Below are 144,179 nucleotides of genomic sequence, written 5' to 3' on the forward strand. Positions count from 1 at the left end.
TCTGCAGAATATAGGCAAAATGGCCGCGGACACACTTCCGGTCCGCGGAACCACAGGAAAATGGACGCCAATCGAGAATTAACAAGGGGACACCGCACACTATATAAGGGTGGGAAGATACAGCATAGGTCACGCTCCCGTAGACGTCCTAACGACGAAACGCGTAGGGCGTGGCCTAAATCTGTGCTTCCCACTATCACCTACTTACCAGCGCTGAGGACTAATCGTGACTTTTTACCACTCCGCTTGATTTGTGTTGTGAAATTGTGAGTACCTATTCATTTGTTTAATAAACTTTTTAAAAACGGTTTTATGCTATGGGCACTCCTTCTCTCCTTTTATATGAAACATCATGATCCTGAGTCTGCCAGTGATTGCCGTACAGTGGCGCAAAACTGTAACCGCCTAGTACCCCTGCAGGGGTGAAGTGATCCGGTGAGTGGCTGCACTTTCAGAACAAGGATTTTAAATCATTGAAGGATTACAAGCATCACGTCATTAGCACTAAGATACTGCACAAGATATTGCACAAGATATCACTCTAATAAGAGTATATACACAATAAGGACTTTTTATGAACTTTGACAGCACGTTTGCACTTTACTAGGAGTAATTCCAATAGATTTCCCACACCTCTCTCCTTCCCCCCTTCCCCCCTCCCCTCCCCCTCACCTTCACCCCTTCCTTCCCCTCCCCCCCCCCCCTCCTCCCCCTCTCCACCTACACTTTATGCCATTTGGAACACTACCAGCACTATTATATATGGGATTTGAAAATACTATTATATTTATGTGTTTATAGTTTGCTTTTTCTTTTTCATATTTAAAGCTTGTTTACAATTGCACAATCTTCTAAGGATACTACCACTGGATACGTGTACGTTTTGTTCATATTTAGGAATTTACACTCACACGCCTTGCTTTGAATTAGAGACATACAGCGTAGGCAGGGAATTATTATTTAGTTAAAGGAACAGCGCCAGACCCTTCTACCACACTACTCTTACTAAATTACCCTGGACTGCCTACTTTCCAAAAAAGGGTCATTTGGGGGATATTTGTACTGTCCTGGCATTTTCGTGCCTCAAGAAAGTACAGAACATCAGGATTGATTGATTTTAGGATATATATACCATAGTTTGTGGACTCTAACTTTCCTACAAATAATATACACTGATTTGGGTTATTTTCACCAAAGAAATGTAGCAGTATACATTTTGGCCTAAAATGTATGAGAAAAGATTATTTATTTGCAAAATGTTATAACAGAAACTAAGAAAATGTTTTTGTCTTTTTTCGTTTTTTTCGCAAAAAAAAAACCCAAAAAAACAGCGGTGATTAAATACCACCGAAAGAAAGCTCTATTTCTGTTGATAAAAATGTCATATGGGTACAGTGTTGACCGTGCAATTGTCATTCAAAGTGTGACAGTGCTTAAAGCTAAAAATTGGCCTGGGCAGGAAGGGGGTAAAAGTGTCAGGTATTGAAGTGCTAAAAAGGGCTATATTGTACACAGGTGGGTGTGCCTCATGTATATCCTCCCTCCATTTCCTGTCCTTGTTCCAGTATTTGAAAGGCAAAGTCCAATCATTCAATCCTTTAGTATATGAATTGCACCTGCCACCACACTTTTCCCAGTACCAGAGTGTGCATGTCTAATGTGCTTGTGGTGAGGCGTTTTCAAACCCATTCTTTTCTCAATTAATCTTGACAAAAGTAGATGTGATACACAAGGAGTTTTTACACTCTACCAGTCCATCTACAGGTTGCATTTAGGGTGTAAGGCTCGATTCACATCTATGCATGTTGCTTTTGAGGGTTTCTGCAGTGCTTTTTGCGGTGCTTGGCACATTTTTGGACACACGTTTTACAGCGATTTGCGTTCTTCTTACACTGTTTATAGCTCGTTGCTAAGGAGGGGGCTGGTAAGCCGGCCGCCGAGTCCTTAGCTGTCAGCGGGCTTGCCCGCTGAATGTAAAAAAACAGCGTGGCCCCCCCCCCCAGGGCCATACCAGGTCCTTGGGTCTAGTATGGATTCGGAGGGGATCCCCTATGCCAAAATTAAAAAAAAAAAAATCCATACCAGACCCAGAGCATGCAGCCCGCTAATGTCAAGTATGTCTTAGATAATGATGAGATCAGATGACGTCATCAGGAGGCCCAGCCCCCTTGTGACGTCATTGCCTGGGGCATGATGGGTCCGTGATGTCCCAAGGGGGTGGGGCCTCAGGGTGACATCATACAACGGCCACGCGACCATCGTTATCTTAGACATGCTTGACATCGGCATGGACAGATCAGCGGGATGCAGCATCGGAGGAGGGTGGTCAGCGGGAATGGGACTCAGCTTTGCAGGAGGGTCATCAGTGGCAGAGGAAGGAGAACACCGGAAAAAGAAGACAGGAAAAAGAAGAGCGCAAGAAGAAGCAGCGGGAGAAGAAGAAGCCCGGAGGAGGAAGATGCGGGAGAAGATGGAGGAAGAAGCAGGGAAGAAGATATTTTTAATAAAAGACTTGTCAAAAACTGTCTACTGTATTTTTTCACACTACACTACTTTTTTTGGTGAATGGGTAGTGGTACAATGTACCCCATACTCATTTACATCGGGGGGAGGCCGGGATCTGGGGGCCCCCTTGTTAAAGGGGGCTTCCAGATTCCGATAAGCCCCCCGCCCGCAGACCCCCGACAACCACCGAGCAAGGGTTGTCGGGAAGAGGCCCTTGTCACCATCAACATGGGGGCAATGAGGAAGAGAGCAAGGAGATGGGACTTTATATGAGGCACGTGGTTGCAAAAAAGTAAATTGGTGGACAATTTTGGAATTTTTATTGATTGCCATGGGGTACAACCAAGCATAGCAAATATAAAACATGTAACAATGGTATAATGGTAATACAGTACACAAAATATCATAAGATCAGTATCACATAATATAGCAAGCAATAACATTCCGGGGTTCACCAAAGTAAAATGAGATAAAACAGTAATGCATAATGAAACTTGCAAGGCCTATGACTTCATTGGTCCTAAGAGGGGGTTTTGAGAGCGAACTTGATGTCCGGGAAGTGTTAATTGAAAACATGGCGTATGGCAGCTCTACGTGTTTTGTGGCTGGAGGGCCACTCGTCAGTAGCGAGCACAAGATGTATCTATGGGTAAAAAGACTGGCTTAGATGATAAGATATATGTGAACATGTAAAATGGTGGGGTTGGGACCCCCAAACCAAAAACCTAGTAACTCACTATAGTTCGTATGATGGTGGTGTAATATTGGGTACCACAGCCGTCCGAAAAGAAGCTCCCAACTGGGAGCCGCAGCGGGCATCTCATCCGAAATGCCCCAACAGGCATCAACCAGGGCAGGCAAAGAAACACAAGGCGACCTAGATGTGGGTTGGAATATGGAGTAAGAGTAGTAAGTGGAGGGGAGAGTGTAGGGAAGTGAGTGAAGAGAGCCATGCTGTGGAAATGGGGTGATGGGTGAAAGCTGGCAGCCAAAAGGATGAGGTATAAAGTAAAGTGAGAATTGAGGGGAGTTGAAAACCAAGTGACTACCAGTGAGAACAGGGGATTGAGAGTGAAGACCAAGGGAAAGGTAGTGGGGATTGCTGGTTACCTGTAGTGAGAAAGGCTGGTAGGAAGAAAAAGAGGGAATCCTAGACTGGCGTACAGACCAGTGTGTTTGGGAGCCTTGAGTGCCAGAACCCACCCGGGAGACGCCTATATAGGCGCCGCGGCGATGGCGCCACCGACGTCACGCCAGCGCAGCAAAATGAAGGGAGGAGGGAGGGGTCTGGCAATCACCACTCGACCCACCGCCACCAGAAGTCCCCTGATCTGTTCGCAAGCGTGGCTACCGCATACATGGGCGTAACGCGCCCATAGATCACCGAGCATCCAGCATGGGATACGTGACGTTGACATGGGGGCAAGGTGCTTTGGGGTATGGGGTGCAGAGCCCCCTCTGCCCCAAAGCACCCACCCCCCCATGTTGAGGGCATGTGGCCTGGTATGGTTCAGGAGGGGGGGTGCTCGGATAAGGGTCTGGTATGGATTTTGAGGGGGACCCCACGCCATTTATTTTTGTGGGGGTCCCCTCTGAATCCATATTAGACCCAAGGGCCTGGTATGGACCTGGGGGGGGACCCCCACGCTGTTTTTTTTTTCATGATTTTTTCTTAGCCGGCAATTCTTTTTTTTACATTCAGCGGGGAAGACTGCTGACAGCTGATGACTCATTGGTTGTGAAGGACATGGCGGCCGGCTTCCCAGGCCCCCTCCTTAGCAACCAGTTATAAATAATGAATGTACAGCAAAAAGAAAAAAACAAAAAAAAACACAAATTGCAGCAAAATCGTAGTAGTTGCGTTTTGGATGCGGGTCCATTGAAGTCTATTACATGCAAAACGCTGAATTTTGCAGGAAAAAAGTCCCCGACCCGTTCCAAAAACGCAGAGGCACAAAAATGCATTGATGTGCACATGTTCCATAGGAACCCATGTTAAAACATTTCCCTGCATTTCTGCAAAATGCATCAAAAAACGCATTAGTGTGTCAAGCCTAAGTGTGACTTTAGAATTTTGGCAAAAACTTTATATTTGTATTGCAGTATTGTTTATTCCACGTCTCGTCTTACATTCTGTTATTTCCCCCTTTCTTTGAAATGTACTGATTTGGGCCATTCCCTATAATTCACACATGCACTTCTTGAATGTTTATTTTGTCCCTTTTTATTAAAATGTTTTTTACATGTTTGTAGGATACATGATGGTGCAGACAAATAGAGAGGGTAATCTTGTTTGGTTTGCTGCATCTTTCCCTATATGGCCAGTACACCCAGTGGTGAAAAATAATCAAACACCCATTCAAGCAACCTATAGCTAGTCAATGCTTTATCACCTGATAATATCAGCAGCAGGCACTTCTCACACTCCCATACTCTGTGCACAGTAATTACAATTCAATCAATGTGCTGCGCTTCTAAACCAACCTAAAGCCCTCGTTCACACTGAACAAGACTTTGAAACACTTGAAAGACATCTGTGTGGGTTCATCGCATGTCAAATTGCGCCGATGTGAACGGGGGCTAAGCCCTGGATCATATTGGTATGATTTGACATGTCAAATCGCATGTCAAATTGGCGGCAATTGCCAGCAATGGCACCGTCGAGGCAACGCTGCATTTGTGGTGCCGCACTGATTTCAAAAAGTCATTTCTGTACTACTTTTTGCGATTTCAGGCTGCGATTTACATTGAAATCTGTGAAGAAACCTGCACAGATGTCTCTGATATCACGGCCAAAATCGGGACTGACATGCGGGAGTGAAATCGTGCGAGTTCAGCTGAACTCGCACGGCTTCATTCCTGCAGCTCAGTGTGAACCTGGGCTAAAACCGCCTTCTAAACAGATACTATGTATCACTCTATAATGCACATATAACATCAAGTGCTTATGTAATTAATCCGTGTGCAAATAACAAAACAAAAAAATTAAAATATATAAAAAAGTATACAATATTGTCAACTTCTTATCTCACATTAAATCACAACAATCCCAATATCAGTGTTCATAAATAGTGTGACAAGTATATATGAACCATACAGTCCTTGTTACATGGTATATCCTCAAAATAAAAAATATATTAAAAAAACAAAAAATTGTAATCATCTACTACAACAAGTGATAACACCCCACTCGTAATTCCCCTCTGGGTGTGCTCTCACCTCTATGCCAGTGACCTCATAATTAGGTCTGGTCAGTGCTCGCTTTTTAGTCACCAGCAGACTAATAAGTAAAGATGTTCTGTCTCCCTTTAGGCTCGATTCACACCTATGCATGTTGCTTTTGAGCGTTTTTGGAGTTTTTTTTTTCATGCTTGCCACGTTTTTGAGCAGCGTTTTTGCCGCGTTTTTGCCACGTTTTGCGTTTTGCGTTTTTTTTTTTTTTTTTTACACTCTAAAAAAAAATTAAAAAAAAAAAAAAACGGCAAAAACGCATCAAAAACGCTGCAAAAACGGTGCACTTGCGTTTTTGATGCTTGTCCATTGAATTCTATTACATGCAAAACGCTGCATTTTGCATGAAAAAAAGTCCCTGACCCTTTCCAAAAATGCAGAGATACAAAAAGGCATTGATGTGAACATGTTCCATAGGAACCCATGTTAAAAAATTCCCATGCATTTCTGCAAAATGCAAAATGCATCAAAAAACGCGCTAGTGTGAATGGAGCCTTAGTCCTCCTTGGCTGTGGCGATGTCTCTTACCATAGGATTCATGTATGCAAGAAAAAATACTCCCCGTGCGCATGCGCGCGGCGCCGGAGCAGGACATGCTGTGACCGAGCTCCGCAAGCCCCGACCTGAAGGAAGCTATAAACAGCTAAACGGGACGCCCGGATCACCACCGGACAGCCAGCACATATCCCGGGAGCGGATCATGAGGCGGGGGACCGTGGGGAGCTCCAAAAAAGGGGAAAAACAGCCACAACAGCCCCGCTCCACTCGGGCCCAGCAGCAGTCTCCTCAGCCTAAGATGGCGGCGGCAAAACAGAAGGGAGTACATGGAGCAGAATACCGCGCGGAGAGACAGACACCAGAGCCCGGTAAGGTGCAAGGGTCGGAGGAGGAGGGATGGGATATTCCCCGATCTCAGCAACATTCCCCACAGCTAGCGCCCCCATTACACCAGAGGGCCCAGAGGAAGATTGGCGCTCCAACACAACAGCCAAGGCCTTCCATCACACAGATGGCGCCACAGCAATACACCCATCTGCATCCAGAAACATCCATGGATGGTTTAGGACGAGACCCCTTCTCATCCCAGTCACAGGAAGAACCACTGACCCCCAGACAAGCCTGTTTAGATATGTCCCCCCTGTCAGTTTCCCCAGACAGAGCGGTGCAGTTTAATAACTCTCCTGCCTCATCTACAGACAGACACATGGCAGAAATAGCAGAGATAGCACTGAGCCAGAATAGCTCAATACAACCTCAAACATCAGAGCCCACTGCTTACTCCGGAGATGCCGTCCTACTTGCTAGATTTTCTACCCTCCTTCAACAGGAACTTTCCAAAGCTTGCACAATTATAACTACAGGGATAAAAGATGATTTCCAAACCATAGGAGAGAGGCTAGACACCATAGAATCCAAAATGGATGGTACTGTAAAAAGAGTTAACCAAAATTCCAGAATGATATCATCACTACAAGACCAATTGGATCAAGCCAATGCGAAAATCGAGGACCTGGAAAATAGGTCGAGAAGATATAATTTTCGCGTGCGCGGTCTTCCCGAATCAATAACTGACATGGAAGGAGTTGTTCATGCTCTGATGAAGGATCTAATACCTGACATTGCACCACACCAGCTGGAACTAGATAGAGTCCATAGAGCCCTCACGGCTCCCAGACCTGATGGATTGCCCCGCGATGTGATAGTCAAACCTCACTTTTATCGGGTTAAAGAAAAAATAATGTTGGAAGCAAGAAACAAGGATGATATTTCGCTACAAGGAAGTAAAGTACAGATCTTTGCCGACATATCACAGACGACGATCCAGAAGAGAAGACAACTGAAACCCCTGCTGACACACCTGATTAATCATCAGATCAAGTATCGCTGGTCTTTTCCATTCAGACTGTCCTTTACGTACAGAGGGAAGTCGCATTCATTCGCAAGTTTCCAGTCGGGAGAGGAGTTACTTCTAGAATTGGGGATAATCAATAGAGATTCACATCACCCCGACTCCCCAAATAATGATGGTCGCCCGGTCTCCCCCATGTGGTCTCAACAGAGAAGATCTACTACAAGGAAATCGCACCCTTCCACCTGAACGCCTAACAAAATCTTCATAGAGCATCACCCACACAATTCAGGCAAATCCTGCCAGACGTTGATTTAAATCTACTGAAGAATTCCTACCTGTTGACTACAGACTGCCTTACTGCCTAATCAGGCGAACACTATGATAGAAAACCGGCCCTTTTTCCTCCCCCCCCCTTTTTTTTTTTTGTTTTTTTTTTTGTTTTTTTTGTTTTTTTTGTTTGTCCCTCTCAGTTACAGCACAAGGAAGGTCGGGGCAGTAACGCATGCCACTCCTAGTGAACTTGCCTCTACTACCCGAGTGGAGGCAACTTTACAATATAATGGGGTTGAAAATCCCCGAGATCGTACTGCCAAATAGTGCGATGGTTATTTTTTACCTAATGGTACTGTTGAATTGTTATGGTTATAGTTTAAAGAATGAAGCGCAATATGTCTCTAACTCTATTTCTTCTCTTTTTTTCCTCCTAACCTCTCTCTCTCGTGGTGCACTCCTGATACAGAAACGGGTTCCTTATACACATCGGAGAAGATCTCTGAAACGTGAGTACGGTTTACCGAACACTTATGACCGATAGATCCTCTACTAAATTCACTATATTAACACATAATGTACAGGGTTTGAACTCCCCGGTTAAACGAACCAAAGCCTTCCAACAATACCATAAAATGAGAATTGATATCTTACTACTTCAAGAGACACATTTCTCAAAAACATCTGCCCCTAAATACTTACATACACAATACCCCACGTTTTTTGCGTCAAATGGACCAGACAAAAAACGGGGAGTAGCAATCTGCATAGCAAAACATATACCATTTTCACCCACTAACATCATTCGGGACAAAGAAGGACGATATATTATGGCTAAGGGGAAAATACATGATAAGGTAGTTACACTGCTCTCCTACTACGCCCCTAACACAGGACAAAAACAGTTCCTAGGCGGAGATAGCAACATTTCTTTAGATCAAATCCTAGATAAATCCAACCCAAGCAAAACGTTCCTAAAACACACCCCGAAACAAAGTGGAGAGATTGCCCGCCTGCTCCATAGTTATGACTTGATTGACATATGGAGAAATACTCACCCCACGTCCAGAGACTTTACATTTTATTCCCATGTTCACAAAACATACTCCCGAATAGACCATTTATTTACACTCTCCCCACTACTTTCATTTATTTCATCGACCAAAATCATCCCCATGGCTTGGTCAGACCATTCTTCAATACAAATCACTCTTGTCGATCTATGGTCAAAATCAGAACCGTCGTCGTGGCGATTAAACGAATCCTTATTGAATGATCCCATTATTGCGAAGGAAACAGAGCTAGCTCTTAAGGAGTATTTCCGAAACAATCTTCCCTCCTCCCCGTCCCCTATGATAACATGGGCGGCACACAAGGCCACCATCCGTGGTAAGTTGATTCAGCTTGCCTCTAGAGCAAAACGAGAGCGCGAACTCACGATAAAAAAACAAACGGAAGAACTTCAACGCCTCACACAAGAACAAAAGACTAATCAAGCCATTGATCTTAGAGATCAGATTGATACAGCTCGCACAGCCCTAAATCTGAGCCTTACCACAAAAGCGGAAAAAAATATAAGATGGTCCAGACATAGATACTATACCATGGGGGATAAACCCAACAAACTTCTAGCTCGGAAACTAACCCCTAGACCATACACACCAGCCCTACCTAAATTACGTTTACATAATGGTCAGATTACGCAGAACCCACAGTTAATACTACAAGAATTTTTTTCTTTTTACTCTAAATTGTATGACACCCCTACACCTCTACAGGCAACCAAAGCAGAGGAATTCCTCAGTGACATTACATTACCCACATTGGAACGGGACCACACAGAGCTAATGGAGGCGGAGTTCACAGCAGGGGAAGTGGCCACAGCTATTAAACACATAAACCCTTCCAAAGCACCGGGTCCCGATGGTTTTTCTGGACATTACTACAGAAAATACACTGAAATATTAGTCCCCCATTTATGCTCTTTTTTCAATGAAATAAGAAAAGGAAACCCACTTCCAACACATGAAAATAATGCCTATATTCATATAATACCCAAACCAAATAAAGATCATGGAGACTGTGCAAATTACCGTCCAATATCACTAATTAATTTAGACTTAAAGATAATGACAAAAGTTTTGGCCACCCGAATGAATTCATTTATATCCAAATATATTCACCCAGACCAGGTGGGATTCGTTCCCAATCGCCAGGCCTCAGACCAAACTAGAAGAATCATCAATATAATATCTGCCCTGAACTCGGGGTGGGATGGGGGGGGCCAGAGGGGAGCACTTTTGGTCTCCCTGGACTTACACAAGGCCTTTGACTCCATATCATGGGACTATCTATTTTTCATATTGAAACGCTACGGGTTTGGCCCGAATTTCCTGAAGACACTAGAAAACATTTATCATACTCCCACAGCGCATCTAGTTGTCAAGGGTTTCCGGTCTCAGCCAATAGACATACACAGAGGAACCAGGCAGGGATGTCCACTATCCCCCTTGTTGTTCATTCTAGCATTAGAACCATTAGCTATAAAGATACGAGCCCACCCAGACATACTGGGAGTTAAGAGTGGCGACAGGGAACATAAGTGCGCGTTGTTTGCAGATGACCTGCTGCTGCTCCTCTCCTCTCCTCTCACCACACTACCCACCTTGCACATATTACTAACACATTTCACGTCAATCTCAGGCCTAAAAGTGAATCATTCGAAATCCCAAGCCCTTAATGTACTGTTACCAACGCACATAATCCATGCTTTACGAAATTCATATACATTCCAGTGGAAAGATACAGCTCTTCCATATCTAGGTATCTTCCTTACCCCATCACTAGCCACATTATACAAATATAATTACCCCCCCTTGTTTAAAAAACTACTGGAGGATCTCAAAAGATGGTCAAACAATCCCCCATCCTGGTTCGGTCGACTGTACTCAGTAAAAATGACTATTCTTCCGAAGGTGTTATACCTGTTCAGGACTCTTCCCATAGCAATAGATAGAGCAGACCTAGCGAGGTTCCAGAATAAACTCCTGGAATTCATCTGGGGGAACAAGAGACCCAGGGTGAATAGACGAACATTATACACCCCCAAATTACAAGGTGGACTGGGAGTACCAGACCTGATAAAATATTATCATGCAGCACAATTAGCTCAGCTAACACGATTCCATACCCGACAATCAAACCCACTTTGGATGATAAATGAAACAGCGTTATTTCCCAATAAGGAGATCAGCCACCTAATGTGGATGAAACCGAAGGACAGACCGACAATAATGTGCCCGACACTGTCCTTTTCATTAGACCTGTGGGATAGACTAGCAACTACTTATAAGTTTAAATCTCCTCATACCCCATTGGCCCCATTGCTAAATAATCCTATGTTCACCCCGGGTCTCCGTCCCCACGAATTTAAATGGTGGACCAACAAGGGATTACTACGGATAGCTGATTTATGCGACCACAGAGGGGTTATGTCTAAACAGGTTCTACAGGAAAAGTACCAACTACCGAATACAGAAATATACCGCTATTCCCAGATAGCGCACTTCTTAACTACACTGAACCGTAGTTCAGATTTAACTAAATCCACCCAAATAGAAAATTTCTGCAGAACCATAGACAAACACTCGGGCCACATTTCATTGATATATGGTATTTTATCATCATCCTCTCAGAAATTGTTTTATATGGAAAAATGGGAGCAAGATACAGGTATCAGCCTAACAGTTGAAGAATGGCACAAAATGTCTCTCCAGGCCTCCAAATCATATATTAATACCTCTTTGATAGAGGCAAACTACAAAGTTCTGGTGAGATGGTATATGGTCCCAGTGAAAGTAGCAGCTTTTGTTCCGGGGGCCTCCCCGCAGTGCTTTAGAGGATGCAACAGCGAAGGCACCATGATACACACATGGTGGTCCTGCCCAAAAGTGCGTAGATTTTGGATCCGTACATACAACTTTATATATTCATTAACCCAAGTGAACTTAATCAAGTCACCCTTGCAGGCACTGTTGGGACACCCAGTAGATGGAGCATCGAAACACATGCGAAAACTCATAAATTTTGTATTTGTTGCAGCAAGAATAGCGATAGCTAAATCGTGGAAGTCTCCAACGATCCCCTTTTATCTCATAAAATCTAAACTGTCATGGATTATGGTTAATGAACGTCTGTCTGCTATTTTAAATGACAAAATGCATTTGTTTGAAAGAATATGGGACCCTTGGATAAAATATATCTCGAATACATAATGCGATGGGATACTTAAAAATCCCTCGCTCTAAGACAGGAGTGCACCTCCCCCTCCCCTTTTTATCTCTACCCTCTACTTCTCACTTTCCTATCTTTTTCTTTCTTGTTACTTTACTAAATATAATAAGCACTAAAGAGTATAGGGTTGATCGAAGCCCTAGGGCTGTTATAGGAGGATCATTTACAGGTTATACCAAGTTGAGGAGCTTGGGAGTGAGAATTCTCCTCCTGAGACTCCTCAAGCTATGCATGAAACACAATAAAGAATTAATAACCATATGGAATTATCTGTTGTGTAACCTCCCTATCTCTTTCATTTTGTTCCTTTTATTTTTTCTTTGGTTATTTTGTATAAACGCCTTGTTATTGGTTCTTACACCTTAAACAAAAATGTAAAACTTTAATCTTATATCTTTTGTAAAATCTTGAATAAAAATATTGGAAAAGAAAAAATACTCCCATTGTGCATTATATCATTTAAAACTAACACTTTAATAAAATGTCAACAAATCACTACTCACATATTAAGGGTGCTTGTAGTGCACCACTCTGACCTCACTTGATAACTCTATGCAGTATGTTGCCTCTGTGACACGAGCCGCTCATCTTCCATTCCTCCCGCTTGGTGCACTCACAGTAACGTCCTCCTTGCCCCTCCCTATTCATTAGTCCACTGGTGACTAAAAAGCGAGCACTGACCAAACTTAATTGTGAAGTCACTGGCATAGAGGTGAGAGCACACCCAGAAGGGGAGCACGAGTGGGGTGTGATCACTTGTTGTAGTAGATGAGCACTTTTAAGGATTGCACAGAAGGAGTGGTGACCACACACAAAACAATTTAAATTGGACCATTTTTAAAATTTTTTGTTTTTTAATATATTGTTTCTTTTGAGGATATACCATGTAACAAGGATATGGTTCATATATACTCACTTTTCACTCTATTTATGAACACTGATATTGGGATTGCTGTGATTTAGGCCGGGTTCACACTGGTACGACATACGCACTGACTTTGGGAGCACATGTCACATGTATAAATGAATGATTCCCTATGAGAGCTGTCTTAACTTGTCTGACACAAGTCAGTCCGACTTTGAAAATGGTTCCTGCACTACTTTGGTCCGACTTTGGTCCTACTTCGGCCCATTGCATATCACTGAAATCAGATCAAAGTCGGATCATCATCATCTTAACTGATCTGACTTTGGCATGCGACTTGTGCTCTGAGGATCTTGAAGGGGAACCCTACGCCAAAATAGTAGGGTTCCCCCCAGGACCATGCCAGACCCTTCAGTCTGGTATGGATTTTAATGGGAACCCCCACACCAAAATAAAAAAACAGAGTGGGGTCTCTCCCCCTAAATCCATACCAAACCCTCATCCGAGCAGCAGGTCAGGAAAGGGGGGGGGACCAGTGAGTGCTATACCAGGCCAAATGCCCTCAACATGGGGGGGAGGGTTGGGTGGGTGCCACCCCAAAGCACCTTGTTCCCATGCTAATGGGGACAAGGGCCTCTTCCCCACAACCCTGTGCGGTGGTTGTGGGGGTCTGCGGGCAGGAGGCTTATTGAAATCTGGAAGACCCCTTTAACAAGGGGGCCCCCCACCCTATGTGAATGAGTATGGGATACATTATACCCCTACCCATTCACCCAAAAAAAGTGTCAAAAAGAAATAAAACCATCACACAGGTTTTTGACAAAGTCCTTTATTAAAGCAGCTCCAGCATCTCTTCTCCCTCCAATTAGGTCTTCATCCTCCTGTTCCCACTGTGCTGATGTCTTCTTCCTCTGGTTCTTCTCGCCGCGCTGAGGTCTTCTTTCGTTGCCAGTTCTTCCCCCAACGCTAGCTCCCGCTGTAAATGTTAGCTCCAGTGTGTGCCATTAACGGTGACCCTGTCCCTTGTGACATCACTATATATGTAATTATACCCTAGGCTTATTGTATGCTGCTCTTAGATGTAATCTATTTATAATCCTCTATATGTTTTTCAGTAGAAGCTCGATAAATTCAGATTTTAGGGTTAAAAAACCCTGGCCAAAGTCTTCCTCCTACAAAAGGGCTCTCTGAATAACAGGGGGTGGATCTGAGGAAGGAGGCCACACCCTCCAAAACATGTTATCTTGACAACTACAGTGTCCCTGGCACAAGTGTTGTAGGTGCCCCACAGCCCTCTCCTGGCCGTCTCTTAAGTCAGTGAATGGCTCACTCATGGCTTGTCGGCAGCTGCTTGATGAGCCTGTGTCTGTGGAGCCAGCCCATCCATCCATCCATCCAGCAGTCTTCTCATCTATTCTGAAGCACGGATGTGTCCCTTTTTAAGGCTTTTTATTGGAGGAACTGTTTGACGTTGTTTATTCACCTTCACTTGTGAGTGTATAGATTTTATCCTTTTATATCCAATAAAAAGACGTTATTGCACCATGAGCCTGTGTACTCGTATTCCCTTTTGTTTTCACAGCTATCAATTCCCGTTGATCACCAAGCTGCAAGGATTATGGTGCTTCATACTAAGGCTCCATGCACACTGGAGCTGATAAACTGCAGTTTATTGGAGTTTGGGCGTTTTTTTTAAAAGCCCATAAACTCCACTCTATGTTATCCTATCTGTCCATGCACACATGGACGTTTTTTAGCTTTAATGAGCAGTGGAGTTTATGGGCTTTTTTCTGATTGCCAGAAATTTGCGTTCGAAGTGCCGTTTTCACCACCAAAAAACGCCAAACGCTGATAAACGCTCATAAACTCGCGTTAATTAGCGTTCGGTTCTCTATTTTTTCAATGCATTGTGAGAGTTTGGAATGCATTGTGGGATTTTTGGAGTGTCCTCTCTGTATTTTTATTAAAAACGCCCATAAACGCTAAAGCTAAAAAACGCTCATAAACGCTAGTACAAAACGCTGTTAAAAGCATGTTTTTCAACCAGAGTTTTCTGCCAGCAATCTGGCGTCCACAAAAAGCTTTTTTGAGCTTTAGTGAGCATGGAGCCTAAGCATTCTCATTAAAGGATTCTGTGGTCAGTGTGTTATTACTTTGGACTGGACAATTTTAGCGCAAAGACTATTTTTGTTTCATTTTCTATTTCTATAGTTGGGTATATAGTTTGCTGCTGATTGTTTGCAATCCAATTAATCATACCAATGGTGTGATTATTCAGCTTCATAATCACCTGTTTCCCAGTTTGTTTAGATAGGACACATTTTTTATTATTATTTATTTATTCATTTGTATTTTGTTTTTCATGTGATTTTTTGCTTTGTTTATTGATACTTATATGTATTTGAATTTTCGGTTTTTATGATGAATCCAGAGGAAGTTTTGGAGGAAGATGAATATAGAAGCAGCAGGTCTGCTACTATTTTTTCCTCACTTTTTAAAAGTGCCAAGGTGCACACTATCTCTAGTAACAAGGCTGCATCTGATGCCTCTAATGAGCAGACAATAGGATCATCATCTTCTATGATGAATGCACCAAAGTTGCAGGAGGAAGACTTTTGGAAATTCTGCAGAAAATTAGAGGTAGCATATAACTACCATACCACACAGTGATGGGATATGTAACTTCTTTTTTTTTTAAATCAGAAAAGTTTTTATCGTGTCATAAAAACAGATGTACATTGTATACAGATACATCATAACAATCTTTAGGATATACATTAGCAACAGTATTTTATGCAGTTGATGGTTTAAAGCATGAAACTCAGTCATGACAATTCCACCAATATACTTAAAGCAATTACGTTCCTTTAGTGCTTTTAGTTCCATATATTACTTCTAATAGGTTGGTAACAATGTGCACGACACACTGAAAGTTCTAAGCCAAAAGAGGAGCTGTTATTAAACTCTCTTCCTTCTAACGGGAAGGTGAAACTAACTGATGCCCATCCTCACCACCGGACCCTGAGTGGGTGCCAAACCCGGAGTGTCCAACCAGGGCTGCCAGATTTTATAGAATTTATTAGCCGCATTTCTATGTTGATACGTCAGTTTTTCTTTAATTAGAGTATTATTGACTCTTTCGATCCACTGTTTCGTTGTTGGGCTATATGGTGATAACCATAGGCGGGCTATCTGCTTACGTGCAATGTATAGCAATCTAGAGACTGCTATATTAGCCGGGGGGACGAACAATTCCTCGTCCACCGCACCCAGCAAGCATGTAACCGGATGCAGTGAAACAGTGGATTGATATATTTGTGATATGGTATTAGTTACCTTACTCCAATATCTAAATAATTTTGGCCAGCGCCACATCAAATGTATAAGGTCCCCGTTAGCCCCCCACATCTGGGGCACAGAGGAGTGTCCCTCCTGCCCCATTTGTGAAGCAGTACCGATGTACGATAAGTTCTATGCAAGATGAAGAGTTGGGAGAGTCTGTACGATGGGGACACCGAGACGGTCGGCAGAGACTGCAAACACTGTTCCCAGTCCTCACCCCCAATCTCTCCTAGGTCCTGTTCCCACCGATGTCTACACGGTAGTTTTGTTGCATCCTGTGATCTAGATAAGAGTGTGTTATAGATATGGGAAATCATGCCCTTTTTATTGTGTATTTAGAATGTACGTTATGATCGATTGTTCCATACGTTCCAAACTGGACACCCGTGCCTGTGATTGCACGGCATGCCGGAGCTGGAGGTATTTATAAAAGTCGTGTCTTGGCAGTCCAAACTCTTCCTGCAGTTCAGCTAAAGATTTAAAGATGGTCTGTAAATAGAGTTGTAATATATACTTAATGCCCCTAGCCTCCCAGGACCGAAACCCCTCCAGTTTCTGCAATTCCGAGTAACATGGATTACGCCAGAGCGGGGTGTACCCCGTGACACCCACCATACCTAGGCTATGTTTAATATGGCCCCATAATTTGGTCAGTAAGTTGATAGTAGGCAACGATTTGGGATATTGGGGAAGGTCCGCCTCAAGATGTGAGGCTGCGGGAAGGTCCAATGTAGCATGAAATAGTATGTTACGAATAGGGTCTGTCATATCAACTTCTCCCCAACCACCCAGGTGCTGCAGTTGTGAGGCTAGGAAATAGAATCTCATGTTAGGGACTGCCAATCCTCCCTGGTCTTTACTATACTGTAAAGTGGATAGTTTGATTCTAGCAATCTTTTTTTTCCAAAGTAGACTTCTAATATAGTGTCAATACGTGTAAACCACTTACGTGGGATCCATTGCGGGGAATTATGTAGTATGTATAGTAGCTGAGGCGCCCACACCATTTTTATGAGATTGGCTATGCCGGTGACAGAAATGGGTAGCTTACACCAAGCATCGCACTTGGTTTGTAACTTGGTAAACATAGGGAGTAGATTCAGGGTTAGAAATTTAGAAGCATCTGGAGTAACCTGCACTCCTAGCTACTTGAATGAGGTAACCACCTGGAGGGACCTGGCACACTCCAGCAGCTGAGCTGTAAGTTCGTCCAAGGGTAGGAGGGCCGACTTGCCCCAGTTTATGGAGAAGCCCGAGAAGGTGCCAAATTGTGTAATTATAGACATCACGTTTGATAGGGAGGTGGCAGTATCTCCCAAATATAGGAGAGTATCATCTGCATATAATGATATTTTATCGACTGCGGAACCCCTCACAAAGCCATCTATCAACGGCGACGCTCTCACCGTCTCCGCCAAAGGTTCCAAGGCCAGGACGAACAGCAGGGGCGACAAAGGGCACCCCTGCCTCATGCCTCTAAAAAGCCTGAAGGGTTCAGAGAGATCACCATTGATACGCAGCCTGGCGGTGGGATTTATGTATAATAGTTGGACCCATTGAATGAAAGTCCTCCCCAGACCAAACCTCTCCAGAACCTCCCATAAGTATGGCCACTCAACGCTGTCAAATGCTTTGGCAGCGTCAAGGGATAGTACTGCACTATTGCCTGGATTGTCTACTGGTATCTGTAAATTAAGGTATAAGTCTTGTACTTAATGGAGGAGATTGCTTTTATAAACTGGCCTCTGAGAAAAGCCTTAAGCGTGTACCAGCAAATACCTGAGGGCGCTGTATTTTTATTGATGGCAATAAAGTCTGCAAGAGCGGTTGTTACTGGATCCGGTGTAGGGAACAAGAATAGCCAGAATGGACTTATTTTCCAGTGATTCTGTTTGCTAGGGCCGGCCGTATTTACCTTTTTTTTTTTTTTTTATCCAGAAAAAAATTTTTATTGAAAATTGACAGCATACAATCCAGAGATCCACAAACCATGCAATTACATCTAGGTATATCACTCCCAGTTCCCTGAGAGCCAAGCCTCACACATGCAAAATAATATGACATTCAATTCACCCTTGAACACCCTACAGTCAAAATACCCCACATAGCATCCAATGCTTCTGCGTTTAAATACATGCTCCGGCCGTATTTACCTTAACCCAGTATGGTGAGTGGTCAGAGACCGTCCTCGGTTCATACTGGGCATCAGCTATAAATGGTAGCATTTCCACATTACAAAGACCAAGGTCAATCCTGGAGAGGCCTGCATGCGATGCCGAATGGCAGGAATATACTTTAGTTTGGGGATTTTTTAAACGCCAGACATCATGTAGCCCCATCACCGTCAGTAGATGGGCAAATGGTGTCGGGCCGCCCGTCTTAAATCTACCAGGGTGAGTCATTGAAAATTTGTCCAGCTGGGGATTTAAATAATTATTAAAGTCGCCCACAATAAGAGCTGGAACATTGGGGCGACGAGCCAGAAAACTTGCAAAAAATATTTAGAACTTCAGCAGAGAATGGAGGGGGTATGTACACATTTGCCAATATACACTCCAAGCCCTCCACATTACATCTAAGAAAAATATATCTCCCCTTATCATCTATAACTGAATGCGCACATGTAAAGGGGGTCCCCTGGGGGATCAAAATAATTACACCCCTAGAGAATGAGGAATATGCAGAGTGAAACTGCCGGCTGAACAAACAAGCTGAAAATTGTATAGATTGATCCTTATGCATATGCGTTTCTTGTAAGCAAAGTATTGAGGACCGTAGTCGTTTAGCCCCATGTGTCACAGCCAGCCTTTTCACTCCGCTACTCAGTCCAAGCACATTCCAACTAAGCACTACATGTGATCTAGCCATGTCTTATCATCAAAGCATATTTCTGACTACCAATTGGAAGTTCGAGAAGGGCATAGCCCTCCCTCACACAACTTACATGTATACTACGCCATTGGAGGCGTATATAGTAAAAAGGCAAAAAAGTTCTCTCTTCAGTGCGTTGCAGTTCAAACTATGGTGTGGGATCAGAGATAGGCAAAGGGGATATCCCCCTGGGGTTCTGCAAAGTGTTCCGGTCCGTGAGAGGAAGCATCAAACAGGCCAACAGGGCCCCTACAAAAAACCTTGTAAAAAAGAAAAAAAAGCCTGCGTCCTCCTGAAACTGAGAGAGCGTCTTGGGTGTGGGAAGACGTGACTCTTGTCCCGAGGTCGATGCTGTTCGTGAGCCTAAATGGTGCACCAGGCAAGATGGGAATGGTGGTTGCATCATGTGTCATCATTTAGGGCATCCGCCTTGCCAAGAATTAGCTATCAGTAAGAAAGGATATGCAATGTCAGGTTTTGTGTTCCGCATACCTTGAGTGTACGTGTCTCATTCGGCCATTCTGCGATTTGCCGCCTCCTCCCTGATTGAGCATTCCTCTCTATATAGCCATTGTGACACCAATTGTTGTGGTCTGTCGAAGAAATGGACCTGATCTCTAGCCACCACGCGGAGACGGGAAGGGTACAGCATAGAGTACTGTATGTTGAGGGCCCTCAATCGTTTATTGACGTCGTTAAACTGCGCTCTCTGCTTTTGCATTGCTGCAGAGAAGTCCGGAAATAGTGAGATTTTAGAATTAGCCATTTTTAGGGCCTCTCCTAGGTTCCTGGCTTTGGAGAGTATAACATCTCTGTCCTTGTAGTTTAGTAGCTTGAACAGGAACATACGGGGCGGGTTGCCCGGTGGTAATGGTCTCATGGGTACCCTATGGGCTCTTTTGACGCAGAACATGGGGGAGAAGGCTTCCTTCCCATAAGTCTGGAGAAGCCACTGTTCAATAAATTGTACCGGCTTTTTCCCTTCGGTCTTTTCAGGAATGCCGATCGCTCGAACATTGTTTCTCCTCATTCTGTTTTCCATATCGTCAATGCGGGCCGCCTGCCTGTCAACCGCCATTGTATTATAGTGGACCTCCCATTGTATAGGGGCCCATTCATCCTCCAGCGTGCCCAGTCTGTCTTCCAGAGCTGTGGTCCAGTCTCTCAACTTTTGCATGTCTTGTCTAACAAAAGAAAGTTCAGCTTTAACCCCTTTAGTTTCTGAAGTTAGGGCTGCTATAGAGGTATTACAGGAGAGTACTGCAGCCATAATGTCCCTAAGAGTGGGCTCTGGGCTGTTCTGGTCAGGGGCATGAGCTGACTGTTCACCTGACATACAGACTGGGGTACTCACACTGTCCCATGGAAGACAAGGCGTAGTAGGGTCCTCCAGCGGTATAGTGTCGTCCGCTTCATCGTGGTTGTCTACCAGGTCAGGATGGATGGATGCAAGCTGAGGGGAGTCCCTGGGAGCCATCTTACCAAGGAGCTTCATAGCTGCAGCCTTGTAAGACTCCTTATTAGCACGAGGTGGCCCGTCACCATCTTGGCCAGCTTGGTCCGGAGCGGGACGCCGATCCCCGCCGTGACATAGTGTCCGGTGGAGCTGAGGGTGTCTCTTCGTAGCTGGTGATAGCGTGTGTCTGTGCCGGTATTCGGGACTGCAGAACGAGCGGTAGTACGTGCTCTTTGCAGGATTATTGCTCAGAAGGAAGTCGGCACTGCGCTGCTCTAATCACAGGCAGTGAGATATTTCCTGATCTCTGCAGCCACGCATCGGGACAATGTCTCACTGCCTGTTATTAGCGCAGCGCAGTGCCGACTTCCTGGCTGGCTCTGCACGTGGGGTGTGCGAACACGCCGGAGCTCATCCTTACTTAAAACGTATCTATCAGAAGGTCTTGGACCAAGAGGGCTGCGGAATACCAAACGCTGCGGCTTCTTGGATGAAGACCTTCAGTCCATTTGGGATAAAGTTTCATCCCTGTGCACAGCACAATGGATGGAAATAATGCGTCTTCAAAGAGAACGCATGTTAACATCCAATAAGGAAAAACTAAAAGAGTTGGTTCAAAATTTAGATATTTACAAAACCATGCCCAGCTATTCTAGATGTATGAATATTCTCAAATCACAGAATGCAATTTGAGGAGGAATTAATTGAACAAAAAGTCTGCTAGATATTTGGATGATTATGATAAGGGGCGTATATTTAATTGGAAAAAGCCCACCGATTCTTTCCCCAGCGACGATAAACCCACAGTCGCATGGAAATGCGATTAGGCATATACATTTCAGACCTCATGTCCCAAACAATTCCAACAATCGGGACTGTCATCCACGCCATCATTGGGTAAAAAATTTGGGGCGTATGAGAGAAAGATCTAAGACAGGACAGACATTGGAGCGAAAGGGTGGAAGTGCTCATAACAGAAATTCTCATCAGACCACCAGTCATAGAAATGGTAGAAACAACAACAATAATAAATACAAAAAGAATAAAAACAATAAGGTTGAGGGATCATCCTCAGCTTTCAGACTTTATAAAGAATGTAACAAGAAATGTAAGGGTGCAATAAGGATGGCTAAGATAGAACATGAAAGACACATGGCGGAGGAGAGCAAAAAAAATCCCAAGAAATTCTTTAAGTATGTAAACAGTAAAAAAGGGAGGACAGACCATATTGGCCCCATGAAGAATGAGGAAGGACATCTATGAGGAAGGACATCTGGTTACAAAGGATGAGGAGATTGCGAAGGTATTGAATTTATTCTTCTCCTCAGTCTTCACGAGGGAATCCGGGGGCTTCAGTAACCAAAACTGCCTTGTTTATCCCCATGACACATCACAGGAAGCACCTCCATGGTTAACAGAGGACAGAATTAAAATTAGACTTGGGAAACTTAACATTAATAAATCACCGTGACCAGATGGCTTGCACCCGAGAGTACTTAGGGAACTCAGTCAAATAATTGCCAGACCATTGTTCCTAATTTTTTTTTTTTTCAAACAAGAGCATGTTTATTGATTGTCAGTAATAAAAAACAAGTAAGAAAACAACCTTACATGTATGGAATACATTTGTTCCCCAGGTACAGATTAATCAAAGTACATTAATACAAACAAAAAAATCAGAGGTTCACATTAGTATTAGTGTTCCTAAGTACATTACGCTGAGTATTATTCTATTCTTCCCTATGTCCTCCAACCATATCCACTTGTCTTTTTGGTAATACATTTAACAGTACGGAGTAATCAGTGTAGTGTAAGTACTGTAGATGTCAATGTTTCCCTCGGTTATGTAATTATTCAATACAAGTTTCACTGGAGTTGAGCCACCTGTCCCAGATTCTGTTATACTTAGCCGGGCACCCTCTGTGTCTGTATAGTACTTGCTTGTATGGCAATGCTTTGTTTATTTCCCCAATCCAGGCACGAACTGTGGGGGGGCTAGTCCTCATCCAGTGTCTGGCAATCACTTTTCTGGCACAGAACAAAGTTTCGTGTAGGAAAGTTGCCAAATACTTTTCAGTTTCGGCGTCTGGCAAAATGCCTAGCAGGCATGCCTTGGGATCAAGTTGTAAAGGTGAGCCCATGTGGTCGTATAAAAATTTTATAACCTGTGTCCAATAGTGTTGGATGTTTGGGCATTCCCATATTAAATGAACAAAAGAACATGGATTGGCTGAGCACCCTGGACAGTTGGGATCCTGGTCGCGTGAGAATTTGGCCAACCGTGAGGGGGTAAGGTAGGCTTTGTGGATAATATACACCTGAGTCAAACGGTCGGAAAGTGTTGGGGATGATTTCTTGACATTCTCCAGTGCTTCCTCCCATTCCGAGTCTTCTATTGGGCCTATGTCCTCTACCCACCTATTTTTAGCACTATCTATAATTCTTGCTACTGAGCGCGCCCGTATAATACTATAGAGGTTGGATGTCAATTTAGCTGGTTCTTCGCCTATAATCACTTCAATCATAGGTAGTGTTTGTGTGTTGGGAAAACCATCTATGAATTGGGCCCGTAGAGCATGTCTCATCTGCATATAGCTAAACAGCATGTTTGCAGGTAGGTCAAATTCCTCTCTAAGTGCTTGAAAATGTCTCACCCCTAGAGGCGTAAGTACCTGAAATAAATATGTGATTCCCTTAGTAGCCCATGTTGTAGCACCAGGTAAGTGCATTAGTTCTTGCAGTTGGCGGTTGTGCCATAAGGGTGTGTGTGAGTGATAGAAATCAGCTCCAGTTAGTTTAAGCGCAATCTCCCAAATTCTTTTATGTTGGTGTAGCAGATGATTCTGAGTTGTGCCTCTTCCCTTACCTTCCCTGCCTCTGAATATTACTTGTAGGGGAGAATCTATATCCTTATTTGATTTTCTACATACTAAAGCTAGATATCTATCTTTGTCAGTTTTATGAAGATGAAATAGATGTGAGATCTGTGCAGCTATATAGTATGCATGTAGATCCGGGAGTGGTGGGGTTTTTTAGGGTATTCCAAGCTAACTTATGTCTATTGGATCCCCATATAAATGAATTGACTATCTGATCTAGGGCTTTGAAGATTTTTAGGGGGATAAGTAATGGTGAGTTCCATAGTATATAAAGAAATTTTGGGAGCAGAATCATTTTAAAGAGGTTGATTCTCCCCATCACTCCCAATGGGAGTCTAGTCCAGACTTGTGTTCGGGATTTCAAGTATGTGAATAAAGGCTCTATATTGTTGACAATGAATTCCTTGGGTTCTCTAGTAATTAATACACCTAGGTATTTGATTGAAGCAACTCTAATTAATGGAAGGGAGGCTGATTGGCGCGTGGGTGACGTTAGATCTAGGGGCATAATTTGCAACTTGGACCAGTTCATACTTAGTCCAGAGTGTTTCCCAAAATCCTCTATAGTCTTCAGGGCCGCCTGGAGGGACGGGCCAGTATCCTCCAGATATAAAAGCATATCGTCAGCGTACAGGCTCACCGTCTCCACCAGGTTACCAGCCCCGAGACCCCTAATTCCTGGGTGCATCCTGAGAGAGATGGCCAGGGGCTCGACAGCTAGGGCATACAAAAGTGGGGAGAGTGGGCATCCCTGACGGGTGCCGCGTTCCAGCGGGAAGGGGTCTGATATTGTTCCATTCACAAGCACACTAGCTTCTGGTGAGAAATATAGTAGTTGTACCCACTTAATAAATCTGGGCCCGAATCCGAACCTCCTAAGGCATTCCCATAAATACTCCCACTCCACGGAGTCAAATGCCTTGGCGGCGTCCAGCGCCACCACTGCCCGGTCCCCTATGTTTTCATGGGTCGCTTGGATATTCATATATAGCCGACGCAGATTCATGGCCGTATTCTTTCCAGGCATGAATCCCGTCTGGTCAGGGTGGATAATGGAGAGAATAATTTGATTAAGTCTAATGGCCAAAACTTTTGCTAGAATTTTAATATCTGCTTGGAGCAGTAATATTGGGCGATATGATTCCGGATATTGGGGATTCTTTCCTGGCTTGGGGATCACTATAATTACTGCCCGCCGGAGGGATTCAGGCAGGGAGCCTGATTCGAAAATGTAGTTGTATAGTTTGAGCAGCTCAGGGACAAGTATCTCGGAGTATTCTGCATAAAAGTCTAGAGATATGCCATCTTGACCTGGGGCTTTCGCTGGGGCTAGGGACGAGATCGCAATTGCAATCTCATCCGCAGTGATAGGGGCCTCCATTGCTGTCATCTGGGGTTCTGAGATCTGGGGGAACGGTATATCGTGAAGGAATGTCTGTGTCTCCTGTCTAGTGACATTTACTTTAGAGGAGTAAAGGTCGGCATAGTATGTTCGGAATGCCGATGCTACCAATATGGGGTCTGTCAAGGGAGCATTATGTGAGTCTAGCAAGGATACCACCACCGGTCGATTAGTGTCCTGATGAGCCAAGTATGCCAATAGTTTACCCGCTCTTTCACCCATCTCAAATATCCGTTGTCTTGAGAAAAAAAGTTTTTGTTTGGCTTTCTCGAAGTGTAATTGGTTTAGAATTCGGGTATGTAGTTTAAGTGCTGATACCGTAGCTGGAGTGGGGTCTAAATTGAATTCTTTAGTTGCTATTTCCACTTTTTCAGAGGCAAGGTGAAGTGCAGCTTTAGATGAGGCCTTCAGTCTATTTATGCGTGAGGAGAGGATTGTACGGACGTGTATTTTAAATGTCTCCCATACCATATTTACCGAAGCGGTGTCCCTATTGTGGTTGAAAAAATATTGCCATTCCTCCTGGATATCCTCCTGATCTTTCAAGGCAGACAGCCAGAAGGGATGGAGGTGCCATGTGTGGGATCCCGTATGTGAGGTGAGGCGTAGGGTAGTCCAACAAGGAGCGTGATCTGAGAGAGATCTAGTGTGGTATCCTGAGTCTGCTAGGAGTGGGAGGAGCAGTTCTGAGATTAATATGAAGTCTATGCGGCACATAGTGGAGTGTGTGGCCGAAAAACAAGAAAAGGCCTGGGTGTTCGGGTATTTAGATCTCCATGTGTCTATTAAGGAGAATTCGGACATTAATCGCCCAAATCTAGTGCTGTCCGGGGTTTGAGCGCTCTGGAGAGACTGCAATCTATCTCTGGTGGGGTTTAGAACTATGTTAAAATCCCCCAGCCAAATAGCAGGGATGGCAGGATGCTGTGACATATACAATAAACCTTCTGTGACTATAGCGGAGTTATAAGGTGGGGGTATGTAAAAGGCAAGAATCAAGTATTGTGAACCACTGATAGTACAGTGCAGGAAGATGAACCTGCCCTGAGGATCCGTCCGCACTGAAATTATGCCAAATGGGGTAGTTTTAGCAATGAGTATAGAGACCCCTCGGGAGTAGGAGGAGTGCGTAGCGTGGTATGCCCACCCTATCCATGGGCGTTTCAGTGCCACCTGTAATTGGCCTGTTAGGTGCGTTTCAACTAGCACAATTATATCCGCACGATAGGACTTAAGGCAACCAAAAATTGCCGTTCGCTTAATTTCTGTCCCGGATTCCCCGGACGTTCCATGTTAGGAACTTTACATTAGTCATATGTGTCATAGGGGTACGTATAGAGGTGCGGCCGGACAAATTTTCCCAGGACAGGCTCAACTCCAACACACGTCATTTCCCACCCTGTGGTCAATCTTAGAGTCATTGTTCCTAATTTTTACTGACAGTCTACTGACTGGAATGGTACCAGCTGATTGGAGAAAAGCCAATGTAGCACCAATATTTAAAAAGGGCCCAAAATACATCCCTGGGAATTACAGACCAGTTAGCCTAACAATAGTATGTAAACTCTTGGAGGGGATGATAAGGGACGATATACAAGATTTTAGTAATGAGTAGTACGGTATCATTAGCAATAATCAGCATGGATTCATGAAGAATCGTTCTTGCCAAACCAATCTATTAACCTTCTATGAGGAGGTGAGTTGCCATCTAGATAAAGGAAGGTCGTAGATGTGGTGCATCTGGACTTTGCAAAAGCATTTGACACAGTTCCCCATAAACGTTTACTGTACAAAATAGGGTCCATTGGCATGGACCATAGGGTGAGTACATGGATTGAAAACTGGCTTCAAGGGCGAGTTCAGAGGGTGGTGATAAATGGGAAGTACTCGGAATGGTCAGGGGTGGGTAGTGGGGTCCCTCAGGGTTCTGTGCTGGGACCAATCCTGTTTAATTTGTTCATAAACAACCTGGAGGATGGGGTAAACAGTTCAATCTCTGTATTTGCAGACGATACTAAGCTAAGCAGGGCAATAACTTCTCCGCAGGATGTGGAAACCTTGCAAAAAGATCTGAACAAATTAATGGGGTGGGCAACTACATGGCAAATGAGGTTCAATGTTGAAAAATGTAAAATAATGCATTTGGGTGGATGAATGCAATCTATACATTGGGGAGACAACCTCTGGGGGAATCTAGGATGGAAAAAGACCTGGAGGTCCTAGCAGATAATAGGCTCAGCAATGGCATGCAATGCCAAGCTGATGCTAACAAAAGCAAACAGAATATTGGCATGCATTAAAAAGAGGATTAATTCCAGAAATAAAACGATAATTCTCCCGCTCTACAAGACTCTGGTCCGGCCACACCTAGAGTATGCTGTGCAGTTCTGGGCACCAAGCCTCAGGAAGGATGTACTGGAAATGGAGCGAGTACAATGAAAAGCAACAAAGCTAATAAAGGGTCTGGAGGAAATTAGTTATGAGGAAAGGTTGCGAGCACTGAACTTATTCTCTCTGGAGAAGAGACACTTGAGAAGGGGATATGATTTCAATTTACAAATACTGTACTGGTGACCCCACAATAGGGATAAAACTTTTTTCGCAGAAGGGAGTTTAACAAGACTCCTGGCCACTCATTAGAATTAGAAGAAAAGAGGTTTAACCATAAACTACGTAGAGTGGCAAGGATGTGGAATTCCCTTCCACAGGCAGTGGTCTCATCGATAGGCAGGGAGCATCGATAGTTTCAAGAAACTATTAGATAAGCACCTGTACGACCACAACATACAGGGATATACAAGGTAATACTGACATATAATAACACACATAGGTTGGACTTGTGTCTTTTTTTGACCTCACCTACTATGTAACTATGTAATAAAAACAAAACATATGCCCCAGAAATGGAAATGAAGGAGACCAAAATTCTGAAAAAAATCCAAAAATTTCCAGCAACTGTGTCATAACTTCTGAGGCGGTTCCCCATAGCTCTTGTGACGATATAGGCATTAGAAATTTCTGTTCCGAAAAATTTGGGGAATCTGATGCTGGCATACACAGTAGGGATGGTGGTAATGTCAGTGCAACCCAGAGATACAATGTTGCAGTATCTAATCCTTTCCATGTCTTGGTAATGGCAATCCCTTCAACTGATATGTCTGTAGCAAAAGCTAGTATAAATAATGACACTCTGATAAAAGTTTTTTTTTTTTTTTAAACTGTCCTCTCAGAAAAAAGGAAAGTACAGAGGATCCAGAAGAGGAAGGAAGCATAGGAAGAAAAAGAGGGAAACCGGGGAGTCCAACACTACTATACAGATCTTTAATCTGTCTACATATAACCTTTCAGAGGGAGAGATAAGTCTCTTCCAAAAGGGCCTGAATTTTTCACCTAGTTCCAAAATAAACTTATTTTAGCTCTTCAAAGATCTTCACAAATTTGTCAGAGATATTACTGTGAAGTAGTTTTTCTCTCTAAAAGACAATAAGAGGCTGGTAACAGCTGACACACAGGAAACCAGCAATATTATAGAGAAAGATGTCCTGTTTGAAGCTTCTTATGATATTGAAGAGCTGGAAATGTTGGAGATCCTGGAGGATCTATATGATGAGGGGTTAACACAGGATTTTAGTGAGATGGTATCTAACCCTTATAACAATCCTATATTACATACAAAATTTAGATCGAAATCCATCTTTTACCCCCACCATGTAAAGAGTGAGTATATTAAAACCTTTTATACAATGGTATATGCAGACTTTGTAAGTACTTTGTGAGTAACAACTCACAACATAGGTGTCCATCTAACCTTAATCCACAAAAGAAAAAAGCCTTGGAGTGTCTAGAAACCAATAAAGAGATAGTCATCCGTACTGCCGACAAAGGCGGGTGTGTGGTTTTCCTCAAAAAGAAGGAATACATACAGGAAGCCAAAAGGCTTTTGTCGGATACACATACCTATCAAAAATGAAATAAAGACCCACTAATGACATATAAACCACTTATGTACAGCATGGCGGATGAGGCATATGGGGGGGTGATAAAGCTAAGAAAAATTTCCTTACAAGACAGCATTATAAAACACCATACTTTTATCAAATCCCAAAGGTACATAAGAATGCAGCTAACCCCCCTGGACGACCAATTATCGCACTTGCATTGGAGCACAATTATTTCCAATTTCAAGATTCATACTACCTACAAAAATCTAGAGGAACAACCCCTTCAGTCAACATCTGATATATTATGGGAGATATATTGACGATATCATCGTCTGGAAGGGGCCTCCAGATGTGCTATCAAAATTTGTTGAATACTGTAATAGTAATCCATACAACATTCAGTTTACCTTTGTATCTGATCTGAAGAATTTGGTATTCTTGGATCTTGTATTATCATGGGACAAGGATCTCAATATTGTTTCCAAAACCCATTTCAAAGATACCATTGGGTAATTCTTATGTGCATCATAATAGTTGCCATTTAGCAAGTTGGAAACAGAATAAACCTTAGACTCAGGAAAAATTGTACTCATACAGTAGATTATCTGGAGCAAGGAAAGATTCTACATAACAAATTTATTGAAAAAGGGTATAGTGAGGAACATATTCAAAATGCGTCCAACCGGTATTTGGAAGTACCAAAAGGTCATGCAGAGAATCCCACTAACTCCAAAGCACCCAGAGATTTTACAACTAAATTTATCACTAATTACAATAGCCATCATTGGGCAATTAAAAACACAATAAAGAAATATTGGCCAATACTGCTACAAGATCCAGCTTTATCCAAGACACTGCCCACCAGACCCAATACTGTATCTAGAAGGGCACGAAACATCAAAAGTCGTATAGCACCAAGTAATATTAGAGGACCTAAACCTAATATTAGCAACATTCCTTCTATGTTCAACATTCAAGGTACTTTTAGGTGCAAAAAATCCAATTGCATGGCGTGAATTTTTATAAAACACGGCCAGAAAGAATTTAAGGACTCCAAGGGGAAATCCTTTCAGATCAACTCGTTTATCACATAGGCCGTTCTGGGTTCTGCTATCCAACTTGCCCATACTTTCTCATATTTTCCCCCACATCCTCTATTACAATATGTTTCCCTATGTAATGGCAAATTATCATTCTCTAGATGCTTCCAAAAGGCTAATGAGGGAGCTTCTGCTTTTTTCCAACTCAGTACTATTGCCTTCCTCGCATAGAAAAGCAACAGACTTACTTGTGTTTTCTTTGCTACCGAGATGTTTTTCCCCACCAGTCCCAGAAGACAGATTTCTATGTCTTGTTCCAGAACGATTGATGTTACTGTAGCAATTACCTCTACAAGCTCCCTCCAAAATACCACTATCGCAGAGCAGGACCAAAATATATGAAGAAAATCTCCTGGAACATACCCACACCTCCAACAATTCTGGGGGTTCGATATGGACATTCTATGTAGTCTATGGGGTGTATAATAGGTTCTATGTGTTATTTTGAATTGCATACGTTTATCTCAGAGTGACATTAATATCTGAAATTCTCCTCCCCTAATTTTGGAGAGTCCCTCATCCAATATGCTCGTAAGTTGCTTATATCTGATAATGCAGTTTTCACTAGGTAAGTATATAAAGTTGAAATCAGTTTCCTTTCCAGTCTCCTTCTAACTATTTGTACTAATCGTGATTCTACCAATTGTGGGAAGCCCTGAGGGAATTGGGCAGACAATGCATGGGTGAGCTGCATATGTCTAAAGTTGTTATCATCAGAGGAGTTAGATCATACCCAGTTTTTAACCCTCAAAATGGTAATGTCTGAAGTGCCTCAATAGAATGTACCACTGGTCAGCCTTTAACATTGTAGAAGCATTGTGTTTGGATCTAACCATTCCCCTACCATTACCAGGTGTGCTGCTAAATATTATTTATAGAAGTCTGGGGAAGCCAGCCCCCCTTGTGCCAGCGGATGCATAAGTGTAGTCAATTTAATTCTGGGTAATTTATTTCTCCATAAGAATGAGGGAAAAATACTATGTAATTGTACAAAAAAATCTTTTTGGCACCCACTGTGTTGAATTTCTAAACAAATATAAAAATGTAGGGTGAATCTTCATCTTTATTAAATTTATGCAGCCTAGCAATGACAGGGGCAAAGCCTCCCATACCTTCAGTTTTTTCTTAAATTCCTGTACTACTAGATTTAAATTTAACATAAGAATATCTTCAGCCTGTCGTGAAATTATTATACAAAGGTATTTGAATTCTGCTACCCATTGCATTGGCAAGTTTATAGCTGCCATATCCTGTGCTCCTTGGTCAATGGCAAATAGTAGGGATTTACCCCAATTTACCTTAAGTCCTGTAAATAGTGAATAGATATTTAATAGTTTTAGAGCCCCTTGTAGCGATGGGCCGGCATCGCCATGGAACAACAGCATATCGTCAGCATAGCATACAAAAACCAAAAACTCTGCGCTTACTCTATTGGGGTAGCAGCTCACACTACAAAACAGGAAATTTGTAAAGAAGGGATATACTGAATACAAACGTGTAGCGCTACTTAAAATGAGAAAATACAATCATAATATTGCATGCAGTATAAAATTAAAGATACATGGATAAATATGTCATACACTTTATGTGACCATAATATGAAATGCTCCAGAAGGTATCCTGTAACCTGTAGTGAAAAATGCTTCAGCAAATATCTGTTGGGTATAAACAAGTTGCAAAGAAAAAAGTCCCTTGTTGTGAATAAAATGATTCCGTTTCCCGTGTGAGTGGTTACTAAGACCGCAGACAGATATAGTGTGTCCCACACATGGAAGCAGTGCAGGCTTACCGGATAAGTTGGACTCATACAAACATACGTTTTAATGAGTCAATAAGGCTTATATTGCCAACCGGCAATGGAATAGATGGTTCAGCCAGGTAATGATGTAATTCGGATAGCATCAAGGATTTTCACTAGGGACTCCCCAACTTTTAACTTGGTCTCGATGAAAGTGACCCATAAAAAAGAGAAGGGGACCATATAGTGTAATAACATTTGGTATGACCAATTTATTTAAAAAGTAGAACACTTACATTTTCCAAGATAAAAAAGTGCTTGTAATAAAATTGTGGCAGGCAGTGGAGTCTCCCGACGCGTTTCGTCTAATCAGACTTCATCTGGGGTACTCTACCACTGCTGCCAACCCCTTTATAAAGGCACTGTGACCCCCCATAATGAGAATCCAGCTCGTGTCTGTTAATGAAATCCACTTCCGGGTATCGCCAAAATGGCGGACACGCGTGCGTTTCAAGCCTCCCTTCAGATGTGTACACTCCCCCATGGAGGGGCGGGGCCATGACCAGAGGTGTTTCTCGATTAGAAACATTCTGGATACACCAGTTACGATCTCTCTATCCACAGGGTATGAATAGGGAACTAGACATTAATGCCTTTATTAATGAATCATAGGATTTAATTGGTCGGGTGGAGTTTTCTCTGTCCCTTTTCTATTTTTTAATTTAATTTTTTATGTTAATTTTTTACATAACTTTCTCTACACATTGTATACATGGTTTTAATATATGGTATGTTGTGTATATATATCAGTATAGGTCTTGATCACCCAATGAGAATCCCTCTCGGATCTTTATATGTATGAGCAAATCCTTACGGATTTTTTTCATTATTATATCGAAGGCCTTTTCTATGTCCAAAGAGGCCACTGTTCTGGTCCCCTCGTTAACATGATGAGTATGTATATTTGTATGTAATCTCCGCAGGTTAATGTCTGTCGTTTTCTGAGGCATAAATCCCGTCTGATCTGGGTCTATAATGATTTTTAACAAGGTTTGTATTCTCAATGTTAGTATTTTAGTCAATATTTGTAATGCTATTGGCCTATATGAAGCACATAGTTTGGGATCCTTCATTCCTTTATGTATAAGGGCTATATGTGCCTGTCTCATTGAGTCTGGGAGAGCCCCTTTCAGCAACCCACTTGTAAATACTTCCGCTAATTTTGGGGCTAAAAAATCCCCATACTTTATATAAAATTCCACAGGAATTCCATCAGGGCCTTACCCCTCGGGAAAGTATGTATAGCTTTCAAAATCTCCTCGCTTGTAAATGGGCTAATGTCTTTTAGTCCCTATCCCATAACCACCTGTCTGGCTATCCGGTCCAAGAGGTCCGACATTTCCCTTGGGCGGAAGTCGGAGTGGAGAGAAGAGGTGTATGGTGTGGTGGTATGGTGTGCAGGTTCAACCACTGTTTCTCCTTCTGGAGTCCTAATTTCTGATATAATTGTAGCTTGGTGTTCCTGCTGCGCCAACCTTGCCAAAAATCTTCCACTTTTACCCCGTTGTTCAAAAATGTTTTGCCTATTTTTTAGGGGTGCACCAAATGAAAATTTTGTTGCCAAAACCGATACTGAAAATGAAGGATGCACTAGGCCGAAAACTGAAACCGAAAATGAGAGTTTTAAAAATATATTTATATTATTTTTATATATAATTGTATTATATTCAACTTTTTAATCAATATGGTCAAATTAATATGAATTTATTGTTTGCCATTATTGGCACCTTTAGTGCACGAAAGGTCAAGAAAAATGCAATCTGCAGTCTCCAACTATCTCTTATATCATGTCTGCCATCTCTAACTAAAACACATTGCTAATAGTATTAGCAAAATTTCCATTTGATGCACCTCTAGCACATATGATACAGAAGATAGTCAGAGACTGCAGACATGATACAGGAGATGATCAGAGAATGTAGACATGATACAGGAGATGGTCAGAGACTGCAGACATGATACAAGAGATCAATGTAGCCTCACCAGTGCCCGTCATATGCAGTCTGCTTGTGCCCAGAAGCCTCACCAGGGCCCTTCATATGCTGCCTACCAGTGCCCATCATATGCAGCCTGCCTGTGCCCAGCAGCCTCACCAGTGCCCGTCGTATGCAGCCTGCCTATGCCCCGCAGCCTCACAGTGCCCATCATATGCAGCATGCCTGTGCCCAGCAGCCTCACCAGTGCCCATCATATGCAGCTTACCTTTGCCCAGCAGCCTAACCAGTGCCCATCATATGCAGCCTGCCTGTGCCCAGCAGCCTCACCAGTGACCATCATATGCAACCTACCACTGCCCAGCAACCTCACCAGGGCCCATCATATGCAGCCTGCCTGTGCCCAGCAACCTCACCAGGGCCTGTCATATGCAGCCTGCCTGTGCCCAGCAGCCTCACCAGTGTCCATCATATGCAGCCTGCCTGTACCCAGTAGCCTCACCAGTGCCCATCATATGCAGCCTGCCTGTGCCCAACAGCCTCACCAGTGCCCGTCATATGCAGCCTGCCTGTGCCCAGCAGCCTCACCAGTGCTCGTCATAAGCAGCCTGCCTATGCCCAACAGCCTCACCAGTGTCCATCATATGCAGCCTGCCTGTGCCCGGATCAGAGTGGTGATCTCCGTGTGTCACGGAGCAGGGTTTGAATTGCCCGGACGGCAGTAACAATGTTCCGCCTCCTGTGATCATGTCACACTGATTCAATGTCCCGACATTGGATCAGTGTGCTGTCTATCATAGGAGGGGGGACATTGTTACTATGGCCTGGATAATTCAGCTCCGTGACATGCGGAGATCACGGCAAGAAGGAGGCACGCCAGGGTGACACTCCCGCAATGGGCGGCACCCTGTGCGGATCCCCCCTTTCAGTAACAGCTGTTTTTTGCTATCGGCCGAATTAAAAACACAATTTTTGACCGATAATTTTCGGTAGCTGAAATTTTTGGTGCACCTCTACTATTTTTATATAGTTCTAACCTAGTTATTTCCATCATATGCACATGGAGATCCCTTTATATCAAAATTAATTATACTAGAATCTCGGCTATACTTTTCCTTCTGTAATTCTATCTGCATTTGTAATACCTGTATCTTGTCCTTCTGTTTCTTATTAACTGCTGCAATATTTGAACTATATTGCTCTCGCACATATGCTTTGAAGGTATCCCAGACAATGTTTAATGAAGATGATTAGACATTATTTTTCCAGTATTCCACTACCATTGATGACATTTTCTCTGCTACCTCTGGGTTTAAAGAATGAGGAAGGACATCTAGTTACAAAGGATGGGGAGATTGCGAAGGTATTGAATTTAATCTTCTCCTCAGTCTTCACGAGGGAATCGGGGGCGTCAGTAACTAAAACTGCATGGTTTATCCTTATGACATATCGCAGGAAGCACCTCCATGATTAGCAGAGGACAGGATTAAAATTAGACTTGGGAAACTTAACATTAATAAATCACTGGGACCAGATGGCTTGCACCCGAGGGTACTTAGGGAACTCAGTCATGTAATTGCCAGACCATTGTTCCTAATTTTTACTGACAGTCTACTGACTGGAATGATACCAGCTGATTGGAGAAAAGCCAATGTAGCACCAATATTTAAAAAGGGCCCAAAATACATCCCTGGGAATTACAGACCAGTTAGCCTAACATCAATAGTATGTAAACTCTTGGAGGGGATGATAAGTGACTATATAAAAGATTTTAGTAATGAGAACGATATCATTAGCAGTAATCAGCATGGATTCATGAAGAATCGTTCTTGCCAAACCAATCTATTAACCTTCTCTGAGGAGGTGAGTTGCCATCTAGATAAAGGAAGGCCCGTAGACACGGTGTATCTGGATTTTGCAAAAGCATTTGACACGGTTCCCCATAAACGTTTACTGTACAAAATGAGGTCAGTTGGCATGGACCACAGGGTGAGTACATGAATTGAAAACTGGCTACAAGGTCAAGTTTAGAGGGTGGTGATAAATGGGAAGTACTCGGAATGGTCAGGGGTGGGTAGTGGGGTCCCCCAGGGTTCTGTGCTGGGACCAATCCTGTTTAATTTGTTCATAAATGACCTGGAGGATGGGGTAAACAGTTCAATCTCTGTATTTGCGGATGATACTAAGCTAAGCAGTGCAATAACGTCTCTGCAGGATGTGGAAACCTTGCAAAAAGATCTGAACAAATTAATGGGGTGGGCAACTACATGGCAAATGAGATTCAATGTAGAAAAATGTAAAATAATGCATTTGGGTGGCAAAAATATGAATGCAATCAATACATTGGGGGGAGAACCTCTAGGGGAATCTAGGATGGAAAAGGTCCTGGGGGTCCTAATAGATGATAGGCTCAGCAGTGGCATGCAATGCCAAGCTGCTGCTAACAAAGCAAACAGAATATTGGCATGCATTAAAAAGGAGATTAATTCCAGAGATATAACGACAATTCTCCCGCTCTACAAGACTCAGGTCCAGCCGCACCTAGAGTATGCTGTCCAGTTCTGGGCACCAGTCTTCAGGAGGGATGTACTGGAAATGGAGAGAGTACAAAGAAGGGCAACAAAGCTAATAAAGGCTCTGAAAGATATTAGTTATGAGGAAAGGTTGTGAGAACTGAATTTATTCTCTCTGGAGAAGAGACGCTTGAGAGGGGATATTATTTCAATTTACAAATACCGTACTGGTGACCGCACAATAGGGATAAAACTTTTTCGCAGAAGTGACTCGTGCCCACTCATTAAAATTAGAAGAAAAGAGGTTTAACCTTAAACTATATAGAGGGTTCTTTACTGTAAGAGCGGAAAGGATGTGGAATTCCCTTCCAAAGGCAGTGGTCTCAGCGGGGGGGGGGGGGCATTGATAGTTTCAAGAAACTATTAGATAAGCACCTGAACGACCACAACATACAGGGATATAATAATACTGACATATAATCACACACATAGGTTGGACTTGTGTTTTTTTTCAACCTCAACTACTATGTAACTGGGGAGCCAATCGCCACTTTAATGCATTTTTCAAGGCGGGAGCACGTATTGGCAGGAACAAAGGAGAGTGGTCTGAAAGACCGCTTAGTAAATATGTTGCTTCTACAATATCCGCTACTAATGTTGGATCCGCAAAGGCTAAATCTATTCGAGATGAGGTTTAGTAAGAAGTGGAAAAACAGGAATATGCTTTTTTTGGATTTCTCCATCTCCAAATTTCTATTAGACCTGTCGCTTGGGCCCAATTATATAAATCAGCTGAATACTGCTTGCAAGGTTTCTATCTAATTCTGGGGATAAAATAGAATTAACCACTTAAGGACCGAGCCTCTTTCTGAGATTTGTTGTTTACAAGTTAAAAACTGTTTTTTTGCTAGAAAATTACTTAGAACCCCCAGACATTATAGATTTTTTTTTCTAACACCCTAGAGAATAAAATGGTGGTCATTGCAATACTTTCTGTCACACCGTATTTGCGCAGCGGTCTTACAAGCGCACTTTTTTTGGAAAAAATACACTTTTTTTAATTAAAAAATAAGACAACAGTAAAGTTAGCCCAATTTTTTTTATATTGTGAAATATAATGTTATGAGTAAACTGGTACCCAACATGTCATGCCTCAAAATTGCGCCCGCTCGTGGAATGGCGCCAAACTTTTACCCTTAAAAATCTCCATAGGCGACGTTTAAAAAATTCTACAGGTTGCATGTTTTAAGTTACAGAGGAGGTCTAGGGCTAGAATTATTGCTCTCGCTCTACTGATCGTGGCGATACCTCACATGTGTGGTTTGAACACAGTTTTCATATGCGGGCGCTACTCATGTATGCGTTCGCTTCTGCGCGCGAGCGCACATTTAAAAAATTCTTTTTTTTAATTCTTATTTATTTTACCTTTTATTTTTACACTGTTATTAAAAAAAAAATGTGCCACTTTTATTCCTATTACAAGGAATGTAAACATCCCTTGTAATAGAAAAAAAGCATGACAGGACCTCTTAAATATGAGATCTGGGGTCAAAAAGACCTTAGATCTCATATTTACACTAAAATGGAATAAAAAAAAAAAAATTGTCATTTAAAAAAAATGGCCCTTTAAGAGCTATGGGCGTAAGCGACGTTTTGACGTCGCTTCTGCTCTGCAATGATATGGAGACGGGTGGGGGCCATCTTCCCCTCACTCGTCTCCATGTCAGGTCACAGGAAGGATCTGATCGCCTCTGCCGACGGCTCCGGTAAGCAACGGGAGGGGGGCCCCTCTCTCGCCACCGATAAAAGTGATCTTGCAGCGAATCCGCAGCAGAGACCACTTTTATCTTAAACCGGACCGCTCACTGAAGAAGAGGATACCGGGGTTATGGCAGCTAGCGGCTGCCATAACAACAATATCCTCCTTCAAAGTACCGACGTATAACGATGGTAGGCGGTCCAGAAGGGGTTAAAGTCTCCAACAAACAGTAATTTTGCTGGAAAATGTTGGATAATTTTCTCTAGTATATCATTTAATATTCCCAAAGAGGAAGGGGGTGGAATTTATATCGCCACAATAATATACCTTTGTTGTCACAACGTGTATACTAAAACAATGTATTTTCCCTGCATGACTATCTATAGCAGGGATCCTCAAACTACGGCCCTCCAGCTGTTACGGAACTACACATCCCATGAGGCATTGTAAAACACTGACATTCACAGACATGACTAGGCATGATGGGAATTGTAGTTCCTGAACAACTGGAGGGCCATAGTTTGAAGACCCCTGATCTATAGCTTCTCTATTAGACCGGAAAAGGATTTATTTATTAGCACTGAAACCCCTCTCGCATAGGAAGAGTAAGTAGTGTAGTAGTCGCTAGTTTCCCTCCCACTAGATACGTCTCTTGAAGTAGAATCAACTGGGGGTTATATTATCTTACATATTGGAACATCAATGCTCTTTAAAACCAGAATTTAGACCTTGCACATTCCAGGATATTAAAGAAAAGCAATTATTTTCATCTTGTAGCATGCTTGCACAACGGAACAAAAGGACATCTCCACAGTATCTTGAGCCATATGGCTCAACATGGCAAACATCAACAGGGCAACAAAACCACACCATCCATGAACCCTTAGAAACCACACCTCTACCCCTCCCCTCCCCAATGTAAATTCAAATACAGTCAATATAGGTGCTATATTGCTATGGGTTTCCATAAAGTGTTCATAAATTCTAATCAATATATTACCAATGTTTTACAACCTATTTATTCATCAAAATTGTGAAGATACTCAGTGAGAATTTCAACCCAGGCTTTCCACACCTCTTCCCAAAGATGTGGCTTACAGGATATTTTTCCTCTGATGTTAGTGATGCACTTACACAAGAGGTGTGCTAGGGTTGAGAACTGGCAATTTTGGCAGCCAGTCCATCAAAGACAGCATTTCGGCTTCTTGTTTCCTAAAAACAATAATTTTGTATAGCTTAGATGTAAAATAACATTTGTACCAAACATTTTAAAATAACAGTTCAATTATATCAGCTCCCACTCCACTACATTTTCGTCATCACGCTTGACAAAGTAGCAAACATTCCACCATCATCCTTTGATTTGCTCTACATCCGAAATATTTTTTCTTCCTTGGCTCAAATATTTCAAACTTGGACTCATCTATCCATAATACTCATCCTTACTTCCCATGTCCAAGGTCTGTTCTTTTGTCAGTTTTAGAGTCATTCTCCAAGGTCTGTGTTTTCCACATTTAAAAGATTTTTATTTGACACTTTTCAACATGGCTTTGCTCTAAAACTGTGCCTTAAAGCATGCATGTTCTTTTCACTGTTGCAGCTAACTGCTCAGCATCTGCTCTACCCCTCCGCCAATTCCTCCATTGGCTGCCACTCAGCCAACGAATTAAATTCAAGATACTAACTATAACTTAAAAAGCCATCCACAACCTGGCCCCCAGCTACATCACTAACCTAGTCTCAAAATACCAACCTAATCTTTCTCTTCGCTCCTCCCAAGACCTGCTCTCTAACTCCCTTATCACCCCATCCCATGCTCGCCTTCAGGACTTTCCAGAGCCTCTCCCATCCTTGGAATGCTCTACCCCAATCTGTCCGATTTTCTCTACTTTCAGACGATCCCTGAAAACCCACCTCTTCAGAGAAGCCTACAGTCGTATGCAAAAGTTTAGGAACCCCTGACAATTTCCATGATTGTCATTTATAAATATTTGGGTGTTTGGATCAGCAATTTCATTTTGATCTATCAAATAACTGAAGGACACAGTATATTTCAGTAGTGAAGTGAGGTTTATTGGATTAACAAAATTAGACAGGTGCATAAATTTGGGCACCCTTGTCATTTTGTTGATTTGAATACCTGTAACTACTTAGCACTGATTAATTGGAACACATAATTGGTTTGGTGAGCTCATTAAGCCTTGAACTTCATATACAGGTGCAGCCAATCATGAGAAAAGGTATTTAAGGTGGCCAACTGCAAGTTGTTGTTCTCTTCTCTGAAGAGTGGCAACATGGGGGGCTCAAAACAACTCTCAAATGACCTGAAAACAAAGATTGTTCTACATTATGTTTTAGGGGAAGGCTACAAAAAGTTATCACACAGATATAAGCTGTCAGAGTTCACTGTGAGGAACATAGTGAGGAAATGGAAGACCGCAGGCACAGTTCTTGTTAAGGCCAGAAGTGGCAGGCCATATAAAATATTGGAGAGGCAAAGGCGAAGGATGGTGAAAACGGTCAAAAACAGCCCACGGACCACTTCCAAAAGACCTACAACATCAACTTTCTGCAGATGGTGTCACTGTGCATCCTTCAACAAATCAGCGCACTTTGCACAGGGAGAAGCTGTATGGGAGAGTGATGCGAAAGAAGCCTTTTCTGCACACACGCCATAAATGGAGTCGCTTGAGGTATGCAAATGCACATCTGGACAAGCCAGTTTCATTTTGGAATAAGGTGCTGTGGACTGATGAAACAAAGATTGAGTTATTTTGTCATAACAAGGGGTGTTATGCATGGCGGCAAAATAACACAGCAATCCAAGAAAAACACTTGCTACCCACAGTAAAATTTGGTGGAGGTTCCATCATGCTGTGGGGCTGTGTGGCCAGTGCCGGTACTGGGAATCTGGTTAGAGTTGAGGTTTGCATGGATTCCACTCAATATCAGCAGATTCTTGAGAATAATGTTGAGGAATCAGTCACAAAGTTGAATTTACGCCAGGGCTGGATATTTCAACAAGACAACGACCCAAAACACTGCTCAAAATCTACTCGGGCATTTATGCAGAGGTACAAGTACAATGTTCTGGAATGGCCATCCCAGTCCCCAGACTTGTATATCATTGAACATCTGTGGGGTGATTTGAAGCGGGCTGTCCATGCCTGGCAACCATCAAACCTAACTGAACTGGAGATATTTTGTAAGGAGGAATGGTCCAAAATACATTCATCCAGAATACAGACACTCATTACAGGCTATAGGAAGCATCTAGAGGCTGTTATTTCTGCTAAAGGAAGCTCTACTAAATATTAATGTGATTTTTCTGTTGAGGTGCCCAAATTTATGCACCTGTTCAATTTCATTTTGATGCATTTTCTGTTAATCCAATAAACCTCATTTCACTACTGAAATATACTGTGTCCTTCAGTTATTTGATAGATCAAAATGAAATTGCTGATCCAAACACCCACATATTTATAAATGACAGGGGTTCCTAAACTTTTGCATACTGTATCTGGCCCCCACCTAAGAACTGTACATTTATCATCTTTTCCATCAGCACATTCCCCACAGTTATTACTTCTTGTATCTCTTGACCTTCCCTCTTAGATTGTAAGCTCTAAGGAGCAGGGCCCTCTGATTTCCTACTGTATTAAAGTTTTGTATTTGTACTGTCTACTCAAGTTGTAAAGCGCTGCGTAAACTGTTGGCGCTATATAAATCCTGTATAATAATAATAATAACACGTTTTGGGTATTTACCCATTTACTATATTTGAAAGTAGGTGACTGAAGACTTCTTAGGTGCATCTTTCCAAAACTGCAGATTCTGCCGTTGTGCAATGAAGTCCTCTACTTTTGATACATTTTTGTATCATTTTCAGTTTGTGACAAGCTAACAAATGGAAAAAACCTACCTTTTGCAAAATTATGGGAGAAGAAGAAACAGCAAAGGCGCCTCTTAGTAAGACAGTATTATTTAATGATACAATTCCATTAAAATCACTCACATGTAAAAACTTATTAGTCCGGCATGGGAAGTTACAGTAGAGGCCATACGTGGTTTCTGCACTCTCAGATGGAATAGAGCCTTGTTCCTCTGCGCTGCCGGCTTGTGTATTCGGCGCAGACTTCCGGGATCCGATCGCGATCCAAGACAAGGCTTGCACCTCCGCCGGGCAGTCGAATGGAGGGCTGGAACGCAGATTCGATGGTATGGGCTGTACTGCCGTTAAGCAACGGTTTTCAGAGCATGCGCATTCGGGCACGCTCCTTTCTCAAGCTAGGGAAGATTGGTTTATTTGCAGCCTATTTAAGTGCTCTCCTACACTGCCACCTAGTGGATACAATTATTAATGCGGGGATAAAATTACCGATCTTAAATAAAGGGAGATATAAGGGAAGAGCAGAATCAAAATATGTGCATGTGCATTGTGTTAATATGCACCTTGCTCTTCTCTTATATATCCCTTTATTTAAGATCGGTAATTTTATCCCTGCATTATTAATTGTATCCACTAGGTGGCAGTGCTAGGAGAGCACAATGCACATGCACATATTTTGATTCTGCTCTTCCCTTATATCTCCCTTTATTTAAGATCGGTAATTTTATCCCCGCATTAATAATTGTATCCACTAGGTGGCAGTGCTAGGAGAGCACTTAAATTGGCTGCAAATAAACCAATCTTCCCTAGCTTGAGAAAGGAGCGTGGCCGAATGCGCATGCTCTGAAACGCGTTGCTTAACGGCAGTACAGCCCATACCATCGAATCTGCTTTCCAGCCCTCCATTCGACTGCCCAGTGGAGGTGCAAGCCTCGTCTTGGATCACGATCGGATCCCGGAAGTCTGCGCTGAATACACAAGCCGGTAGCGCAGAGAAACAAGGCTCTATTCCATATGAGAGTGCAGAAACCACATATGGCCTGTACTGTAACTTCCCGTGCCAGACTAATACCTTTTTCCATGTGAGTGATTTTAATGGAATTGTATCATTAAATAATACTGTCTTACTAAGAGGCGCCTTTGCTGTTTCTTCTTCTCTTACATATTGGAGTGGCTTCACCTCCCTTCATAAGGCTGCCCTGCTAACAGACTGTTTACATCTCACGAAGAGCTTTTTATTGCTCAAAGGACTTTTTTTTAATGTGCATTGGGGTTTATTGTTTATATTGAAACCTGCGCTCGCTGGTTTTTGTTGTTATATTGCAAAATTATGGAGACTGACGTTTTTGAGAGCCATTTAAATTGTGGCTTTTTTATTTTAAATCAAAAATGAACTTTGGGAATGCCACTAGTTTGCAACTGAAAGAATAAATTTACTTTTGGAACAGAACAATGAGTTTCAACTGTACTTTCCCTCTGCTTTCCTATTAAAACTTAACACACTAAGCAGGAGAGCACAGCATGGTCAGTTCTCTAGCTGTGGTGAGAACTCAGCTTGTTCTCAACCAATGGTTGGTAATAAATAAGTGCAGCGTCGCTGTGTGAAATGTGTCTACCTGTACCTGTTTGCCTGTCCTGTGGGGTTATTCATGTTACGGATTTTACAATAAAGAGATTCATCACAACCTTGGTGTGCGGCCATCCATTCCTTTTATCCATATTGCACAGCTGGCGAGCCAAGGCTAGCACCCCTGGGAGGAGACCATTTGCCAGCCTACCTGGTTCCATCACTCACCTGGAGCGGTATTTTCTTTTCCTATTGTTCTCAACCAATGATCAGACTTGGATGCGAACAAAAAAATTGGATAGCTGCACTCCCACACGATGCAACACCAATATATTAAAGTAAACAAATGTCCATTAAAAACAACTACGCACAGACAGGCAGGGAGATGAAAAGTTTGGTGCATTTCAGACAGAATCCATGGTTTTGATAAAGCACAGATTTAGTGTTAAACGCGTCAACCTTGTCATACCCCTGTCTGTGCTTGGTTGTGTTTTTATGGACAATTGTTTACTTTAATAAAGTTGTATTGCATCATGTGGGAGTGCAGCCACCTGATTTTTTTGTGCGCATCAGTCTCTGTAAGCAGTGACAGGGTGTGACCATAGTTACTCACCTGTAAGCAGCGGAACTTTACAACGATCAGACTTGTGCTGACACTCCCCCCCTGCACAGCCGTTCACTGGGAAGCTCAGAGCGATGCCGTTTCTCCTCCCCAGCTCTTGTGCAGCTGAGAACAGAGGATATGGAATCACTTATAAAAAAAGGGGGGAAGGTATATATAATTTTTATATCCACACACAAATGTTTTGCCTTTCATTTCTATTTTAAACTGAATGGGTTGTTTTGCAAGGTGAGCATTTACAATCACTTTAAGTTCACCATTTGGACAATGAAAGCAGCTGCTGAAAAGTGGCAATACAAATTAAAAGTCATTTATTTCAAGATATAATAGCCATCTACAGCATTTAGGTATGGACTATATTTTTAAATCCATTTAATGGAATCTTGAGTTAAAAAAAAAAAAAAAGAAGTTTTGTAATTCTAAAATTTTACACATCCGTTATCAAAAGAGCATTTTTTACTATTCATTACTTAATTTTTATACTATCACATGGCTCATAACAAATAACTAGTATAACTGAACAGTGCTTTGGTGAACAAGATTTTTTTTTTTAATAAACATCACCCAGTGGTTCAAATTACATCAATAAATTTTACAATTAAAAAAAGCTTAATCTCAAAGAAAATGAGTAACCAGAGACAATTTACAATGTCATAAAATGTATTTGGCATTTTTAACAAGTGCATACAAATACAGCTAAAAGCATATCTGTTTTTCCAAGTGCTCTAAAAAAGCATCTCAAGTCACAGCCTACACTGAACAGTAACTGTCACTGTATAAGAACAAACACTTGCAAATATAACATTAAGAATACCTTTCTGATCAGTACATAACTTTGTTTTCAGGAAAGGAACAAAAAAAAAAACAAAAAAAAACAAAACAAAAAAAAAACAAAAAACAAAACATAAAAAAAAACACAACAAAAACACAATGTATTCAGAAATTAAGAAGTATACAGCGATGTTTAAGCAGTCTATACGTTGTGTGTGCAAATATATATTTTCTACATATCACACACACAAACACACTGTAAGAGGTTTAGTAAGATTATGGTGGCTATAAAGCAAAAAAAAAAAAAAAAAATTATACAGTCAAGAGTCCCTCTCCTTTTTCACTTTGACATCTCCAGCAAGAATTGTTGCAATTTCTCCCTGCATGAATGCCCATGGTACATTTGATCCCACCAGGGGACATTTTTCCCCACTTGGACAATACACTTCACCTGATGATCCTTGCTGTTTAATACTTTGCCTTGAACATGGAAAGCAAAATTTGTGAGAAGGTACTGAAGGGCACTGCACAAAATGTGTGTCCTCAAGACGCTCATGGCATAGAGTGCAACACAGTGGTATACTGTTTGGTATGGAAGAATCAGGAATGCTTTGGGGGTGCACTTGTTCCATTCCTGTATGAGAAGATGTCCCTCCACCAGAAAGTTGGCTTGGAACTTCCCTTGAAGCCATTCTTCTTTGGTTCATAGAGGAAGGTGAAGGTGGACTGGTGCTGTTTCTCCTAGTTGTAGAGTGAACCTGGTTGACATCTTTAGAGGCATGGCTACCACCAGCATTATCAGCCACCAGTATTAAGGCAGCCATTGGAGACTGGCCATTTTGTGCAGCTTCGGGTGGTGTGGTGCGGTTGGAATGAGGAGAAACCGTTGCAGGTGGGGATATGAATGAAGAACCTGTCATTGAAGAAATCTTAAGACCATCTGCTGCTGGTAACCATGACTGTCCTTCACCATTCATTTTAACAGAACCTCCTTCTTCAGGCTCTGGAGAGGTCTTTCGCTTCCGAGCTGCACGGGCACCTGTGGGAAAAACAAGTGATTAGAATGGAAATACTATACTTGAAATGGTTGACATCCATTTGGTATACACATGGTGACAGCCAAAATGTAAAATTCAGGAGTCAATCAGGCATTTTTTTATTAAGCTACCAGTGATATTTCATTCATAAAGTCACTTGGGACTATATATATATATATATATATATATATATATATATATATATATATATATATATACACACACACACTATATTTATCTATCTATATATATATAGTGCTCAGCATAAATGAGTACATTCCTTTTGAAATAAGATTTTAATATCTCATTGAACACAAGAACAACTGGCAAAATTTTAACAAAACTGAGTTTAAGGCCCCTTTCACACTGAGGCGTTTTTCATGCGCTTTTGGGCTAAAAATAGCTCCTGTAAAGTGCCTGAAAAATGGCTCCCCTGCAGTCTCAGTGTGAAAGCCCGAGTGCTTACACCGCTCCTGTCCATTAAAATGAAAGGGCAGTGCCGCCAAACCTCCGGCAAAGTGCTGCTACTGAGGGTTGTTTTAACCCTTTTTCGGCCGCTAGCGAGGCGCTTTTAACCCCTGCTAGTGGCTGAAAAGGGGTTAAAACGACCCGCAAAGCACCGCTTTGCTGGCAGTTCACCAGCGCTACCCATCCATTTCAATGGGCAGGAGCGGTGTATACACCGCTCCAAAGATGCTGCTTGCAGGAGTTTTGTCAACTGAAGCAACTCAAAAAAACATGAGCTTATTTGAGGCAGATTACAGGTGTTTTTCCTGCCTTTTACATTGGTGACCTGAACAAAATCGCGCGACTTTGAAACGGTCAGGTGTGAATGCAGCCTCAAGAGTGAGAGCTGTGCATGAGGTCACAAGCCTAGGCTTTTTACCATACAAGAAAAAGGAAGTGGGCTGTATAAGGTATTTACTGGCAGAAAATTTAAAAGTTTTACTATCCACAGTTAAAAATAACAAGGACAGAAGATTTAATAAATGGAAAGATGAAAAAAATGACTGAAGTTCCGCTTTAAGTATTGCTCCAGTCAAAAATGTTTTTATGATTTTTGGATCGCATAGGGAAGAGTTAACACCCCTGTAACAGAATTGAGCAATCGCATTCAAAATCATGTTAAATAGGAGTCAGTACACACCTGCCATCATTTAAAGTGCCTCTGATTAACTCCAAATAAAGGTCAGCTGTTCTAGTAGGTCTTTCCTGACATTTTCTTAGTCCCATCCTACAGAAAAAGCCATGGTCCGCAGAGAGCTTCCAAAGCATCAGAGGGATCTCATTGTAAAAAGGCATCAGTCAGGAGAAGGGTACAAAAGAATTTCCAAGGAATTAGATCTACCATGGAACACAGTGAAGACAGTCGTCATCAAGTGCAGAAAATATGGAACAGCAGTAACATTACCAAGAACTGGACGTCCCTCCAAAATTGATGAAAAGACGAGAAGAAAACTGCTCAGGAAGGCTGCCAAGAGGCCTACAACAACATTAAAGGAGCTGCAGGAATATCTGGCAAGTACTGGCCGTGTGGTGCATGTGACAACAATCTCCTCTATGCTTCATATGTCTGGGACATGGGGTGGCAAGACAGAAGCCCTTTCTTAAAAAAGCATCCAAGCCCAGCTAAATTTAGCAAAAACAACATCTGAAGTCTCCCAAAAGCATGTGGGAAAATGTGGTACGGTACCAAAAGATGTTTGGCACAAAAACAACACTGCACATCACCAAAAGAAAACCATATCCACAGTGCAGCATGGTCGTGGCAGCATCATACTTTGGGGCTGTTTTTCTTCAGCTGGAACATGAAATTATGAACAGTTCCAAATGCCAGTCAATAGTGGCAACAAAACCTTCAGGCTTCCGCTAGAAAGTTGAGCATGAAGACGAGCGTAATCATACAGCATGCCGACCCAAAGCATACATCCAATTCAACAAAGGAATGGCTACACCAGAAGATTAAAGTTTTCGAATGACACAGCCAGAGTCCAGACCTGAATCCGATTGAAAATCTGAAGAGGGCTGTGCACAGGAGATGCCCTCGCAATCTGACAGATTTGGAGTGTTTTTGCAAAGAGTGGGCAAATGTTGCCAAGTCAAGATGTGCCATGAGGATAGACTCATACCCAAAAAGACTAAGTGCTGTAATAAAATCAAAAGGTGCTTCAACAAAGTGCACACTTATGCAACCATATTATTTCAGTTTATTATTTTTACTTACCTTCACCTAAAAGATTTCAGTTTGTTATTCAACTGAGTTTATAGGTCACATTAAAAAGGTAGAAAAAGTTTTGAAATGATTAATCTTTGTCCCATTTTTTTAAACCACAGAAACCTGACATTTTAACAGGAGTGTGTAGACTTTTTATACCCACTATATACGGTGGGGGGAATATTGGATCCCCTGCTGATTTTGTGTTTGCCCACTGACAAAGAAATGATCAGTGTATAATTTTAATGGTAGGTTTATTTTACCCACTTAAAGTGGAGGTCCACCCTAAAAAGGGAAATGGCATTAAAATTCATAAAAAAGTTTAAAAAAAACATTCGAAAAAATGTTTTTTTTTTTTTACTTACCTGAAACCCCCTGTTGCTAGGCAGTCTTCCTAATCTGCCTCTTCCTATTCCGCGGTGCTTCCTCCTTCTAAGGTGAGCGGCCCCGTTACCTTCTGGGACATGTGTGTGTCCCAGGAAACGACGGGGCCATTCACAGAGTGCCACGCCGCTCGCGCATGTGCAGTAGGAAACTGGCAGTGAAGCCGCAAGGCTCCACTGCCTGTTTCCCTTAGTTAGGATGGAGGCGCCGCCGGCCGATGCGATGGACGGATTGGCCGGGGGGGGGGGGGGGGGGCGACATTGCGGGCTCACTGGACAGGTAAGTGTCCTTATTAAAAGTCAGCAGCTACAGTGTTTGTAGCTGCTGACTTTAACAAAAAAATAAAAAAACGGCTAGAACCCCGCTTTAAGGACCGAGCCTCTGAGATTTGTTGTTTACAAGTTAAGAACAGTTTTTTCGCTAGAAAATTACTTAGAACCCCCAAACATTATACATTTTTTTTCTAACACCCTAGAGAATAAATGGCGGTCGTTGCAATACTGCAAGAGCACTTTTTTTTGGAAAAAATACACTTTTTCGAATAAAAAAAAAATAAGACCGCAGTAAAGTTAGCCCAATTTTTTTTTATATTGTGAAAGATAATGTTACGCGAGTAAATTGATACCTAACATGTCACGTTTCAAAATTGCACCCACTGGTGGAATGGCGACAAACATTTATCCTTAAAAATCTCCATAGGAGACGTTTAAAAAATTCTACAGGTTGCATGTTTTGAGTTACAGAGGAGGTCTAGGGCTAGAATCATTGCTCTCGCTCTACTGATCGCAGGGATACCTCACGTGTGGTTTGAACACAGTTTTCATATGCGGGCACTACTCGCGTATGCATTCGCTTCTGCACGCAAGCTCGGTGGGGCGGGCGCGTTTCAAATTTTTTTTTTCTTTCTTAACTATTTTACCTTTTATCTTTTATTTTTACACAGTTTTTTTTTTTTTTTTTAAATTGTCACTTTTATTCCTATTACAAGGAATGTAAACATCCCTTGTAATAGAAAAAAAGCATGACAGGACCTCTTAAATATGAGAACTGGGGTCAAAAAGACCTCAGATCTCATATTTACACTAAATTGCAATTTAAAAAAAAAAAAAAAATTGTCATTTAAAAAAAAACGATTTAAAAAAAAAAAAATGGCCCTTTAAGAGCAATGGGCGGAAATTACGTTTTGATGTCGCTTCCGCCCTGCAATGACATGGAGACGGGTGGGGGCCCATCTTCCCCTCACTCGTCTCCATGCACAGCCTCCGAGAGGACCGTATCGTTTCCGCCGCTGCCGACGGCTCCAGTAAGCGGCGGAGGGCACTGGAGCGTGGCAGGAGGGGGGTCCCCCTCTTTCGCTGCCGATAAAAGTGATCTCGGGGGAATCTGCCGCAGAGACCACTTTTATCTTGTGCCTGACCTCCGGCCAAATACGAGGATACTGGGGTTATGGCATCTAGCTGGTGCCATAACAACGAAATCTGTCCTCAAAGTTAGGACGTATATCGGCATGCACTGGTCGCCAAGTGGTTAAACAGTGAGAGACAGAATAACAAAAAAAAAAACAGAAAAACTCATTTCAAAAAAGGTTAAAATTGAGTTGCATTTTAATGAGTAAAATAAGTATTTGATCCCCTATCAATCAGCAATATTTCTGGCTCCCAGGTGTCTTCTATACAGGTAAAGAGCTGAGATTAGGCGCACTCTCTTAAAGAGAGTGCGCCTAATCTCAGTTTGTTACCTGTATAAAAAAATACACCTGTCCACAGAAGCAAATCAGATTCCAATCTCTCCACCATGGCCAAGACCAAAGAGCTGTCCAAGGATGTCAGGGACAAGATTGTAGACCTACACATGGCTGGAATGGGCTACAAGACTATCACCAAGCAGCTTGGTGAGAGGGGGACAACAGTTAGTGTGATTATTCGCAAATGGAAGAAACACAAAATAACTGTCACTCTCTCTCAGTTTGGGGCTCCATGCAAGATCTCACCTTGTGGAGTTTAAATGATCATGAGAACGGTGTCAATGATCAAGGAGCTGGGACCATAGTCACCAAGAAAACAATTGGTAATACACTACGCCGAGAAGGACTGAAATCCTGCAGAGCCCCCAAAGTCTCCTGCTCAAGAAAGCACATGTACAGGCCCACCTGAATTTTTCTAAGGAACATCTGAATGATTCAAAGGAGAACTGGGTGAAAGTTTTGTGGTCAGAGGAGACCAAAATCAAGCTCTTTGGCTATGGCCCCAAGAACACCACCCCCATCGTCAAAAATGGAGGTGGAAATAGTATGTTTTGGGGGCGATTATTTGCTAAGGGGACAGGACAACTTCACTGCAACCCCACTGATAAATGGGGAGTACTCATTATGGTCAGGGGTGGGTAGTTGGGTCCCCCAGGGTTCTGTGCTGGGACCAATCCTATTTAATTTGTTCATAAACAACCTGGAGGATAGGGTAAACAGTTCGATCTCTGTATTCGCGAACAATGCTAAGCAGGGCAATAACTTCTCAGCAGGATGTGGAAACATTGCAAAAAAATCTGAACAAATTAATGGGGTAGGCAAACGAGATTTAATGTAGAAAAATGTCAAATAATGCATTTTGGTGACACGGGGGGAGAACCTCTGGGGGGATCTAGAATGGAAAAGGACTTGGGGGTCCTAGTAGATGATAGTAGAGCTGCACGATTCTGGCTAAAATGAGAATTACGATTTTCTCGCGACTCTCTCGCGGCGTAACATCATCTTTCACATTAAAACAAAAGAAATTGTGCTAACTTTACTGTTTAGTTTTTTATTTATTGAAGTGTATTTTTTCCCAAAAAACTGCATTTGAAAGACCGCTGGGCAAATACAGTGTGACATAAAATATTGCAGCAATTGCCATTTTATTCCCTAGGGTCTCTGCTAAAATATATAATATATATATATATATATATATATATATATATATATATATGTTTGGGGGTTCCAAGTAATTTTCTAGCAAAAAATATTGATTTTAACTTAAGAAAGAAGTATCAGAAAAAGATATAGACTTTCAGTGGTTAAACTTCCTGCATTTTTGTTAAAAGCTTGGCAGATTGCCTGAATTATTTGTTTACACAGAAGTTCTATCCCTTTTATCTAAGAAGGAAGTTAGTTACAATGTTTCAAGTTTTAAACTTGGCAAACTGCCCAGATGCTTTCTTTTGACAGCTGAGAGAGCAGATAATCTCTCCACTTGTTTATATGAAAGAATCGGCAAACTCAGCAGGAGAGATCGTCAGTGGGGGTGAATCGAGATCACGATTTATTAACGATTAATTGTGCAGCTCTAGATGATAGGCTCAGCAAAGGCATGAAAAGTCAAGCTGCTGCTAACAAAGGAAACAGAATATTGGCATGCATTAAAAAAGGGATCAACTCCAGGGATAAAATGATAATTCTCCTGCTCTACAAGACTCTGGTCTGGCCACACCTAGAGTATGCTGTCCAGCTCTAGGCACCAGTCCTCAGGAAGGATGTACTGGAAATGGAGCGAGTACAAAGAAGGGCAACAAAGCTAATAAAGGGTCTGGAGGATATTAGTTATAAAGAAAGGTTGCGAGCACTGAACTTATTCTCTCTGGAGAAAAGACGCTTGAGAGGGGATATGATTTCAAATTTACAAATACCATACTGGTGACCCCACAATAGGGGTAAAACTTTTTTGCGGAAGGGAGTTTAACAAGACACGTAGCCACTCATTAAAATTGGAAGAAAAGAGGTTTAACCTTAAACTATTTAGAGGGTTCTTTACTGTAGTGCCCTGTACACACGGTCAGATTTTCCGACGGAAAATGTGTGATAGGACCTTGCTGTCGGAAATTCCAACCGTGTGTGGGCTCCATCACACATTTTCCATCGGAATTTACGACACACAAAGTTTGAGAGCTTGCTATAAAATTTAAATTCCAATCGTGTGTACACAAATCCGACGCACAAAGTCCGACACACATGCTCAGAATAAATTAAGAGAGGAAAGCTATTGGCTACTGCCCCGTTTATAGTCCCGACGTACGTGTTTTACGTCACCGCATTTAGAACAATCGGATTTTCCGACAACTTTGTGTGACCGTGTGTATGCAAGACAAGTTTGAGCCAACATCCGTCGGAAAAAATCCATGGATTTTGTTGTCGGAATGTCCGATCAATGTCCGACCGTGTGTACAGGGCATAAGAGAAGCAAGGATGTGGAATTCCCTTCCACAGGCGGTGGTATCAGCGGGGAGCATCGATAGTTTCAAAAAAAAACTATTAGATAAGCACCTGAACAACCACAACATACAGGGATATACAATGCAATACTGACATATAATCACACACATAGGTTGGACTTGATGGACTTGTGTCTTTTTCAACCTCACCTACTATGTAACTATATAAAAAGGACAATGGAAAGGGCCATGTACCATCAAATCTTGGGTAAGAACCTCCTTCCCTCAGCATGACAATAACCCAAAACACACAGCCAAGGCAACAAAGGAGTGACTCAAGAGGAAGCACATTAAGGTCCTGGAGTGGCCTAGCCAGTCTCCAGACCTTAATCCCATAGAAAATATGTGGAGGGAGCTAAAGGTTTGAGTTACCAAACGTCGGCCTCAAAACCTTAATGACTTGGAGAGGATCTGCAAAGAGGAGTGGGACAAAATCCCTCCTGAGATGTGTGCAAACCTGGTGGTCATCTACAAGAAACATCTGACCTCTGATTGCCAACAAGGGTTTTGCCACCAAGCACTAAGTCATGTTTTGTGAAGGAGTTAAATACTTATTTCACTAAAATGCATATCAATTCATAACTTTTTTGAAATGCGTTTTTCTGGATTTTTTGTTATTTCGTCTCTCACTGTTAAAATAAACCTATCATTAAACTTATAGACTGATTATTTCTTTGTTCTTTATACACACACACACTAGCTCCCAAAAGTGAGTACACCCCTCACATTTTTGTAAATATTTTATTATATCTTTTCATGTGACAACACTGAAGAAATGACACTTTGCTACAATGTAAAGTAGTGAGTATACAGCTTGTATAAGGCCCCTTTCACACGTGCAGACCCCGTATGTCTGTATTTCATCCATCCGTTTTCGGATGAAATACGGACATACATGCATCCCTATGGGATAGCGGGTGTCAGTGGATGGTACATCCGCTAACACCCGATATCATCCGTTCCCGCTATTGTCCGATTCTGCAGACGGAAGAAAATCCTATTTTTCTCTCCGTCTGCAGGGCGGATCGGATGAACACGGACAGACGGTCCGGTCCGTGTTCCTCCGATCCCCCATAGGGGAGAGCGGAGATCTGACAGGGTGGTCCCTGCACAGTGTGCGGGTCCCGCCCTGTCATCCGCCAGCTCAGCTGGGGAAACCGGAGAGATCCCCGCTGCGCAGCGGATGTTCACGGGTCGGATCAACTCGTGTGAAAGGGGCCTAACAGTGTAAATTAGCTGTCCCTGAAAAATAATTCAACACAGCCATTAATGTCTAAACCGCTGGCAACAAAAGTGAGTACACCCCTAAGTGAAAATGTCCAAATTGGGCAGCGAAGGATTGTTAAGAATACGTAAATATGAATGTCCACAAGTTTGATAAACACTGTGGTCAAAGGTATATCAGTAGTGTTTCCATAAGTGTCCATTTTCATTAACTGTTGAGCTTAGTTCCTGTTATGCCATAAAACTTAAAGCGGAGTGCCACCCAAAAGTGGAACTTCCTCTCCATTTGTCTCCCCCCCTCCCCTCCAGTGCCACATTTGGCACCTTTCGGGGGAGGGGTATCCTGTCCCCATTTCCGGGAGTCCGGGCCGCGGCGAATTACATCACAGCTCGGATCCCTCCTGCTCCGCTGGGCCAGTAGGAGCGCAGCGGTGCCTCGCACATGCGCAATAGAAACCCGGCGTAAAGCCGTAATGCTACACTGCCAGGTTCCCTTACCAGCAATGGCAGCGGCAGCACCCAACAGCTGATGGAAACATCAGCTGCAGTGCCGACATCGCTGGACTCCAGGAAAGGTAAGTGTCCTATTATTAAAAGTTAGCAGCTGCAGTATGTGTTACTGGCCTTTAATTTTTGCAGGGGTGGGCAGACCACCTCTTTAATTCAAGGGAACATGTGGAAAAATTTACATTAGTTTATGGAGACAGTTATTTGCATGAAAAAAGAAAGAAAGAAGTGTATTCTGAATACATAGTGTCACCAATAGGCCCGCTAACTCTCCTGGAGTCAAAATAAATACAAAAGAAAGATACTTAACCCCTTCCCGACCAGCCGCCGCAGTTGTACTGCGGCAGATTGGCTCCCCCGGGCCAAACAACTGTCAGTCGGTGCGCCTTTTGACTACTAGGCAGCGCCACGCCTGAGCTGATGCGAGTGCCTGGCAGGCGGGATGACTGCTGGGCACCCGCGATCGCTCGTGGCAAAGCGAGCACCGGGATCCGGTAAACACACAGATCCCGGTTCTCTCAGGGGAAGAGACAAGACAGATTGTGTGTTCATACCAAGTATGAACACCAATCTCTCTCTTCCCCTAGTCAGTCCCATCCCCCTACAGTTAGAACGCACACTAGGGAACACGGTTAACCCCTTGATCGCCTTCTAGTGTTAACCCGTTCCCTGCCAGTGACATTTATACAGTAATCAGTGTTTTTTATAGCACAGATCGCTGTATAATTGTCAATGGTCCCAAAAATGTGTCCAATTTGTCTGCCGCAAGATCGTAGTCCCCCCCCCCAAAAAAACTAAATAAAATAATCGCAGATCACTGCCATTACTAGTAAAAAAATAATAAAAAAAGTTAATAATGATAATAAAAATGCCATAAATCTATCCCCTATTTTGTAGACGCTATAACTTTTGCGCAAACCAATCAATATATGCTTATTGCGATTTCTTTTTACCAAAAATATGTAAAATACATCAGCCTAAACTGAGGAAAAAATTAGTTTAAAAAAATAAATAAATAATTTGGGATATTTATTATAGCAAAAAGTTAAAGATAGTTTTTTTTTTGTTTTTTTTTCCAAAATTGTCACTCTTCTTTGGTTTATAGCGCAAAAAATAAAAACCACAGGAGGTGATCAAATACCAACAAAAGAAAGCTCTATTTGTGGGAAAAAAAGGGACGTCAGTTTTGTTTGGGTACAGCATCGCAAGACCGTGCAATTGTCAGTTAAAACGACAGTGCCGTATCGCAAAAAATGGCCTGGTCATTGAGCAGCCAAATCTTCAGGGGCTGAAGTGGTTAAAGTCAAAATGACCTTTTTTTTGCTTTTAAAAGGTAAATAAGAGATCTGGGGTATGCCCTGGCGTGTTCCTATTACACTCCTTGTAATAGGAATAAAAATAATAATAATAATAAAAAAAAAAATTATAAAAAATTAAAGGGACAGTGCAAAAATTAAAAAATTGAAAGCGACTCATCCCTCCTAGCTCACACGCAGAAGGGAGCGCAGATGTAAGTCGCGCCCGCATATGTACAGAGTGTTCAAACCACACGTGAGGTATCACCGCGATCATTGGAGTGAGAGCAATAATTCTAGCGCACGACCTCCTCTAACTCCAAACAGGTAACCTGTGAAAATGTTTAAAGCGTTGCCTATGGAGATTTTTAAGTACTGTAGTTTGTCACCATTCCACAAGCATACGTAATTTTAAAGCATGACATGTTAGGCATTTACTTGGCGTAACATCATCTTTCACAATATACAAAAAAAAAAAAATTGGGTTAACTTTACTGTTTTGTTATTTTTTAATTCATCAAAAGTGTATTTTTTTCCACGAAAAAAAAAGTGAGAAAATATTGCAACGACCGTCATTTTATTTTCTATTCTCTGCTAAAAAAAAAATAAAAATAAAAATATTTTATATATAGTTTTTAGAAAATGAAAACACTTTTTTTTTTTTTTTTTTTTTACACAAAGTTGTCCATTTATACAATATAACACATTGCATGTACATACCAAAAATTACACCCCAAAATAGATTCTCCTAATCCTCCTGAGTACGGCAATACCACATGTGTGAGACTTTTCCACAGCCAAGCCACATACAGAGGCCTAACATGCAGGGAGCACCATCAGGTGTTCTAGGGGCTTAAATGTCAAACCTAATTTGACTATCTATTACACTTTTGTGAGACACTGATGGGCACTGTAGTGGCATGGATGAGGCATGGCTAAGTATGGAAGGGGGTGGATGGCATGGCTGAGCATGGAAGGGGGTGGATGGCATGGCTGAGTATGACAGAGGGATGGATGAGGCTGCAATGGGCACAGAGCAGCGCAGTGGGCACTACAGATCCAGCCCACAGCACCGCTTCACCCGGTTTCTTCGCTCACACTGTACCGATCGGTACAGAGAGGCGAGAGAGGAACCGGACATGACGCCAGTTTGTTTACAAGTGATTGCTCCATCATTTGACGGAGCGATCACTTGGTAAGCGGCTGCTGTCAGTGGCCATTTACTGTGATGCGTCAGGTCCTTGGGACCTGGCCGTCATGGAAACTCCCGTGTGCACGGCCCAGGGGGCGGGATTCTGGGAGGATGTCATAGTACGCCCTCCCAGAGTTATCAAGCCACCCTGTAGCCGTCATTCGGCTATCGCGTGGTTAAATCTAATTTTTTTTTTAATTTAAATAGAATTTTTGATTTTTATCAAACTTATTGTAATAAAATGCTTTTGGAGTTAAAAAAAAAAAATCTAACTAAAAGATAGTTTTCTATTTAAGATACATTAATAACTTGGTTTATTCAGCATGAAATGGAGCTTAGTTATGTAGCATGAGGCTGTATATTCTGCAATATTTACATTTTTGGTAAACTCATTCAATGAATCCAAGTTCTGCAAGCTGAGATAACATGCACTGCATTGATGCATTCCCACAATTTCACAGTAACCATGAAATAAAACAAAGTTCAGGAATTTTTCTTTATCCCATTGTTTTGTAAATCTTTGTACACTACACACGGTATGAATTTAAATCGGTTCTGCTATTGCTGTTTTACTAACCGGACAGCTTATTATTCTAAATAGGAAACCTTCATTTTGTTTGCAAATATTAAAGATTCTTACTACCATCAAGAACGAGTCCTTACATTTAAAGAGCACCTGTCATTTCAGATCAATCATGGCAGCGCCTGTTAGCGGGCATCCACTCACCTGCTGCCGCCCCGTCCCTCACCTTGTTGTGTCACTGCCGCCATCACCAGCCGTCCCTTTAAAGTGAACAAGACAGTCGTTGAGTCAACAGCGGGTCAGGAGGAGCCGCTGCAGGACAGAGACGACTGTTGCTCTTTAAAATTTTTTTTATTTAAATCAAGCCTTTACTAATGATTTAAATCAAATCCACCTTGATTTTTTGCGCTATAAAACAAACAAAGAAGAAAAGCAAGCTGCATCGCGGTGGTCAAGACCATACAGCGGTTTAACAGGACGGGTCACACCCAGAACAGGCCTCGCCATGGTAGACCAAAGAAATTGCGCGCGCGTGCTCAGCATCATATCCAGAGGTTGCCTTTAGGAAATAGACGTATGAGTGCTGCCAGCATTGCTGCAGAGGTTGAAGGGGTGAGGGGTCAGCCTGTCAGTGCTCAGACCATACGCCGAACACTGCATCAAATTGGTCTGCATGGCTGTCGTTCCAGAAGGAAGCCTCTTCTAAAGATGATATACAAGAAAGCCCGCAAACAGTTTGCTAAAGACAAGCAGACTAAGAACATGGATTACTGGAACCATGTCCTGTGGTCTGATGAGACCAAGATAAACTTATTTGGTTCATTGGTGTCCAGCATGTGTGGCGGCAACCAGGTGAGGAGTACTAAGACAAGTGCGTCTTGCCTACAGTCAAGCATGTTGGTGGGAGGGTCATGGTCTGGGGCTGCATGAGTGCTGCCAGCACTGGGGAGCTACAGTTCATTGAGGGAACCATGAATGCCAACATGTACTGTGACATACTGAAGCAAAGCATGATCCCTTCCCTTCGGAGAATGACCATAGAGCAGTATTCCAACATGATAACAACCCCAAACACACCTCCAAGACGACCACTGCCTGCTAAAGAAGCTGAGGGTAAAGGTGATGGACTGGCCAAGCATATCTCCAGACCTAAATACTACTACTGAGCATCTGTGGGGCATCCTCAAAACAGAAGGTGGAGGAGCGCAAGCTCTCTAACATCCACCAGCTCCATGAGGTCGTCATGGAGGAGTGGAAGAGGACTCCAGTGGCAACCTGTGAAACTCTGGTGAACTCCATGCCCGAGAGGGTTAAGGCAATGCTGGAAAATAATGGTGGCCACGCAAAATATTGACACTTTGGGTCCAATTTGGACATTTTCACTTAAGGTTGTACTCACTTTTGTTGCCAGCGGTTTAGAAATTAATGGCTGTGTGGAGTTATTTTGAGGGGACAGCAAATTTACACTGTTACACAAGCTGTACACTTGTAGCAAAGTGTAATTTCTTCAGTGTTGTCACATGAAAAGGTATAATAAAATATTTACAAAAATGTGAGGGGTGTACTCACTTTTGGGAGAGTGTGTGTGTGTAAAGAACAAAGAAATGATCGGTCTGTGTAAAATTATATATATTTTATCTCACCCTCTACTTAGGTAGGTGCTAGAGGTAAGGTTTTTTGATAAATGCAGGTAAATTTAGGCAGGCATCCTGTTTGTTTTGATCTGTGTGGGCTGGGAGTGGCTCAGAGCAGCAGCTACGACTCGTAAAATAAAGTGTAGCGCTATGTGAAAGTGGGTTCAAAGCCCAAAAACATCAATAAAAAATGAATAAAATAATTGCGGACAGACACAATAAATAAATATAAAGAACAATGTCCATATATACAAAATACCAGTGAAGTTATTGGTGATAATATCACATAAGCAATGGAGTTAATGCAAACTACCACGGTGAATATATATACAAAATGTGTCCATATATAAGTGATGCATGTGAAATCACATAAGAAAAATTCAGGTGAATATAATCCAAATCTGTGGAAGTAAAGTAGTGGAATCTAACACCAGAAAGTTCTGAAAAAACCATTGGAAAAATTAGTGACTGTAATCAGACCACCACCATGAGTAGAGGAGGCTTACCAGAACGTTTGAACACGCCAAGGCATACGCTCTGTGTGTCAAACAAGCTTGTATTATGGTGAATAGATAAAGGTAGTGCTGGTTTCTGTAGACTGAAGATACCCCGCTCACACTCCAATGAGGACGCGTAGGGAATGATCTCTCAGAAATCCATAGGGGCAAAGGTGGCAGAGGAGAAAGCAAAAAGGACCACATAGCGTAATTCCGTAATAAGGAATAAAATTTATTTAAAATGAAAAAACACTCACATGATACTGGATAAAACACGCTTGTACAAGATCAATAGGCAGCAGTGGGGACCTTCCCGACGCGTTTCGTCTCCAAGGACGATGTCCTTGAAAAAGACCCCAGACGATGTCCTTGGAGACGAAACGCATCGTTAAGGTCCCCACTGCTGCCTATTGATCTTGTACAAGCGTGTTTTATCCAGTATCATGTGAGTGTTTTTTCATTTTAAATACATTTTATTGCTTATTACGGAATTACGCTATGTGGTCCCTTTTTGCTTTCTCCTCTGCCACCTTTGCCCCTATGGATTCCTGAGAGATCATTCCCTACGCGTCCTCATTGGAGTGTGAGCGGGGTATCTTCAGTAAGTCCTCTTCAGGGCCTGAAAGGACTTACAGAAACCAGCACTACCTTTATCTATTCACCATAATACAAGCTTGTTTGACACGCAGAGCGTATGCCCTGATGTGTTCAAACGCTCTGTTAAGCCTCCTCTACTCATGGCGGTCTGATTACAGTCACTAATTTTTCCAATGGACTCACTTTTTTTCGGAACTTTCTGGTGTTAGATTCCACTACTTTACTTTCACAGATTTGGATTATAATCAACTGAATTTTTCTTGTGATTTCACATGCATCACTTATATATGGACACATTTTGTATATATATTCACGTGTTAGTTTGCATTAACTCCATTGCTTATGTGATATTATCACCAATAACTTCACTGGTATTTTGTATATATGGACATTGTTATTTATATTTATTTATTGTGTCTGTCCGCAATTATTTTATTCATTTTTTATTGATGTTTTTGGGCTTTGAACCCACCTTCACATAGCGCTACACTTTATTTTACATGTTTTTCTTTGCCATTTATCTAATTTGGTGTGATAGCTGCTGAATATTTAGAGTAGCGCGGAATTACTTATTTTGATTTCTGAGCAGCTACGACTCAGACAGCATCACTCCACATTTACCTCCCTCTTGCTTCTACAGGATTCTAGAAGAGGAGGGGAAGTGGGGAGGCGCAGTCTAGGGTGTTTCTGGGAGGCCTGACCAACTAGGATTGGGCAGGGGGCAGGCCTCCTTAAATACCCAAAGTCAGCCCAGTCTTTGAGGAAGCTCCCCAGTCTGGGGGGGTTTAGCTTGGGCCTGGAACTCGAATTCAGGATGGATCCTTTCAAGAACACATGGAGGATCTGAACAGGAGGCACAGAGAGGAGTCAGAGGACAGCAGGAGATAGTACTGCTGGGCAAGTCTTCAGGAGGGAACCACCGGTTTGCAGCCAGGAGGGTTGGTGAGTGACATGGGCCGTTGGAAGGACTGGAGAGGCATGCCAGAGAGGAAGCTGGGTGTGGAGCCAGTGGGGATTGCAATGTTACAGGCAGCTGCAGCCAGGAAGGCTGGCAGGGCCTGAAAAGGGTGCAGTAGTCCACCAGAGAGAGAGAGAGAACAGACTGCGAGCAAAAGATATGCTGGAGGAGACTAGAGTAGTTAAGTGTGTATAGTTGTCCCAACCAATTGATATACAATCAACCAATTGTTTGTTCTACTGGGCATCCCATATATTCCTATCCCTATCCAAATCCCTATAAAACAATCACATGGACTGTTCATTGTCTCAAAAGTGACTGGGAACTAAATGCCGGGCTGGGCAGGGTGACAGGTGGGCCACTACACCCAGATGCTCCTACGGGGGGGGGGGGCATTGTCACTGCTATATATTATATACATATACACACATAAAATATTACCAAAAGTATTGGGATGTCTGCCTTTACACACACATGAACTTTAATGGCATCCCAGTCTTAGTCTGGAGGGTTCAATACTGAGTAGGCCCACCCTTTCCAGCTATAACAGCTTCAACTCTTCAAGGGAAGGCTGTCCACAAAGTTTAGGAGTGTGTCTATGGGATTGTTTGAACATTCTTTCAGAAGCACATTTGTGAGGTCAGGCACTGATGTTGGAAAGAAGGCCTGGCTCGCTGTCTGTGCTTCAATTCATCCCAAAGGTGTTCAATCAGGTTGTAGGCCAGTGAAGGTCCTTCACCCCAAACACGCTCACACATGTCTTTACGGACCTTGCTTTGTGCAGTGGTCCAAATTGGAAGGGGGATTATGGTGTGGGGTCGTTTTTCAGGGGTTGAGCTTGGCCCCTTGGTTCCAGTAAAGGGAACTCTTAAGGCGTCAGCATATCAAGACATTTTCATGCTCCCAAGTTTGTGGGAACAGTTTGGGGATGGCCCCTTCCTGTTCCAACATGACTGCGCACCAGTGCACAAAGCAAGGTCCGTAAAGACATGGATGAGTGAGCTTGGGGTGGAGGAACTTGACTGATTGAGTGAGGACATCAACCTGATAGAACACCTTTGGGATGAATTATAGTGCAGGCTGCGAGCCAGGCCTTCTCGTACACATCAGTGCCTGACCTCACAAATGCGCTTCTGGAAGAATGGTCAAACATTCCCATAGACGCACTCCTAAACCTTATGGACAGCCTTCCCAGAAGAGTTGCACAATAAGGAGGCACTTGAAGAAAAACTGGCTGCATGGTCGAGTCGCCTGAAGAAAGCCATTACTACGCGAATGCCACAAAGTATCCCACTTGCAATACGCCAAACAGCACAGAGACAAGCCTCAAAACTTCTGGCACAAAGTCATTTGGAGTGATGGGACCAAAATTTAGCTTTTTGGCCACAACCATAAAACGCTTCATTTGGAGAGGAGTCAACAAGGCCTATGATGAAAAAGGTACACCATTCCTACTGTGAAACACGGAGGTGGATCACCGATGTTTTGGGGATGCGTGGGCTACAAAAAGGCACTGGAAATTTGGACAAAAATGATGGCAAGATGAATGCAGTAGGTTATCAAAAAAAAAAAAAATACTGGAGGAACATTTGCATTCATTGGCCAGGAAGCTGCGCATGGGACATACTTGGACATTCCAACATGACAATGATCCAAAAACACAAGGCCAAGTCGACCTGTCATTGGCTACAGCAAAAGTGAAGGTTCTGGAGTGGCCATCTCAGTCTCCTTACCTCAATATCATTGAGCCATTCTGGGGAGATCTCCATCGTGCAGTTCACGCAAGACAGCCCAAGAATTTACAGGAACTGGAGGTTTTTTGCCAAGAGGAATGGGCAGCTTTACCATCTGAGAAGATAAAGAGCCTCATCCGCAAACGACTTCACCTGTCATTGACATTAAAAGGGGGCAATACACGGTATTAAGAACTGGGGTGTGTAAACTTTTCACCAGGGTCACTTGGGTAGTTTATGTTGCGATTTAAAGTGAGTAAACGCAGTTGATTGATAATAAATGGCTTCAGTCAAACACTAATCATGAGTGAAAGAAAAGTTTTTGTGTTATCATTCATAGTCTCTGAAAAATGGCCAAGAAATCATAAATACCGCCATGTAAACTTATGAACACAACAAATATATATATATATATATATATATATATATATATATATATATATATATATATATAAATAAAACACCACACACACACAGTGCATCTGAAAAGTATTCACAGCCCTTCACTTTCCACATTTTATGTTACAGCCTTATTCCAAAATGGATTCGATTAATGCTTTTTCTCAAAATTGTAGACAATATTTCAAAATGACAACATGGAAAGTTTATTTTTTTAACATTTGCAAAAATTTCAAACGAAAAAAAAAAAAAATCACACGTACAGTATCTCACAAAAGTGAGTACACCCACCACATTTTTGTAAACATATCTTTTCATGTGACAATACTGAAGAAATTACACTTTGCTACAATGTATAGTGAGTGTATAGCTTGTATAACTGTTATTTTGTGGGGACAGCAAATTTTACACTGTCATTAATGACTAAACCTCTTGCAACAAAAGTGAGTACACCCCTAAGTGAAAATGTTCAAATTGGTCACAAAGTGTCAATATTTTGTGTGGCCACCATTATTTTCCAGCACTGCCTTAACCCTCTTGGGCATGGAGTTCACCATAGCTTCACAGGTTGCCACTAGACTCCTCTTCCACTCCTCCATGACGACATCACGGAGCTGGTGGATGTTAGAGACCTTGCACTTCCCCACCTTGTGTTTGAGGAATCCCCGCAGATGCTAAATAGGGTTTAGGTTTGGAGACATGCTTGGCCAGTCCATCACCTTTACCCTCAGCTTCTTTAGCAAGGCAGTGGTTGTCTTGAAGGTATGTTTGGGGTCATTCTGTTGGAATATTGCCCTGCAGCCCAGTCTCCAAGGGGAGGTGATCATGCTCTGCTTCAGTATGTCACAGTATATGTTAACATTCATGGTTTCCTCAATGAACTATAGCTCCCCAGTGTCGGTGGCACTCATGCAGTCCCAGACCATGACCTTCCCACCGCCATGCTTGACTGTAGGCAAGACACACTTGACTTTGTACTCACCTTGTTGCCGCCACACACACTTGACACCATCTGAACCAAATACGTTTATCTTGGTCTCATGGTCTGAGAACTAACAGGCTGACCCCCCCACCCCTTCAACCTCTGCAGCAATGCTTGCAGCACTCATACGTCGATGCTTGCAGCTCAATTTCAGGGTCTTGGCAATCTTATTGCCTAGGCCATCTATATTTATAGCAACAATTCTTTTTTTCAGATCTTCAGAGTTCTTTGCCAAGAGGTGCCATGATGAACTTCCAGTGACCAGTATGAGAGTGAGAGCAATAACACCAAATTTAACACACCTGAGACCTTCTAAAACTAATGAGTCACATGACACCGGGGAGGGAAAATGGCCAATTGGGCCCCAATTTTAACATTTTCACTTATGGGTGTACTCACTTTTGTTGAAAGCGGTTTAGATAATAATGGCTGTGTTTTGAGTTATTTTGGAGGGGACAGCAAATTTACACCGTTATACAAGCTGTACACTCACTACTTTACATTTTAGCAAAGTGTCATTTCTTCAGTGTTGTCACATGAAAAGATAGAATAAAATATTTACAAAAATGTGAGGGGTGTACTCACTTTTGTGAGATACTGTACATAAGTATTCAATGCCTTTCCTTAATACTTTGTCGAAGCACCTTTGGCGCCAATTACAGCCTCAAGTTTTTGTAAGTATGATGCTACAAGTTTGGCACACCTATGGGCAGTTTCTCTCATTATTCTTCACAGGACCTCTCAAGCTTCAATAGGTTGGATGGGGAGCGTCGGTGCACAGCCATTTTCAGATCTCTCCAGAGATGCTCAATTGGGTTCAAGTCTGGGCCACTCAAGGACATTCAGAGTTTTCCCATAGCCACCTCTTTGGTTATCTAGGCTGTGTGCTTAGGGTTGTTGCCCTGTCGGAAGATGAACATTTCGCCATAGTCTGAGGTCCAGCACGCTCTGGAGCAGATTTTCATCAGGGCTGTCGCTGTACATTGCTGCATTATTCTTTCCTTCAATCCTGACTAGTCTCCCAGCTCCCGTCACTGAAAAACATCCCAACAGCATGATGCCACCACCATGCTTCACTGTAGGAATGGTATTGGCCAGGTGATGAGTGGTGCCTGGTTTCCTCCAAACAGGACGCTTACCATTCAGGCCAAAGAGTTCATTCTTTGTTTCATCAGACCAGAGAATTTTGTTTCCCATCCCTTTTGGCAAACTCTAGGCGGACTGTCATGTCACTTTTACTGAGGAGTGGCTTTCATCTGAAAACTCTACCATACAGGCCTGATTGGTGGAGTGCTGCAGAGATGGTTGTTCTTCTGAAAGGTTCTTCTCTCTCCACAGAGAAACGCTGGAGCTGTCAGAGTGACCATCGTGTTATTGGTCACCTCCCTGACTAAGGCCCTTCTCTCTTGATTGCTCAGTTTGGCCGGACGGCCTGCTCTAGGAAAAGTCCTGGCGATTCTAAACTTCTTCCATTCATGGATGATAGAGGCCGCTGTGCTCACTGGGACCTTTAACCACTTGCCTACTGGGTACTTTCACCCCCTTCCTGCCCAGGCCAATTTTCAGCTTTCAGCGCTCTCACACTTTGAATGACAATTGAGCGGTCATGCAACACTATACCCCAATGAAATTTGTATCATTTTTTTCACACAAATGGAGCCTTCTTTTGGTGGTATTTAATCACTGCTGGGTTTTTTTTTTTTTTTTACAGAAAAAAAAAAGACCAAACATTTAAAAAAAAAAAAAATACTAAATAAAAATACAAAAAACAAAATTTTCTCCTTCATTGATGTGCGCTGATGAGGTGGCACCAATATGCTGTACTGATGAGCAGCACTGACTGGCATCACTAATGGGCATTGATTGGTGTCACTGGTGGGCACAGCTGGGGCTTTACTGTAATCAGGGCACTGATGATCAGTGCCCCGATTACCTTTCCTGGTCTCCCCTGGGAGGAGATGCCGCGGATCGACCCTCCTCGCCACACAGTCAGTGTGAGGCAAGATGATAAATGGCACATCCGTATTTGCATGTGATCGGCTGTGATTGGACACAGCCGATGACATGGTTAAAGAGCTGCATATCTTTACTGATAACGCCGTGTCCTAGGAACACAGCGCAGCCGAATGAGAGTCGCACCGCTCCTCCGTCATTTGGCGGTGGGCAGGCGACAAGTGGTTAAAGCTGCAGACATTTTTCTGTCCCCTTCCCCAGATCTGTGCCTCAAGACAATACTGTCTCAGAGTTCTATAGACAATTCCATGGACTTCATGGCTTGGTTTGTGTTCTGCAATGCACTGCTAACTGTGGGACCTTATATAGACAAATGTGTGCCTTTCCAAATCAACTGAATTTACCACAGGTGGACTCCAAGTTGTATAAACATCTCAAGAATGATCTGAAAAGTAAGATTTTAATCAATATCTCAATGAACACAAGAACAATTTCCAAAATGTTGACAAACCTGTGTCTTACAGAACATTTGTTTAGCGCATTACACGAAGGAAGGTTGATAATATAACTTAAAAAAGCTTTGGTTTTACTAAAAATTAGTTGATGCAAAAAATGAATACACCCCAAAACAAAACTACTACATCTAGTATTTTGTATGACAGTACCAAGTCTTCTAGACAAGGAATTTACCAAGTTGGGGACATATTGCAACAACTATCTTTTTCCATTCTTCGAGAATGACCTCTTTTAGAGCCTGGATGGAGAGTGATGCTCAGCTTTTCTCTTTAGAATTCCCCATAGGTGTTCGATTGGGCTCAGATCAGGAGACACAGTTGGCCACTGAATCACTTTCACCCAGTTTCTTCTTCAGAAATGCAACAATGGCCTTAGATGTGTGTTTTGAAACATTGGGGTTAATTTACTAAAGCTAGAGAGGGCAAAATTAGTCACAATTCTGCAGGGAAACCAATCAGCTTCCAGGTTTTATTGCTAAAGCTTAAACAAGCTGAGGTTAGAAACTAATTGGTATCTCTGCAGAAGTGTGACTACTTTTGCCCTCTCTAGCTTTAGTAAATAAACCCCATTGTCATGTTGGAAAAGTGCAAAACAACCAAGGGCATGGAGTGAGGGTAGCATCTTCTCTTTCAAATATAGAGCACAACATCTGTGAATTCATTCCATCAGTGAATTGCAGCTCCCCTACACCAGCAACACCCATGCATCCCCACAGGAAGACGACACTACCACCGTGTTTCATTGTAGGCACCATTTTTCTTTGTACTTGTCCCCTTTGCAAAGCCATACAGTTTTGAAGCCATCGGGTTACAAAAACATTTATCTTGGTCTCATCACTCCAGAGTCCCAGGAGTCATCTTTTTCAGCATGGGCCCCTGCATATTCTAGGTGGGCTTTTTTGTGCATGGGCTTTAGGAGAGGCGTCCTTCGTGGACAACACCCATGCATGCCTTATTGTGTCAGGAAGCAATCACCCCAATTTGGCTTTCTACTTCTTTAGCCAACTGCAGTGAACTTGCATGGAGATTTTCTTCAACCCTTCTCATCAGAAGACACTCCTGTCGAGGTGTTAACTTCCGTGGATGGCCTGGATGTCTGCGAGATGGTTGCAGTTCCATCTTTGTTAAATTTCTGTATCACTTTTGCTACAGTATTCTGACTGATCTTGTAGCTTTCACCTTTCATGTGTAAAGAAATTTTCTCTCAGGCCTTCTGACATTTCTCTTCCATGTGGTGCCACTCGTGACAGCAAGAAATGGGATGGGGTTTTCTTTATCAAGTAACGCCCTTTTATAATCAACTGTCTGCTGGACACCTGTTTAATGAATAAATTAGACTCACCTGTAGTTGAATTCAGTTGAATTAGGATTTTGTGGTCTAAATTTTAGCTTTGCTAAGACCTTCATTGGGGTGTATTCATTTTTGCAACATGGTTTTGAATACATTTGTTAGGAATAAAACTTTTTGTGTGTGCAAATTAACAAATCATGGTTACAATCAATAACCAGCATTTGTGGGAGTATTTTGTAGTATAGCGTCCCATAGAAAATATTGATTCTGAAAAAAAGTTAAAGGTTTTCCGACAAATATGTTCGGTGTACTCATTTATGCTGAGAAACACACGCACACACACACAAATTTTCACAAAGTCTGCTCCCTCCGTTTCTATCATGGCAATTTGCATATACTCCAGAATGTTATTACTCTATGCATACACTCTGTTATTAGAGTGATCAGATGAATCACAAAGTCCCTCTTTGCCATGAAAATGAACTTGGAGGAGTTTTGCCCCCCCCCCCCAGCAAAAAAAAAAATTAAAACGTCAGCAGCTACACATACTGTAGCTGCTGACCTAATATTAGGGGTGTTGAAAATGATCGACGCATCACGATTATACCCTTCCCGATTCGGCATCTATGCAGTATCCAGCATAATCGATCATGCATGACGTCATTCCGGTTCCTCCCCCCTGCACAGCAGTGTCTATGCTGGAATGACAAGCCGCCGGCCAGCTGGCTGCGACTGGCACTGTTCCCTCCTCAATGTAGCCTCAGTGCTGCCCCCACCCATGCTCTCCCCCTCCTCTGGGATTTAAAGCTCTGGACAGCGACACTGGTCATCTCCTGATGGGCGGGCGCCGAGACCGCACGGAGCTGAGACACATAGATCACTGCACGGAGCTGAGACACAGAGATCACTGCAGCTGTGTTAACATCCATAGGATGAGGCATAAAGTCGGCTTCAGGAAACAAGCCGCGAGGAGAGGAGGGGGGTGGGTAGGAGTGCTCCGGAGGTGAGAGATCAGCCTGTCATGCTTGATATATGTGCGGGGTGAGTGTACAGAAGTGGCACATCCCCCACCTGCTGCACCTATCCAGCGTGTGTGTGCACTGTGTGCCTAATAGATTGGGGGCTGCACAAACTCTTTTATTGTCGAATTTCTTCCTGTGATTTCCCCATCATATCTCTGGAACCATCTACTGATCTGCAAGCAGTATATTTCTTGTTGATTGGAATGTCTTCCTTTTTATTTTTGCGGTGATGTTGACCTGTTTACTATCGAAGTTGCTGACAAAAGACTCAATGGATTTGTTAAAGTGATACTAAAGGGTATTATTTTTTCTTTAAATTAAAAAAGATATCATACTTACCTGCTGATCTCCTGTATCATGTCCACAGTCTGACCATCTTCTGTATCATGTCCACAGTCTGACCATCTTCTGTATCATGTCCGCAGTCTCTGACCATCTCCTGTAGTATGTCCGCAGTCTCTCTGATCATCTCCTGTAGTATGTCCGCAGTCTCTCTGATCATCTCCTGTACTAGGTCTGCACTCTCTGACCATCTCCTGTAAGTACAGGAGATGATCAGAGACTGCAGACCTAGTACAGGAGATGATCAGACTGCAGACATGATACAGGAGATGGTCAGAGACTGCAGACATGATACAGGAGATGGTCAGAGACTGCAGACATGATACAGGAGATGGTCAGAGACTGCAGACATAGTACAGGAGATGGTCAGAGACTGCAGACAATGTCTGCAGTCTCTGACCATCTCTTGTATCATGTCTGCAGTCTCTGACCATCTCCCTTAGTATTTTGGGGGAGAGCCTGGAGCTTCTTTAAGTTGTTGTCTGCTATGTTTAGACTTTGCTACATGCAGGGAGTGTTGTCTTGATGTAGAAAAGTCACATGATCTCACAAAAAGGTAAACATGCAAGCAGAAAAGAGCATCTACAACAACAGGACTGAAATTGTGAGAAGGTCAGAATGATTAAACAGACCATCAAAGTAATAAAAAAAAATAAAATAAAGTGCCAAAAAAAGAATTAATTCCAGAAAAAATGAAGATTTGAAGTAAAACAAGACCCTGCTTGTTTTACATGATCTCACAAAGGATAAACATTCAAGCAGAAAGATAGCATCAATAACATATGCTTCAATAACGCTTGAAAAACGCTGTTAAAACACCTGCAGCGTTGCGTTAATTATACCGCTAGCACCCCTAAAACGCGGTAATAACGCTAAGGCGTTTTTGAAGCTCCTTGGTGTGAAAGGGGTCTTACAGCTGCAAGTCCTTTTGGGTACGTCTCTACTAGCTTTGCACATCTAGAGTGACATTTTTAGATTGGACGGAGAGCGTCTGAACAGCACTTTAAGTTTTGCTACAGATTGTCAATTGGATTTAGGTCTGGAATTTGACTTGGCCATTCTTAAACACATGAATATGCTTTGATCTAAACCAGGCATGTCCAAAATCAGGCCCACGTTCCGGTTTAATGAGACCCCCCTGGTCATTTGGAGATTATAATATAATATATAGATATACAGACATATCCCTAGATAGGGCCACAAAAGATATATACCATATTAATCAGCGCTGCTTCGGAGGGGGCGGGACGAGCCCCGTCAGAAAACATATGGCGAATCTCCTGTTTACTCTGCGGCATCTGTAATAGGAAGTCACGTCTCCTGGGCTGGCATTGGATGACTGTTTTGTCTATCATAGGAGGCGGGACTGTATTAAAGAGGCTGCCGAGTAAACAGGAGATTCTCCTGCATGTAATCTGTTGGCGCTCGTCCAGCCCCCCTCCCTGTCCCCTCTGAGGCTGCAGATGGGCATGGATCAGGCTGCACTGATGGCAATGGTGGGGCTGCAGACAGGCACCGACCCTTATTTTGTTTCACAGTTCTTTATTTAAAATTACATTTTTTCCCTGAAACTTTCCTCTTAAAGTGAAGGTGCGTGTTATACGCCGATAAATATGGTATATCCAAATAACACGCCCGAGCTCATCTTAGTCCTGAGCGGCGCTCAGGGATTTGTTGGGGGCCTCTCTCTCAAAATTATAATTATCTATCCAAATAACACGCCCAACCTCATCTCTTCACCATACACAGCCAAAAAGGCAAGGAGAATTCTTGTTGGGCAGTGTATTAGTGCTCGGACTAACACATTTAGACCGAATTTTAATGGTTCAAAAGAATGTCGGCCCTCACGCATGTTGACTTCATCAAATCTGGTCCTCTTTGAAAAAAGTTTGGACACTCGTGATCTAAACCATTCCACAGTAGCTCTGGCTGTATGTTTAAGGTCATTGTCTTGCTAGAAGGTGAACCTCTGCCCCAGTCTCAAGTCTTTTGCAGGCTCTAACAGGTTTCCTTCTAATATTGCACTGTATTTGGCTCCATTCATCTTCCCATCAACTGACCAGCTGCCCTGTCCCTGCTGAAGAAAAGCATCCCTACAACATGAGGCTGCCACCATGCTTCACAGTGGGGATTCGTGTGTTCAAAGTGATGTGCACAGTGTTAGTTTTCCACCACACAGTTTTTCTTTTATGCCAAAAAGTTTTAATTTTGGTCTTATTCACCAGAGCACCTTCTTCCATACGTTTTCCCGTGTCCCCCACATGGCTTCTCGCAAACGGGACTTCTTATGGCTTTCTTCTTGCCACTCTTCCATAAAGGCCAGATTTGTGGCGTGCCAACTATTGATTGTCCTGTGGACAGAGTCTCCCACCTGAGCTGCAGCTCCTCAAGAGTTACCATGGGCGTCTTGGCCACTTCTCTGATTAAGGCTCTCCTTGCCCGGCCTGTCAATTTAGGTGGACGGCCAAGTCTTGGTAGGTTTGCAGTTGTGCCATACTCTTTCCATTTTCGGATGATGGATTGAACAGTGCTCCGTAAGACGGTCAAAGCTTGGGATATTTTTTTTTATAACCTAACCCTGGTTTAAACTTCTCCACAACTTTATCCTTGACCTGTATGGTGTGTTCCTTTGCCTTCAAGATGCGGTCTGTTCACAAAGTTTCGCTAAAAAAAACCTCTGAGGGCTTCGCAGAACAGCTGTATTTTTACTGAGATTAAATTACCCACAGGTGGACTCGATTTACTAATTAGGCAACTTCTGAAAGGCAATAGGTTCCACTAGATTTTATTTAGGTGTATCAGAGTAAAGGGGGCTGAATACTAATGCACACCACACTTTTCAGATGTTTATAAGAAAAAAATAATAGTTTGAATACCATTTTTAATTTTCCTTCCACTTCACAATTATGTGTCACTTTGTGTTGGTCTATCACATAAAATCCCAATACAATTGATTTACGTTTTTGGGTTACAACATGACAAAATGGAAAATGTCAAGGGGTATGAATACTTTTGAAAATACATACATACACACACACACACACACACACACACACACACACACACACACACACACACACACACAATCCAGAAAGTATTCATAGCGCTTCACTTTTCACATTTGTGATGTTACAGCCTTACTCTAAGTAGATGGATTAAAATCATTATTTTGTTCAAAAATCTTACAAACAATAACGCATAATGACAATGTGAAGCTTGTTTAAAATCTTTGCAAATTTATAAAAAAATAAATAAATATAATATCACATGTACAGTTATTCATAGCCTATTCCATGACACTCAAAATTTAGCTCAGGCGCATCCTGTTGCCACTGATCATCCTTGTTATATATGTGGGCGGCACAGTGTAGTGGGTAGCACTCTCACCTAGCAGTAAGGGTCGCTGGTTTGAATCCCAACCACGACACTACGTGCCTGGAGTTTGCATGTTCTCCCTGTGCCTGTGTGGGTTTCCTCTGGGTACTCCGGTTTCCTCCCACACTCCAAAGACATGCTGGTAGGTTAATTGGATCCTGTCTAAAATTGTCCCTAGTATGTATGAATGCGAGTTAGGGACCTTAGATTGTAAGCTCCTTGAGGGTAGGGACCAATGTGAATGTACAATGTATATGTAAAGTGCTGCGTAAATTGACGGCGCTATATAAGTACCTGAAATAAATAAAATAAAGAAACTATAATATATATTTAATATATATCAAAGTATTGAGATGAACTTTTGATATTGACAAAATACTTATTTTCCACCATAATTTGCAAATAAATTCTTTCAAAAATCAGACAATGTGATTGTCTGGATTTGTTTCCACATTTTGTCTCTCAGAGTTGAGGTATACCGATGATGACAATTACAGGCCTCTTTCATCTTTTTAAGTGGGAGAACTTGCACAATTAGTGGCTGACTAAATACTTTTGCCCCAGTGTATGTGTTTTTTCTGTTGTTTAATTGTAATAAATTTGCAAAGATTTCAAAAACAAACCTTTTTCACGTGGTCATTCGTAGAATGTTAAGGAAAATGTATTTAATACATTTGGAATAAGGCTGTAACATAACACAATATGGAAAAAGTGCAGCGCTGTGATTACTTTCCGGATGCTGTGTGTGTGTGTGTGTGTGTGTGTGTGTGTGTAATTTGAATATCAAAAAAAGTTACATTTCAGTAATTCAATTCATAAAGTGAAACTCCCATTATATACTGTAGATTTATTACACACTCAGTGATATACTTCAAACATTTCTTTTAATTTTGATAATCATGGCTTACTGCTAGTGAAAACCCAAACTTCAGTATCTCAGAAAAGTTAGATATTACAGAAGACCAATAAAAATAAAAAAAGGCTTTTTAATACAGAAAATCAATACCAGCAGACGGCATGGCTCCCCAAATCACTGACTGTGAAAACTTCACACTGGACCTCATACAACTCTGAATTCTATGCCTCTCCACTCTTCCTCCAGACTCTGGGACCTTGATTTCCAAATGAAATGCAAAAGAAGGACTTTGGATCACTAAGCAACAGTCCAGTCCTTTTTCGTCTTAGCCCAGGTAAGATGCTTCTGACATGGTCTCTGGTTCAGGAATGGCTTGACACAAGGAATGCGACAGTTGTAGCCCATGTCCTAGATACATCTGTGTGTGGTGGCTCTTGAAGTACTGACAGCAGCTGTATTCCACTTCTTGTAAATCTCCTCCAAATTCTTGAATGGCCTTGGCTTCACAATCCTCTCAAGGCTGCAGTTATCCCTGTTGCTTGTGCACCTTTTTCTACCACTTTTTCCTTCCACTCAACTTTCCTTTTATATGCTTGGATACAGCACTCTGCAACAGCCAGCTTCTTTAGCAATGACCTTTTGTGACTTGCCCTCCTTGTGGAGGGAGTCAATGACAGTTTTCTGGACAACCATCAAGTCAGCAGTCTTGAACCATGATTGTGTAACCTACTGAACCAGACTGAGAGACAGTTTAAAGGCTCAGGAAACCTTTACAGGTGTTTTGAGGTAATTAGCTGATTAGAGTGTGACACCATAAGTCTACAACAGGGGTCGGCAACCTATGGCTCACAGGCCACACCCGGGCAGCCACCGCTAAATGTCCAGCCTGTCAGTCCATGTGATGAATTCACATGCACCCAGCCCGCAGACATTTTAATCCCGGTCAGTTTTCTTGGGATAATACCGATGCGGCCAAGAAGCTGCTTGGCTGTTATCCCAAGCAGCTGAAGGGGACGTTTCTTTTCCCTTCCTCTGGCCAGCAAGTCTACTGGCTGGCCGGAGACCCGAACGAAGTCGGAATCTGCTTCAATCAGGTCTTGGATCTAGTAACCCGGAAGCGATGTCATGACATCACTTCCGGTTTACAGAAGACTTGAAAGCGTCAAATTTAAAAAAAAATGACAGCATTTAAAACAGCCAAACTTGGTATTTTGAATGCTTTTAAAGTGCAAAGTAGAGATTTGGGGTCTAATGGGCTCCAGATCCCTCCCATAAAGAGTACCTGTCACCGCCTGTCAAAAGGGATGTTTACATTCCTTAGGACAGCAATAAAAGTGATCAGAAAAACTTTTAGAAAAATAAATAAAACATTTACATAAGTCACGACCGCAAATGTAACAGTGTTCAAACCACACATGTGAAGTATCACCGCGATCGTTAGTGCGAGAGCAATAATTCTAGCACAAGACCTCCTTTGTAACTCCAAACTGGTAACCTGTAGAAATTTTTAAAGGGTCATCTATGGAGATTTTTAAGTACCGTAGTCTGTCACTATTCCACGAGTGTGCACAATTTGAAAGCATAACATGGGGGGTGGGGGGGGGAGGAAGCTTTGTGATGTAAAGGGGTCCAGAGGTATGGGGGCTGTGTAATTTAAAGAGGTCCATATTATTACTGTCCTTTATTAGCAGTTGAATGTGGCCCTCTATGCATTCATATACATTGAATCCTGCCTTTAAGTGGAAAAAGGTTGCCGACTATCTGATCCTGTCCGTGAAATCCAGAGGGATGGTGACCCCATTTTCCATCCGTACATAGTTACATATGGGGCTGCAACGATTATTTTCATAATCGATTAATCAAAACCATAATTGGCCAACTAATCGGTTAATAATCTTAAAAAAAAAGTGTGGTGTATAATTTAGTTAATATGTAAAGTTTAAAAAAAAAGGCAATTTATTCTTATATATTCTATGCCGTGGTAAAATATAAATAACCAACTATATGGTTAAGGAGCAAAATATCTAATCCACTCTGAGAAAACAGGCAGAAGAGATATATACTGTATATACTATTAGAGGAGATATATACTGTATATACTATTAAAATGTGAATCTGGTAAATATCATCAGACTCCGAGATCAAATTTTTTTTATTTAACAAACAATGTCTTCCTTCTTCCTTCCTTCGATTTTCTAATCGTTAGTGGGGTCAAATCGACGTTCATTTTCAACCACAGTGACTGGAAAATTTTGAAATAGCAAACTTCTTGGTCAAAGGAATTTTCAGACAGTGTATGTGGTTTTCGTTCAGAAATTACATTCATTTTAAAAACAGAATGTTAAAAACCAAGTGAAAATGTCAAACAACATTCTTTCATTCAGCGAATGTACAAAGATTTTTCATATGAAAACTGATCGGTGTGGCCAGCATAAGGCTCGGTACACACCTATGCAGTTTGCTTTTGATCAGTTTCTGCAGTGCTTTTTGCTGTGCGTTTTAACTTTTGCGCACATGATTGTGCTGCGATTTGAATTTTTGCCCAATTTGTTGTTGGGAAGATTAAAAAAAAAACAAAAACTGCTGCAATAATTAAATGCTTTTCTCTGCAGCTTTTCCATTGAAGTATATTGAACCAAAAAAAGCACAGTTTTGCATTAAAAAAAAAGTCCCTGACCCTTTCCAAATACGCAGCGGCTGAAAAAGGCATAGATGTGAACGTGTCCCATAGGAAACCATGTAAATGGACTGTAGTGCGTTTCAGTAAAAAGCACCATAATGGGGTTAAAAAAAAAAAAACAACTAAAATGAGCCCTTTATAGTACAAAGAAAAACAGATCACTACTGTAAGGGGTTCATTTTTTTTACTGTAGTGTAAGTAATATTTACAGTAGCGATTTGCTCTTTTTGTACTATAAAGGGCTTATTTTAGTTTTAACCCCATTATGTTACTGGCCGATTAATCGATCATAAAAATAGTAATCGATTAGTTGTCGATTAATCGATTAGTTGTTTCAGCCCTAGTTACATAGTAGGCGAGCTTGAAAAAAGACACAAGTCCAACCTATGTGTGTGATTATGTCAGTATTACATTATATGTCCCTGTATGTTGCGGTCATTCAGGTGCTTATTTAATCGTTTTTTTTTTAAACTATCACTGAGACCACCGCCTGTGTAATTCCCTTCCACATCCTTGCCGCTCTTACAGTAAAGAACCCTCTACGTGGTTTAAGGTTAACCACTTAAGGACCGAGCCCCTTTCTGAGATTTGTTGTTTACAAGTTAAAAACAGGTTTTTTGCTAGAAAATTACTTGGAACCCCCAAACATAATTTTTTTTTCCCCAACACCCTAGAGAATAAAATTGCAGTTGCTGCAATACTTTCTCACACCGTATTTATGCAGCGGCCCTACAAGCGCACTTTTTTTGGAAAAAATACACCTTTTTAAAAAAATAAGACAACAGTAAAGTTAGCCCAATTTTTTTTATATTGTAAAAGATAATGTTATGCAGAGTAAATTGATACCCAACATGTCACGCTTCAAAATTGTGCCCGCTTGTGGAATGGCAACAAACTTTTACCTGCATAGGGGACGTTTAAAAAAATTCTACAGGCTAGAATTATTGCACTCGCTCTACTGATCGCAACAATACCTTACATGTGTGGTTTGAACACCGTTTTCATATGCCGGCGCTACTCACGTATGCGTTCGCTTCTGCACACGAGCTCGTTGGGACGGGTCGCGTTTAAAAAAAAAAAAAAAAATTATTATTCATTTTACCTTTTATTTTTACACCGTTTTTAAAAAAAATAAAAATTGTCACTTCACTTTTATTCCTATTACAAGGAATGTAAACGTCCCTTGTAATAGGGGAAAAAAAAAAAAAAAAAAGCATGACAGGACCTCTTAAATATGAGATCTGGGGTCAAAAAAACCTCAGATCTCATACTTACACTAACATGCAAAAAATAAATAAATAAAAAAATTGTCATTTTAAAAAAAATGGCCCTTTAAGAGCTGTGGGCGGAAGTGACGTTTTGACATCGCTTCCGTCCTGCATTGTTATGGAGACGGGTGGAGGCCATCTTCCCCTCACTCGTCTCCATACCTAACAGGAGACAGGACGCGATCGCCTCCGCCGCTGCTGACGGATCCAGTAAGCGGCGGAGGGCCCCCTCTCCAGCCGCCGATAAAAGTGATCTTGCGGCGAATCCACCGCAGAGACCACTTTTATCTTGTAGCGGACCGCCTGCTGAAGAAGAGGATACTGGGGTTATGGCAGCTAGCTGCTGCCATAACAACGATATCCTCCTTCAAACAGCCGCCGTAAAACTGCGACGGGGGATCCGTATTTTAATGAGTGGCCACAAGTCTTGTTAAACTCTTCCACGAAAAAGTTTTATCCCTATTGTGGGGTCACCAGTATGGTATTTATAAATTGAAATCATATTCTCTGGAGAAGAGACGCTTGAGAGGGGATAAGTTTAGTGCTCGCAACCTTTCTTCATAACTAATGTCCTCCAGACCCTTTATTAGCTTTGTTGCCCTTCTTTGTGCTTCCTCCATTTCCAGTACATCCTTCCTGAGGACTGGTGCCCAGAACTGGACAGCATACTCCAGGTGCGGCCGGACCAGAGTATTGTAGAGTGGGAGAATTATCGCTTTATCCCTGGAATTAATCCCTTTTTTAATGCATGCCAATATTCTGTTTGCTTTGTTAGCAGCAGCTTGGCATTGCATGCCATTGCTGAGCCCATCATCTACTAGGACCCCCAGGGGTTCTCCCCTAGTGTATAGATTGCATTTACATTTTTGCCACCCAAATGCATTATTTTAGGACGGATGGGATGAAAACGGACAGGCGGTCCGTTTTCATCCCATCCGATCTAAAATAATGGTCCGTTTTCATTCGATCTCCCCATAGAGACTCTGACAGGTCTATCTCAGCACAGTGAGCAGAGACGGACCTGCCATCCGATGAGCAAAGCGGGCCGCCCGTGTGAAAGGATCCTTATGGGTTTTCACTAGCTACAAGCCATAATCAAAATTAAAAAGGTTTAAAAAAGAATTTTATTAAATTAAAAAGACATATTTGAACATACCCGTATATCACTCTGTGTGTAATGAATCTATATAATATATTTGTAGTCAGAGTCTTCGAGTGAGAAAGTGATACTCCTAAGCACCAAGGCCTGAGGTGTGCCTTGGCCTGATTGGTCAGTATGCCTGAAAAGAGGGCATACCCTGAATGTAAGAAAAGTATTATCAGTATGTATGAAAACTGGGGGAAACGGGTGGGTGGGAACCCAGAAACGCAGACGAGCCCTGACCTGTCAGAGGAGGAGGCTTAAACAGCCCTCTCAGACTCCTCCCACAAATACAGGCTAGCCTCTGGCTAGCCTTTACACTTGTAGTCAGAGTCTTCGAGTGAGAAAGTGATACTCCTAAGCACCAAGGCCTGAGGTGTGCCTTGGCCTGATTGGTCAGTATGCCTGAAAAGAGGGCAAAGAGACACAAATTTAGGTGAAGAAGGGAAGGTGACAATCCATCAAGTGGAGAAGCGCGCGCCTGGATGGCAACAGTATATATCCGATAAGTGTCCACTATGACAGGAGAAACTTCCCCCGACTCCTGACTTGGTGATGAGACAGAACCCCCTATAGAACCTGTGCAGCTACACAGAACCCAACTAAACATCCCCTGAACGATTGGATGAAGCCTGGGACGACCCAGACATGAGAATGAACTGCGTGTGAATGAGAGGATTCGTGGAGGAAGGGGGAGCAATGGCTGTCCCGAGGAGCCCCTGCAAAATGATAGCTGAGAAGATCGAAACTTCAACCGGACACCAGAGAAGTGCTCAGTGAACCCCCCCCCCCAAGCCCTGACCTATCCATACTGGTATGGGAAAGTGCAAGGGTGAGTGCCAAAGGACAACTGGCAGGAGTTCAAAATGCTAAATACCTGAAGGATGTGATGGAGTAGTTGGATGAGGCCCATGCACTATGGCAATAAGCATTGTCAACATGGCGAAACCAAGCCAGACACAGAATACTGGTCCCACCGGATTTGATCCAGTCGTGCTTCAGCCTGTGACCTGGCAACCAAGTCTGAATCCTGAACCGAGGAAGGAGGGCCAGACTCCACCCCGGGGAAATGAGTCCCATGGCATGAAACAGTCATACCCAAAGTGACTGAAACCCCCCTACCTGGAACCGGCTGGGGAACGGAAAAGATGACTGGACTGATGTCCCTGAGCAGTCTTCCGGACCACCTCCTGGACAAGAGATCAGAGCCGAGAGTGGAATCCCAAATCATGACGACGTTTGCCCAAACCTACCACTTAAGGACCAACAAGGAGATGATGGATGCCAATACAGCCCAACCTGAGAATACGAACAAGAGAAATGACAGACAAGACATGAGAACAACGCCCCTCTGTGCCTACCTAAGAATGGAAATATGAGCAGAATTGAAAAGACCACTGCGCGTGAATGAACCTGGTGACGGACCCCCCCCATGTAAGTAGTGAGTGAGCCCGAGTAACCTACCGCGCAGAGGCAGGTAATTAACTAAAAACTCAAGGCTGGTGTACAGGTGTGGTGAATGAACGTGCATCGTATGACGTATGGTATACGGGCGAGAAGATTGTGGTCAACAATCATTAACAAACGAAACCTCAGCCCGTATGGATCTGTAGACGTGACAGATCCTGACATGTGAGCCCTAGCTAACTGACCCAGGTACAAACATGAACAAACAACGATGAGACATGACAAACAACGAAGATGAAAACAGCTACCGAAGTACATGCCGTGACTGAACAACAATGCCCCTCTGAGAAATGCTGAGGCTGAAATGCTATGGAAGAAATGCTGAGACTGAACACTGAGGCAGAAACATTGTGACAGAAATCTTGGGGCAGAAAACACAAGGACAGCAACGCTATGACAGAAATGCTGAAACTAAATGCTGAGACAGAAACATAATGACAGAAAAACCTGGGGCAGAAATGCAAAGACAAACGCTGGGGCAGAAAATGCCATGACAGAAACCCTGGGGCAGAAAATGCCATGACAGAAACCCTGGGGCAGAAAATGCCATGACAGAAAACCTTGGGGCAGAAAATGCCATGACAGAAAACCTTGGGGCAGAAAATGCCATGACAGAAAACCTTGGGGCAGAAAATGCCATGACAGAAAACCTTGGGGCAGAAATGCCATGACTGAAAATCCTGAGGCAGAAATGCTCTGACAGTACGCTGAGGCAGAAATGCAATGACAGAAATCCTGGGGCAGAAACGCTGAGGCAGAAATGCCATGATAGAAACGCTGAGACTGAAATACTGATGGCAGAAATGCAAAGACAGAATCCTGGGGCAGAAACGCTATGACAGAAATGCAGACATAAAAAGTTGAGACTGAACGCAGAGCTAGAAAAGCTGGGGCAGAACACTATGACAGAAAACGCCATGACCGAACAAAGAATAACGCTATGACAGAAATCCTGGGGCAGAAACGCTATGACAGAAACGCTATGACAGAAATGCCGAGACTATACGCAGAGACGGAAATGCCGGGGCAGAAGGCTATGACAGAAATGCTAGGGCAGAACGCGAAGATGGAAATACTGAACGCTTATGACAGAAATGCTAGGGCAGAGCGTTAATACAGAAATGCTGAACGCTGTGACCGAAATGCTGGGCAGAACGCTGTGACCGAAATGCTGGGCAGAACGCTGTGACCGAAATGCTGGGCAGAACGCTGTGACCGAAATGCTGGGCAGAACGCTGTGACCGAAATGCTGGGCAGAACGCTGTGACCGAAATGCTGGGCAGAACGCTGTGACCGAAATGCTGGGCAGAACGCTGTGACCGAAATGCTGGGCAGAACGCTACGACCGAAATGCTGGGCAGAACGCTACGACCGAAATGCTGGGCAGAACGCTACGACCGAAATGCTGGGCAGAACGCTACGACCGAAATGCTGGGCAGAACGCTACGACCGAAATGCTGGGCAGAACGCTACGACCGAAATGCTCAACGCTACGACCGAAATGCTCAACGCTACGACCGAAATGCTCAACGCTACAACAGAACTGCAGGGGCAGAAACATCATGACAAAGAATGGGGCCGAACGCCATGACAGAAATGCTGGGGCAGAACACTACAACAGAAATGCTGGGGCAGAAACGCTATGACAGAAAAAATGCTGACAGAAAACAAACGCTGAGACTAAACGCCTAAACAGACTCCCCCCCCCCCCCCTGCATGGGAGTCGGGAGAAGCGGGTGGGCAGCACCCTGGACAGGGAGCTGTGGGGAAAGTGGGTGGTTGGAGAGTGGATGAACGGACAGATGGCCCCCCCGGCGGGCGGCCCCCACAACGCTGTCAGGAACAGAGGGATGAAAGGGAGAAGTGGGCGGCCCCCCACTATGCGGGACTGCACCCAGCTACGGATGGACACCCCCCCGACATGGGAGCCGGGAGAAGTGGGCGGGCAGCACCCTGACCAGATGGAGCCGTGGGGAAAGAGGGTGGGTGGATGATGGATGGACGTGCTCCCCCTGGCATGAGCGCTGGGAAAAGCGGACAGCCCCCACAGCTCTGGCAGGCACACTAGGATAAAAATGGGAGAAGCGGGCAGTGGTTAAGGTAAAAGACAGACGCCCCCCCTCCTCCCCCCCGCATGAGCGCCGGGAGAAGCGGGCGGGGAGGACCCTGATCAGAGGAAGCCGAGGGGAAGAAGCGGCTAAGGTAATGGACAGCCCCCCCCCTCCCCCCAGCATGAGCGACGGGAGAGGTGGGCGGGTGGCTCCCTAACCAGATGAAGCCGAGGGGAAGGAGGGTGGGTGGAGGATGGATGCCCTAGGGCATGAGCGCCGGGAGAAGCGGGCGGGTGGCCCCCTCGTGGAGCCATATGAGAGGAGCAGGCGACTGGCTGAATATCCCTCCCCCTGAACACCCGGAGAAGCGGGCGGGCGGCTCCCACGTGGAGCAAACTGGTAAGGGGAGAGAGGAGCTGGCTGGCGAGCAGACGGGCGGCTCCCTCGTGGAGCTGGCTTTACATGGGGAGAAGAGTCAGCAGCGGGTGGCCGAGCACCCCCCCAACACTGGGAGAAGCAGGGACCCGTGAATATGGGTGCCGAGGGGACTCCAGGTGGGTGGGCAGGCAGGCGAACTCCCCAGTGGAGCACCGAGAGAGGCACCGCCACCATGTTGCAGCCGATGGCAAGGACCCGGAAGTGATGTGCAAGCCCCACCCCCTTCTGAACCCAGAAACGCCGACGAGCCCTGACCTGTCAAAGGAGGAGGCTTAAATAGCCCTCTCAGACTCCTCCCACAAATACAGGCTAGCCTCTGGCTAGCCTTTACACAAGTATTGGGACACCTGTCTTTACACGCACATGAACTTTAATGGCATCTTAGACCGTAGGGTTTAGTATCTAAATCTCTTCATCAATTTAGGTCAATATGTATTCTGCTACATATTGTTGGTAAACAAAATCCCGTAAGCTCTAATGAGCAGGGCCCTCTGATCCCTCCTGTATTGATTTGTATTGTAAGTGTAGTGTCTGCCCCATGTTGTAAAGCGCTGCGCAAACTGTTGGCGCTATATAAATCCTGTATAATAATAAAAATAATAATAAGCATATATTGATTGGTTTGCACAAAAGTTATAGCTTCTACAAACTATGGTATATTTTTGTGGAATTTATTTTTTTTCTACTAGTAATGGCGACGATAAGCCATTTTTGTCCCTAGGGTGTGCTTTTTTTAACTGTGGAGGATGTGCTTTGACTTAAGAAAAACAAAGATCTGTGCTTCTGCTTAGCTGTAACACAAGATCTCCATTTCCCCACTCTGTAAACAAGGCAGATTGCCGTTCTGCCAAACACACACACATGGGATTTTGCGCTTAAGGGCTGCCCTGCCGCAGTATATGTACATGGGGCTGTCCTTAAGCCGTTAAATGATTTTTTTTTTTTGTTTAACAAACATATCATACTTGCCTCCACTGTGCAGTTCGTTTTGCACAGAGTGGCCCTAAACACCGATTTCTGGGGTCCCTTGGCGGCTCCTCCTCTTATCTGATAATCCACTGGGAGAAGCGCTCTCCCGAGAGGGGGGTGTTACCTTGCGGGCATGCTCAAGTCCAGCATTTGCTTCCATAGACATGAATGCCGGACTTAGCCCCGCCCCCACATCATTGGGTTTGATTGGCAGCAGCGGGAGCCAATGGCTGCGCTGCTATCAAATTATCCAATCAAGAGCTGAGAATCCTGGGCAAAGGAAGAGCGCGTCCCCTCCAGGTGAAATGCCAGGGCTCAGGTAGGTAAAAACGGGGAGGAGGGGCGACTGCCAGGTAAACCCTTGTGTTTTTTCACCAGACTGCCAGGTGAAAAAACCCAAGGGTTTACAACCCCTTTAAACATTCCTGTAGAAGATGCTGCTCTAGATTACCTCTATTGCTTGACCTCTCCATGAAGGCCAGACATGACCTTCATTAAAAGGGAAAACAGTGTTCAGATTGGCCGATTATCCCCTTCAGCAATGAGAATATAAATCAAGCAGTGCAAGGTATTTGTAGCAGCACACAAGTCCATCCAGTGCAACACAAAGAAAAAGCGCATGCGCGCACACACACTTAAATAGCCACAGTTGATCTAGAGGAAGACAAAAAAACTCCAATAAAGCATGATCCAATTTGCTCCAGGAAAATATATAGGACTTCTCCTCCTCTCAAATCGGATATTCCCAGAATCAACTTTACCTATAAAAAAAGTGTTAGTATCCAGTTGTATTTTGTGCGTTAAGGGAAAAATCAAGGTCTTTTTTAAAACAAACTACTGAGCTGGACAGTACCAGCACTTGAGGGAGTCTATTCCACATTTTCACAGCTCTTACTGTGAAAGGCTGTGACAGCCTTTCTGCATTTGGAGATAAAAATCTTTCTCCAGAAGTAAAGAGTGCCCCCTTGTCCTCGGTAATTACCTTAAAAAGTGAATAACTACACCACGTTTACTATATGTACCACTTCTTTATACATGTGGGTCATATGGGAGATATGATCCACATGTAAAAAGAAGTGGTACATATAGTAAACTTGGGCTTAATAGTATGCAAGATTATTGAAAAAAAAAAAAAAAAAAAAAAAAAGGAAGGAAGAGGACAATAAGCCCTCAATCACTGCATTGCATGCCATTATTAAACCCACGATCTACCTGAACACCCAGATCCTTCTTTACCATTGATTCCCCCAGTACAGATCCAATTTTGTTTTTCTGGTTGCTGAATTGACTGAAAAGCTTCATTACATGTTTATCTGGGTGAGAAGAGCATCCAGGTGCACAACTTATTCAAATCAACATTTTTATAGACTACATATATTCAATACGAAAAAAAAAAAAAAAAAGTTTAGATGTGGGTGGCTGCATTCATTTTGATTGTTTAAGTAAAAGTGTTTGTAACCTGTACACGATCCCCATTGTAGGCTCTGGGGCACGCTCCGCCAATCAGCGGGTCCGGCAGCCGCCAGGACCTGCTGATCGTTTGTAGACGCAGAATGGCGGTCTGCCTATGTAAACAAGGCAGACTGCTGTTCTGTCACAGAGGAAGAGAGATCTTGTGTTCCTGCTGATCAGGAACATAGATGTCCCTGTTCCTCCAGTCAAACATGTAGTAAAAGCATTTAAAAGCAAGCCCTCATTCACCTCTGTAGCAATAGGCATTTTGGAGAAATTAATCTTCAAAGCTAACAAAGGCACTAAAATCAAGCCATTTGGTAGTTTTTTTTTTTTTTTTTTTACTGTAAACAGCAAATGCGTGCGACTTGTTAGAAATGAACTATATCCAGTTTCAGAGTCTTAAAGCGTGTTATAACCTTTGAGGATACACAATTTTACAGAACATGCAGCTAGAGAGGTTAGTGATTATGTATATTTTTGTCCGATTTACCAACTGTAAGATACACTGAGCATTGTATTAGGTCAATTTATTTGTATCCTTGATTTTACCCTGTACAATTCCAATAAAGCACTTTTTTATCAAAACAAAAAGGGGAGGTTAGTGGTGGCTTGTTTTAGGGACATTCAAACCACAATACTGGCATTTCCCCCTGGGTCAACATCCTAAAGTGTGACTTCTTAAAGAAGCCCTGCTGCTACTCAAAAGAAAAACCAGAAGCACCCTGCAAAAACATGTCCCAAGGGCACAGGCTCTCCCCCACACCTGAAGTTTCAGATCGCAGCAGTGCCCAGATCACTTCTACAGTGAAATTACACCACAGCAGTGCAAATGCCTCCCCCTCTTAACAGGGTGGGTGTATTGTTTAAAGCCAGTATTATTTTGTATATTTAGAAAACTTTTTTTTTTATTTAACTAGAACCAGCTTCAATGCAAAGGAGATTACACACACCAAAATAGTTTTAAGCAGTTGTGCAACAAATGCTGTAAAGAATGATAGATATAGAAATGAAACCTCACTTGCCTTACCTAATCTGACAGGGTCGCCAATTCTGACGGAACACCAGTCGTGATACATGTCCCATCATGCTTTGAGCCCCTGCATTTTCAGCGCGGGCTATGGGAGTTGATGTGGATGGGTCTAAGGATTACTGTGGGTGTTTCTGGGCCTTCATGTGGGTGGCGATTTGGGGGGGGTGGGGGGGGTGGAATTATGTTAGCCCCACCCTCACTCCATTCCTCTCTGCAGTGAAGAGGGAACAAGCAGGAAGTGGAACTTTAGTCAGAAAGTTAAAGCAATACTAAAGCCAATTTTGTTTTTTTTTTTTTTTTTTTGTTTTTTTTTTTTTAAATAAACACGTTATACTTCCCTGCTCGGTGTAATAGTTTTGCAGCGAGCAGCCCTGATCCTCCACCTCCGCTTGCTAAGGCACTCATGCAAGCTTGCTTATGCAACCCGCACAGAAAAAACCCATGACAACACCCAAACACACATCGCTCTCACGGTGCCACATACTGGGTTCGCATCTGTGTGTTTCTAAATGCATGGCAACAAGACACGCTTTGCCATGCATTTTGAAAATGAGCAGCAATGCATGTCTCGCTTGCGTTACCATTCCCAAATGCAACCAGCTCAGAAAACACGCAAGTTGTGCGTTTCAAAAACACATAGCAATGCATGCACGGCAACCCACACAAAAACACGCACTTTGCCATGCATTTTGAAAACACTCGGCAACGTGCATCATACTTGCGTTACCATTTTGTTTGCATGTGCACATCTCCGAATGCAGGCAACACGTAAGATAACACTTTGGTGAGCGCTTCGAAAACGCGTGACAATGGGTGGCGCCCTTGCAATACCATTTGTTTGCATCTGAGTGTTTGAGTGCAGAGCAACCGGCAATAAAAAAAAAAAAAAATGCACGTTTTGCCACACAGATCAAAAACGTACAGCAACCAGCTAAGAAAAATGTGCTGTGTCATGCATATCAAAAACAAAATTGCAACGCACGTCACCTTCGTTACCATTCGTTCACATCTGCGCATTTCCAAACGCATGGAAATCCACAAGAAAAACGCACAGCGCACTTGTGTTCCTTTTCTTTTGCATTTGTGTTTCTGAATGCATGGTAACCCACAAGAAAATGCACACCATGCCAGGATTTTAAAAACGCATGGCAACGCTCATCATGCTTGTGTTATCATTCGTTCACATCTGCGTTTCTGAATGCACAGCAACCCACAAGAAAATGTATGCTTTTGCGTGCATTTAGAAAACACACTTGCACTACCATTTGTTCACATCTGCACAGCAAGCTGCAAGAAAACGCATGCTTTGCCATGTGTTTTGGAAACGTGTAGCAATGTGAGTCATGCTTGTGTTACCATAGAGGCAGCATTCGCATCTGCACATTTCCAAATGAGCGGCAACCTGCATAGAAACTGTGTGCTTTGCTGTGCAGTTAGAAAACACATGGCAACGCACGTCGTGCTTGGGTTACCATTTGTTCACATCTGCAAGTTTCTGAATGCAGGGCGATCTGCAAGTAAAAGTACAGATTTGCTGTGTGATAGTTGTGCTGGAAGTCACGTGACTCATGTGGTGCTAGTGGGAACCAGGGCTGTCTTTTCAATCCATCCCAGCATCAGTACAACTAGCTTTCCCTGCAGGCGGTCTATATTATATGGAGGACTTTCCTTTTTTTGGAATAATGCTGTGATCTGTGAGGAGGGACTTGGGAGGTTTGTACTCTTCCTGTAGGTGTGACTGAGTGGGATTAAATGCTAATTAGGATGTATTCTATCCCACCCACCATCAGAGCTGAGAAGGAAGTTGCAGCAGTTGCAGAGTGTGAAAGACTACAGAAAGGTGTGTTGTAGAGCTGCACAATTAATCGTTAAAAAAATCGTGATCTCGATTCACCTCCCCTGACGATCTCTCCTGCCGAGTTTGCCAATTCTTTCATATAAACAAGTGGAGAGATTATCCACTCACTCAGCTGTCAAAAGAAAGCATCTGGGCAGTCTGCCAAGTTTAGAACTTGAAACATTGTAACTAACTTCCTTCTTAGATCAAAGGAATAAACTTCTCTGTGTAAACAAATAACCTGGGCAATCTGCCAAGTTGTAAACAACCTGTAAATGCAGGAAGTTTAACCATTTAAAGTCTAAATCTTTTTCTGACACTTCAAGTTAAAATCAATATTTTTTGCTAAAAAAATTACTTGGAACCCCCAAACATAACATAACATAATATTATATATATATATATATATATATATATATTTTTTTTTTTTAATTTTTGTTTAGCAGAGACCCTAGGGAATAAAATGGCAATTGCTGCAATATTTTATGTTACACTGTATTTGCCCAGCGGTCTTTCAAATGCAATTTTTTAGGAAAAAATACACTTCAATAAAAAAAAACGAAACAGTAAAGTTAGCACAATTTTTTTTGTTTTAATGTGAAAGATGATGTTACGCCGCGAGAATCGTGAGAGAATCGTGATCTATCCTCTAAGCAAAAAAAAAAAAAATCGTGATTCTCATTTTAGCCAGCTCTAGTGTGTTGTAGGCTAGAGATGAAGCAGGAAGTGGCTATAGAAGAGACTCAGACTACATTAGACTATACAGAGGAGTTTATTTACTAAAGGCAAATCCACTTTGCACTACAAGTGCACTTGGAAGTGAAGTCGCTGTAGATCTAAGGGGAGCATGCAAGGAAAATAAACAGCATTTTTGCTTGAACATAATTGGATGATAAAATCAGCAGAGCTTCCCCTCAATTCAGATCTTCCCCTCAGACCTAAAACGACTGCACTTCTACTTTGCACTGCAAGTGCACTTGGGTTTGCATTTAGTAAATCAACCCCAGAGTGTCACATGGTACAAAGCTAACACCAAACCCAGAATATCAGAGGATCTGCAGACAAAAGAGCAACATAGTATAGGAGGTATGATGCTGGGAAAAGTGAGAAAGTTGGAGTTTAGCTTCAATGTGACTACTACCATCAGGCTTCAAACCAGCTTCGATTTTTACACTTGCACAAAGTCAGGGATTTTGTAGGATTAGAGTCAGGTGTGTGAATAACCAATTATACCAAGCAGACGGTAATGATCAATGTCATACTTAGGTTGAAACCTTGTCATTAACTGAAATGCTAGGGAGGGAGAAAGCAGGGAGGGAGCTGTACTAAGCGATGTTAGTGCAGCGATCTCCCCCACTGAGCTATATGTTTTGACAGTGGGACTGCCCTTGCCAGAACACAAGGATTAGCGCTCACAGCCATTGGCTGCATGCGCTGATCGGATGCTGGTTTTCCAGCATGCTCATTCGATAAAAGCGGGCATGCTTTTGGACCAGCATCTGTCAGACAGATAGTTTGCTGTACACATGGGCCAAATGGTGACTGATTTCTGTTGAACCAGCCAGTATTCAGCTTGTGTGTACCAGCCTAAACAGAAAAAGCTGTGTAGGTGGCTTAAAACTGGGTGAGGCACAGCCAAACTCTATTACCTACCAAGGTGATGTTGCGGAAGACCATTTCACATCACAGGTCATACACCATGGCAAGATTGAGCACAGCAACCAGACACAAGGTAGTTATACTGCATTAGTAAACTCTCTTCGGAGCAAAGATGTCAAAGCAGACTGGTGTTTCAAGACGTGCTGTTCAAACTCTTATGACAAGACGCAGAGGTTGGCCAAGAAAACTTAACGCAGAAAAAAAACAAAACAAAAAATAAAATCATACTTGCTTCCCTTTCACAGCTGATGTCCAGCAGTCCCCATCTGCACAGAACTGGTAGAAATCAACGGGACCCAGGTACACCCATCTACTGTCTATTGATCTACATTGTACACCTATCCACTGAAAAAAAACAAACCTAATATATATATTTTGAGTTCAACACATATGTAAAAGCGCTGCAGTGTAAATTGACGGTGCTATATAAAAATACCTGAGAACACACCCACGCATCATTGGATTGCAAGCAGTTAGAACAAGCTTTGGATTTTTTTTTTTTTTTAATCATCATCAGCCTCTGCTTTTGGGTAAAAAAGATCCAGGTACAGCACCATGTACAGATGTAGTGTAAATAAGCTGGTTAACCCCCACCTTGTGATAGCAATAAAAAAAAGGTAACTTTAGAAAAGTGTAAAAAATAAAAATCAAAACACAATCCCATCACTCCGCACAAACATGTGAAGGCAATTTCGCACATGTATTTAACCACTTCAGCCCCAGAAGATTTTCCCCTTTAATGACCAGGCCATTTTTTGCGCAATACGGCACTGCGCCGCTTTAACTGACAACTGCGCGGTCGTGCAACATTGTACCCAAACAAAATGTCCTTTTTTTCCCCCCACAAATAGAGCTTTTTGGTGTTATTCGATCACCTCTGCATTTTTTATTTTACAAACAAAACGCGACAATTTTGAAAAAAACAAAACAGTAGAGCGACAAATTTTGAAAGAAACAATATTTTGTGCTTTTTGCTATACTATCCCCAACTTTTTTTTTTTTTTTTTTTTTTAAAAAGCGAATTTTTGACACAATAAGCATATATTGATTGGTTTGCGCAAAAGTTATAGTGTCTAAAAAATTTTAAAAAATAAAATAAAAAAAATAGGGGATCAATTTATGGCATTTTTAATTATTTTTTTTTTTTACTAGTAATGGCCGCGATCTGCAATTTTTTATCAGGACAGACATTGCAGCGGACAAGTCGGACACTTTTTGGGACCATTGACATTTATATAGCGATCAGTGCTATAAATAGCCACTGACTACTGTATAAATGTCACTGGCATCGAATGGGTTAACACTAGGGGGCAATCAAGGGGGTTAACCGTGTTCCCTATGTATGTTCTAACTGTGGGGGAATGTAGCTGACTAGAGAGAGATTGTTGTTCCTACTTAGTAGGAACACACGATATGTCTCCTCTCCCCTGACAAAACCAGGATTTGTGTGTTTACACACACAGATCCTGGTTCTCCCTCTGTCACGAGTGATCGGGGGTGCCCGGTGGTCATTGCGCCAGCCGAGCTCACGCATCGGCTCCTGGGACATGCTGCAGGCGTGCCTGCTACAGCATCTTAAAGAGCAGACGTACAGCACCGACAGCTTGCACAGGGGAGCCAACCCGCCGCAGTATAACTGCAGCGGCTGGTCGGGAAGCGGTTAAAGAGCAAAATATTGCCACAGTCAAAGTGGTCTCTAAACATTAGAAATGGACATTTACTAAACAATATTAGGCGACAGACGCAAATCAGGCTGCATGTCAGTGTCCATTTGTGACCCCTGTCAAAACTAGAGCTTTTTATTCAAAGCAAAAGCAGTCAGGGGTCAGATATAAAATAGCAGTGTGGTGAATATGAACAGGCGAGGGGAAATTTATGAATAAAACTGCGTATCATCTGTATCAATCTGCCTCTTTCTTCCTGGTTACCATTGCTGAGCAACAGAATTGACAAAAGCTGCAGTATGTACGGGGCTATACTGCAAAATTCAATGCAAAAACGTTATGTTTGCACTTCAAATTTTCCTAAGAAAATTTGTAATAAGCTCAAAATTTCTCAGGGGGGAAAAAAAATAACGAATAAATAGGGTACAGCAGGACCTCCCTTCTAGTTTGGGCTTCTACAAAACTGTTCCCTGCAGTAAAATTATAAAAGTCTTCAACCTTTTTAGGTCCCAGATACTGTTAGTGGAGTCTGTACCTCATTCAATTGTATGTAAACCCAAACAATTATCTTCTCTTATTTGCTGCATTTTGATCTGTTAAATACAGTGCCTTACAAATGTATTCACCCCCCCCCCCCCCCCCTTGCCATTTTTCCTGTTTTGTTGCCTCACAACCTGGAATTAACATGGATTTGCATCATTTAATTTACAGAAAACATGCCCACAACTTTGACGATTTTTTTTTTTATTGTGAAGCAAATGAAGAACAGAGCAACAGAAAAAGTCAATGTGCATAACTATTCACCCCCTTAAAGTCAATACTTTGTAGAGCCAACATTTGCGCCTATCACAGCTCCAAGTCGCTTTGGATAAGTCTCTATGAGCTTGCCGCATCTTACCACTGAGATTTTCGCCCATTCCTCCTTGCAAAACTGCTCCAGCTCCTTCAAGTTGGATGGTTTGCACTTGTGAGCAGCAATCTTTAAGTCTGATTTTCTATTGGATTAAGGGGCTGGGCTTTGACTAGGCCATTCCAACACATTTACATGTTTCCCCTTAAACCACTCAAGTGTTGCTTTAGCAGTGTGTTTGGGATCATTGTCCTGCTGGAAGGTGAACCTCCATCCTGGCCTCAAATCACACACACAGAGTGGTACAGGTTTTGTGAAAGAATATCCCTGTATTTAGCACCATCCATCTTTCCCTCAACTCTGACCAGTTTCCCAGTCCTGACTGCTGAAAAACATCCCCACAGAGTGATGTTTCCACCACTATGTTTCACTGTTGGGATGGTGTTTTTTGGGTGATGTGATGGGTTTGCTCCAGAGCACCTTCCTCCATACATTTTGGGAGTCTCCCACATGCCTTTTCGCAAACTCAAAACACGACATTTTGTTTTTTGCTGAAAGTAATGGCTTTCTTCTGGCCACTCTGCCATAAAGCCCAACTCTATGGAGCGTACGGCTTATTGTCATCCATTGTACAGATACTCCAGTCTCTGCTGTGGAACTCTGCAGCTCATCCAGGGATACCTTAGGTCTCTGTGCTGCCTCTCTGATTAATGCCCTCCTTGCCCAGTCCATGAGTTTTGGTGTGCGGCCATCTCTTGGCAGGTTTGCTGTTGTACCATGTTCTTTTCATTTGGTTATGATAGATTTGATGTGCTCCTAGGGATCATCAAAGATTTGGATATTTTTTTTTTTTAACCCAACCCTGACTTGTACTTAAAAACCATTGTCCCTTACTTGTTTGGAGAGTTCCTTGGTCTTCATGGCAGTGTTTGATTAGTGGTGCCTCTTGCTTAGGTGTTGAAGCCTCTGGGGCTTTTCAAAAAGGTGTGTATATGTAATGACAGATCATGTGACACTTAGATTGTACACAGGTGGACATCATCTCACTAATTTGGGCGGCACAGTGGTGTAGTGGATAGCACTTTCGCCTAGCAGTAAGAAGGGTTGCTGGTTCGTATCCCAACCATGACACTACCTGTCCGGAGTTTACATGTTCTCTCTGTGCCTGCGTGGGTTTCCTTTGGGTACTCCCGTTTCCTCCCACACTCCAAAGACATGCTGGTAGGTTAATTGGATCCTGTCTAAATTGTCCCTAGTATGTATGAATGTGAGTTAGAGACCTTAGATTGTAAGCTCCTTGAGGGTAGGGACTGATGTGAATGTACAATGTATATGTAAAGCGCTGCGTAAATTGACGACGCTATATAAGTACCTGAAATAAATAATTATGTGACTCCTGAAGGTAATTGGTTGCACCAGAGCTTTTTTATGGGCTTCATAACAAAGGGGGTGAATACATACGCACATGCCAATTATCAGTTTTTTATTTCTGAAAAATAGTTATGTATATATTTTTCTAATTTTACTTCACCAACTTGGACTATTGTGTTCTGATCCATCACATATAATTCAGATTAAAAAAAAAAAAAAAAAAAAAAAAATTGAACTAAAAGCTGTAATTTAACAAAATAGGTAAAAAGCCAAGGGGAGTGAATATTTTTGCAAAGCACTGTATACCAGAGGGAGCCTTTTATTATATCAGTTTAGAAAAAAAAAAAAACAAAACACTGCACACTTCCTGTGTTAGCTCAGAGAACCCTCCCAGTTCTCAGCTTAAGCTGTTCTGTTCAGCAGGATGTAAGGGGGGGGGGGGGGGGGGGGGGGGAATAGCAGAGAAATACAACTACTCAGACATTTTTTACCTTAATACAGGGTATGTCTAACCACTTCAGCCCCGGAAGAATTTGCCCCCTTCCTGACCAGGCCATTTTTTGCAATACGCACTGCGTCGCTTTAACTGACAATTGCGCGGTCGTGCACTGTACCCAAACAAAGTATAATTTGTCTTTTTTCCCCCCAAGAAATATAGCTTTCTTTTGGTGGTATTTGATAACCTGATTTTTATTTTTCGCGCTATAAACGAAAATACGACAATGTAAAAAAAAAAAAAAATCTCTCAGTTTAGGCTGATATATTCTACATGTTTTTGGTTATATATATATATATTTTTTTATTACACTTACACACACACACACACACACACACACACACACACACTGCAATAAGCGTATGTTGATTGGTTTGCGGAAAAGTTATCACGTCTACAAAATGGGCAATAGATTTATGGCAGATTTATTTACGTTTTACTAGTAATGGCAGCGATGTGCGATTTTTAATCAGGACTACGACAATGCGGTGGAAAGATCGGACACTTGACACTTTTCGGACCAGTGACTTTTACACAGTGATCACAGCTAAAAATAGCTACCGATTACTGTATAAAGGTAATTGGCAGGGAATGGGTTAACACTAGGGGGCGATCAAGGGGTTAAATGTGTTCCCTCACTGTGTTCTAACTGTAGGGGGGGGGGGGGAAATGGGACCGATCGTTGTTCCTACATACTAGGAACACGATCTGTCTCCTCTCCCCTGCCAGAACGTGGATTTGTGTGTTTACACACACACCATTCTGGCTCTGTCAAGAGCGATCGCGGGTGCCCGGTGGACATTTCGGCTGCCAGGCTCCTCAGTGATGCAGCGGGCGTGCCCCCTACACCCCTAAAGCGGCCGACGTACAGCTACGACGGCACTCCCAGGGGAGCCAATCTGCCGCAGTATAACTGCGGCGGCTGGTCAGGAACCAGTTAAACTTCTGTGTCTAATTTAAAGTGACTGAACAGGCAGATGTTTTTTTTTTTTTTGTTTTCTCTTTTCCTTCTTCCCTCTTAATGCATTAAGATAAAAAGCCTTCGGTCTGCAGCAGCCCCCCCCCCCCAGTACTTACCTGAGCCCCATTTCTATCCAGCGATGTGCATGACTGTCTCAGCCATCCAGGACTCTTCCTCCTGATTGGCTGAGACAAAGCAGCGGTGCCATTGGCTCCCGCTGCTGTCAAAGTCAGTTAGCCAATCAGGAGAGAGAGGGGGCAAGACCGAATTGGGGCTCTGTGTCTGAATGGACACAGGGAGCTGCAGCTCGGATGCCCCCATAGCAAGCTGCTTGCTGTGGGGTCACTCAACAGGAGGGAGGGGCCAGGAGTGCCTAAGAAGGACCCAAGAAGAGGAGGATCGGGGGTGCCCTGTGCAAAACCACTGCACAGAGCAGGTAAGTTTTTTTTTTTTTTTCTATAAAAATAATAAAAAGACTTTACAATCACTTTAAAAGCAGAATGCATTTCTCAACCAGTATTTTTTCTGTACTTACAGAATCAAAACATAGGGAAAAATGCATGTATTGCGGAAATGTACTGCATTGTTTTGCCTTGGCATACACTTAATACTGGGTGCCTGTAGGTTAAAATAACGCCAAGAATTAAATTTGCACCTTGCACAACCCTAATGCTTCAGAACCACCACTCTCCCCATTGGCAAGGCCTACCTACATCTATAATTACATGAGTATTTAATTGTAGTTCAGACAAGCAGTGAGCTGCACATTGCATACACATTTCAATTAAGTCCTATTTACTGCAGTGGCATTGAGATGAGGTGGTTAAGCGCTGCAAAATGCTGTGCTGAAAAACTTTCAGTGCATACCAAAGCAATGCTGTGATGTGAATTGATAGCACTGTAAACAAGGTATTTTGCCTTGTCTATGCATTGGGGCTGCATTGGAAATAGCAGCCAGTCTAGTCACAACACATCTGCTCTAAATGAGTCCTTACAGATTTGAATGAGGGGGAGACTTTTAAACAGCAGCCATCTGTGGTTCCACTGGGAAATTTCTCTATTGAATGTTTATTCCTATGACATCAGGACAAATATCAACAGGAACAAAAATTGTGTCCATTGGAGATTTCTCATTAAAAATAGGGGGGAAAAAAAAAAAAAAAAAAAGTGTACACAGCAAGTATACAACCCTTACTATCATTCCCCAACTCAGTCAAAATAAAGTCTGCTAGAGTGGCAGAGATGGGCTATAGTTACTTAGGATACATCAACTCCTTGCTTAATTTTTAACTAGTGAAAATCAATGTTGGATACAAAGGTTGAAGTAAATGTAAAATTCTGTTCAGTTTTAAAATGCACACAACCAGTCACACTGCTCTGATTTAGATCTTGGGTCAAAATCTTTGCTTCCGGCTTGCTAGCTGGCAGTGTATCAGCATTGGCCTGCTCAGAGAAGTCAACAGTAAATGATATATAAATGAATCTGGATAAAGTAAGGCCTCACGATTAATCGTCAAAAATCATTATCGCAATTTTTTCCCTGTTGTGATCTTGACAAGAGTGTTTCGCGATTCTGTCTATGCAAAGAATTCTGCTCTTCTGAAGCCACAGCTGTCAAAAGAAAGGAAGAGAAAAACAGAGCAGTCTGCCAAGAATCACAACATTCTTTACCAGTGGAACTTGAGTATAAACAATGTAACAATTTGTCAAAGGAATACACTTCGTGTGTAAATGAGGAAAGTTTAACCACTTAAACACTAAACCTTTTTCTAACATTGGTTGGTTTGAAGTTAAAATCTTTTTTTTGCTAGAAAATTACTTAGAACCCCCAAACATTATATATATTTTTTAGTAGAGACCCTAGAGAATAAAATGGCGGTTGTTGCAATATTTTATGTCACACTGTATTAGCGCAGCAGTTTTTCAATTGCATTTTTTTTTTGGAAAAAATTACTTTAATTAAAAAAAATAATAAAAAATAACTAACCAGTAAAGTTAGCCCAATTTTTAGCCCAAGTGCCGGTAAATGGCATTTCTCAGTTCACGCTGACGGGGGGGGGGGGGGGGGGGGGTCTGCGTTGATAATCAGCACAGTGATTATCAGCATAGCCCCCTCAGATGTGCCGCAACACCTTTTAAAATGTGCCCATAAGCTGTCAGTCAGTGCCCCATAAAAACACAGCTCACAGCGCCCAAAGTGCCAATCAGTGCCAGTTAGTGCCCATCTCAGTGCCCAGCAGTAAAACCTGTCCGTACCTCAACATCAGTGCCCATCACAGCTGCTTACTGGTGCCCAGTGCCTCCTATCAGTGCCAATTTATCAGTGCCCGTCAGTGAAGGAGAAAACAATTTATAACCAAAATGAAGAAAAACAATTTATTTTTTTTCCCCAAAAATGTTCTTTAGTTTGTTTAGCAAAAAATAAAAACTGCAGAGGTGATCAAATACCACCAAAAGAAAGCTCTATTTGTGGGAACAAAATGAGTAAAAGATTTTGTTTGGGTACAGTGTAGCATGACTGCGCAATTGTCATTCAAGGTGCGACAGAGCTGAAAGCTGAAAATTGTCCTGAGTGGAAGGGGCGAAAGTGCCTGGTATTGAAGTGGTTAAAAGATATATGGCACATGAAGTTCAATAAATGAGAAATGCACTTCTGTGCCAAAAATACACCTGCAAATTGCACATTAGGAGGGGCCTCCCAGGAAGAATTGTGGGGGAAAAAGATCCACAACTTATGTTAGATGCCAAAAAGTGTCCGTGTGCACAAAGCCTAAAAGTGATTTATACTTACCAGATCACTTCCGAAATTTCGAAAAGCTGAGCGCAAGTGTCAGCATGAATGAGGTTTGAAGGCTATTCTGAAATCAACAGGCAAGACATATTACAAACACTCTTGTAAGACGACACACACCGTTAAGGTCTGGGAAAGGCCCATAAATGAAATCAAATTCTTTATTTCAGGGTCCCGTCCCCCCCCCCATATAGAATTTGCATAGCTCAGGATCACTGTCCTGCTCCACTACAAAATTTGACCAATCAACAGCTGACTGTAGGGGACGTCAAGACCCCACCTTACTACCACCAAAACAGCTCACATGCCATTACATTTTCAACATCTTTGCCATTTGTCACAGATGACACTGGTGTTAAGGAGGGGTACTGTTTAAATGCCGGATTTGTACACTTAGTTTACGTTCACAGAGAGAAGTCGGACTGGGAGCATGAATGCTCCACATTTGTCATCAACAGCTCAGCAATTTCACAGAACAGATTGAGTGTTCTTGCAGAAAGCACTTTTTCCCATTATTGGGAAAAAAACAAAAAACACACCACACACATGACTTTAGCAGACAGGATCTGGGGCAGTTCTGCATGACAACCAACTAATCAGCTTCTAGCTTTTAAATTTTCAAAGCTTAACTGAACAAACTAAATAAAAATCTAGACAGAAGCTGACTGGTTACTGTTGCAGATTCTGACTGCTCCAGTTTTAAACAAATGTCACCTATTGTACAGTTTGAAAAAAATAGAGCTTAAAAAGGAGAAGTTTCATTTTATGCCTGCCAAAAAAAAAAAAAAAAAAAAAGTGCATTTTAAAGTCCTGCAGACAGTGTAAGCTGTCTGCCCTGTACATTGTACAGACAGGTAGTTTCACACCGACAGGAAGCATTCAGAGCCTGGTAGTTCATTGATCTAAAAGTATCAACACAATTTGCGGCTGTTGGCTTGTAGTTCTTTGTCACAGAACTCTGAAAGAATGACGCGCGGCCGTTTGGGGGGCAGACGTAATATCTGCTAAAAGATTCTCAGCCACTGTTACATCTGATATTTTTGTTAAATAAATGATCAAAAATGCAAATTTTCTACTGTTGAATAAAGAGCTAATGCTCACCCATTCAAATGTCAATAAAATAAAAAAAGGGGAGTAAAATTTCCTCTGAAGTTACCCATTTTTCAAATGACTATGTAGAGTCATTCAATGCAAACCCATGACATCATTTATAAGGTCTCAGCCTAGGTAAAATCACTTGATTGGAGCTCAAGGAATGGTTTTTAAAATAAAAAAAAAAAAAAAAAAAAAAAAAGGTAACTTCACTTTAAAATCTCAGGACGTTTTGTTGCAAAATAGCAAAAAACAATGGGGTACTGGTTTTTGGTCCTCCATTACTTTTCAAACAATTCATGGTCCCCTAGCGGGAACTGAATTTTTAAAAAGTGTTTGCTGCTGCCTTAGTTCTACTACAATGATCACTATAACTTCTTATGGCATAGGCCGGCTGGAGTGCAGGCACAACTCCTGATATGCATTGTAGTAGTAGTAGTAGTAGTAGTAGTAGTAGTAGTAGTAGAATATCCAACCACACAGAACCTTGATGGTCTACCCACCCACTAACCAAGCAGTAAAGGATTGTTGCAAACTCTATCCCTCTCACATAAAAACAGAGTACCCAAGATGCCTACATCCAGTGTCCATTTTACTCACCGGAAAGTTGCAGAACGATAGAAGCATAACAGGAGGACAAGGGTAGGAGAATTTGTAGGCAGTAAAGTGCTCCCCATTAGACCACCACACACACACGCATGCTAAAGGGTAGGGCACACTGGACAAAATTACAAAAGTGTATGTTCACCCTTAGGCTCCATTCACATCTAGGCAATTTGAATAGCAGGTGGAATTGCCGCAATTCTGCCCGCTACTCCAAATTTCGGGACGAGTTTGCGATGCCATTACTTCTTAATGGCACGCCAATCGCGTTGAGATTTTGCTGCGCCAGATCAAGCTGCAATCGTGGCAAATTGTGACGCGGCTGCCCAAAAGAAGCCCCTGCTCATTTTTGATCAACAGGCTTCGCGTGTTGAGAAGCTTGTCGCCAAGTAATGGCATCACATTTTGCGGCAATTCCTGCCCGCGATTCAAATCGCCTAGGTCTAATTGGAGCCTAAAATTACTGAGTTATGTATTCCTTTAGTAATGAACAATCTTGTACATTATGGTTCTTCCGCTGTGGCAACTACCTGGTGATCCTACTAGTTATTTTCCTATAACTGACCACCAAGCATGGAAGCATATCTGTGCTGGTGTGGTCAGTTTGCAACCCCGAGCCAGCTAATCAGAGCTACAGGATGGTAGAAACCTTAGTCACCTCAACCCTTCTCTTCTCTGCTACTGATCACCTCTATGACAAAATATCATCCCTGTCCTGCCCCAACTCAGACACTTCTGTCTACAACACTTCACGGTCATCCTCCCTAGACAAGCTCACGACCCCTACAGCCTTGGCAAACAGATGTCACTTGAAGTCTGAGAAAAACAGCTGCACTCTTGAGCGGCTGTGGCGTAAGACTAAGGCCCCATACAACTTTTGTTGTCAGATTTCCTTTAGATTTACCAAAACACATGTAGTGCAAAGGCCTGCTTGATTGCGTACAACTTGAAACTCTTAAGGTTTGACCTCATATTATATGGTTTTGGTAAATCTGAAGGAAAAAAAAAAAAAAAAAAAAAATCTACAGAAAATTGTATAGTGTGTATCCAGCTTTAAGTCTCAGAAAGATTTTAACCAATATAAATCTGCCCTCCAAAAATACAATTCCTGCCTCCTCTCTGCCAAGCAGACCTATTTTTATCACTCATTAAAAACGTATCCTGTACCCGTCAACTCTTCTCTACCTTCAACTCTCTACTTTGTCCTCCACCCACTAACTTACTGCCCAGGAGATCGCCAATCACTTCAAACATATGATTGATACAATTTGTGAGGAGATCTTCACTGTACAGATTCCTTCTCCACCTAACACCCCATGTCCACAGGTACAATCATTTATTCCTCCATTTAACCCATCCACTATAGACGAGACCTTACCACCTGCCCCTTGGACCCTCACAAATACTACTTTCACCCTCTGGCTCTATTCCTCAATCTCTCCCTCTGTTCAGGCCTCTTCCCAAACTCTCAAAAACACGCATCAGCCACTTCAATTCTTAAAAACCCCTCATTAGACCCCACTAATCTTTATGTACACCATCTCCTTGCTCCCCTTTTTTATCTAAACTCATTGAATGTCTGGTCTACAACCGACTGAGCGACCACCTCGCCAAGAATAACCTTCTTGGTCCTCTTCAGTCTGTATCCCACCCTCAACACTCCACAAAAACGACTCTCCTAAAACTCACAAACGATCTAACAGCTAAAGTCAATGGACACTATTCTGTACTCTACTCTTAGACCTCTCTGCTGCCTTTGACACAGTCAAAGACCCTCCTCCTCAAACTCCACGCCTTTGGTCTCCGCAACTGTACTCTTCACTGGTTCTCATCTTATTTATCCAACCGCACCTTCAGTGTCACTTACAACTCTTGTTCCTCCTCTCTCTTTCTGTCGGGGTCCCCCAAGGTTCTGTTCTTGGACTGGCCAACATTGTCTCCAGACCTAAAACCCTATTGAGCATCTGTGGGGCATCCTTAAATGGAAGGTGGATGAGCGCGCAAGGTCTACAACATCCACCAGCTCCATGATGTCATCATGGAGGAGTGGAAGAGGACTCCAGTGGCAACCTGTTAAGCTCTGATGAACTCCATTGCCTAAGAGGGTTAAGGCAGTGCTGGAAAATAATGGTGGCCACACAAAATATTGACACTTTGGGCCCAATTTGTACATTTTCACTTAGGGGTGTGCTCACCTTTGTGGCCAGCAGTTTAGACATTGATGGCTGTGTGTTGAGTTATTTGACAGCAAGTTTACAATGTTATACAAGCTGTACACACTACTTTACATTGTAGCAAACTGTCATTTATTCAGTGTTGTCAAATGAAAAGATAAAATATGTACAAAAACGTGGGGGATGTACTCACTTTTGTACGATACTGTAGGTATACATACATGCACACACACGTTGTAAAAGGATTGCGTTGGGCGTCACCATGAACTCCATAGTGAAAATTTGAGATTTGTCATTTATGGGTAAATCCAAGCAGCTACACTTGTAAAGTAATTTAAAAGGGTAAGTTCACCTTTGTACACTTTCTAAATTCCAGCCTCCCTATGCACCAATATAGCAGCATTCATGTACTTTTGCAAAAATATCAAAGCTTTTCATTAAATTTACAGTCACTTTTCTTGTCCAAATCCACGGTTCCAGAAATAAGGTCACGACACAGGAAGGAGTTGACCAACTGACCTCATTAGCACACACCCATTCCCAGGTGCACATTTTTTTAAATAAAATCCAATCAGTGATCACCCTTCTCACGAAATACACAGATTGTATAAAGATGGCAATGCACTGTGCAACTACATCAGAGGGAGTGGCTAGAAACACTCAGCTGTCAAGCCCCGTTCACAACTCTGCATAGCAGGAACTCTTATTCCCACATGCATAATATATATTTTTTTTTTTTTTTTTAGCAAGGGGGAGGCGTTGGAGCATTTTCTTCACTCATCACATGTAGGGAAGCCCATCCACCGGAACGGGCTGCCCTTCACGCAACAATCACCCCAAAGAAGCTTCAGAATTGTATTTTTTTTTTTTAAAGAGTTAAGCTTGGTGCGTTTACTGCGATTTTTGGTGCAGCGCTTTTCTGAAATGCAAGGAAAGGCACAGATGTGAATGGAGCCTCATTGTTCTTGTGTTACTGCACCAATTTCACTCTCAGGCCCCATTTACATCTAGCATAGTGGGAGCGCACATTTTGTGTGTTTTCTCCTGTGACACACGCATAGGGCAGCCTGTTGATTTCAATTTGCTGCACTACATGTGATTAATGGGACATTTTGTTGGGTTGTGTGTTTTTTTCCGGTGCATTTTGCAGCATTTGCCCTCGTTTTTTCACATGGCAAAAGGCATTTGCTTCTGTGTTTGATGTGCCTTTAATGGCACTGAAAGCGCAACTAGTAATTTTAGGTGCATAAACATGGCCATACACTATGCAATCTGATTGTGTATTTAGCGAGAAGGGTGATCACTGTTTGATTGCATTTCATTTTAAAAACGTGCACCTGGGAATGGGTGGGTGGATGATGTATGGTGTGTGCTAATGAGGTCAGCTGGTAAACTTCTTCCTGTGTTTTTTCTGATCAGGAAGAAATACATTAGTAATGGAAACATGGCTTAGGACAAGAAAGGTATGTGACTGTAGATTCAATGGAAAGCTTTGATATTTTTGCAAAAAAAGTACATGAAAGCTATATTGGTGCATAAGGGTGCAGGAATTTAGAAAAAAAAAAAAATAAAGTGTACAAAAGGTTTACTTACCCTTTAAAGCATTGCCACATACTTTAGGTACTGTGGTTTTCTAGCTTTTGCAGGCTCACACAGATTCAAAGCTTGACACCACATCTTTAGGCTTCATGTACACCGTGGCTGGCTGGTAAACAGACTTTAGAACTCTCCTCTGTTATCTTATCAGTACATGTACACAGGGTTGTTTCTAGGCAGTTGAATTTAGAAGCATTATTTGAATGAAAAAAAAAAAAGTTTCTAAACGCGGCAAGACATTTTTAGGCGTCAGTTTGTCAAGTTAAATCGTTCAGGAGAGGTTGTAAGGTTGTAAAACGTCCCATGTGCCTTATCCCCCCCCCCCCCCCCCCCCAAAAAAAATGGGCTTGTGCATGTATTAAAATTTGATTTTAATGCATTTTCTGCTAAAACATAGTTTTGATAAACTGCGGAAAAATATTGTGCAACATGCAAAACGTCCTAAATTTAACAGGGCCTAGGCTGTCAGAAAAAAAAAAAAAAAAAAGTTTTCAGGGTTAATTTTTAAGCCAAAAATGCAGATGAACTTGTGTGCAAAACAACAATTCTTCTAGTAGCAAACTGGTTATTCTGGTAATGCAACATCAATCTTGTGACATAACTAGACACTAAAACAGGCACATTGAGACATCTACCATGAGACTGCAGTTTGCTTCATAACTTCTTGCTCTACAAGCACTGGGGGTTATTTTTGAAAGGCAAATCCACTTTGCACTACAAGTGCACTGAAAGTGCAGTCGCTGTAGATTTGAGGGGAAGCTCTGCTGATTTTATCATCCAATCATGTGCAAGCTAAAACGCTGTTTCGGAAAACGCCTATAAACGAAACACGGTTTAGCATCTGAAACATCGGTGTCTAAACTCATTTTGCCACAAAAAAAAAAAAAAAAAAAAAAAAAAAAAAAAAAAAAAAAAAAAAAAGGCCTATAAAAACGCAACTGCCTAAAAACGACAGTAAAACGAACCTGTGTACATGTACACATAAGATAACATTGAATGAGTTCAGGGGCAGTTGAAAAGTGTCCAACTGCCTCTGAACGTCCGTTTAGCAGCAGCAGTGTACATGGGGCCTTAGAGCTACAGCGACTGAACTTTAAAATTCTCATGACTGCTTCCTAGGCATGCATGTGAAGTGTAACAATAGAGCCAAACACTTGAAAGTATCACAGTCAGTATTGCAAGTGACCCAGTTTTTCCCGGCCATATCACATTAAAGAGACCATAGGAAAAACTGTCCAGCACCAAGACTATTTAGATTTCAGCATGTTTTATTAAAGTTATTCAAAAACTTTAGTTTGCTTAAAAAAATTTTATTTAAAAAAGGCTGGTCATACATTATACGAGTTTCTTATTCAAGTACCTTTAGATTTACCTTCAACTATGTGGTGCAAGAGCCTGCCTGATTGCATACAAATTGAAAGTGTTTAGGTTTGACCTCATATTATATGGTTTTGGTAAGTCTAAAGGAAAATTGTACAATAATGTATGGCCAGCCTTAAAAACCACCGCAAAGCGCCTCTACAGAGGCGGTATTGCTGCGGTGTCCCATTAATTTCAACACACCGCTCCTTCACTGTTCCAAAGATGCTGCTAGCAGGACTTTTTTTTACCATCCTGCCAGCACACCCACTCCAGTGTGAAAGCCCTTGGGGCTTTCACATTGGAGACAAAGCAGCGGCATTTTCAGGTCGGTTTGCAGGCGCTATTGTTAGCACAATAGCGCCTGCAAACCGCCCCAGTGTGAAAGGGGCCCTAATTTTGAAGTCAAATTTCAATTCAATTAATTAAAGGTAAAAAAAAACGTAAGCCTTTATAACCACTTTAAACAGTCACATTACATAGGATTCATCAGGAAAGTGCCTTTACATGACAATTTTCCCATTCCTGCATGCACCCTACTACCCAGCTGGCTGAAAATGGGACTTGATGTGCACCTCTACGTAGACAGTTTTTTTTTTCCTGTAACACCTGTGTAGGGACAGGAGGAAGAGAGCATCCTCCACACCTTCTCCCTTTTGGCAGCAAAAAAAAAAAAAAAAAAAAAGCCTTGTGGACCACCCGCCTGTGTCCTACCAACCGATGTCAGCGGTTGCAAAGGACAGGTCGGGCAGCCCCACAGCTTTCTGATTTGCCGACAAGATTACACATAGAAGCAGGGAGGTGGAGAGAGCCAGGAGAAGGCGTGGGCGATTCTCTTCCTCCTGTCCCTACACAGGTGTTACAGGATCACTCTTTTAGATCAGATTATAGAGGGCTTGAGGACCTCTCAACAAAAATTGTGGGGGGAAAAAAAAAAAAAAAAAAAAAAGACTCAAATTATAATAGGACTGCACCACCTGAATCACTATACTTATTTGTGCAGCTGCAATCACTGAAAACAGCAGGCCAATATCTGTAAAAAAAATTAAGGGGGGGGGGGGGGGGGGAGGGGGAGAGAGAAAGAGGGAAGGAAAGGGGGGCAGCTGTAATTGGCATTTTGATTGTAACATGACAGATAGTGGAAAATTTCAAGGGGTATGACTATGAACACTTGGCACCCCCACTCATCTTGCAAATATGTTACGTTGGTGCCTGCTAAAATGCATGGTACCATAGTAACTTACTTTGGTGTGGCACAATTTAAGAAATCATGCCAGCATATTTTTTTGTGCCTTTAACAAGCATAGAGCAGCTCATTTAAAAATGCAGCATGTGGGAACATGCAAAAAAAGTGAGCGCATTTGGGTTCACCTCCTGGTAAACAGATCCTCAGAGTGGTCTGCCCCGGGATTGTGCGCAATTATATGGGGTGCCTTGACTGAAGGACAGTTGAAAAAACAATGGCCTAAACTATGAACATTGACCTTTTCTGGACTGTAATTTGAATATTTATGTTCCCTGTCAATTGTGCATTTGTAGACACATATTATTATTATTATTATTATTATATAGGATTTTTATAGCGCCAACAGTTTACGTAGCGCTTTACAACTTGAGGGTAGACAGTACAACTACAATACACTTTAATACAGTAGGAATCAGAGGGCCCTGCTCCTTAGAGCTTACAATCTAAGAGGGAAGGTCAAGAGATAACTGTGGGTGATGTGCTGATTGACAGGATAAATGTACAGTTAAGTGGGGGGCAGATAGGCTTCTCTGAAGAGATGAGTTTTCAGGGATCGTCTGAAAGAGGACAGATTGGGGTAGAGCATACTAGAGGATGGGAGAGGCTCTGGAGAAGTCCTGAAGGCGAGCATGGGATGAGGTGACAAGGGAGTTTGAGAGCAGGAGGTCTTGGGAGGAGCGAAAAGAACAATTAGGTTGGTATTTTGAGACTAGGTTAGTGATGAATTTTGAGACATTTATAAAGTTCTTACAAAAAGTCCAGCAACTGTCACTTCTAGCGTTTGCCAGATCTTAATACCAGCTGTCAGTGACAGCTAAGGACCCCACTGGTGATCAGGAACCAGAGTAGATCCTCCTAATGTGATCATGATGTCACCTCTAACATAGCAATGATTAGATTGCATGCAGGCTGGAAGCTCTAAGGCCCCATTCACACCTGAGCATAGTGTTTTCAAGCAGAAAGTCAAGCAATTTTTACCGCGTTTTTTGTCACGATTTTGTACAGGTCAAAAGGTCACCAATGTAAAAAGCAGAAAGACACCTGTAATCTGCCAAAAAAAAAAAAAAAAAAAAAGTTCCAGAACTTGTTTGAGCTTCTGGCTTCAAGCGTTTTGGAGTGGAGATGTGAACCATCTCCATAGAGAATAATTGATTTTTTTTCCTCTCCAGCCTTTTGTAGCTTTAGGCTTCAAGCTACAAAATGCTCAGGTGTGAATGGGGCCTAAGAACTTCTTTTGGGCGACAGGCGCCCCGCGATTTTGTTTGCGCGATTGTTGCCCAACAAAAGGGTTCCATTGGAAGTGACGGGGATCGCACGGGCATCCCGTGATTCCGCCTACGATTTGTAATGCCAAGATATGAACAGAGCCTAAAGGGTGGTGAGCCGATCTTCAGCATGGAACAGGAGATTAAGGAAAGCTGCAGGATAAGAACGGAAAGGGGACAAACTTTGAGTTACTGCATGATGTTTTATATAAAGCTAATGTGCACTAGTTTTATATTTAATAGTAAAAAGCTGTGAAGTTATTTTAAGCCATGTGCAATTTCTCTCTGCTTTCTGTTTATATGCTAAACAGAGCAGCCAATATAAGGAGCCTGCCACCTGGGATCTTGCTTTGCTGGAAATTATTCTACTAAATTGGATCAACTCCTATTTTGGAAAAAGTGCTTTTGTCTTGAATGAGGCAGATGAGAGGGTGAGTGAAATTCCCCTAATGCTGGTGGTTGTGTGCCAGGTATGTAAAGTTATAGGACCAGTTCACAAACTAGTAAATCACACAGAAACATGCAATGCCATTTTATTTGAATGGGCTCAAATCACACTTCACTGCACCAAAAGTAGTGTATGCACTACTTTTGGAGACGCACTGCAACTGCATAACATGGTACTTCTGTATCATGCAATTTGATGCATGCAAACGCAGTTTGCAACCTACATTTGGGGTGTCTGCTAACATTGACATCCACTGCATATCTCCAATGCAGTGCATTTTGAATGCAGCGTGGGAAATACGCACAAAAGCAAGATTTCCGCACTGCATTCTGGTATGAACAGGGGCCTTATGATGAAGGCATTATAGACACTACGAAAATCTTTCACAATCTTGAAGAGACACGTTTTACATTGTTGGGACATTGTTTTAATTTTATATTTTAATAGTGGGAAATGCATGAGCACTGTGTCATTAGTTTATATTTTTGTAGGCTGGAGGGTATATTGACAAATATGAAATCCATCAGGTTCATGCCTTCAGGCAGTACTATCCATTTTAGATTGTAACTGATGTTTTTTTTTTGTGTATAAAATTAATCAGACTTATTGTTATGTTAAAAATGACATGCCGACAATGCAAAAAGAGTCTGCATTCCAACTATTCGCCCCCTGGCAAATACTGCCCTAAACGTTCATATCTCAAAGTGCACCGTCCTGTCACAGAAGATGCCAGCCTCTCAAGATTTGGCAAGCTGCCTGCAGCATAGCTGGCCTGGGCAACTGTGCACTCCTCCCACAACTAATCAGAACCCCTTGCACCGTGACTACATGCAGAGTATGCAGTGTGATTTCAATCCATTTCTAAGTTCATACAGGCATGGTTAACCATACACATGCACGAGGGCCATGTTCTGCCTGCACAGCATACACAGGTGTTCCATGCATCTGAATGCAGGCAGTCCCATGTAAACTGGGATACAGCTGCTGCTCCCAATTTGACATCCATGTGCGCGTGGTCCCCGAATGTAGACAGCGTGCATTTGGGAAACTGCACACAAATGTCAAAATTGTGACATGTCCCAATTGACATGACTAGGAATGCCTGTACATGGATTCCTGGAACATCAATGCATCCTGTGCCAAAATGTGTTAGCTTGGGATAGAGTTGTTAGGTGTAAACTATTTATTGCCATCTGTGTCCCAGTTAGGACTGGTGACACCAAAACTGAAAGCAAAGAAAAAGCCCAAAACTTGAGCTGTCAAACAGGAACAGAACAGTATTACACCAATGGGGACCCCTGCCCTGCGTTTCTACAGGACAAGGAAAAAAAAAAAAAAAAAAAAAAAGGCAAAAGTGAAAGTAGCAATAATTCCTTCACCAAGCAAGCTATACACCCTGCAGCATTAGTCATCACTAAAAATGATTAATGACTAGGTCTGAAGGCACCACCCACATACCTCGGTATTTTTAAACCAAAAGAGAAGCACTACAGTTTATTAAAGCGATTGTAATTTTTTTTTTTTTTTAAATAAACATATGATAGCTCGTTTTGCACAGTGGCCCCGAACATCCTCTCATGGTTTGTATCCCAATCATGACACTACCTGCCTGGATTTTGCATGTTCTCCCTGTGCCTGCGTGGGTTTCCTCCGGGTACTCCAGTTTCCTCCCACACTCCAAGACATGCTGGTAGGTTAATTGGCTTCTGTCCAAAAAAAAAAAAATTGGTCCTAGTATATGAATGCGAGTTGGGGATTGGGGGCTCCTTGAGGGTAGGGACCGATGTGAGTGTGCAATGTATGTGTGGAGTGCTGCGTAAATTGATGGCTCTATATGGGTATCTTAAATAAATAGGGATAATTGTAGACCCACACTCACTCAGGTTGAACTGGATGGACTGGTGTCTTTATTCAACCTTACTAACCATGTAACTAAGAGCCGAGAACCCCATGCAGAGGAAGAGCACGTCTCCGCCAGGTGAAATTCCAGGGCTCAGGTAAGTAAAATGGCGGGGCTAGTCACTGCCAGGTGTTTTTTCACCTTAATGCACAGGATGCATTAAAAGGTGAACAAAAACATGAGGGTTTACTACCCCCTTTAAGTCAGGCATGTCAAACTAGCATTTTAGGGCTTCATGCGATCAAAAAATTTTAGATTTCATTTAATTAAATTTAAGAATGAGACCTTTAAGCTGCTTTAAGGGCAATTATTGTTATTACCAAATTTTTATTTTTTTTTTTTATATTTAGTGCATGAATCCTTGTTACACTGTGGAGATAGACCGCTTATGTTCCAAGCACTCGTTCTTGGGCGCATACTGCCCTAAAACACAAGTACTGCTAGGTGCACTGCCCATGAGCTGTCAGACTCGCAGAGTCTGAAAAAAACTCAATTTAAAAAAAGCACAGCAGTTTGAAATCCCCAGGTAATTAAACAATTACCCCGTGCATTGGGGCTGCAACCTCACAGCAAAGGTTAGTAGCTTGTTTTGTCTAGGGGAAGAGAAAAACAGTTAACTTACCTGATCCTCCGTTTCCCTGTCAGATAGCACTCCCGTAGTTGACAGCCCCTTGGTGTCATGTTCAATGCAGTGTTATGGACCCTGCTTTGGTCTTGATGATTTTGGGACTATAGACTGGAGAGTGGGGGAGAAGAAGCTGTGGGAAACTACTATCTGCAGGGTAGTATAGAGGATTGGGTAAGCAGTTTTTTTGCAAGGATCTCCTAGACCAAAACAAGCAATTAACACTTGCAATGCAGGCAGCTCCATGGCAAGGGATAATTTAGTTGCCCAGAGTTGGGCTTCAAATAAGATAAGGAAGCACTTTGTCAATTACATTAAAATTCCCCTTGCTAGTAAAATGGCTACATCGTGTAGTACAGTTGTACACTCACAGCAGACACTACCCTGGCAGACCTGTCAACACTACTTTTGACAGATAATAATGCTATTTAGCAATTTACTCCCCCCCCCCCCCCCTTTCATTCCATTAAAAAAGGCAGTTTTCTGCAATCCTAATCTATATTGGTTTTAATACTTTAGCAGCTACCAAGATAGTTATAGAAGAGGATTACCCTAAAATTACAGAACGTTACCCCAACATTTCATATTCCTGATGTGTGTCTGTTGTACCATGTACTTGTGTTAAAAAGTATCCTGTTCTCATTGCATTGCTTCATTTGTGTGAAATACCTGGGGATCCTGCCAGTCGTCCTGCTTTCCTTTTTTTAAATAAGTACGCTAGGAATGGCAGCACATCCTTCCCAGCGTGTTCAGTTTTTTTTGGCTGTGCCTGGAGAACAGCCTATCTGTCCTCCATTGATCAGGCGTGTGCCGATAGCCCTGCCGCACAGCCAGCCATTCACTGAGAGATCATTGTACTGCTATTTCTTCACCCCCCGTTCCCCAATCCCCTTATACAGAGATTATATACCGTATTTATCGGCGTATAACACTAACTTTTTTCCCCTTAAAATCAGGGGAAAATCGTGGGTGCGCGTTATACGCCAATCCCCAGCCGAATGTGAGCCTCTCGGCCGTACTCGGCAGCTTTTGGCCGCTCTCGCAGTCCCGCGTGAGCCGCCGAAATATACAGGACATCCGCCTCTGTATCTTGGCGGCGCCATTCTTAAATGGCAAGGTACTGATAGTACAGACTGTCTGCAAATGCACAGGGGCAAGGCTGCAACGATGGGCATTTAAATGTAAGTTTTTTTTCCTTAAACTTCCCTACTAAACTTGGGGTGCGTGTTATACGCCGATAAATACGGTATTTCACATACGCAATTGTTTTGCCTTTCAGTTCTACTACTCAAACTGACAGCGGGTGTGAAATAAATGGGGTGTGGGAATTGGAGAGGTGTAACATGTTCCCAAAAGGTGAACTTTACTTTAAAACTGTTATGAACCCCCACTGTTGGCTTAAAAATATGCAAGCAAACCTACTTGCTCACTGTAAATGAAGGGTCTTCAATTATCTAAGTTTGTTTGGACTAAGCTGTCCCAAACAATTTCTGTTACTAAACCGTGTGGTCACTTGTGTGTGCTGTAATGGACCAAAGAAAGTAGCATTAGCTACAGTGCGGTGTTATGGCAGCAGTACAAGCAGCTTCCGATCTGCAATTGTACTTCCATTACAGCATACAGTGGTCAAAAGGTTTAGTAAAGGAACCATTTAAAACTAAGTGAAGTCTACAATTCTACTTTAAAAAGTAAACCCAAATATGTAATATATGGCAGCTTACTAGTCCCTGGTGTAGTGGCTGCATCCCCCCCATGTTTCTTTTTCTTTATTTTCTCCTGCCAAAAACACTTCCTTTTCCTGGGTGACTACCTCACTCATCTGTACCTATGGAGGGAGCAATAGTTGTCACCCCAGTCTGTTCTACTGATATGGACCAAGGCATATAATTTTCCCTATCACATAGGGGGCAAGGCAACTGGTAGTCAACTGAAAATAGCTAGGAAGGCAGATATCTATGCAGCTCACAGAAAGTGATACTGCATTTCTGACAAGAACATTTTATGCATATCCACTTTTACAAAGTCTGTACAATCTACATTTATTTTCAACTATACAGTGCAAGGGCCTGCCTGATTGGACACAAACAAAGTTTTGTTCAGATTGGACCTCATACGGTTTTTGTTAAATCTAAAGGAAAATTGTACAATAAGATTGTATAATGTATGGCCAGCTTTAGGGTCACCATACAATTAACCCATTAAATGCATATCCAACCTGTGCAGGCCCTTACATTACATAGTCGTTGGTATACCAGAAGATTAAATTGTGTATGGTCAGTTTCAATCTGATTGTACAAACTTCTTTAGAGAGAAATTTATTTATATATATATATATATATATATATATATATATATATATATATACACATAAAAAAAAAAAAAAAAAAAAAAAAAAAGGGTATTTTAGATTGGTGTATCAGATGGTGAAGATCACCCCAAGTCAATGGATTGTGGGAGAAAAAAAAAAAAAAAAAAAGGGGGGGGTTTGTATTGGGCTCTACAGGTTTGATCAATTGCGTTTTTTGCACCCTTGTAAATCACTTATGATTGATCTAGATCAGTGATCTCCAAATTGCAGCCAGCCCTTGGGGCATGATTCCTCCCACTGCCGGGAACAGTGGGGCATAGTTCACCCACAGTGATGGGCTTTTGTCTGGCACCCACAATGATGCACTGTTTACTCACATTGGTGCCAGGAAATTTTCTTCTCAGACTGGCTACAGTGCAGCCCCCCTAAAGTTTAACCGCTTGCCGACCAGCGCAAGACGATGTACGTCGGCACAATGAAACGGCTGCGCAAATGGGTATACCTGTACATCCCCTTTAAATCGCTGGCTAGTGGGCGTGTGAGCTTGCCCGCAGACTCGATGTCTACTGGTGGCTCGCGATCGTGACACGGAAAGATGCCTATGTAAACAAGGCATTTCCCTGTTCTGCCTAGCAACATGACAGGGATCTACTGCTCCCTGTCAGCGGGAGCAGTGATCTCATGTTCTATTGAGCCCATCCCCCCTTCAGTTAGAACACAGTGAGGGAACACAATTAACCCCTTTATTGCCCCTTGTGTTTAACCCCTTCCCTGCCATTTACAAAGTAATCAGTGCATTTTTTCATAGCACTGATTGCTGTATAAATGTAAATGATCCCAAAACAGTGTCAAAAAAGTGCCTGATGTGTCCACCGCAATGTCACAGTCACTGAAAAAAAAAAAAAAAAAAAAAAAAAAACCACACACACACACACACACACACACACACACAAACACCCCACCACACGCAGATCGTCGCCATTACTAATAAAAGAAAAATAAATAAAAATGCCATAAATCTATCCCCCATCTTGTAGACGCTATAAATTTTGCGCAAACCAATCAATATACGCTTATTGCGATTTTTTTTTTTAACCAAAAATATGTAGAATACATATCGGCCTAAACTGAGGAAGAAATTTGTTTTTTTATATTTTTGGGGGATATAGCAAAAAAAAAAAAATTGCTTTTTTCAAAATTTACGCTTTTTTGTTTATAGCGCAAAATATAAAAAACGCAGACATGTTCAAATACCACCAAAAGAAGGCTCTATTTTGTGAGAAAAGGGAAAAAAAATCAATTTTGTTTGGGTGCAACGTCACATGACTGCGCAATTGTCAGTTAAAGCGACTTAGTGCCAAATCGCAAAAAAAGTGCTCTGGTCAGGAAGTGGGTAAATCCTTCCGGGGCTGGAGTGGTTTAAGGACAGTAAACTAACTTGCTAATTGTACACACACCCCAATCAGCTCATTCCCCAGTTATTACTTCTTGCATCGCTTAAGCCAGCCATACGCGGTTTGAATTTCGTAAGAATTGTATTTCAAAAATCGTATCAAAGAATTTTCGTACGAATTTCGCACCATTAGTGGGCTGCAACAACGGCCGATTTTCATGTGGCAATTAAATTTGAGGAATCGGACATGTTGCAAATTTTTTGAAAAACATACGATTTTCTAATCAATGATGGGAGAATCGTGCGAGAAACGTAAAGAAAGGAAAATTTACGAAGAGAAAAAGAAAATTCCCGCCCATTAAAATTCTTTTCTGTAGCAACAAGAACTTTCTGATTTTGTATGGCCTGCTTTAGAGTGTAAGCTCTAAGTAGCAATGTCCTCCGATTTCTAGTGTATTGCATTTGTACTGTCTAACTTCAAGTTGTAAAGCATGGTGTAAACCATTGGCGCTATATAAATCCTGAATATTATAATAAACTGGCCCTTTGTTTAGAAAGTTTGGAGACCCCTGATCAAGGTATACGAGCACTGGAAAAAAAATGTGATCTACCTGGAGAGTTAGACCTTTCCAAAAAGCAATCATTTTGGGTTGACGGAAACCATCACCATCTGTCACTCACTGCATGGTCCTGACAGTTTTGTGTCACTCCACTGATGTTTGATAAGATTTGGTCAAACACGTGCATGACGATCATAAAAAGGAGCCTGCTTGGTTCTGGAAGCCCAATGAGTTATGAAATAACACGTTGCACAGTACCTCCACGCTGCACACGGAAACACGTAGGACGTTCATACACGGGGCTCCGTTTCATCCCACCCACTTCACAGTAGACCAAGGCTGTTTCTAGAAAGAGGGTTGCGCCCTCAACCCCCCCCCCCCCATCCCCTCTGCTATGTGTACCCAGCCAATAAGAGATTAGCCTGTTGATTTACAATGATGGTGGAAAAACAATCCGTACCGGATTTGGATGCGGGGTTGCCGGCCTCGAAGCCCATAGCCCTCCCGGTGGCCGGGTCCTTCTTGAATTTGGTGTCGAAGGACGAGTGGTTGTGCTGCATGGCCATCAGCGTGTCCCTCACCGTCTTGTGCTTGCTGATCCATTCGTCCGGCCTCACCTTGTGGTTGTCTCCCAGCTCGGAATAACTATCCGCCCGGTGCTTGTCCTTGGAATCGTGCTCGGTGCTGGACACCGATCCGGATCTCTTAGTCCCTAGATCCCCAGAGGTGATCCCCATTGGAGGAGCCCGGCCCCCCATCGGAGAGCCATTCATTAGGGCGCCCAGGGAAGCGGGCACCGCACTAGTCCTGCGAGGGTTAGGGCTCTGGCGGTTCAGCTCCGGCGGCTCCTCCGGCTTGGGGAAGCCATTGGGAAGAAGAATGCCATTGACCGGCCTGCCGACGCTATAATCCGAGGCAAGGCGGGGCGGCGGCCTGTCTCCCACCAGCGGGTAGCGATCCATGCATTGCTGAGGGGGAGGCTGCTGAGAGGCCCTAGAGACACCTTCCGGGTGTCCAATCTGCGCCATCTCCTTCGCACCGAGCTGAGGCTTCACTGAGGAGGAGGAGGATGAGGACGAGCTGGGGGGCCCCGGGGACCTCCCCTCCTGGAAGCCATGAGCCCGCTTCAGGTGCCGGGCCGTCTCAATGACGAACTCGATGCGATCCGCTCCCTCGTAGTTCACACATCCCCGACACACAGGCTCGGTGAAGTCCCAGATCATCGCCCATGGCATGCGGGGCAGGTCACACAGGTAACACGACTGTCTCCGGGAGGCGGCTATGGTGGCGGATGACATAGCAGTATAGAGCCAAGCACACTGAGCCGAGAACGAGGCTGGGAGGACGGAGAACACACACTCAGCCGCGCCAGTGCCCTCCGCCTAGGCTGCTTGTCGGTCCGGCTTCAGTCATGTACACTACGCCCTGGAACCCGGGAGAGGGAGGAGCAGGAATTCTCTATGAAGGGCTTCTCTCGCTTTCCTCAGCTGCACAGCTCTCGGGAGAGAGAGGAGGGGGAGGAGTGGAAAAAAAAGGGGGAAGGGATGCGCCTTTTCTATTGGCTGCGGCTCCAGTCACCAGAGGAGCCCCCCTCACTAGACTGCTGCCAAAAAGCTCACAACAACTCCAAGTTTAACCCCTTCCCACGCCCAGCAACAAATCCTCCAAAGTCTTGCATCGCGGTAAAACGGGTTCATTAACCAAGGAACGGCGGCTCACGTTTCTCTTTTTTTTTTTTTTTTTTTTTTTTTTTTCCCGCCTCTCTGACAAGCCTTGCTGGCAAAGCCGATGACGTCACGACCGAGCCAACCGTTGTGATTCCAGTTCTCTATTTACTTGATTCTTCGACAGTCTCCGTCCAGTCACCACCGCCTCCCTTCTGCGCAGGCGTAGTAACTGTCATTGCGTTTACACGCCCACGTTTCCTCGCTCGTTCTCCACCCCCTCCTCCTCATTCTTTGAACTGCTGCCAAGACAACAAACAAGAGCTGCTGCTGCAGAAGAATCACTGACTCAGACAGTTACTATGCCTTGCTGTAAGGGTTGGGGGGAGGAAAGATTATGTGCGTGTGATGCAAACAGAGGCCTACACACGATTAAAGAGAAACTCCTGCTATGGAGAGGGAGGCCTGAATCACCAGGGAAGAGGGAACGCTGATAGATAACCTTATTGTTGTCTCATGTATTACAAGTCAGGTTATTCAATCTTCACAGGCAACGGTGATGTAAATGTTAGGCTGGTCATACATTGTACATTTACCTTCAACTATGTAGTGCAAGGTCCTGCCTGATTGCATACATGTTTAGGTCTGACCTCATATATGGTTTTGGTAAATCTAAAGGAAAATTGTAAAATGTATGGCCACTTTCACCCTCTTCCTGCCCAGGACAACTGGGTTTTTTATTTTTTGCACTACAAATAAAAAAAAAAAAAAAACTATTTTTTTTTTTTCTTCATTTATGTTATAAACCTTCACTGATAAGCCTGCACTGATTAGGAGGCACTAATAGGCATCACTGATGGGCACAGATTGGCAACCCTGGTGGGCTCTAGTGGGCATTCTCAATAGGTCTGCACTAATAATCAATGCGCTGATTATCAGTGCAACCCCCCCACCAGGAGAGCCGCCAATTGGCTCTCCTCTACTCGTAACTCGTACCTTGTCAGCACGAGTAGAGGAAAAGCTGATAAAAAGGGCTTCCTGGTTACCATGTAATTAGCTATGATTGGACACAGCTTGAGGCCCAGTCAGGATAATACAACCACTTTAAGGCTGTCATTCTGCTATATAGCGGGTGGGAAGTGGTTGTAAACCTCAGACATGAAATAGGAACAAAGCATATCCCTCTATAGTGTGTACTTGTCACAATTAAGAGCACTAAGTGTCATTCTTTCTGCTTCATTCCTCTGATATCAGCATGAAACACTTCTAACAAGTTTTCTTGACACTAAGAAAAAAGGTGACGGGAGGAACCTCCAGATGATTGGCAGCCTCATCTCTGTTCCTGTGTGGAGGGGGGGTGTGTCCCTTCCCTCCAATCGTCTCTCAGACCTCTCCTCACTGAGCTCTGCAGAGTGTAACTTTAGCTCTCCGCCCCCTTTTTTTTTGCTGACAACATAGACAAGCTTTAAAGCGGAGCTCCAGCCCCCCCACAAAAAAAAAAAAATAAAAGTTACCAGCTACACATACTGTAGCTGTTGACTTTTAATATTAGGACACTTACCTGTCAATACCCCAGCCAATATATCCATCGGCTCCCAGGTGCTGCTGCCGCCATAGCCTGTAAGGGAAACTGACAGTGAAGCCTTGCAGCTTAACAGTCGATTCCCTACTGCCCATGTGCGAATTTCGCTGCACTTTCTGAATGGCCCAGCGGCGGGGAAGGAGGAGGGGGGCTGAACTTTTGACATACCTCGCCACGACAAGGTCTGACAGAAGTGGGGATGGGTACCTGTTAAAAACAGGTACCCGCTCCCCCCTAAAAGGTGCCAAATGTGGCACCAGAGGGGGGAGGAGATAGAGAAGCGGAGCCTCCACTTTTGGGTGGAACTCCACTTTAAAGCCCTCAGGGCAGGGATGCATATGCCCTGTATGAATGAGGCCTAGTGTAAAGGATGTACAAAAGTAGACACCCCTCAAAAATAAAGCTTATATTGTATAGTTTATATGATATGTCAAGCAGCAGCAGCCTGGAAACAAAATCCTGCTCTGAAAGGGGGACACATTTCCTAGAACACTGCCTGTTCAACAGGTGGGAAGGAAATACAGTACCTTGTTTCTGGTGGGAACTTCTTCCAGTTGCACCCTGTTTCCCCAGAGTAATGTATGTCCCATGTGTCTTGCAGGTAAGAAATATTAAATCCAGGACCATAACTAGCACTAAAATCATTTAGTGTATGTTCCTGTAAATGCTGCCACAGTGTAGTATGAGAACAAACTGTATGGGTTTTATTGTACTTTTGCAGATATATATTCCTAGTGTGCAGGACATGTGCTTTTTGCAATCCATTACTGAAATGTTATTCAGAAGTATTTGAGACTATATGTGCACAGTATGTTTGCTGTACTTTATCATTGTTTTGTTCAGTTGCACCCTGTTCCCCCAGAGTAATGTATGTCCCATGTATCTTGCAGCTACTATCTATTAAACACCCCAATTTCATCCGCCCCTATCGCACTGTGAAATTTATTTATTCATCATATGTGCAACACTAAGGGCCTTTTTACACTGATCCGTTAGTCCTCCAATTTTGCCTTACCAAATGTGGAAGAAAGATGCATGACCATTAACCGATTCCCGACCAGCTCACTCAGATTTACTGCGGCAGAGTAGCTCCCCTGGGCGAAATCCTGTATAGGTACGTCCTTCCCTTTAGCGGCCACCAGACGGCTCATGCACGAGCGCCAGCACGGGGATTTGTGTGTGTCAGGGGAGAGGAGACATATTGTTAAGTAGGAACAACGATATGTCTCCTCTCCTAGTCAATCCTATCCCCATACAGTTAGAACACGCTGATGGAACACACAATTAACCACCTTGAACGCCCCCTAGTGTTACCCCTTCACTACCAGTGACATTTACACAGTAATCAGTGCATTTTTATAGCGCCGGTCGCTGTATAAATGTCAGTGGTCCCAAAAATGTGTCAAAAGTGTCCGATCTGTCCGTCACAATGTCGCAGTACCGCTAAAAATCGCAGATCACCGCCATTACTAGTTAAAATAATAAAAATGCCATAAAAATTCCATATATCTTTCCCATAGTTTGTAGACACTATAACTTTTGCGCAAACCAATCAATATACGCTTATTGCGATTTTTTTTTTTTCCCCAAAAATATGTAGAAAATATATATTGGCCTAAACTGTTGAAGACATTTTTTTTTTTTTTTAAATTGGGGGACATTTATTATAGCAAAAAGTAAAAAATATTGTTGCTCTATTTGTGGGGAAAAAAAGGACGCAAATTTGGTTTGCGTACAGCATTGCATGACCGCGCAATTGTCAGTTAAAGCGATGCAGTGCCAAATTGTAAAAATTGCTCTGGTTAGGAAGGGAGTAAAATCTTCCGGGGCTGTGGTTAAATCCCATTGAACACTTCACACCAGTCAGTTGTGTTTTTAAAACTCCCGCATGCTGCATTTTGGTGCAGTAAAAAAATAAAATGCATCAAAAACATACCCCCCCATTGAAAATAATGAAAAACGCATCAAAATCGCACCCGCAATTGCAGTTTTGGTGTGTTTTTTTGAGTCGCATATCCTTTTTTTACAGGTTTAAAATATGAAGCCCATGTACAGGGGGCCATTCTCATTTATATTCGCATAAACATGCTTATAGATGAGTAAACATGCCTATGTGATTAAATTACTGCACTCAAATGCAAAATATTCTATTTTTTGTTTTGGGGAGAGAAGACACAGCTCCTTAGAGATGCTGCATCTTCTCTCCCTATTTGTCCACAGAGTTCACTTCTATCTCCTCTACACCTGCTGCCTATAGTTAGGCACTATGGACTGGTCATAGACCTTTATGGCCTCTTTACCTATTTGTGTTGGGATACTGATTTACCTGCATACAGTATATTGTTCTAACACACAGATTATTTCCTATTGCTGCCCTGACTTCCCTCATTGCTGTGGCAATAGTATTGTGGCCAGTTGCATCTCATCACCATGGTCTCCCCTTTTGTGCGCAGAGTTTACAATTGTCTGTTAGTACTCTATTTTTGTTTTACTACTCTGTACTTAACACTGTATTACTGTGTGCAATGTCCCATAGACAACAATGCAGTCCATTTCAGATCAGTAAAAAAAATGAATTTTTTACTCCTGTGTGCAAGAGGCCTTAAAGCGGTTGTAAAGGCAGAAGGTTTTTTTATCTTAATGCATTCTATGCAGCAGCCCCCCTAATACTTACCTGAGCCCCATCTCTGTTGTCCACGAGTCCCTCGGCCATCTGGGACTCTCCTTACTGATTGGCTGAGACACAGCAGCAGCGCCATTGGCTTCCACTGCTGTCAACTGACAAAGTCAGTTAGCCAATCAGGAGAGAGAGGTGGCGAGGCCGAACCGCAGCTCCTTGTCTGTATAAACACACGGAGCTGCAGCTCGGCTTGGGTGCCCCCATAGCAAGCTGCTTGCTGTGGGGGCACTCAACAGGAGGGAGGGGCCAGGAGCACAGAAGAGGGACCCAAGAAGAGGAGGATATCCAGGCTGCTCTGTGCAAATCCACTGCACAGAGCAGGTAAGTATAACATGTTTGTTTGTTTGTTTTTGTTTTTTTTTTTTTAAACAAGACTTTACAATCACTTTAAGCTGGTCATACATACACTGTTAGTTTTTTTTCTTGCAGCAGCAGATTCCTCCATCTACGTAAAAGAGGTGGATGGAAGAAACTCTCCCTTCCGGGCAGGGATGGACTGTGTCAGGCCACTGCTGGGGGTCTGATCCCCCATAAATAGGCCGCTCCGCCGCCACTGGTGCGGCGTGCAGATGGTCGCCGTGTCATCCCGGCCTGTCCACATAATAAGCTGGGTGGGCTGGGAGTTGGGAGATTCTTGGAGGAATGCAAGAGCAAACTGCAACTACCTATTGACTGAGGAGGTAGCAGGAGGCATGCTGCACTGCATCCCAGCCAATGGTGCGCTGCCTGGGCTTCCAGTGTTGTGGCATGGAGCTGCTCTGCAAGCTGCATGAGGTGAGGAAAAAGAAACTAACTTATGCCTGAACAGTAATTGAAAGTCACTCTCTTAGGCCCCCTTTAAGCCATGCCCAATATTTAGCGTAATTTAAACTATTCCCATTTTTTGCTGTGGTACGCTTTGGTCTGCATTTTTTTTTCTCCTACTAGGACACTTCTACAAATGAATGCCCCGTCCCTAATTAAAATAATACTCCGCCTACATCAAAAAAGTGTCCCTAAACATTTTTCGAGAATGTTGGCATCTATGATTGATGTCAATTGGAACACAACAGCTGCATGGGCACAGATGCTGCTCCCAATCTGACATCTGTGCATGGTCCCAAACACACACTAGTTGGCCATCAAAAATGCAATGTATGGAAACCACAACTTCTATGGAGTAGAGTTAATGCAATACAAATGAGTTACCTAAATTTCAACTTTTTTTAGGCCAATCGGCTGCAGGCTGGGTCAGTCATCGCCCCGCAGCACAAAGGGGCAAGATGCTGGTGACATCAGTGCCCTTAGGATCCAATCACATGGGAGTGCTCTGCTTTGTTCAGCAGGGGAGCCTTGAGCAGATTCCATGCTGAATCTGAGCAGAACGAGATGGATGTCAATTTTGTGACATCTGTGCCCATTCATTTTTTTTTCATGCCTTTTGACAGGGGACTGCGGTCGACCTATGTTTGGATCTACAAGCTGGAAAATGCAAACAGATTTTTGTCCATTTACCTCAGGCTACCTTCTAACATATTAGACTGTAACTGTACCATAAAACATTGGTTCAGGATGTACATATGGACACAGGGGCATAAAATAATGATTTGCATGGCTCTGCCCACTATCCTATAATGATGAATGAACCTTTTTTTTTTTTTTTTTTTTTTTTTTTTTGGATCTGTGGCGGAATTGAGACATGCAAGTAGCTTATGTTTTAATAAGGCTCTACTGTGTTTTTTTACTTGTTTCCCACTGACCTTGTTTTTATATATAATACCTCTTACTAATGTCGTGGTGAGGTTAAAAGAAAAGGGGTGACCACATGGCGGGTTTTTTATTTCTGCTTTCAACATTGAGAGCTGAATTCAAGGTATGACTTAGTTGATGTACAAGGCTAATGTGCCAAGCATAATACAGGTGATGAGGACATACTTCTGAAAAACCTGCAGCAATAATAAACACATAATGACATCATGTAATATACAGTTTATGGAGTCACACACAAGGTTTCAAAAATATGGAGAGACATGCAGTGGAGCAATCATTGATAAGCTGTGTGCTGATATAGCCATATTACTGAGTTTATAGGGACAGCTGACAGACGGTAACAACAGGTTGTTGAGCGGTGGTTTTATCGTACCCCAAATGCTCACCTAAAGCCTGCAATACATTTGGGAGGGGGCTGTTCGCATGCATCAGTCCATGGCAAATTTAACGCTGCATGTCAGATTTGCTCATGCAAATCATTGCATGCCAAAAAAATGTATCTGTTTTTCAGAAAAGAAAAACGCATTCAGCAGGCAGCAATATCACCTCCTGAACATCTGACACCTCTTAACTGCACCTCTCAAAAGTGATCCACCTTGGATCACTTTTCAGAGAATAAACAAAAACAGAAAAATGGGAACAATTTCCTAGTTATTCTTACACCTCCAATATATGCCACATCTAGTATGTGTCATAGAATAATACGTGGGCCCTAATAGTATGTATATTTTTTGGATGGTTATGTATGTATTTTTAAATGTATCATCTTAAATGCAAATTTTAAATGCCCATTCACACTTTAGAGGTGCAGTGTAATGCATTCCTGAAATAACAAAGGCGTTGTGATGTGTTAATATGGAAATCTTGGAGCTCGTTCCCGCAGTAAGAAGAAAGTTCAAAGAAGCCCACAGACTATGGCAGGGAGATCCTGCTGAAGTCCATAATAAATGTGTATTGTAAGTAGCCACTAAGTAACCTGCCTGCCAGACTTACCCTATAGCTAAATCATCAAATTTGAATGAAATAACCCTTTAAAGCTGAACACAAGGTATGATCTTTCTTCCAGCATGGAACAATGCAAGTATGCATATCTCATAACCAATAGGGAAAGTGACAATTTTTGTAGTAGTAAGTGCTACTACATTAATAGCTGCGATCTTCCAGGTCATGTGCCAAGCAGCTGGCCCTCTGCACATTGACCAAAGGGGGTTGTTCGCTTGGCACAGCTACCGTTCACAGTATGCCTTCTTATTTTTTTCAATGAATACAAGGTGTTCTCTGATTGGACCAGGTGCAGATTGTGACATCACCACCTTTTTTTTTTACTTGTCTTGTACTGATTAGGTCTAACAAGCCTGATAACGTTGTATGCAAGTTGGCATAAATGCCTCTACGATTTTGCTTTCCCTTAACCAGTTCCCGGTTATACTGCTGCAGGTTGGCTCCCCTGGGCAAATCACCGTAACTGTACGTCAGCCCTTTAAGACCCTGTAGGAGGCACACGCACCCGCAGTGTGGGCGCGATGACCGCCGGGCACTGGGATCACTCGTGACAGAGCTAGAACCGGGATCTGTGTGTGTAAACGCACAAATCCCGGTTCTCTCAGGGGAGAGGAGACAGATCGTGTGTTCATACCAAGCATGAACACCAATCTCTCTCCCCTAGTCAGTCCCATCCCCCCTACAGTTAGATCACACCTAAGGAACACAGTTAACCCCTTGATCGCCCCCTAGTGTTAACCCCTTACCTGCCAGTGACATTTATACAGTAACCGCTGCATTTTTATAGCACTGATGGCTGTATAATTGTCAATGTCTCAAAAATGTGTCAAAAGTGTCCAATTTTTTCCGCTGCAATATCGCAGTCCCAATAGAAATCGACGATCACCGCCATTACTAGTAAAAAAAAAAATAATAAAAATGCCATAAATCTATCCCCTATTTTGTAGACGCTATGACTTTTGCGCAAACCAATCAATATATGCTTATTGCGGATTTTTTTACCAAAAATATGTAGAAGAATACCTATTGGCCAAAACTGGGGAAAAAATTGGGTTTTTTTTTTTTAAAATTGGGACCTTTAATTCTTTATTACAGCAAAAATTAAAAGATATTGTTTTTTTTTTTTTTTCAAAATTGTCGCTCTTCTTTTGTTTATAGCACAAAAATAAAAACCTCAGAAGGTGATCAAATACCACTAAAAGAAAGCTCTATTTGTGGGGGAAAAAAAGGGCAATTTTGTTTGGGTACAGCGTCGCACGACCACACAATTGTTAGTTAAAGCGACGCAGTGCCGTATGGCCAAAAATGGTCTGGTCATTGAGCAGCCAAATCTTCTGGGGCTGAAGTGGTTAAAGACAAACTTCAATCCTCTTACTGCTGACCTCATGCCACCTTACTGGCACCATCATCTTTAATGGTCTGTTACATGCAGAACCTGAAAGGCACATGCTGAAGTCCTGTACCTACTTAATTATGTGGGGCAGAGCCTTTGAGCATGTCTGTGCATGCGTAGATTGAGTGCAACGTCATTTGTGCCTAGGCGAGAAATAAATAAAGTGCTGCCCTGCAGCACGAAAAAGGAATAAAAAGCAATGAAAAAATCCATTTGTGGGAGAGGTTAGGTGCTGAATCCAGATGCAAACAATTTATTTTTTGAGGTGATAGTCTGTTCAAATCTGTGCTGTAAATCTGCACTTATGGATGCAGTTTGCCACTGGTGGCGTATGAGAAATATGTAAAGCTTGTGTTTTTTCTTATTCCCTTTTGAACACACCCCTGGAACAACCACGTCTACCCTGTCGGGAAAGATGGGAGACGGATCTTAACCGCAAGTTCTCTGCGACACAAAAGCATCATCAGATTTGCCCTTAAATCATCCCTGTGCACCAAAATTCAGGAAACCAATTTCAAAATATAGACCAGATGATACCTCACGCCCTCCAGATTACACAGGCGCTTACCTGCCACTTCGGATCAATGTTGACGATGTGGGGGGGGGGCGTGGGGTCACTACTGCACATCTGGTCGTGCCCCAGATTGGAGAATTTCTGGGGAGACATCTGTCGCATCATGCAGAAATGCATGCACAGTACAAGATACCAGACGATGCAGAATTTTTCCTTCTACACCTTTCAAAAATCTCCGCTAATACCTACAAAAAAATCAATTGTACGGCACCTATTAACCGCTTGGCATCCGCGCTATAGCCGAATGACGACTACAGCGCGGACCTGAATTCCCGGGAGGCCGTCATATGATGGCCTCCCCTGTGCACGTGCCCTGCGCGCGCCCTGCAGGGCGCGCGTGGAGCGCGCTGTGATCACCGAGTCACTGAGACGGTCCAGGCCCCTTACCATGTGATCAGCTGTCAGCCAATGACAGCTGATCACATGATCAAAACAAAAGCTCTGTGATCGTTTTTTTTTCTCCTCGCGCTGACAGTGCGAGGAGAAAAAAAAAGCCGATCACCGGCTCAGCAGCAAGGGACATCGGTCCCGAAGAGGAGGAGGCAATAATGCCTCATATGTGCCTCAATTGTGCCAACAGTACCCACTGACAGTGCAACCTGACATTGCCACATCACAGTGCCACGTATCAATGCCCATAAGTGCCACCTATCAATGCCTACAAGTGCCACCTATCAATGCCCACCATTGCCACCTAACAATGCCCACCAGTGGTGCCAATCAGTGCCACCTAGCATTGTACAAGATCAGTGCCCATTATTGCCACCAATCAGTGCCCATCACTGCCACCTATCAGTGCCCATTGGTGCCGCCTCATCAGCGTACATCAATGAAGGAGAAAAATTACCCTTTTAAAAAATTTTATAACAAAATATAAAAAAAAATATTTTTTTTTTTTTAAATTCGGTCTTTTTAAATTTTTTTAACAAAAAATAAAAACCGCAGAGGTGATCAAATGTCACCAAAAGAAAGCTCTATTTGTGGGGAAAAAATGATAAAAATTTCATTTGGGTACAGTGTTGTATGACCGCGCAATTGTCATTCAAAGTGCGTCAGCGCTGAAAGCTGAAAATTGGTCTGGATAGGAGGGGGGTTTAAGTGCCCGGTAAGCAAGTGGTTAAACACAGCTAAGTCTTGCATACCTCTTTACTAGAAACAGCAATGCCCACCGACAACCGTGAGTTGGCTGCGGAAAGTGGAGGATATGAACGGGGTGGAGGATTTGGTCCTGACTGCGCAACATAACCGTGAGAAATACACAAAGACCTGGAGTCTTTGGAACATTTTTATTCTCTCCAATGAGGGGAAAACATTCCTTGGATCATAACTTCCCCATGAGCTACTGCTACGTTCCTGAGCCATAGTCGTCCCCTTACTTGCTTCCCTTCCATTCCCTCTTCCCCCCTTCTTTCCTCTACTTTGATTTTTCTGCACTATTCGTTGACTATTATTTTTTTCTACCTTGCTGTTATTATAAGAAAAGAGTGAAAAGAGATTGGGGAGACCCTGTTACCCCCTTGTACTTAGAAGATTGCCATGTCACGCTTGTTTTTTCCGAGCAAACTAACTGCAAACTTTATCTTGTTCTGTACCAATAAGTAATGTGACAATGTGATATGTTCATTGATTTATGTGAATCAAACTTCATTTTTTTAACCTTAATTATCTTTTTACCACTGTTGTATCAATGGGGTCTCGCCCTTTATTGGTGTTCAATAAAAATTATATTTGAAAAAAAAAGCTTGTGTTTTATGGATTTTTGATGGAAATGATGATCTGTACTTTTTTTTTTAATTAATTAATTTTGGTTAACGTTACCTCCTTCAGTGTAACCTGACAGATTGTACTTTAACCTTGAGCAAGGAGCATGTGTACTCATGCTTTATTTAAACTGCATAACATTTTGAAGTGCAGAAAGGTTAGGGTGGGTGGATCTCCTTTCTAGGTTAATGGAAAAAAAGTGGTTAATAATTAGCGAAGTATGTTGAGGAAAGCCAAGTACTTCCAGAAATCTCTGTCTTTGTGCTCTTCATACACAGCCAGATTCCGCCCTCTCCCATAGGGCATTTGTGTTACTGTTACTTGTTTCTTTTTTAAAACTGCTTCCCAGCTATTAATTCTCCCTCTCTGTTTCTGTCTCTCACATGGCTTGTACAAAGCTGAAAATATACTAGTGTTGTTTTTTCCCTTCTGTAGGCTTTTATAATGGTTCTGAATCACTTCACCAAAGACACTTGCGTTAGCAGGAAAACAGCAAGGTCAAAAGCACAGAGCACTTCAACCAGTTTTCAGAACACATTACAGTACAAATCTTAACATATAGTTTGCAGATACAGATTTCACAAAAATAATATACATTACCACAAACCAAATCCATTTAGGGGTTATTTTAATTTAAAATCAGAAAGAATGCTCTTCATGCAAAGTGCAATTTTCATCTAGAGTGAGTCAGGTTTTGTGATTATTTAGTGTGTGGGAGTCAAAAGCAAGCATTTCTGGGTAAAGAAAACTAGCAGAATCATCTACAAAAGGTGCTCAGAGAAATAAGAGTACATTAGCCAAAGATCATCTATTTAACCCCTTCAGATCTCCTCTATAGCCGAATGACGGCTACAGCGTGGATTTGCCTTGCCGGGAGGCCGTCAATAGACGTCCTTCCCTTTGCACGCTCCCCGCGCGCCCCCTGCAGGGCGCACGCTGTGATCACCGAGTCAATGTGACTCGGGTCATCACAGATCAGAATAAGGGGTCGATCTCCGCCCCTTACCACGTGATCAGCTGTCAGCCAATGACAACTGATCACGTGATGTAAACAGAAGATCGGTAATCATTTTTTTTTCTTCTCACGCTGACAGTGTGAGGAGAAAAAAAAGCTGATCACCGGCTTCTGTTTAAGGGACATCGGTCCCGAAGAGGAAGAGGCAAAGTCACCTCATATGTGCCCACCAGTACCGCCTGCCAGTGCCACGAATCAGTGTCCACCAGTACATAAGTGGCAGCAATCAGTGCCACCTATCAATGCCCACGAGTGCCACCTATCAATGCCCACCAGTGGTGCTAATCAGTGCCTCATCAGTGCCACCTAGCAGTGCTGCCTATCAGTGTCACCTACCAGTGCCAATCAATGCCCATCACTCCCACCCATCAGTGCCGATCACTGCCACCCATCAGTGCCAGCTATCAGTGCCACCTATTAGTGCCCTTTAAGGCTGCCCATCAGTGCCACCTATCAGTGCCCACCAATGCCACCTATCAGTGCCAGTGCCACCTCATCAGTGCCCACCAGTGCCGCTTATTAGTGCCTATTAGTGTAGCCTCATCAGCGTACATCAATAAAGGAGAAAAATAACCTGTTTGCAAAATTTATTAACAAAATACAAAACGATTTTGTATTTTTTTTTTTGATTTCGGTCTTTTTTAACAAAAAATAAAAAACCCAGAGGTGATCAAATACCACCAAAAGAAAGCTCTATTTGTGGAAAAAAAATGATACAAATTTCATTCGGGTACAGTTTTGTATGACCGTTTAATTGTCATTCAAAAGTGAGAGTGCTAAAAGCTGGTCTGGGCAGGAGGGGGGGTTAGGTGCCCAGTAAGCAAGTGGTTAATTTTAGAACATACTGTACATATGTCTGCAAAGCTGACTATACACTAGTAGATTTTTATAAATCTGTTAAAAAATAAATAAAAAACACTGTTAGAAATGTGTTCATTTGAGAAAATGTATTGTGAAAACGACCGTCAATTTGACCCCAGCACTTAGAAAATTGAACAAATGTTCTTTATATATATATATATATATATATATATATATATATATATATATATATGTGTGTATATACACTGTATATACAGTATATATATGAGGTGTGTCTAAAAAGTTTAGTGAATGGTATCAGTAAACAAACAAAACAGATGATACGAACAAATTACCTTTAATGACCTTCAAAATAATTGCCATTCTTCAAAACACACTTTTGGCAACGTTCATAAAGCTTCTGGAACCTGTCAGGAAAGGCCTCTTTAAGAATCGATCGCAGAACCGCTGTCACACATTCTTAGATTGCCGGCCACGTCGGCAAAACATTGTCTTGACCTTGGACTTTTGTAGCCAACTCTTTTGGGTCGTGGGGAAGACAGTGAACACCATTCCATCGATTGCCACTTGGATTCTGGATCGAACTGGTAGCACCAGGTCTCATCCCCTGTGACGATGGTTTGCAGAAATGGTGGATCCTGGTCACACATGGTAATGAAATCTCCAGAGGTTTCCATCTGTTTTGCTTTCTGTTCATCTGTCAGCTTGTGTGGCACAAACTGGGAACAGCTATTCGGCTTAACCCAAATCTTTGCGGACAATGGTGCACACCATGTCCTTGCTAATGCCCAATTCCTCCGCCATCAATTGAAGAGTCAGTCGCTGATCTCGTGCCAGCATTTGTCACACTCGCTCAATCGTTTCTGGAGTTCTGCTTGTCGACGGCTGACCCGATTGTGGCTCATCCTCAGTCGTTTACCCTGACAGTCACGTGTACTCCACACGAGGTGGCGCTTCTTGATGTGTCCCTGGATAGCCATGTGCATGCGCGCGCACCTGGCCCATGTTGCTGTTGAGCTGTCGGACCAAAATCCTAACGAGGTGGTATCCCACACCATACCTTTTACATAAATTCTACTCTGCCACCACAGATCGCTGCTGGAGGTGCCAGGAGGGAAAGGGAACACTTCTTCACATTTTCTGGTCTAGCCCTAAAATTGAACATTTCTGGAAGGATTACTCAGGAGTTCACTGACTTTTAGATCCCTGACGACCCAGCCTTCTTCTTGCTGCATGTATTGTCCATCCCAGAGAAAATCTATAAAAAGGCCATAATACGTCACCTGTTAAATGCCGCCAAATCATGTATACCCTTGAATTGTTGGATTCAAAAGGTGGAAGAAATTAAGAAAATGAAGGCACAGTGGTGTAGTGGGTAGCACCTCTCGCCTAGCAGTAAGAAGGGTCGCTGGTTCGAATCCCAACCACGACACTACCTGCCTGGAGTTTGCATGTTCTCCCTGTGCCTGTGTGGGTTTCCACCGGGTACTCCGGTTTCCTCCCACACTCCAAAGGCATGCTGGTAGGTTAATTGGATCCTCTCTAAATTGTCCCTAGTATGTATGAATGTGAGTTAGGGACCTTAGATTGTAAGCTCCTTGAGGGTAGGGACTGATGTGAATGTACAATGTATATGTAAAGTGCTGCGTAAATTGACGGCGCTATATAAGTACCTGAAATAAATAAATATTAACGGCACAACATAAACAGGAAAAATATTCCAAGACTTGGAGAATATGGAATGTATCCATCTTTTCAGGCGAAGGGAAAGCCCTAATGGGCCCATAATTGGCCAAAAGGATGTTACCACCTGCATAGTGTCTTTTAGGAGGTGCCACAGCATTATTTTAGCTCCCCAACCCCCCTCTCCTGGTCTCCTCCCCCTACCTCCCCACTTTTTTTCTTTCCTTTTTCTTCCTCCTCCTCTTCTCCTTTCTTTCCAGCTGTTATTCTTTTTCATAACTCTGTCTTAATACCACTTTGCACAAAAATTAGGGGAAGGGTAGTTCCATATCCCTTTTCATAGGGCTGTTTTTTAGAAATATTCAGCTGACGATATAGGAGTAGTATATATTGTGGAATTATTATCACTAATGTTGCATTGACGTGTTATTTTTATTTATGTAGTTGTAGATGCAAAATATTGGATCTGCCTTTCCCTGTTCCTTATAAATAAAAAATTTGAAAAAAATAAAATAAATTAATCCAAATAAGTGTATATTATTTGATCTTTGTGAAGGTTATAGAGTCTACAAGCTATGTAGGCAATCATTGAAAATTGATCACATCTGATGTACTGACAGCATATCTAATTTCTTGAGACACAAAAAAAACAGTAAAGTACAAACACCCCCCAAATGACCCCTTTTTGCAAAGTAGAAATTCCAAGGTATTTAGTAAGAGGCATGGTGAGTTTTTTTTTAAGTTGTCATTTTTTCCCACAATTCTTTGCAAAATGAGGTTTTTTTTTTTGGTTTGTTTTTTTTTTTGTGACTATTAACAGGTTCTTTCTCTCACATGGTATATGCATACTTGCAATTTCACTCCAAAACACATTCTGCTACACCTCCTGAGTATAGCGATACCACATGTGTGAGACTTTTTACACAGCCTGGCCACACACAGAGGCCCAACATGCAAGTAGCACCTCCATGTGTTCTAGAAGCATAAATTACACATATAATTTCCTGACAACCTATCACACCTTTGAAGGCCCTGGAGCACCAGGACAATGGAAACACCCACAAAATGACCCCATTTTGGAAAGCAAACACCCCAATGTACAGCACGTTGAAAAAGTATTCATACCCCTTGAAATTTTCTACATTTTGTCATGTTACAACCAAAAACGTAAATGTTGGGATTTTATGTGATAGACCAACACAAAGTGGCACATAATTGTGTAGTGGAAAGAAAATGATAAACGGTTTACAAATTAATTTGTGAAAAGTGTGGTGTGCATTTGTATTAAGTCCCCTGAGTCAATACTTTGTTGAACCACCTTTTGCTGAAATTACAGCTGTAAGGCTTTTTGGGTATGTCTCTACCAGCTTTGCACATCTAGAGAGTGAAATTGTTGCCCATTCTTCTATGCAAAATAGCTCAAGCTCTGTCAGATTGAACGGAGAGTGTCTGTGAACACCATTTTTTAAGTCTTGCCACAAATTTTCAATTGGATTTAGATCTGGACTTTGACTGGGCCATTCTAACACATGAATATGCTTTGATCTAAACCATTCTAGTTGTAGCTCTGGCTGTATGTTTAGGGTCATTGTCCTACTGGAAGGTGAACCTCCACCCCAGTTTTAAGTCTTTTGCAGACTCTAACAGGTTTTCTTCTAAGCTTGCCCTGTATTTGGCGCCATCCATCTTCCCATCAACTCTGACCAGCTTTCCTGCCCCTGCTGAAGAAAAACATCCCCACAACATGATGCTGCCACCACCATGTTTCACAGTGGGGATGGTGTGTTCAGGGTGATGTGCAGTGCTAGTTTTCCGCCTCACATAGCGGTTTGCCTTTAGGCCAGAAGGTTAAATTTTGGTCTCATCTGACCAGAGCACCTTCTTCCACACGTTTGCTGTGTCCCCCACATGGTATCTTGCAAACTGAAAGCGGGACTTCTTATGGCTTTCTTTTAACCATGGTTTTCTTCTTGCCACTCTTCCATAAAGGCCAAATTTTCCAGACTACTACGCACGACTAGAAGTTGTCTTGTGGCCTCTTGGCTGCTTCTCTGATTAATGCCCTCCTTGCCGCAACCTGTCAGTTTAGGTGGACGACCATGTCTTGGTAGGCTCACAGTTGCGCCACACTTCAACAGCCCCATTTTCGGATGATGGATTGATCAGCGCTCAGTGAGATGTTCTAAGCTTGGGATATTTTTTTTTTTTTTGACCTAACCCTGCTTTAAACTACTCCACAATTTTATTCCTGACCTGTCTGGTTTGTTCCTTGGCCTTTATGATGCTATTTGTTCACTAAGGTTCTCTAACAAACCTCAGAGGGCTCCACAGAACAGCTGTACTGATATTGTATTACACACAGGTGGACTCTATTTACTAATTAGGTGACTTTTGAAGGCAATCGGTTCCACTAGAATTTAATTAGGGGTATCAGGGTAAAGGGGGCTGAAAACAAAAGCACGCCACACTTTTCAGGTATTTATTTGTAAAAAAATTTGAAAACCGTCTATCATTTTCCTTTCACTTTACATTTGTGTGCCACTTTGTGTTGGTCTATCACATGAAATTCCAATAAAATACATTTACGTTTTTGTTGAGGCGTAATGAATCTTTTGAACATGTAATTTTTTCCACAAGTTTTTGGAAATGTGGAAAGAAAATGAAAACACAATTTTTTCAAAGTTGTCCATTTATAAGGTGTGCTCCAGATGACGTCAGAGTGACAAAACGCGTAGGGCGGGGTCAACACACGCTCCTGCATCACTTCCGGACGCCGTTTTTTGTGTCAGCAACAAATGCTTTAATGTTTTTCACTGAATGTGAGTACCTTTCTTATGCTTTTCAAGCAATAAATAGTTGAAACAATATTACACTATTTGGAATCCTTTTTCCTCTATGCTTTATATGATATATGGGACAAGAGTGGAAACTGCATTACATCGGGGAATATCCAGCCTCCAAAGTGCTACACAGTGGCATATACTGTGAATGCTCCACACCCCAGGAAGGGGGCGGGAATTCCGGTGAGTGCAGCCACAATAAGACCACGGATAAGACACGCATGCTATGATCACCTTTGAAAAGTGGAAATTATCAAAAATTGGTTTCACCAGCACAGAAACACAGAAGCACTTTATTTTGTACATTCATTGTTGGGATTATTTATTTATTTATTTATTTTTCAAATGTATATATTTAAATTAGAATTTCACCAGCACAAACGCACTTTCTTTGTACATTTATCAATGTGATTATATCTATACATATTTTTTCATATATTTCAATGGAAGTATTGGCACTAATTTAGTTCCATTATCTATTCTTTATTTGGGATTGTATATCTTACTCGGATATTATATACTCACCTGGTTCTTTTTGTTTTCTTGTTTTGGTATTTAGTTTTTCTTTTTTCTTTGATTATTAGCACAAATCTGAAGACATGTGTGACGAAAATATAAGCGTAGGATAGTTTTGCCTTAACTAGATGTGATGTGATCTGTAGAAGTAGTGTAACTGTAGATGTAGTTTAATTCTGGGTTATTAGAAATATAGTATTCTATGTCAGTCATGCACATATGTTCTTTCATTAGCATTTGAAAAGGACAGAGATTTTTTCTAGGATCAATGTGACACCTAGATGCCAATAAAAGTTCCCATTAGAGTAAACATAGATTGCCAGCTTCCTGAGGCTCAAAGAAATCTGCTAGTCATCTTGGCCACACGGATCTGCAGGGGGCATTCACAAGGCTCCGGACAGTCTGTAAGCTTTGATTAATATCAAGAGATCTAAGGAACCATTTTTATCTCTCATAAAAGCTAAAATATTAACGGCAGAGAGATGAAAATAATTCCTTGTGATCGTACACCTGATGGGTTACGTGTACATGTGACTCTGTATGTTTAGCAGGTGTGGAATCCTAGAGAACCACACAAAACCGCTATATGGCGCCTGATTGCGGCAGGCAGGCAGTGATTGGTACTGTTGCGATCGGCATGATGCGCTGGTATCGGAAATCCTATCCATGACCCAGCAATCAGCGCCGTTCTGGGCCAATTTGACTCTGGTCATTTCAGAACACAAAACATTTGTGGGCTGAGACAGGAACACCCCCCCAGGGTTGATTGGCCAAGGGCTAAAGTCCAGCCCACATCCATATTTCAATAAATTGGGTAGACTGAGATATGGACATTGTTCTTCCACGAAGCCAGTTCAAAACTGGGGAGTTCCCACATGTTCCAGTATGCTTCTACTAACGGATAGATTTTCTTGGTAAAGTTTATTTCTGTTTTTATCCCTTTTTATTTTCATAGCAAATTACCAATTGGTGTGTCTTTCTGCATTTTTTGTATCTTTTTTGGTAAATCTTTTTTCTTTGTATATCTTATATGCACTGCCCACTTTCGGGATATTAAATGATAAAATTAATAAGTGACTTCTGTGTACTAAGCTAGGACTCATATCTCTGGAGAGGTTGTTGTATTTTAGTGCCTAAGTACTCGGTTTAAGTTACGTACCAATCGGTATGCAATTGCACTGTGTGTTGGCAGATTGCATGCAGATTGTAAGCTAACAGATCTTCCAGACGGAGATCTGTGTGTGTGGTGGCTCAGCAGACCAGTCTGCGGACAAACTGTTGGGTGGTGGCAGGCTATCGTTTATTGTGTGTCTGGTGTGTGGGTGTGGGGACAGTGGGAAGAGTGATTAACACCGGGGTTCAAGCTTGCAGGATAGCTGGAGGAATCCTAGAAGTGTGTAGTAATTGCTAGATTGCTCCCCAACCCTTAGAGTGCACCAGATTGTATGTAAGATTTGTATCTGCCTGTGTGTGGTCAGCTAGCTGGATTGGAGTGGAGTCTCCCTCTAGTGGTGGCCAAAGGTAGTGCAGGCTGTGAAAATACTACAGCCAGTCTTACATGCGCAGTATAAGTTCCCCCTTATTCCCTTAGTTCCTCATATACCCCGGTCACGGAACGCACGTCGCGGTTAGTTAGTAGCCGTTGGGGTGTGGATTCGTGACAGATTGGCGGCAGCGAGCGGAATTTGCTTAGTACATTAGTACATGGTTTATTCATTTAACCTATGTACTAAAGGTTGGAAGCTTGTTAGAAGCAACTGACCTACAGAAGCTCACTCAGTGCATAACTTTTTTTTTGTAGAAGACATACTTGGCTATTTGCTCCCCACCCCCTCTTGTTTTTTCTTTTCTATCTTTTATTTGGGCAAAAAACTTGGAGATGGTAACCCACGAGATGATATGCTGGTACAAGAGGCAATCCGAAGAGACCGCGATTGACCTCTGTGAGCTAAGAGGCATCAGTACAGTCGGCAAGACGAGGACCCAACTTTTATGTGCGTTGATAGAGGATGACCATGAACAGTTCACCATGGCATCTAAATCCAGAGACTGTGCCATTCCAGATGACTGTGTGAGACAGCATGATTCTGTTCTCAAACCCTCTCAGCGGAAGAAATCACTACAGCAGATGAAGCAAAGAGGGAGAGAGCACAAACTGAACAGTACCCAAATCCAGCATGGAAATGCAACATCACCTCCATCTGCATCAAGAACTACAAGAACTAGACCTACATCTGTGGAAACCTTGAAGTGTTTTGTCTGTAACCAAGGTGGACATTACTTGAGCCTTTGTCCAAAGAGGAGGAGGCCTAGCCCACCAGCAAGTATGAAAAGTGCACCCCCTACTGTGTTGCTTGTTGGGGAAAATGTAGGAGACCGAGCGGATAACCTGCAGCCAGTTACCGCAAGTAACAGCGTTACAGTCGGACTCCGAGGTATGGGATCAGAGGATGTCCTAGCTCTTCCAGGATTGAGGTGCTGTGAGGATGTGATCCCAGGGGAAGCCATGTTTGTCACCGGAGGTGGAGGAGCCATCTCTGCCGTGCCTATGGCTTGTGTCTCGTTGAACCTGGACTCTGAAAGCCAAATGAAAGAAGTGGGCAGAGCAGATCCCACGTATGTAGGAGGCCATGCGGATAGCCTGCAGCTGGTTACCGCCGGTAACAGTGTTACAGTTGGACTCCAAGCTATGGGATCAGAGGATGTTCTAGCTCTTCCAGGATTGAGGAGCTGTGAGGATGTGATCCCAGGGGAAGCCATGGTTGTCACCGGAGGTGGAGGAGCCATCTCTGCCGTGCCTATGGCTTGTGTTTCGTTGAACCTGGACTCTGAAAGCCAAATGAAAGAAGTGGGCAGAGCAGATCCCACGTATGTAGGAGGCCATGCGGATAGCCTGCAGCTGGTTACCGCAGGTAACAGTGTTACAGTTGGACTCCAAGCTATGGGATCAGAGGATGTCCTAGCTCTTCCAGGATTGAGGAGCTGTGAGGATGTGATCCCAGGGGAAGCCATGGTTGTCACAGGAGGTGGAGGAGCCATCCCTGTCATGCTTATGGCTTGTGTTTCGTTGAACCAGGAATCTGAAAGCCAAGTGAAAGAAGTGGGCAGAGCAGATCCCACAAATGTAGGAGGCCGTGTGGATACCCTGGAACTGGTTACCGCAGGTAATAATGTTTCAGTCGGACTCCGAGATATGGGATCCACGGATGTCCTAGCTCTTTCAGGATCGAGGAGCCATGAGGATGTGGTCCCAAAGAAAGCCACAGTTATCACAGGGGTTGGAGGAGTCATCCCTGTGTTACCAACAGCTTGTGTTGCTTTGCTCAGAGGATCAAAAAGCAAAGTGAGAGAAGTAGGCATAGCAGATGCCAGTAATGTACTATCGGGTACTGACCGGGTGCAGTTGGTAGCCCGCTATGAGCCAAATTCATCCCCCCTGAAACCTGCATCTCCACCTGAAGCCCCGGATTCACGTAAAGTACTGTTGGGTGACTCAGTGCACGTTGGGAACTCTGGGGAGGGTCAGGGGACTAGTGACTGTGTGCCAGGTCCAGGCCCTAATGGGTTTCTGGAGCCAAGGCCCAGAGAGGAAACTAAAGTCAGAATGAACTCTGAAATTGATAATGTTTTGTGTGATGTAATAAGTCATGATCTGTGCCTTGCAGACGTTCCCTCTGCTGCAGTGGTGACTCCTGGGGCTAACCGGTCTGCCCCAAACTGGTCATTGCCCACTGCTACAGAGGGACAGTCTGTGAAAGGGCCCAATCCAACTGGGTCGGACCCTTGTGAACTTGGTCAAGCAGGCCTGAGGTCCTCTCACACTGTTGTCTCCCTGACGTCTGTGGCAAATCGCTCTGAGTCCCCTGAGGCTGTTAAAATTGACATCAGCCTGGAGGAGTACAGAGGTCTGGCTGACGGATTGCCAGTTTGGGATGGCGGGATGAGGGTGAACAGGGAACAGGACTGTGACTCTGTAACCATTTGTAAAGAAAAGGAATGTTTTGAAGTACCTGCTGAAAAGGAAAACTGTGTTTCAGTAGATCCTGGTAAGGACAAGCAAGGTGTGCTTGTAACCTTATGTGAGGCAAAGTCTTCTGTAGTCTGCTCCTCTGCCATCATAGCTACCAGTACTTCCATTGTGGATTCTGGGCTGTGCATCACAGAGGAAAGACCACAGGGTGAGGGGGCAAATCTGATCCAATCTGACTCTACTCCCTTGGCAGTTGCAGCTGACAGCACTGATTTCTTAGGGGATGATACATTTGTTGCCAGCCCAGAAGAACTCAGGTGTTGTGCCAACAGATGCTCTGCTGAGGATGGAGTAGGAGTATGGGATGTGGGTCAAAGGACAACCCCAGGTGGAATTCAGTCTTCTGTGATCTTCTCCTCTGTCACCATAGTTGCGAGTACTGCTATTGCGGATTCATTGCTGTGTGTCACTGAGGGAATATTACAGGGTGACAGGGCAAATTTGGCCCCATCAGGGCCTACCATCTCAGCAGCTGCAGCTGACAACACCGGGTACTTTCTGGCTGATAAGTCTGATGTTAGCCCAGAGGAACTGAGGTGTTGTGCTGGCAGGCCTTCTGCTGAGGACAGAGTAGGAGAGTATGACACGGGTCAGAGCATGACCCCTGGCAGAATAAAGTGTTTTGTGGCTTTATCCTCTGTCCCCACAGCTATGAGTATCATAATTGAGGATTCGTTGCTGTGCATAACAGGGGAAGAACCGCAGGATTATGGAGGAAAACTGACCCCATCTAAATCTGCTCTCTCAGAGGCTGCAGCTGATGGCACTGCGTTCCTACAGGCTGATATGTTTGGTGTCAGCGTAGAGGAATTCAGGGGTTGTGCTGGCAGGCCTTCTGTTGAGGCAGAACGAGAAAAAGTGTGGGAGACAGGCCAAAGAGTGGAGGCCCTGGTACCCAAGTCATGGAACCAGGCCCGGACCACCCAGGGACGGCCTTATGCCAGGCTCAAACATCTGGGTGTGGTAGCTCATAGAGTACTACCAGATGGCCAGGGCCAATGGCTGAGAATGCTGACAACACACAATGACAAATTTGCCTGTACCCTTTCAGTAGGTAGTCAGTGGCCAGTGGATGAAGTGGATCCGCAGGGCAATCTGCTGGCCAATCCTGATCCAGACCCGTTAGGATCAGTCAGAGAGGGGTGCGGTCGCCCTCTCCTATCTGCAAAGGGACAGGCTGAAATGTCGGTGGTGCCAAGCTTCAGTTGGGGGAACCTTCACCCCCATCTTAGGGAATCTTCCATGCAGACGCGTTAGCTGACCCGTTTAGGCTCAGCTGTGCGTCATCTGGAAGGGGGAGATGTGACGAAAATATAAGCGTAGGATAGTTTTGCCTTAACTAGATGTGATGTGATCTGTAGAAGTAGTGTAACTGTAGATGTAGTTTAATTCTGGGTTATTAGAAATATAGTATTCTATGTCAGTCATGCACATATGTTCTTTCATTAGCATTTGAAAAGGACAGAGATTTTTTCTAGGATCAATGTGACACCTAGATGCCAATAAAAGTTCCCATTAGAGTAAACATAGATTGCCAGCTTCCTGAGGCTCAAAGAAATCTGCTAGTCATCTTGGCCACACGGATCTGCAGGGGGCATTCACAAGGCTCCGGACAGTCTGTAAGCTTTGATTAATATCAAGAGATCTAAGGAACCATTTTTATCTCTCATAAAAGCTAAAATATTAACGGCAGAGAGATGAAAATAATTCCTTGTGATCGTACACCTGATGGGTTACGTGTACATGTGACTCTGTATGTTTAGCAGGTGTGGAATCCTGGAGAACCACACAAAACCGCTATATGGCGCCTGATTGCGGCAGGCAGGCAGTGATTGGTACTGTTGCGATCGGCATGATGCGCTGGTATCGGAAATCCTATCCATGACCCAGCAATCAGCGCCGTTCTGGGCCAATTTGACTCTGGTCATTTCAGAACACAAAACATTTGTGGGCTGAGACAGGAACACCCCCCCAGGGTTGATTGGCCAAGGGCTAAAGTCCAGCCCACATCCATATTTCAATAAATTGGGTAGACTGAGATATGGACATTGTTCTTCCACGAAGCCAGTTCAAAACTGGGGAGTTCCCACATGTTCCAGTATGCTTCTACTAACGGATAGATTTTCTTGGTAAAGTTTATTTCTGTTTTTATCCCTTTTTATTTTCATAGCAAATTACCAATTGGTGTGTCTTTCTGCATTTTTTGTATCTTTTTTGGTAAATCTTTTTTCTTTGTATATCTTATATGCACTGCCCACTTTCGGGATATTAAATGATAAAATTAATAAGTGACTTCTGTGTACTAAGCTAGGACTCATATCTCTGGAGAGGTTGTTGTATTTTAGTGCCTAAGTACTCGGTTTAAGTTACGTACCAATCGGTATGCAATTGCACTGTGTGTTGGCAGATTGCATGCAGATTGTAAGCTAACAGATCTTCCAGACGGAGATCTGTGTGTGTGGTGGCTCAGCAGACCAGTCTGCGGACAAACTGTTGGGTGGTGGCAGGCTATCGTTTATTGTGTGTCTGGTGTGTGGGTGTGGGGACAGTGGGAAGAGTGATTAACACCGGGGTTCAAGCTTGCAGGATAGCTGGAGGAATCCTAGAAGTGTGTAGTAATTGCTAGATTGCTCCCCAACCCTTAGAGTGCACCAGATTGTATGTAAGATTTGTATCTGCCTGTGTGTGGTCAGCTAGCTGGATTGGAGTGGAGTCTCCCTCTAGTGGTGGCCAAAGGTAGTGCAGGCTGTGAAAATACTATAGCCAGTCTTACATGCGCAGTATAAGTTCCCCCTTATTCCCTTAGTTCCTCATATACCCCGGTCACGGAACGCACGTCGCGGTTAGTTAGTAGCCGTTGGGGTGTGGATTCGTGACAACATGTAGTAAATATGTTTGTAGCAAGAACCCCCGAAGGAGCTGCTGATTTAAATTGGGTTGTTGCCGTCACCCCTTACCTGTATTTTCACCACATCAGGAACTTAGAGTCTATATTGGGCCTTGCGCCCACCAACGTATGCACCAGTCACTTTGTTCTGTTTCCAATGCTTTATTGCAAAACTTGAAAGGAAATAGCAGTGAAGAGGTAGAAAGGGAGTTGCAGGAGAATTCAAATACCTTTTTTAGATCACTGAGGAATTTAAGATCTTGCAGACTAACGCACCTTCAGTCTAAAGATCTTTGCCCACCCGGATAGGTCTCTCTCACTTACCTAGCAGCCAAAAATGGCATCTACCCCTTAAGTACTCTTTCCCAGAAAGCACAGCGGCGGACAACCTCTGCTGAGTTACTTCAGAGAAAGAAGAGCACTCAATACACTTCAGCCCTTTGCTTTCCAACACTGGCCTGTGGTGACAACGACACCTACAGAAAACAATGCGGAACTACAGGCAACACAACCAATGCTGGAACAGAAATTAATTTAGCCATAGTTTAAATCCGAACTATATACAAAACAGATAACCCCCTAAATTTACATGCAAGCGCCTGATCAACAGGAGCAGGGCGCTACATGTTAATGCACCTTTATGCACATGCATGTATCAGTGCACAATTTTAGTTATTCAATTGAATTCATTTTGTTTACATCAGTAGTTCTTTGGCTTATTAAGGATAGGTGCATAATAGAACAGCGCCACATCTACTTCGTTTTCCTTTCATTTACAAGATATATTTCTAAGAAACTGCATGTGCATACCACCTGAGTATGGCGATACCACGTGTGAGACTTTTATACAGCCTGGCCACATACAGAGGCCCAACATGCAAGTAGCACCTCCAGGTGTTCTAGGAACACAAATTACACATGTAATTTCCTGACAACCTATCACATTTATGAAGGTCCTTCATATTTCTAACATATAGCATGCACATACCAAGAATTACACCCCAAAATACATTCTGCCGAGCAAAGGGTAAACAAAAGATTATCTGTGGTTTTGGTCAGTGACAGTGAACGCAATTATCCAGGCAGCAGGCAGGAATATTATCCATAGTCAGTACAGGCAGGGATACTGTTCATACTGTTCATAGTCCAGGATCAGTTCATATACATTGCCAGCAGTGCCAAAATATTGGTCCTGGTAGTAGACAGGAACACTGTCCATAGTACAGGTAGCAGACAGAGGTCAGAAAGAATGGGGATAGGGGTACAGGCTTCTCCCACCCAAATCTAGTTGAAGCCTCTGGTCTCCAGACCCTAATCTGGGAATGAGAAAACAAAAAAAAATGTTTTCTTCATCCATAAAAACAATTCTGAAGCCCCTCACATATGTGAGACCCCTGTGTTATGAATCCCACTACTCCAGGAGCAGGGTAAAACATCAGTCCAAGAGGCAGGCAAAAAACGTAGTCAATAAACAGTCCAGGGTCAGTTCCAGAGCAGGTAGAGGTATGTAAAGTTTAGCTTTAGGCAAAAGCATGGTTGTATAACAGGCCAGGGTCAGTTCCGGAGCAGGCAGAGAGTTGTAGCTAAACTGAAGTAGAGACTTCAGTTTAGCGTTAAGCAGAAGCTTGGTCAAATAACAGGCCAGGGTCAGTTCCCAAGAAGGCAGAGGTATGTACAGTTTAGTGCAGTGGCATAAGGGGTGTGGAGGTAAATGACAGGAATTGACCATCCCTAATAATGTAGCAAAGTATGGTAACATCAGAAACAGTCACCTATACAGAGACCTGGTTGGGAAGGACACTGGGTACAATAATAAATGGTGTCTCTTCTAACTCCTCTTATAGAGCACACCCTGCATTTCTTTTGAAATCCTTGGCTTGTTGCACGGGGGGGGGGGGGGGGTGATTTCTCAGGAAAATGGCGCTCGTGAAGTCTGCATACTGAATCCGAGAGAATGCTTTCTGGTGGGCCTCTTCAGAGTACAAAAGGGCGGTGATAATTTCTTCTTGATAATGAAGATAGGATATATGGGTCTCGGTGGATTTATGGTAAATCACATAAGTATTATAAATGGCCAAACTGAAAAAATAAGTAGAGACTTTTTTATACCAGTTGTTGCCTTATGAGTTTACGTGAAATCTCCACTAATAGTTGTAAAGTAAATGAAATATGAATATATTTCACTTAGACTTGTATCAATGTGGGTGTGTTAGATATCGTCACAGAAGTCTCTGTTATACAGACGAGTCAGTGCCTAAGCTTGTGTACAGGCAGTCCCTGTGTTATGAACGGGTTAGGGACTGCCGGTTTGTTCTTAAGTCAAATATGTTCGTAAGTCGGAAGCGCATGCGCAGAACAGCAGAGAAGTCGTTTTCCGATGTTTTTCGATGTTCTGTCAAGTTGCCGTGCATGCGCAGACGTCGTTTTCCGATGTGCCACCTCTCGTTCGTAAGTAGGAGTCGTTCGCAAGTCGGATGTTCGTAACTCGGGGACTGCCTGTATCTAAACAATGGGACCCAAACCTTTTTGTTCTACAAACATTCACTTCAAAGGATCCCTTGTTTAGATATGCAGTGAGGGCCAGTGGCCAGCCCGTCGTGAATACTTAATTTCCCTGAAAATGTCTACTTACAAGGTTAAATCTCAAGTTCAAAAGTCTGAGCCAAGGATTTGCATTAAAAGGGGCTGAACTATGATAACTCTAGGGATTGGAGATTTAGCCAATCCTTAATAGGGAGGCCCACCAATCAGAGCCATGCCATGCCAACCAATGAGGCATCAGCCTGTAATGATATACACAGACTAGATGGGAGGGAAACACACACTCTCTGGTAGAGCGGTCACCTGAATGGAACCTTTGTGGGCAATAGCCTGGTAACTACTGTAACTAAATATGTTTGTCTTATGTCTTTTCTGTTCTACTGTTTGTGGATGAATGTTTTAAGAAATATGCTCTGTATTCCTTCATGTAATCCATGATTTTTACCATTTTCCTGTACAATTAGATGTGTATTAGTCTAGGCCTACTTACTACATACCAAAAATGTTTTGTTATTGTGTTAAAGCTTTCACTCATGGTCAAAGAACTCTCATTAACCCAAATCATATCTGAGAGATAATTAATCTCAAATATAACTTACGGGAAACACAGTGGTGGGTTCTTCTTGTGGGAAGGTAGGGTTGGATCATTGAAGTCGACCCCCCCATGAATAAGGATGAGCTCAGACGTGTTAGCAGCTCCACGTGCCAGTGCCCGCACCCGACAGGAAGCTGACTCTCTGCAACGCTAATAACAGGCAGTGAGACATTTCCCGATCTGTGCAGCCGCACAGCTGTGTAGCGCTTCCTCTGCACAGTGTGCACCTAAAGCTACCTGAAGACAATTGCTGTTGTTCTGTTCCTATTAATACCACAGGCAGGCAGCTACAGTATTTACAGTTAGTGTACTGTGTCCTCTGCACAGTGTGCACCTAAAGCTACCTGAAGAAAATCGGTGGTGTTCTTCTGATCCTATTAATACCACAGGCAGGCAGCTACAGTATTTACAGTTAGTGTACTGTGTCCTCTGCACAGTGTGCATCTAAAGCTACCTGAAGAAAATTGGTGGTGTTCTTCTGATACTATTAATACCACAGGCAGACAGCTACAGTATTT

The 144,179-nt window shown here is 42.8% G+C and overlaps 1 protein-coding gene across 1 annotated transcript; it reads right to left on the bottom strand.

Moving 5' to 3' along the window:
* Positions 1 to 44,383: 44,383 nt before the first annotated feature.
* Positions 44,384 to 116,247, bottom strand: IRF2BP2 (interferon regulatory factor 2 binding protein 2). Its single transcript, XM_073627562.1, has 2 exons — positions 114,788 to 116,247; positions 44,384 to 45,899 (listed from the first exon to the last, which is right to left on the bottom strand). Exons 1-2 carry the CDS (start codon positions 115,623 to 115,625, stop codon positions 45,181 to 45,183), a joined length of 1,557 nt encoding a protein of 518 aa, XP_073483663.1. The 5' UTR covers positions 115,626 to 116,247; the 3' UTR covers positions 44,384 to 45,180.
* Between the last annotated feature and the right edge of the window lie 27,932 nt (positions 116,248 to 144,179).

This window comes from Aquarana catesbeiana, linkage group LG04, assembly GCF_042186555.1.
Source record: "Aquarana catesbeiana isolate 2022-GZ linkage group LG04, ASM4218655v1, whole genome shotgun sequence".
In the NCBI taxonomy this organism is placed as follows: domain Eukaryota; kingdom Metazoa; phylum Chordata; class Amphibia; order Anura; family Ranidae; genus Aquarana; species Aquarana catesbeiana.

Excerpts from the sequence above, each read along its gene's own strand:
- IRF2BP2 (XM_073627562.1), bottom strand. The coding sequence starts at position 115,625 with ATGTCATCCGCCACCATAGCCGCCTCCCGGAGACAGTCGTGTTACCTG. Across the intron at positions 45,900-114,787 it reads CAACCCCGCATCCAAATCCG|GTGCCCGTGCAGCTCGGAAG; the intron begins GTACGGATTGTT and ends TTTTTCCCACAG.